Source organism: Rana temporaria, chromosome 1 (assembly GCF_905171775.1).
Source record: "Rana temporaria chromosome 1, aRanTem1.1, whole genome shotgun sequence".
In the NCBI taxonomy this organism is placed as follows: Eukaryota; Metazoa; Chordata; class Amphibia; order Anura; family Ranidae; genus Rana; species Rana temporaria.
In genome coordinates this window covers 258,358,419-258,502,597 of record NC_053489.1, presented here as the reverse complement: position 1 = coordinate 258,502,597, position 144,179 = coordinate 258,358,419, and the positions used below count along the sequence as shown (strand labels likewise).

General features: G+C 43.5%; 1 protein-coding gene across 1 annotated transcript; it reads right to left on the bottom strand.

Annotated features, from left to right (window-relative positions):
* Nucleotides 1–40,053: 40,053 nt before the first annotated feature.
* On the bottom strand, nt 40,054–124,906 carry SPTLC1 (serine palmitoyltransferase long chain base subunit 1). The gene is made up of 12 exons (XM_040354797.1): nt 124,813–124,906; nt 121,952–122,024; nt 101,333–101,466; nt 85,507–85,636; nt 67,827–67,916; nt 66,555–66,662; nt 61,401–61,496; nt 60,371–60,467; nt 50,336–50,390; nt 43,412–43,529; nt 41,674–41,747; nt 40,054–40,731 (listed from the first exon to the last, which is right to left on the bottom strand). The coding sequence occupies exons 1-12, from the start codon at nt 124,824–124,826 to the stop codon at nt 40,638–40,640; spliced, it is 1,083 nt and encodes a 360-aa protein (XP_040210731.1). The 5' UTR covers nt 124,827–124,906; the 3' UTR covers nt 40,054–40,637.
* Nucleotides 124,907–144,179: the final 19,273 nt, after the last annotated feature.

The window sequence follows — 144,179 nt, the reverse complement described above, 5'->3', positions numbered from 1 at the left end:
AGTTAGCATAAAAAGTAAAAGCAGACAAAGTGGATGAAGAAATCAATAATTAGACAGATGTTCATTATAACAAGATCCCTTTTACCCCGACTTTGAAATTCATATTGATTTTGTGTTCCACCTCAAACATATGGCAGCCACTTTTTCATAGGACCATGGGACAGTGAAGTTTTCGAAGATTTTCTGTATTCAACAATAAGTTCTTCCAGCATGAACTGGCAGCGGCAGTTAATCTGGTGAATAACATACTTCCTGTGCCTTGACAGTCTGAACAAAAAAAAACTTGGTCCCGGCCCTGGTTTGGTGTTTAGACGAGGTGGTGAGAGGGAGAGGGCTGAGATACTGTTCACACACATGGTGTACCCATGCAGATAACCGGGCACTGGAGGTCCTATGGGGGGGGGTTAGACAAAGAAGAGCTAGTCATTTTATGACAGGGGTGTGGTAAAGGGGTCCATTATTCCACTTCCTTTCACTAACTTTGGGGCTGATTTTCTTGCAATAACCAGGAGTAAGGGGCACAGTATTTTACTGACTACTGCATTCTGTACAAAGTCCTGTATCTTACATAGTGCTAAGCTCTGCATTGCATTCACTATTTTGTACTAATAATTCTGACCTCTGCATTGCATTGACTATATTGTACATTATATTCCTGACCTCTGCACTGCATTGACTATATTGTACATTATATTCCTGACCTCTGCACTACATTTGACTATGTTGTACATTATACTTCTGACCCATGCCTTGTATACACTATGGGCCAGATTCAGGTAGACTTACGACGGGCGTATCAGTAGATACGCCGTCGTAAGTCCGAATCTCCGCCGTCATATATTTAAGCGTATTCTCAAGCTGAGATACGCTTAAATATTGCTAAGATATGACCGGCGTAAGTCTCCTATGCCGTCGTATCTTAACTGCATATTTACGCTGGCCGCTAGGGGCGTGTACGCTGATTTACGCCTAGAATATGTAAATCAGCTAGATACGCCTATTCACGAACGTACGCCCGGCCGTCGCAGTACATATACGTTGTTTAAGTCTTTTTCCGGCGTAAAGTTACCCCTGCTATATGAGGCGTAGCCAATGTTAAGTATGGACGTCGGGCCAGAGTCGAATTTTCCGTCGATTACGTTGTTTGCGTAAGTCGTTCGCGAATAGGGCTGTGCGTAATTTACGTTCACGTCAAAAGCATTGACTATTTGCGGGTTCATTTGGAGCATGCGCACTGGGATACGTTCACGGGCGGCGCATTCGCTGTTCGTAAAAAGCGTAATTTACGTGGGGTCACGATGATTTTACATAAAACAAGCCCACATCTTACACATTTGAATTAGGCGGGCTTACGCCGGCCAATTTACGCTACGCAGCCGCAACTTACGGAGCAAGTGCTTTGTGAATAATGCACTTGCCTGTCAAAGTTGCGGAGGCATAGCGTAAATAGGATACGCTACGCCTGCACAGAGTTACGCGCTCCCTACCTGAATCTGGCCCACTGTTTTAAACTATACTCCTGAACACTGCACCGTATACACTAAGTTGTACATTATCACCCTCATCCCTGCACGGTATCTGTTATGTGGTACATTATACTCCTGACCACTGCACTGTATACACAATGTTGTATGTTATACTTCAGACCCCTGCACTGTACATGGTATCTTGTACGATATACTCCTAACCTTTGCACTGCATTCACTATATTGTACATTATACTCCTGAAATCTGCACGGCATTCATTATGTTGAACATTGTTGTACATTATTCTCCTGACCCCTGCAATGTATATGCTATGTTTTGTATTTTACTCCTTACCCCTGCACTGCATATACTGCATTGTACATGTGGTGGGCGTTGACCTAGACCTGTGACTGCAAGCACACACACATATATCAAGGGGATCTGGAGAGGTCTGGATGCTATTGCTTTGGCTCTGAGGACGAGGGTTCGCCTTCGCAATGCATCAGCCATATTTTAAGCCATCTGGACTCCCCAGCCATCAGGTCCCAGTCAAAAGCGTTTGGTGACATCCATTTCCATTGACGGAGTGGTATAAACGCTAGCTTTTTTAACTTGTTTGTGAGTAGCCAATATCTCTGTACATTTTAATTAAACCTTGCAATTGGTAATGCATAAGGTCAGTGCGCCCTTCTTTTCCTTTTGTTTACATTACAGTAAAATCTTGGTTTGAGAGCGTTTTTCAAGATGAGCAAAATGTTTTAATAAATTTTGCCTTGATATACAAGCGATGTCTTGATATAAGAGTAGCGTCATATCATAACTGAGTATAAAAAAGAAGAGAGGAGCTTCTAAGGCCTCGTACACACGACAGGTTTCCTCGGCAGAATCCATCAAGAAACTTGGTGGGAGAGATTTTTTGCCGAGGAAACCGGTCGTGTGTACATTTTTCATCGAGGAAACTGTCGAGGAAATCGTCGAGTCAAAAAGAGAGCATGTTCTCTTTTTCCTTGACGGGAATGGAGAAAATTGGCTCGTTGAGTTTCTCGACAGCCTAACAAGAACTCGACGAGGAAAACGATGTGTTTCGCCTGCCGAGTTCCTCGGTCGTGTGTACGAGGCCTAAGTGTAGCAATAAGGTTACATTTAATGAAGGTACAACATTTAGCAACTTATTGCTACACTTAGACACTAAGAGGTGCCTCTCTTCTCTTTTATACCCTATAAAAAAATGCTTTGATATACAAGTGCTTTGGATTACAAGCATGTTTCTGGAATGAATTATGCTCACAATCCAAGGTTTTACTTTATACTCCTGATCCCTGTCCTGTATTTACTATGTTGTACAATTTAGCCCTGCCCCTGCACTCTATACACTATGTTGTATGTTATATTCCTGACCCCTGCATTCTATTTGCTATGTTGTATGTTATACTACTGAACTGTATATGCTATGTTGTATGTTATGTTCCTGACACCTGAACCGTATACATTATGTTGTAAGTTAATCTCCTAAGCCCTACACTGTATTAACTATATTGTAAAGTATACCTCTGACCTCTGCACTGTTTATGCTATGTTGTACATTATACCCCTGCACTGTATACACTGTCACTGTAGTAATGAAACTAGCTGGGAAGGGGTTAACATCTTGGATAATCATCTAGTATTAAAGGTAATCATACGTTTGGATCAAATTATTTAGGCTTTACTATAAGCTTGAGAGCAACTTTAAGAGGATAAGGTGGCACAGTACGTCAGACAGCACCATAAACAAGCATAACTGTACAGTATGCTGCATTGCCAGTTTTAATATCAGAATTCTCAAAAAATTTTGAAATGAAATGAAAACCACAGAGAATACTTGGACTGCAGAGAGGTTATAAAATATTCCTTTGTTCATTCTTACTGATCATTATCTGTTTTTTTTTATTAAGTGCAAGCACTGATTTGGTTGTTTTTAAAGAACTGAACGCCAAGGAGTTGTCAGCTTCGATGTGTGCAGTAATTCATTGAAATGTATGCAGCCTGTAACGCACTCTTTATAGTAAAGCACTGCTGCAGCTTGTAACCACGTACTGGCCCAATGATCTACAATGTACTAAACTCATGTGGATTAAAGATATTTGCTTTGAACCGAATTCTGTCTGAAAGACTTGTGCATATGTTGTGATCTATTCCAAAGCAATGAATTCACTTACTGTACTGCCCAGTCGATTGTTCTAAGAGAATCATTTTATAGAAACAATATGATATGTAACTCTGTGTCACTGTGGGGTTGATTTACTAAAGCTAAATAGACTGTTTCACTTTGGAAGGGTATCTTTCACCAAAGTTTAATGAATGAGGTGAAGGTCTGACTTCATCATCCAATCATGTGCAAGTAAAAATACTTATTTTTTATTTTCCTTACACATGATTGGGTATTATTTGCAATATGCAATTTCACCATATTCACTAAGCTCTGGGGAAAATTCCCTTCCAAAGAGCAACTTCCCTTGCAAAGTAAACAGTCTATTTCTCTTTAGAAACTCAACCACAGTGGGCCAGATTCAGATAGGTTAGTGGATCTTTAGATCCGCGTAACCTATCTGATTTACGTTACGCCGCCGCTATTTTTTGAAGCAAGTGCTTTATTCAGAAAGCACTTGCCTCTAAAGTTGCGGCGGCGTATCGTAAATCCCCCGGCGGAATTCAAATTCCGTGGCTAGGGGGCGTGTACTATTCAAATCAGGCACGTCCCCTCGCCGATCGAACAGCGCATGCACCGTCCGCAAATTTTCCCAGCGTGCATTGCTCCAAATGACGCCGCAAGGACATCATTGGTTTCGACGTTAACATAAATTACGTCCGGCCGTATACGCAAACGACGCAAAAAATTCAAAATTCGGCGCGGGAACGACGGCCATACTTAACATAGGATACGCCGCACTTACCCCTGCTATAGCAGGAGTAACTTTCCGCCGGAAAAAGCCGAACGCAAACGACGTAAAAAAAAAGCGCCGGGCGGTCGTTCGTTTCTGAATAGGCGTAAATGCTCATTTGCATATTTGACGCGTAAAAGACACGGAAGCGCCACCTAGCGGCCGGCCTGGAATTGCAGCCTAAGATCCGACAGTGTAAGTCACTTACACCTGTCGGATCTTAGGGATATCTATGTGTAACCTGATTCTATGAATCAGTCGCATAGATACGACCGGCCGGCCTTAGAGATACGACGGCGTATCAGGAGATACGCCGTCGTATCTCCTATCTGAATCTGGCCCAGTGTGTCTGTACAGGTGTACTATATTACACCCATAGGTATGCTCCCCAAAGTTTAAATATGCACACGTGTGTGTGCGTGTGTATATATATATATATATATATATATATATATATATATATATATATACACACACACTTTCTTATAAAAAAATGTAAAAAACATTTTAAAATGTATTAATACATGGACGGTGTTAGTAGGGCAGTGGATAGTGTCAGTAGGGCTGTGGACGGTGTCATCATTTATTTTTTTCTATTTTACTATTATTTTTTAAAGTTTTATTTTTTACAACTTTTTAGGAACCCTGTTAGGGTGCTTTGGTGAAATATCAGGGGTGATCTGTGCTGCACAGGGCGGTTAGGGTGTGCCCAGGCACACCCCCTGCACACGCCTATGATTAAACCAATAATATTCTCAATTACAGACATCACAAAAAGAATTAGAGATGCTGCAGAGTGCTTCTAAAGTGATTTAGGCTTCTCTACTCAAAGATGTACGAATTAGTCATGTGCTGAGTAATTCTGGCAATACACAAATCCAGAACCATGTTAATAAAGCTAGCACTCAAACCATCTTGTTGGATCCAAGGTCATGTGATTGCTGTCAGGTCCAGGACTAGAAAACTACTGGCCTTGGTCAGACCCATAATACTAGATGTCACAGTCCAGGAGAGGACTGGGAATTTTTTGCCTGAGAGGCAAACACAACAAATTGGCCCCTTCATGGGATTGACAGATTTCTGTGGGCTAAAGTGTACTATGGAAAGGGTGTCATAGTGACGGCGTCCAGTGAAACCCCGCCCTGCCTCCTCCTCGTCCGTTATAGGCGAAACACTGAAGACTGACTCACTGCTGGGAAACTGAGTTTTCCGTCTATCACGGACGAGGACAAGGAGGAGGCGGATCGGGGTTACACTGGATGGCTGCCGACTGCATGACCGACTGCAGATCAGGTATGCAGATCGGCACAGTGAGGCTTGCAATGGGAACAGTGAGGCTTGCAATGGGTAAGTTACCTCCCACTGGCTTCTGGAGGATTCTAGAAAAGAGGAGGGGAAGAGAGGTGGAGCTGTCTGAGGTTTCTCAGGGAGCCCTGACCAATCCCCATTTAGGCAGGCCTCCTCGATATACCCAGGGTCAGTCCAGCAGATGAGAGTTGTCGGGTGGAAGAACTGAGGATGGAGTGCTAGGCTGTCAGGGCCTTTGAGGGCACTCCCCAGTCTGGGGGGGAGGGGTGACCTTGGGCCTGGGACTCGGGTGCAAAAAGGATCCCTTCAAGAACGCATGAAGGATCTGGACAGGAGGCACAGACTGAAGTCCGAGAGGACAGTGGGAGCTAGTACTGCCGGGCAAGTCTTCTGGAGGGAACCACCGCTATATGTGTGGCCAGGAGGGTCGGAGAGTGACAGGCACAGTCGGGAGGAGGACTGGGGAGGCAAGCCTGAGAGGACTGGGAGTGTGTAGTCTGGGATGGGTGCAGAGCCAGCAGGACTGTGATGTCATAAGCAGCTGCATCCAGGAGGGCTGGCAGGGCCTGAAGAGGACTTACTTGGAGCAGTAGTCCACTATAGGACAGCTAGCATTAAAAGACTTCCTATTTCAATTTGTTCTACATCAAAGGGACCCGCGGTTCCTGCCTGCAAAAGGCAGTTGCTGAGGCCTGACTGAGTTAGAGTTAGGCCTAGCCACATGCTAGGTGTGCCTGGAGTTAAGTGATGTGCTGGAGAGAGAGTAATGCCGCGTACACACGATCGGTTTGTCTGATGAAAACAGTTTGATGGACCGCTTTCATCAGACGAACCGATCGTGTGTGGGCCTCATCGGTTTTTTATCCATCGGTGAAAAAAATAGAAACCTGTTTTAAAATTATCTGATGATTAAAAAACGATCGTCTGTGGGCACGTCCATCAATTAAAAATCCACGCATGCTCAGAATCAAGTCGACGCATGCTTGGAAGCATTGAACTTCATTTTTCTCAGCACGTCGTTGTGTTTTACGTCACCGCGTTCTGTCACAATCGTTTTTTTTAACTGATGATGTGTAGGCACGACTGATGAAAGTCAGCTTCATCGGATATCTGATGAAAAAATCCATCAGACCGTTTTCATCGGATGAACCGATCGTGTGTACAGGGCATAAAAGTCTGCAAGCAAGTGATGTGCTGGAGTAAGTCAAGTGTATATAGTTGTCCCATCTGATTAATATACAATTAACCAATTGCTTGTTCTACTGGGCATCCCATATATCCATATCCAAGTTCAAATCCCTCAATAAAAATACAAAACAACCACATGGACTCAGAGGCGTCTCTAGGGGGGGGCCAGAGGGGGCCCTGACCCCCCCAACATTATGCTGTGCCCCACCATGTGCCCCCCCAAAAAAAAAAATTTTTTTTTTGCTTTTTTTTTTTTTTTTTTCGGGCCGCCGCTGGAGTAACAGTCTCTCCTGAGAGGGAGAGCGTCCCCAGTCAGCTCTGCGGGGCATTCCTCCCCCCTCCCTCTGCTCGCTGACACTGCATAATGCGAGCGTTCACACAACCACAGCCGCCCGATCTGCTCCTTCACCTGCATCGTCATTGGCACGGAGAAGAGCGAGTTGCAGAAAGGACTCCATGAGCACTGTGGGGGAGGGGGGCCCAAGCCTTCATCTCAGTTACTGAAAAAACAGACTGATTTCTCCCGTCCTTAGGACAGGAGAACCAGCCTGTAAATTCCGAGAGTGGTGACTGCAAGCTGAGCCAAGTGTCAGTCTATGACACTCTCTTACAGCCCAGCGAGTCTAGCCACCCCCCCCACTCTCCTCACATACGAGCAGGGAGGAATAAAGCTCCTCCTCCTTCTCCTTTCAGTCCCGCCCACACTATCTCGGTGTGCTGTATCTGAAGAGAGGGGATGTGTGTTCAGGAAATATGAAAATCAGCAGCATGTGTGTGAATGATGCCTGAGATTCTAGCCTGGACCGTGGGTATGTGTGTGCACTGCAGACTGCAGTACACTGTAATCACTGAACTGCATTATCTCTATCCCTTCTCTCCCCCATCTGTCTCCCTCCCCCTCTCCTGTTCTTTCAAGACATTCACAATTTACTTTCTGTAACGGTCACCACCGTTTACGATATTCCAATCCATCGCCCCACGACAGGTTATCCGACAGTCCGACAGACATCAGACACGACCCATTTCATTTCCCAGAATAAACGAGACAAAACAAGCTCTGGTACTGGCTCCAAAATGAATGAATGAATCCTTTAATGGTAACTTAGCTTTGTTATATACAGTACAAGCATGTTACAGTTAATCACAGGGACAAAGACACACTCCACCCACACATCACACAATGGGGGGGCTTCATACACATTCTTTTAGATAATAACATTACGATGAGTTAATTACTACTTATTACCCAGACGGTCTGGCACCGCATTTAGAGGGGTTAATTACTACAGCTTGACAAGTCACATTCCACACCTTAACAGTGTCATTAGCATACACAATGAACAGGTCTTAGGAGCAGACCTAATTAGCACAATGGACACAAAACAGTATTAGCATCACACAAAGGAATGTCTAGGAGCAGACTCAATTAACACCTCAAAAGCATGTGTCCCCCCATTGAATGAAAACACTCTATTGACCTGTCGGAGTCAGACTTTAACAACTTGTAATATTTCAAGATATCCTGCAATACATGAATTATCAGTAATGTCCCATCTCATGTAATTTATAATTATCATTTCTCAGTCACCCTATGCCCAAAAGGGCATAGTGACGCTGGCACAGGAGTAAACCCCATCCTTCAAAAGTCTCTGGGTGTCACGGGCCATTCTGTTACACTTTCACTTTCGGTTAGGCAGGTAATATACAATGCAAATTTTTTTCCTACATCCACAGATTGCAGGAAAGAAACTTGCATGATTCCCCCATCAACACAAACAGTGCTGAAGGCAATATCCCTCCTGCCCAGCAATTGTATTCTATACAGCAACCACTGGTGATAATCATAAGAGAATCTGCTCATTAATGGTTCAAATCTCAGCTAGTTCCTGCTGAACCAGCTGAGATTTAAACTGTCTATGGCTGGTCTTAGCTCTTAGGCAGCCCATACATTGATCACTTTTTTTCATTCAACTATTAGGTTGAATAAAAAAAAAAAAGAAATGATCCAATTCCCCCATCTACACATTATAGGTGGATGGGGGAATCGTCCCAGTGTGGACCAGTGCTGGAACAACCAGAGTTACTGTCCTGTCCCGGCTATTCACAGCGCTGGTCTCTGTCTCCATGGCAGCGGCGGCAGGACATTGGAACCCAGAGCTGGTTACTTTATAGGGCTGATGAACAGGAGGGCCAGCACAATTTGTTGTTAGAGATGGGCTGGGCATGTTCAAAATTCCACATGCCAGAGCCTGCCAGGAAGCCCACACTGCACAGCGCTAATCACAGGCAGTGAGACATTTCCCGGTCCGCAGCTGCACAGATCAGGAAATGTCTCACTGCCTGTGATTAGCGCTGTGGAGTGTCGGCTTCCTGGCGGGATCGGGCATGTGGGATTTCAAACACACCCGAGCCCATCTCTATTGGTTGTAGACAGTTGAGCTCCCTGCAGGTTGCTTAGCAGCAGTGGCGCTTCTCTGACATGCTGATCGTGATGCAATCCAGGTGATGCTCTTAGTCAAATCCTAGTGTTAAATATCAGAGATTTTATTGATCAAAGCCCACACTTTACAGGCATAGAGCCTACATGGCTGCGGAACATACATTTGATTATATATATATATATGTGGTTGTACTCTTGATGCTAATAAATACTGTGTTTATTAGATCTGACTGGGAGCATCACCTGGATCACATGCCGATCAGCATGTCAACAGAGAAGGTTATACAGCATTACTGCTGCTAGGTGACCAGCTGGGGGCTCAGCTCTCTATAACCAATAGTGCCAGCCTTCCCCTGCATGCACCAATAATGTCACCAGCACTAGGTCCTAATAGACTGCCGCCCCTGCCAAGGAGACAGACGCCAGACCAGCGCTGTCAATAGCAGGGACAGGACAGCTGGGGAACCCCACAGTGGCAGAACACCAGGCCCCGGTGGCAAGACAACCTTTGCAACCCTGAAAGTTCTCCCACTGCTTTGGACCCTTATATTTTCTTGGTGTGCTGGTGACATATATCTCGTGTTTTCATATATATACTGTATATATATAAAATTGCATTTTATAGTTGGCCCCCCTACTTTTTTCCCTGTCCCCCCATGTGCCCCCCCTAAATATGAAAGCTGGAGACGCCACTGCATGGACTGTTCCCAGTCACTTTTGAGACAATGAAGTGAATGCTGGGCTGCGCAGGGTGACAGGTGGGCCACAACTTTCAGCAACCCCTACAGGGGTCCCGCTCCACTTTTTTTTTCCTTGCATGTGATTGGGTAGTTTCAGTTAAGTGCATTTTCACCACATTTCACTAAGCTAAGGGAATATTCCCTTGCAAAATGAACAGCCTATTTGTCCTTAGTAAATGACCCCCCCCCCCATGTGTCACTGGCTGGTCAATGTCTAAATGTAAAGTATCTTGAATTAGGGCCACCGGCCCAACATATCAGTATAGGTACTGGCCTAAGGGGCAAATGCCCTCCTTCTCTGTAAGCCCAAACTTCTTTGTTAGAGTCAAATTACCAGACACAATCCCATGTAATGGGATACAGAGGTCTATTATCTGAGTTAGGGCTTGTTCAAACATGTAGCCAGGGGGTGGTAAAAGACAGTGGTTAGGACACCGTTTAATCACCCCTGACTACCCACCTAAACAAAAAAAAATGCAGAGAGTTGGTCTTCCCTTCTCTGATCCTACCCACCTTTCTCCCTTAACATCTGCTTCTGGATGCCTAATGTGGAAAGAAAGGTAGAAAAATAATCTACACATAACACATGCAATTTTCAAAACCACATTTAGGCACATGTGTAAGCAGGTATTACATATTTTCTCTGATCTCAATTTTTTTTTTTTAAATGACTGCTTCTTCTTCATGGAAGGAAATGCACCAACTGTTGGCAAATATGGCAGCCATTATTTATTCATTGATTGTGTTCACATGGTTGTAACATTCCTGCTTAGGATATCAATAACAGATGTAAGTAGTTCATGTCATCTACTGATTGCCAGTAGAAATCAAACTTAAAAAAATGATTACATTGTGTTCTGGAGTAAATTTCCTGATTGTGTTTTTTACCTATTTATTGAACGTTTTTTTGTCTTTTACTAATGTCCAAACTTCATACATCATTGGAGTTTTATGTGGGATTATTACCAGAGAGAAAATGATAAAACATAGGAATGCTAACAATGCAGGGTTTAATTGTTGCCAGAAAGAATAGGAAATATTTTTAATGATTTTCTATTCCTTAGGCAGGCCATACAGAAAAAAAAAAAGAGGGAACGGATGTGGTCTTGCACAAAACAACATATACACTACCGTATATTGTCAAAAGTATTGTGACGCCTGCCTTTACAAGCACATGAACTTTAATGGCATCCCAGTCTTAGTCCGTGGGGTTCAACCATGAGTTGGCCCACCCTTTGCAGCTATAACAGCTTCAACTCTTCTAGGAAGGCTGTCCACAAGGTTTTGGAGTGTGTCTATGGGAATGTTTGACCATTCTTCCAGAAGAGCATTTGTGAGGTTAGTCACTGATGTGGATGAGAAAGCCTGGCTCTCAGTCTCCGCTCTAATTCATCCCAAAGGTGTTCTATCGGGTTGAGGTTAGGACTCTGTGCAGGCCAATCAAGTTCCTCCACCCCAAACTCACTAATCCATGTCTTTATAGACCTTGCTTTGTGCAAAGCTCCTAATTGTATGTGATGCCTGTAATGTAACTTCTAGTTATGTAAAGACTTAGGAAAGCAGTGAATCAATGACATAACAAAAAAAATAAGAATTGCAGCTAGGCAACTAGCATTTTCAAAAGACTATAGCAATTGCAATCAACATATTTATACTGTGACAGATTTCCTTTAAAGTGTGTATAGTCAAAACTTTTCTTTCGTTTTTGATATAGTAAAGATGGGTAAAACGTGTCAGTTTATATTTTACTGTATTTGTCTTGTTGGGACTAGGGATGTTTTTAATCGACTAATTTCGATTAATTATAACGCACATACAGATCCAACTACTTTTAGCTGATCTCCCCACAGGCTGATTACCAGTGCAGCTACCAACCACAGGAAAAATGGATAGCAGGATACAAAACACACACAAAGGCAGCGCTCGATGGGAATAGCATTAAAACTTTTATAGTCTTCTAGTAGGTAACAAAATAAATATTGCACTGGAGATAAAATCGATGTAGCTACATAAACTGTAAAAATGGTGCGAGTAATACCAAACGGTAGCAAAAGCAGTCATAAAAACATGTAGCCAAGTATGAGGCCACGTACACACGGTCGGTCCATCCGATGAGAACGGTCCGATGAAGCTGACTGATGGTCTGATGTGCCTACACACCATCATTTAAAAAACCGATCGTGTCAGAATGCGGTGACATAAAACACGACGTGCAGAAAAAAACGAAGTTCAATGCTTCCAAGCATGCGTCGACTTGATTCTGAGCATGCGCAGGTTTTTAACCGATGCTTTTGCATACTAACCATCGGTTTTGACCTATCGGTTATCAGTCCATCGGTTAGATTTTAAAGCAAGTTCTCTTTTTTTTGACCGAAGGATAACTGACCGATGGGGCCCACACACGATCGGTTTGGACCGATGAAACGCTCCTTCAGTCCGTTTTCATCGCTTTTGACCGACCGTGTGTACGTGGCCTGATACCGCTATAAAAATGTGTACAACGATACCACTGCTGAATCCAGATGAGGAGGGGTTAACATCAGTTCGCCGGTATGTAGATGTCCCGTGAAGGGAACTATCACAACTCCCAGTGGATGGTTGTAGAATCCCAGGTTGATAGAGGGAAGTGATAGAGGGAAGTGTAACAGCCCTTGCGTGTGGCAGATAGTAAGGTCCCGCCGGCATGCAGATATGAAGGCACAGCAAAGGAGCCCTTCAGATGGACACGGCAAGCTCCCCCGGTGTCCGTGACATCACCGGATCTCCGACGAAACTCCCTAAAGACCCATAAGCTGGCGGAGAGGTGAGTACCAATCAAAAGAATTTTGATCGATCAAAAAAATGTACGATTAATCAAGGAATTAATAGTTAATTTCCACAGCCCTAATTGGGACATTTCATGTCGATAGATTTCACTTTACTTCCTGTCTTAGAGATGCAATAGGTAGTGAAACGAAATTTAAGCAAATAAAATGGAATTCCATTCTTTAAAAATGATCACCCAAACATTTATCCAGACTGGAAAATTTACTCTCACCTCCTAAACTGTTACTGCGTCCAAAAACTAAAAAAGAAAGAAGTTTTGGCTATGCATAGACTCATTTTGTTAGAGTCTACATTGAATAGAGCTACTGGATGAATGTTCTGTACTTTTTCCAGTCCTTAAGAGGAGCTCAGCATAACTTATAACTCGTGCTGTACACACCGCCTTGAACATATGCTCTTAGAGGGGATTTTAATACTTGTGTGTTGGCAAACTGCACCAGCGTGTAAGATATTCATTAGCTGCAACAGAACTCCTTCTTGGTAATTTTATGGTTCTCTAATATTTGCTATTTTTAAAATTTCCTTTTTTTTTTCAACTTTTCAGGAAAGTTCCTATTTCAACTTGTTTTGTATTCTTGTTTTCTTTTTTTTGTGCTGACAACTGTTTTCTATTTTCAATTTATTTTGTGCCGACTGAGAATGTAAATTGAATTTTAATGCTATTGTCCTTTGTTCTTTCGCTTTGGAAATATGTTCTGCATTAAAGAGCACGTATAAAGCAGAACAGTCCTGCGTATTACCCTTCAGCTTCTTGTGTAGTGAAAGAGCCAAGGAGAGATAATGTACATGATTTTATGGCCAACAGATGGTATAATTGGTATCATAGATTGTTTTTATGCAAAGAGGTCACAGGTTCAGTCTCCATCTGGAGCCTTCTTGGAAACCAATGTGTTCTGATTGTCCTGTTCAGGACTGTAATCCTAATACCGTTATTGACTATATTCTTCATTCAAGTAAAGGCCAAAGGATATTTCACATGCTTAATTTTTTTTTTTCATTTGCATCAAGCTGTCTGTCATTCCAACTTAAAAATCTGCTGTAGTTTGCACACCCAGTTTAAAGCTTAAAGCGGGGGTTCACCCGAAAAACAAATTTTTAACATTAGATTGAGGTTAATTGTGGGAAGCACAATCGTGTGTTTTTTTTTAAAATCAATGCAGTACTTACCGTTTTAGAGACAGATGTTCTCCGCGGCCTCCAGGTATGGTCCGCGGGACTGGGCGTTCCTATTTGATTGACAGCCTTCCGACCGTCGCATACAGCGCGTCACGAGTTGCCGAAAGTAGACGAACGTCGGTGCGCAGGCGCCGTATAGAGCCGCACCGACGTTCGGCTTCTTTCGGCAACTCGTGACGTGCTGTATGCGACGGTCGGAAGGCTGTCAATCAAATAGGAACGCCCAGTCCCGCAGACCATACCTGGAAGCCGCAGAGAACATCTATCTCTAAAAGGTATGTACTGCATTGATTTAAAAAAAAACACCCGATTGTGCTTCCCACAATTAGCCTCAATCTAATGTTAAAACATTTTTTTCGGGTGAACCCCCGCTTTAAGTTTAGTCAAAAATGTTGTAAAAATCTGCATATTTCTTAAGCAATAATCTTCTGGTGTCATAGGGGTTAATAGAGCTAAGGGACCTGTGAAAGGCACCCATCAAGAGTGCCAACTATATCCACCCTTTCCTCCCAACTCCTCTATTCATAGAAGCTGTACTATAGTTTCTAGGAATGAAAAACAACCGATGAATGGAAGACAGGCAGATGAATGAAAGGTCCACCTCCTCATTCATAGATTGTTGTTCATTCATGGTAGCTATAGTATGGCTTCTATGAACGAAGGAGGTGGTCGAAAGTTCTGTTGTGGAACTGGGAATATTACTGCTGTGGGGGGTAGGGGATGATCGAAGGATGGAAGAGTTCAGCAGCACAAGACACACATCGCATTGAATGTAAGTCATTTCCCTTATGCTCATTATTTAAAACATTGTAGCGCTATGTGGGGGGCAGAAGCCACTTCTGTGCTTCAATTCCAAGATCACCCTCAGGCCCTCTCCCACACCTGGTTGAAGGAAAGTTACTGTAAGCAAGTATAAGAACAATGAATATAGATATCTTTTTTTCACAAGAAAATAATATAGATATCTTTAACTTGTTAATTAGCAGGAAATAAACAAATGACCAATAAGTGTTAAATTAATTCAAAGTGTTGGTACAGTTTAGAATAAATGGTGGTTTGAGCATAAATGAAGACACAGAGGGTAGGTACAGACACACTCTGGTAAACAGTATAATCGCTATGCCAAGGTAAGAATAGAGTTCTGTCCCACTAGACTGAGATTAACTCATGAATCAGCAAAGACTGCATTAAACAGTGCATAGGCATTAATTGCAATGTAAATACTATAACTAGTCTTAGGTGCATTCTTGGAGAATGGCTAGGATATGGTGCAATGTTCCCTGAGAGGTATCTCTTAGCATAAGAAATAAGTGAAAGTCTCTGTGTAGCAGCTGTAAAGGCAGAGTCTTTAGTCTTACTTCTTCAGCTGGCTGGTGTTGGGGCCAAGTTGTACCGTTGGAGAATAGACCTAGTAAGGCCTGCAGTCAGCAATAATGCTACTAAATGGTTGTATGGTCAGTTCCTAAAGAGTTCAGTCTCTAGAAGCAGATAGTAAATGCCCACAGCAGCAGCTCACCAGTATCAGCGATGCTACAGCTCACCATCCGGTCACACAGCAATTAGTCCACTTGCCACATGCTGGCTTCCATCTACTAAGGGGAACCACTGCTTCCCAAAACATATTTCAGTTGGGTTCTGTAGAATGCACTCACCTGAACGATAAGCTGGTTAACATTAGCTGACTGCCAGGTGTTAAAAGTGCGGGAGCGGTGAATACAACGCTCCTAAACCACCCCAAAGATGCTGCTTGCAGGACTTTTTCTAACATCCTGCAAGCACTTGGGCTTTTCACACTGGGGTGGCAGGGGAGGCAGTTTGAAAGGGGTCTTAATGTGCAATGTGTTAAGGTGACCTATTCATTTTGAATGGGCTGCCAATGCACCAGTGCAGGCAGGCTAAACGTACCTGCAGTATTTTTTTTATTTTTTATGATGCAGCGTACAACAGCAACAAAGGTGTGTTGTGGAGGTGCCTTGGAGTGCCATTTGAGTGAAAGGCACTGCAATGCACATTACCACAATGCAAAAGTGTGAGTGGGCCAAAAATATGAACACTTTATTTTTTTAGATACTCCATTCATTTCTTTTCATGCAACACAATATACTTCTTTTTGTGTAGGCTTTAGTGATTTCCTTGGTTGCCCTTATATAGCCTTACGTGAATGTGATGATTATTTTCAGGTGTTTTCATATCACAGTGATTCCATCTTGCATATTCTGGTAATGTCAAAATGAAATTCCAGTTTTAATGCTGCATACACACCCTGTTTGTTATGTCAGAACCATACCACAATGGATAGCGGTTTGGAAAATATGCTTTTATTAATGTCACTAGTCAAGCACACAGTCTTTTTCAAAGAAAGCCAACAATGGCAATGCATTCCTCCCCGCTTTTGGGACACATTGAGACTTGTGGGCACACACATTCTTTCATACTTTACCAATGGGTTCTTTACTTTAAGCAGCATTTATAGTACATTTATATGGATTTCTGAAGTTACGTTAGTAAATTAGGAGACCCGACACTTCATAGATCACAAGATGCCAGTTTCCTACGAGTGGAGTAATCATGTCCAGATGTAGTGACAGAAGGAGAGACAATACACCCTTTTGTGATTGGGCCCAGATCAGATTTCAAAAGTGTAAAATCAAAGCTAAAACAACTGTTCCTTTTTAATAAATTCCTCATGCATTTCTTCTAAATAATCATGTCTCCCAATGAAAACTGCCTAAACATACTTGCAAGAACTATGGGAAATGCACTGGATTAACTGAATTGAAACAATTGCTCATAATTTGGTGGTTTTAAAAGACTTTCTATGCTGGGTTAGCATTTCTAGCGATTAAGCAATACATGTAAAGCTATCAAGTTATTTACCGTCTTATTATGATTTTAATGATGCAGTGGAACTGGTTTGTTAAAATTGCTTTGGTAACTTCCAAGAAGCAGAATTGTATGGAGATTTTCTGAGCAATTAAAGTATCTAATTTGTAACCAATGGCATTCGTGCAATGAACTGTGGTAAGCATAGTACCATGCTGTGCAAGAACCAACTGTCAGAAAAAAGAAACAATCATACAGAGGAGCTTGCTGCTAATAAAACAGAAAATTGTATACTAACCTTTCCATAATATTTCTTTCCAGGTTTCTATACTATGATTAAGCACTAATTTATAGTGCGAAACGCGTCAGCTGTTTTACTCCTGTGTAGTGTGCTGTGACTTGTAGTGCATTTTTCCTTTTTTAAATAAAGACAACCATCAAGGTTTTTTGGAGTGCGGCTGTCCATATTTTCTTTTTTCATTTGTTGCCTTGTGCATTGCCAGCACCCTTGATCTCCCGAGACCATACCGATCATCCTAACACAATCCACCTGGAGCGGTAACTTTCTTTCAGGTTTCCATACACTAGGACCCCTCCAAACAATCTGATAGGACTGCTTAACTATACATTTTCAGCTAGGCCCCAGCCCAGCATTCTCTGTAACTATCACCTCAAGAGTGGGAATCTGTATGCTGCCATGAAGACGTGCCAGGAAAGGAAAATTACGAAAGTATACAATTTTCCGTTTTCATGGCCCATCATGGCAGCATACATTGGGAAAAAACTCACCAGTCGGGTGGGTGCAAGAATGAAACTAAAATGTATCACCCGTGACCAGCCTAGTCCGCTTGGATAACAGATCTGTCAAATTGTTGTAAGCTGTGCCAGATCCACACGGTAGTGCGAAATGAGCATATTCCTGGACGACCATGTTATCGCCCTACAGATCGTTTCTGGAAAGACTCTGCAATACGCTGACCAGAAGGTTGCCACCCGCCATCTTGGAAAAGGGCAGAGGAAAACAGGGAGACTTCATGGCTCAGAAGAACAGCAGAAACTTAAAAAAGGAAGGAAGTAAAGAAGAACCACTGCAGTGAACCAGGCTTGTTTAACCACTTCAGCCCCCGGAAGGATTTACCCCCTTCCTGCCTGGGCCATTTTTTTGCGATACGGTTTTGCGTCGATTTTACTGACAAATGCGCCGTGGTGCGAAGCTGTACCCAAACAAAATTTACGTCCTTTTTCCCCCACAAATAGAGCTTTCTTTTGGTGGTATTTGATCACCTTTGCGGTTTATATTTTTTTAAATGTACAAAAAAAGAGCGACAATTTTGAAAAAATAATATTTTACTTTTACTTTATTTTTACTATAATAAAAAACCCTCAGTTTATATTCTTCTACATATTTTTGTAAAAAAAAAATGCAATAAGCGTATATATTAATTGGTTTGCGCAACATTTATAGCATCTACAAAATAGGGGATAGATTTATGGCATTTTTATATTTTTTTATTTTTTACTAGTAATGGCGGTGATCTTCAATTTTTTATTGGGACTGCGACATTGCGGCGGACAGATGACACTTTTGACACTTTTTTGGGACCATTGAGATTTATACAGCGATCAGAGCTAAAAATAGCCACCGATTACTGTAAAAATGTCACTGGCAGGGAAGGGGTTAATACTAGGGGCGATCAAAGGGTTAAATGTGTTCCCTCAGGGTGTTCTAACTGTAGGGGGGATGGGACTACCTGGGGGAGGCGATAGATCGTTGTTCCTATATATTAGGAACACACAATCTGTCTCCTCTGTCTCCCCTGCGAGAAGGTGGATTTGTGTGTTTACACACACAGATCCTCATTCTGACTCTGTCAAGAGCGATCACGGTGCCCAGCAGACATCGTGGCTGCCTGGCATGTGCATCGGCCCCTCAGTGACGCGGCCGGAGGGAACGCACGTCCCCTATACAACTTAAAGTGCTCATCGTACAGCTACAGCGATTCGCGCAGGGGAGCCTTTCTGCCACCGGCAAATGATGGCGGGTGGTCGGCGTGTGGCCAAAGCACTTTGCAATGCCGGCCAGCACACACCCGAGATCACCAGACTGGTGTTCCCTCCATAGAGCTAATTTAGAGGCTGTACAGGACAGGGACTTTCACCCAGGAGAGGCTAAGCCTGGCTGGGGCAAATTCAGTAAGGGGTAGTATGCGATCCATCCAGTCCCAATCAGGTGAGAACAAAAAGGAGAATGCTGGGCTGGGGCCTAGCTGAAAATGTATAGTTAACCAGTGCTATCACGTTGTGTGGGCGTCAGGGGCGGATCCAGGGGGGGGGGCAACAGGGAAATTGCCACCCCCGAGAAATTTGTTAGTTGCAGAATTCATGGGCACCGCAGAGTCTGAGCGGGCGGTAGTTGCAGAATATGCGGGCGCTGGAGAGTCTGATCGGGTGGCTCCGTGGCGAGTGAGAGTCAGAGAGTGGGCGGTCAGCTGGTCGGCTCTGTGGGTGTGAGGGCAGCTGGCCAATCAACAAGCCGGTGGTGGGGGGGGGGGGTTGATTTAGCAGAGAGGTGACATCATCTCTCACCGCCCTCGCCCGCCTTGCATCACTGCAGTAACTTCCGCCCTTACTGTGCAGGCAGCAGAGAGATTACATCATCTCTCTGCTGCTTGACACGGACAAGCAAAACACCACCTTAGCAAGTGACAATCCGCAAGGTGTGGCAGGTGAGGTGGCAAGTGTCAATCTGCATCTGGTGGCAGGCAAGTGACATTCCGCAACTTGAGGCAAGTGACAATCTGCAACATGTGGCAGGTGAAGTGGCAAGTGACAATCCGCAACTTGTGGCAAGTGACAATCCGCAACTTGTGGCAGTTAACGTGGCAAGTGACAATCTGCAACATGTGGCAGGTGACGTGGCAAGTGACAATCTGCATCTGGTGGCAGGCAAGTGACATTCTGCAACTTGTGGCAGGTGATGTGACAATCTGCAACATGTGGCAGGTGATGTGACAATCTGCAACATGTGGCAGGTGATGTGGCAAGTGACAATCCGCAACGTGTGGCAAGTGACAATCTGCAACGTGTGGCAGGTGACGTGGCAAGTGACAAGCTGCATCTGGTGGCAGGTGGCATGGCAAGCGACAATCTGCAATATGTGGCAAGTGACAATCCGTAACATGTGGCAGGTGACGTGGCAAGTGACAAGCTGCATCTGGTGGCAGGTGGCATGGCAAGCGACAATCTGCAACATGTGGCAGGTGATGTGGCAAGTGACAATCTGCAACATGTGGCAGGTGACGTGGCAAGTGACAATCCGCAACGTGTGACAATCTGCAACATGTGGCAGGTGACGTGGCAAGTGACAATCCGCAACATGTGGCAGGCGACGTGGCAAGTGACAATCTGCATCTGGTGGCAGGTGACGTGGCAAGTGACACACTCGGGGCTCCCACTGATTCTGCATTATGGTGAGTTGAACTATTTCATTTTATATTACAATGTAATAATAGAAATAATGCTTTTCAATCATCCTGACACCAAAACAACCATGGTGCCGTGATCATTGAGGCGCTAACACCAGCCATTTCCCTGATAAATTGCCCCCCAAAAAAAAATATTTTCTGGTAGTGCCCCTCCCGAGACTAGACTCTGGATCCACCCCTGGTGGGCGTAACCACCACCAAAAATTGTTTGTGATAAGCAAATGTGATAACTTTTGCCTTTACTCTAACTTTCCTGATCTGCATATGTGTTGTGCGTCAGTTGCTCAAAAACGAATAAAGGATAACTAAACTTCTGTATAGTTATCTTTAACCGATTGATGCCCGCCGCACCCAGATATACGTCTGCAGCATGGCACAGGCAGGCAGGCAAAAGGACGTATATATATGTCCCATTTAAGAAGCGGCATTGTGGGCGCACGCCTGCCGCGAGCTCCGTGACTCCGACCGCGGGTCCAGCGGACTTGGTGCCCGCGGGCATACCTGCGATCATGTCACGGTGAGGAAGAAGGGGGATATGCTTATGTAAACAAGCATTTCCCCAGTCTTCCTAGCGACAGGACAGTGATCACAGCTTTCTGTATTCGGAAGCGGTGATCACTGTCCTGTCACGTTTAGCCATGCCCCCTAACAGTAAGAATCACTCCCTAGGGAACACTAAACCCCTACAGCGCCACCTAGTGGTTAACCCCTTCACTGCCAGTGTCATTTTCACAGTAACCAGTGCATTTTTATAGCACTGATCGCTGTAAAAATGACAATGGTCCAAAAAATGTGTCAAAAGTGTCCGATGTGTCCGCCATAAAGTCTCAGTCACGATAAAAATTGCAGATCGCCGCCATTAGTAGTAAAAAAAAAAAAAAAAAGCCATAATTCTATCCCCTATTTTGTATACGCTATACGTTTTGCTCAAACCAATCAATATACACTTATTGCGTTTTTTTTACCAAAAATATGTAGAAGAATATGTATCGGCCTAAACTGAGGAAAAAAATAGGATTTTTTGTACTCACCGTAAAATCATTTTCTCTGACATCCATGGACGGACACAGCTCCTTAAATCTTTAAGTGGGTTATGTTCTTGTTCACAGGAGAGGACTAGGCAGAAACATGTTAGATAATTAAATACATGTTACTTTAACAGAGTTGAACAGCCCCGTCCAGGGGGCGGTCCCTCCAGACATAACCCACTTCCCTGCAGTATGCAGCCTCAGTTCGTAACACCCACCCCTCCTAAAAAGGAGGGGTGGGTGCTGTGTCCGTCCATCGACATCAGAGAAAAGGATTTTACGGTGGGTACAAAAAATCCTATTTTCTCTTATCGTCCATGGACGATAAATCTTGACAAGTGGGACATCCCCAAGCAGTGTAAAAAACGAGGGGTGGGAACAGTATCAGTAAAACCAATTTAACTTCACCCCAAAACAAGCAGAGCTCCTCAATGGAGGAGGTGCAACTTTAAACAGCCGCCTGCAAAACCTAGTGGCCGAAAGAAGCATCAGAAGATGCACTCACAGCAACCATGTAAAATTTGGAAAAAGTTGGACAGAAGCTGCTCTCAGAAGAAGGTCGTCTAAGTAGCCCACGATGGCAAAGCCTCGCTGTCCCAGCAAAGCTAGGATAAGTGCGAGCACCCTGGTGAAAACTCTTGGTGCCGACGACAGATCAAAAGGAAGGGCCACAAACTGACAGTGGGCCTCCCCAATCGCGAAGCACAGAAACCTCTGTGACTTGTGCAAAATGGGACATGGGCAGCTACCACCAAACTAATGGATTTCATGCGGAACTACCCAACGTTCACAAAGGCATTTAGGGCTTTGAGGCCCAAAATCGGACGGACCCCGCCCATATGCGGGACCGAGAACAGATTCGAATAGAATCCCTCAAACCTCTCGTCCTGCAGGACAGGTAAAATTACCCCGCAGCTTAGCAAGTCCCACACTTCCCCAGGGCAAGCCGACGAGCCAGAAGGAGAGGGAGACTCGAGGGAAAAAATCTGTTCGTGGATAGGAAGGAACCCTATCTAGTAGGGGTGTCAAATTTAATCGCTGCATCGCGATTCGGGTGTCCTCGATGCGGCACCGATGCATGCGATCGTAATAATCGATGCCTAGCCCCGCCCCCTCCCGGGAGAGCGCTCTGTGCAGCCTGTACCTAATTTCCTACTGTTTCCCACTTCCGCGCTCATTTGACTTCCCGACCCGCCTCACTCCTCTTTGCTCTGAGCTCTTACGTCCCTCCAGCCCGCCCATTGACTGTAGCTTTCGAGCTCAGAGGAGAGGTGGGAGGGGCTGAAGCCAGGAGAGATGTGAGACGTGAGAGATGATAGGAGAGAGAGAACGTCCACATCAAACAGATCAGGGGGCAGAGCCGAGTGTTTAACTATCAATCTGCTGGCTTCGTCCTGTATCCCGGGACAAGCCAAGAACAGAGCTGCATTTCAGTTACCTGCTCTCTCAGCTTTATGGCCACGTTCGGGGGCAGCGTGACATAAGAAGAAAGAAAATATTGCTGGGTGTATTGGTAGAAGCAAGAGCTACGTTTTCAAGGTAATGAAAATGTTTAAAATAACATGTGTTAGGAATCACAGACCCAGGGAAAGTTTCTTCTACTGCAGTTTAACTCAGAGACAAACTTTTTTTTTTTTTAATGTGACTACAGACAAAATAGAAGAATGAAAATGATATTAAATATTTCATACATTCACTGTTGTGTAACACTTTCTGCTCCCCGTGCTGTCTCCCAGCTCCACCATTAATAGAGTAACCATAGCCAAAGCAGACCATGCGATAGGGTTGGAGCTCAAAGAACAGGGGTCCCAGTACTGTCTGGCTACACAGTGGTTTAAGCAGGTAGAAAACACACTCTAATGTGGACAAATGTTTATATATATATATATATATATATATATATATATATATATATATATTAGGGGTGCCGAATTGGCGGGCCGTTCTGGGCAGTCACATGAGCGCGGCATATACAAACACTGAGATCATCTCCTGTACTATGTCTGTCTGCAGTCTCTGATAATCTCCAGTATTATGTCTGCAGTCTCTGATCATCTCCTGTACTATGTCCGCAGTCTCTGATCATCTCCTGTACTATGTCTGCAGTCTCTGATCATCTCCTGTACTATGTCTGCAGTCTCTGATCATCTCCTGTACTATGTCCGCAGTTCTCTGATCATCTCCTGTACTATGCCCGCAGTCTCTGATCATCTCCTGTACCACGTCTGCAGTCTCTGATCATCTCATTTAGTATTTTGGGGGAAGAGCCATGCGCACTTGCGCTGCAATCGTGATGCATCGCGGAATCGAATCGAATCGTGGACTTGATAATCGTAATCGCATCGAATCGTGAGACCGGTGAAGATGCGCAGCCCTACTATCTAGTACTCCAAAGAGACCACCTCGCAGACCCACTGGTCGGAGAGCAGGAAGGTTCACCGAGCTGTGAACCTGCAAAGCCGTTCCCCCACCCAAGAGACGGGTAGGGGAAGGCTACATACATTGGCGGGTTAGGGTGCCGGCGTGTTCGGCTTACGCACCCAGGGACGTTTCAGTCCCCCAGTTGAGCCTTTAGTCGGCCTGGGAGGGTCAACCCGCGGGCCCTGAACGACGAAAAAATACCGCTTCTGAGCGGGGAATGAAGGACCTGGCCCACGGCACAGCTCCTTTCCTCTGGTGGACTGAGGGAGGAGAGTGCTATCACCCCCAGTGACATCCTTGATGTCATCCAACGTGGTACCAAAAAACCTCCCACCCCTAAAGGGTAAATTAACCGGAGGCTCTGGACATCAAGGATGCAGCATCCCGTGTAGCATCACAGACATATAGAAGGCCCTGGACCAACTGGTCAGCCAGTCTAACAAATTAGGGAGGGAGCTGGTGCTCCTCCACAGTCTGGTGCAAAAACTTGCCCATTCAGAGAGTGTCAGAGACACCAAGGTTGCGGCCACAACAGGCCGCAATGCATACTCCAGAATGGTAAACATGGAGCGGGTCAGCGACTCGGACCTCCTATCAGTAAGGTCCCTGAAGGCAGGGGTCCCTTCTATAGGGAGAGCAGTCACCCCCCTTTTCAAACTCTCCTCAAAAGGGGGAAACCCCAGGCGCTGAGGAACTACAAGGACGTCTGCGGCATTTCCCATTCCTTATTAACCACTTCATCACTGGGCACTTAAACCCCCTTCCTGCCCAGACCAATTTTCAGCTTTCAGCGCTGACACATTTTGAATGACAATTGCGCGGTCATACAACACTGTACCCACTGTTTCCCACAAATAGAGCTTTCTTTTGGTGGCATTTGATCATCTCTGCGATTATTATTTTTTGCGCTATAAACAAAAAAGACAAAAAAAAATTGAAAAAAAAACACAATTTTTACTTTTTGTTATAATAATATCCCAATTTTTTTCCTCAGTTTAGGCCGATACGTATTCTTTTACATATTTCTGTTAAAAATCGCAATAAGCGTATATTGATTGGTTTGCGCAAAAGTTATAGCGCCTACAAAATAGGGGATAGATTTATGATTTATTTTTTACTAGTAATAACGGCGATTTTTTTTTGTCAGGCCTGCAATATTTTGGTGGACATATCGGACACTTTTGACACTATTTTGGGACCATTCACATTTATACAGCGATCAGTGCTATACAAATGCACTGATTACTGTGTAAATGTGACTGGCAGGGAAGGGGGTTAACACTAGGGGGTGAGGAAGGGGTTAAATTTATTCCCTGGGTGTGATTCTTACTGTGTGTGGAGGGGACTGACTGGGGGAGGTGACCGATGCTGTGTCCCTATGTACAAGGGACACAGCATCGGTCTCCTCTCTCCCTGACAGGACGTGGAGCTCTTTGTTTACACACAGAGCTTTGCGTCCCTGCTGTCACTGGCGATCGCGGGTACCTGTCGGACATCGCGGCCGCCAGGCACGCACATCGGCATCTTAGCGATGCGCTGGGCACAGTTTTTCCCCGCTGCGTGCCCCCCAGCGGTGCGCGCGGGGAATGCAAATAAAAGGACGTCCACCCGGTAGTTGAGAGCCGCGCTGTGGACGTCTTTTGTCTACAGCGCGGGTCTCAAGTGGTTAATGAACTAGTGAAATAAAAAATAAAAAAAAGCTTTCACAGAGCAGTCTGATTTGCACAAAAAAGACCGAGCCCTCAGAGGAAACCTCCGCTGCACAAGACAGCATAAGGGAGTTCCATACAGTGCACTGACAAGTGCTCTTCACACATGTCACAGGAGCGTGGGAGGAAACCGGATTACCCGGAGAAAACCCACGCACACACAGGGAGAGAGCATGCAAGGCAGTTTGGTGTTGGAGTCAAGATTCCAACCGTGACTCTTGCTGCCAGGTGAGGGAGTGAACCACTACACCACCATGTACCCAGGTGAGGAGTCCTCCTCACAAGGAAGGTTCTGATCCACATACACAGGACAACACAGAACCAGGGACGTGACCGCCAGGTCCTAGTCTGCGACAGAGCAGACCCCAGGGGATGGTGGGGGAAGAGGGCACGTTTTAACCCCCCCTAACACCCACACGCAGCTCCAACAAAATGTCCATGAGCCGCAGGAGCCCCAGCCGCCACCTCTGGCATATTTTGTGGAGGAAGAACCAGACACTGACTCCATCTGAACAGCTCTCAGGGACCCATCAGAGACCTGAAAAAATCCCACCCTCCGTGCTGCACTGACCTGGGGTTACCCAGGGTCAGTGCAGTCACAAAAAAAAACAAGAGGAGACCGTTCAGCGCCGCTGCCTACCCTCAGAACACAGCGTGTGTGAAGAGAAATGCTGTGAGGTAAAGCCTAATCAAGAAATCATGAGGAGATCTGTGCTGCGCGTTTAGTAAGCCCAGCACAAGAGGCCAAAGCCCCCTTCAAAATGGCCACCGCAAAAATGGCGGCAAAACGCTGCAACGTGGCTGAAAAGGCCTAATGAGGCCTTTCTGAAGCAAAAACACCCCCACAGATAAAACACAGGCCCAGACACCCCACAGTCCCCTGGGTGTAACTTGGATGCTACTTTGGCGGTTGCCCTTGACTGTTGTACAACCGTCGTATTGATACCATACAACTACTTTGATGCAACTTTCATGTGACTTTTGAGAGTTTACGGCATTCAAGTTGCATCAAAGTAGTGCAGGAACCTTTTTGAATTTGCTGCGACTTAGATTTCAACGTTCTTCTATTTAAATTACATAGGCTGCGACTTTATGTGTCCAAAATCACACAAGTCATATAAGTGTGAATGGAGTCTTAGGCCTCACACAGGTGCATGAGGCTCTGGTAATTAGCTGCAGGTGGATGGCACGGGCCCACCATCAAGCTCCGCTACTGGCAGCCTGATAAGCTAACACTCTGACAGCTGCTGCGACTGGACAGTGGTAGTTCTGTTTAGGGCAGTATGCCCCCAGGGGTGAATGCCTAGAACAGGGATATGCAATTAGCGGACCTCCAGCTGTTGTGGAACTACAAGTTCCATGAGGCATAGCAAGACTCTGACAGCCACAAGCATGACACCCAGAGGCATGATGGGACTTGTAGTTTTGCAACAGCTGGAGGTCCGCTAATTGCATATCCCTGGCCTAGAATATGAACCCACACTGCTTACATTCCATGCATTTGTCGCTAGGCTTATACTGTCCTAAAACTACCACACTGACAACTAATACTGTGATAATAACAACCACCTATTGTTTGAAGCATAACAAAGGCCATAAACTCTATGTGTTGTCGAGCCTCTAGTTCTTTGTTCATGGTTATTGAAGAGCAATATTTTGGAAACAATGTATTATTTGCAGAAATACATGTAAAAAATGTACATTGCATATACAGTGAAACCTTGGTTTACGAGTAACGTGGTTAACAAGCGTTTTGAAAGACATGCAACTTTAAAAAAAAAAATCTGACTCGGTTGTCTCGCAAAACTAGCAGAATTCAAGCTAATGGGGCATGCAGTACCGGCATTTGGCCAGAGGTGACACTCGGAATGGTTCGGAGCCATTCGGAAATACTCAGTTCCTGAGTGTTTGAGCCTTTCCGAGGGTTTCCGGGATCAGCTGAGCTGTCCCAAAGTACTTCAGAGGCTCTCCAGCGCCCTCCCACCTCTGGTCACATGCAGTATTGAATGCCATAGAAGTCAATGCGGAACAAATTATCTTTGTTTCCATTGACTTCTATGAGGAATCTTGCTTTGATATGCGAGTGCTTTGGATTACAAGCATTCTCTTGGAATGGATTATGCTGGAAATCTAAGGTTCCACTTTAGGCGCAAATGAAATTATAAAACAATACTAATACTATAGACAGAACACAATTGGACATTTTTCATCCAAGCTTTGAGAGAAATCCAGTAAGATGTGGAGTTTTTACAGGCTGAACTATAATGACTTCCCTAACCTTCCCCAACTCCAGGCTGTGTTGTCTAGGAGTGTGTGCCAAAGTGTAGTATTAGTACATACTGCTCCCTCTAACCTTCCACACAGCAGGAGGATGGGAAAGTAAACTGCATACTGACACTGGATGTACTCTTGTAGTAAACATGACCTTTTCTCTGTCCGTTGGGTAAATTTTAGGATTTATGTAAAATAGATAAGGTGATGTTATAAAAAAGCAGAAATTGGGTTATGATGTTAGTGAAACATCTACCCAGGCTTTACAAATTACAAACACTTCCAATTTAAAGGATATCCGAACCTAAAACAAAATATATTATATATTTCAGGTTACCAGTAGGGATGAGCAGTGTGTCTGAGTTTGGCTTGCAAGGCATTTGTTCAACCCCCATATTGAGGTCCAAAAATTGCGACCCTAAATCCAAACCCCATGAAATTCTTGGGGGCAGGTCAGACTGGGATTCCCCCATTCCAATTTGTTTTTTTTCTTTGTCAAATTTGTTTATTGAATATTAAATAATAAAGACCGTTACAATTAGTAATAAATAGTTACAACAAATGGTAATATTAGTTAAGTATATGATAATAAATTGGATGGAATTATACAGATCTGAAGATTAGATATCCCCCATTCCAATTTGTTCCCATGCAGTGCATTTTGACAGCCTATTTGAATGAGCTTCAAACGTGGCATGGGCCACGCAAAAAGTATTGCTTGCAGTAAATTTAAAAACACACTGCACCAAACCACATAGTACTGCGGTACCATGCAATTTGGTGCCTGCCTTGCAATCTGCATTTGGGGTGCCATTAATACATTAGCACCCGCATGCAAATCGCGAAGGCATCAAAATCACTTATGGGACGGGAAACACATGTATTCTGGTGTGACCCAGCCCTTATTAGGGAAAATCTTAGAAATCAGTTCTGGCCATTTTCTACCTAATAAGCAATAGCTTTTCAAACAAAGGACAGAGAGAGAAGAGGACTGGCAAAGTGTAGGTTTACATTTTTTTTAATAAATATAATATATATATATATATATATATATATATATATATATATATATATATATATATATATATATATATAAATAACTGTACAGAAGGAGCCATTTTTCTGAGAATATGAATGAGAACACAAAAACTTTTCTTTCACTCATGGTTAGTTTTTGGCTGAAGCCATTTATCCTCAATCAACTGTGTTTACTCTCTTTTTAAATCATAACAGCAACAGAAACTACCCAAATGACCCTGAAGAAAGGTTTACATACCCTGGTTATTTTGGCCTAATAACATGCACACATGTCAACACAAGGGGGTTTGAATGGCTATTAAAGGTAACTATCCTCACCTGTGATCTGTTTGCTTGTAATTAGTGTGTGTATATAAAAGGTCAATGAGTTTCTGGACTCCTGACAGACCCTTGCATCTTTCATCCAGTGCTGCACTGACGTTTCTGGATTCTGAGTCATGGGGAAAGCAAACAAATTGTCAAAGGATCTGCGGGAAAAGGTAGTTTAACTGTTTAAAACAGGAAAGGGATATAAAAAGATGAGGAATTGAAAATGACAATCAGCAGTGTTCAAACTCTAATCAAGAAGTGGAAAATTTGGGGTTCTGTTGAAACCAAACCACGGTCAGGTAGACCAACTAAAATTTCAGCCACAACTGCCAGGGAAATTGTTTCGGGATGCAAAGAAAACCCCACAAATAACTTCAGGTGAAATACAGGACTCTCTGAAAACATGTGGTGTGTCTGTTTCAAGATGCACAATAAGGAGGCACAGGAAGAAAGATGGGCTACATGGTCGTGGATCGCTAATGTTTTGGGGATGTGTGAGCTCCACAACTGCCAGGAAAAATTATTTGCGATGCAAAGAAAAACCCACAAATAACTTCAGTGAAATACAGGACTCTCTAAAAACATGTGGTGTGGCGGTTTCAAGATGCATAATAAAAGGAGGCACTTGAAGAAAGATGGGCTGCATGATTAAGTCGCCAGAAGAAAGCCATTACTATGCAAATGCCACAAAGTATCCCGCTTACAATACGCCAAACAGCACAAAGACAAGCCTCAAACTTTCTGCCACAACGTCATTTGGAGTGATGAGACCAAAATATAGCTTTTTGGCTACAACCATAAACACTTCATTTGGAGAGGAGTCAACCAAGCCTATGATGAAAGGTACACCATTCCTACTGTGAAACACGGAGGTGGATCGCTGATGTTTTGGGGGATGTGTGAGCTACAAAAGTCACAGGAAATTTGGTCAAAATTGTTGGCAAGATGAATGCAGTATGTTATCAAAAAATACTGGAGGAACATTTGCATTCATCAGCCAGGAAGCTGCGCTTGGGACATACTTGGACATTCCAAATGATCCAAAACACAAGGCCAAGTCTACCTGTCATTGGCTACAGCAGAATAAAGTGAAGGTTCTGGAGTGGCCATCTCAGTCTCCAACCCTCAATATCATTGAGCCACTCTGGGGAGATCTCAAAACGTGCATTACATGCAAGACAGCCCAGAGGAATGGGCAGCTTTACCATCTAAGATAAAGAGCTTCATCCACATATACCACAAAAGACTTCAAGCTGTCTGATGTGGGGGCAATACACGGCATTAAGAACTGGGGTATGTAATCTTTTGATCAGGGTAATTTGGGTAGTTTCTGTTGCCATTATGATTTAAAAAGAGTAAACACAGTTGATTGATAATAAATGGCTTCAGCTAAACACTAACCATGAGTGAAAGAAAAGTTTTTGTTATTCATATTCTCTGAAAAATGGCCAAGAAATCAAATTCTGCCATGGTATGCAAACTTATGAGCACAGCTGTATATGCATTATCCTTCTACAGGGTAGTTCGTATAGGAGTTAGAAGGAAGCTTTATACCAGAATACCAGATACCACAGCATACCTTCAGTGGTCTAGTGGAGTCCATACCTTGATGGGTCAGGGCTGTTTGGGTGGCAGAAAGGGGACCTACTCCAATATTAGTGGGTGATTAATAACGTTGTGGCTGATCAAACAGTGATTTGCAAAATTATAGGATTGATGCGATACACATCTGTAAGGGCTCGTTTACAATTTCTTCCACTTTAACACACATTAAAGCACCTACCGTTTCAACAAGCTTTTTTTATGCTTCAGTGATGCTTTTTTTTAAACTTGGAAAATGCCCCGTGTGTTAATTTTCTATTTGTTTTAAAGGGGCACGTTAGTACCCCTGTTTAGCAGATCTCCAGCTCATTAGTATCCCTGTTCAGCAGATTTGCAGCTCATTAGTACCCTCGTTCAGCAGATCCCATTGTCAGGGCACTAACCTTTCACGGTCACATTCCCCAGTTGGCTCTGGGTGGAATCGAACCCAGGACCTCTCCATTACTGGTCCAGGTCTTTGCCTCTGAGCCACTGCTCAGTGTTATTTGTCTTGCTGTCCGTTGGAGCCTGGTTCTGAACCTGTGCTACTTTGGACCAATCAGTGGTCTGAGCGGCCTATTTAAGCCAGCCCCTTCCTCCTTGCAAATTGCTGGTTCGTTGTCAGTGTTTGGAGTGTTTGCTACTGGAAACCTTGTCTGTGGATATCCTGTTTACCTGACCTTGGCTTGCTCTCTGGATTGCTGCTCTCCCCAAACCTGTGACCCCGGCTTGAAATTTGGACTGTCTGACTTCTCTACCCCTGACCTTGGCTTTGAACTTCGGATACCCTACCTGCTCCAACCCCTGACCTCGGCTTGTTTTCTGGATTACTCTTCAGTCTTGTTCCTGTTTGAGCACCTTCTGTTTGGACTATCTCCTGTGTGCTTCTGAACAGCCTCCGGTGAGCTTCGGCTATCCAGTTCCCGGTTCTCCTTGGATTCCCTCCTGCCACTGGACCCGGTGCCTCTTGGTGCGTCCTTCCTTCTGTCTCAAACCCCAGCGGGTGGATCGCATCGAGTCGCAAAGGTGAGCCGCCCTTGGCATCTCGGCATCAGTAAGTAACGTTCCTGACATTACGAACCAGCCAGATGTCTGAGGCCGACAGGGCACGCTCACCCTTTGAAGCCCTGTGTCAACAGTTGTCTGTATTGACTGATGCCGTTCAAAAACTGCAAGAAGTTAAGCCCTTACATCATGGACTGACCAATAACATGGAGTCCGCAGACTTGTACAAAATGCTCACCTCCTTGGCTCTGCAAGTCTCCAGCCTGAACCATACCATTCTGGAACTACAACAAGAAGTTCAAATATTTAAAGGGACAGCACGCCCAGCCCCGGAACCAGCATATTCTGAGCCGTTTGTTGTCATGCCAGAGAAATTTGATGGTAGCCGTGCATCCTTCTTGTGTTTTAAAACTGATTGTGAGCTCTTTTTTTCCCTTAAACCTAGGACCTATGCCACGGACTATGTTAAGGTTCGTGCTTCCATCAACTTGCTAACAGGGCAGATCAAATCATGAGCTCATCTGCTGTTGCAGGAAAAGAGTCCAGTCTTGGACAGCTGGGAAACGTTCATGTCTGCTCTGAACTCATACATTCCTGTTTCCAAGAGGACCAGCGCTCCCAGGTCTGCTCTCAGTTCACGGGGCCTACGGGTACCCAGGGACAGGAAGCCCCAGTACAGTTATGACATCCAGCCAGCCCAGTGTGTGCCAAGTTATGAAGCTCTGTATGTGCCCAGCCATGAAGCTCCCCCACCACAAAGTCTTGACATTCCTGTGGATGCACACACGCCTACCTTGGAGGAGGAGGAACCCATGCAGATCGGGGCCATCCGGTCCAGCCTATCTGGGGTAGAAAGAGAGCGGAGGAGAGGCTATGGACTTTGCTTTTATTGTGGTGCTAGCGGGCACCTTATATCGCTTTGCCCAACTCGGCCAAGGGTTCTTCAGGTGGGTACTATTGGGAGTTTTTTCTCTACCCCAGAATCTTTACCTGCTATTCAGCTTGAAGTTCCTTTGACCCAGTCTGACATTCCGGTGACTACTGTCCAGTCCGATGCACCTGTTCTTCAGCTTGCTGTACCTACCTTCCCAGTTGAAGTTCCGGCTCCAGCTCCAGTTCCTGTGTCTCCAGTTGAAGTTTCTGTGTCTCCAGTTCCGGTGTCTCCAGTTCCTATGTCCCCAGTTCCTGTGTCTCCATTTAAAGTTCCTGTGTCTCCAGTTCCGGTGTCTCCAGTTCCTGTGGCTCCAGTGTCTTCAGTTCCTGTGTCCCCAGTTCCAGTGTCCTCAGTTCCTGTGTCCCCAGTTCCAGTTCTTGTGTCTTCAGTTCCTGTGTCCCCAGTTCCAGTGTCTTCAGTTCCTGTGTCCCCAGTTGAAGTTCCAGATCATATCTCCCCAAGTGAAGTTCTCCCTCCAGACTGCACATATGCCTCAAATGGCACCATGGTTCGTAAACAGGATCTGGTGACATTTGAACAGGCTTTACAAGCGATGAGGGCACCCCCTACCAGAACTATAAGATCAACGAAGTCCAAAAAGAAAAAAGTAAAAATCTACATACTCCCTGTTTAATCCGAGCTTTCCATCAGGAGCATCCGGAACTAATGGACAGTTTGGGCGTCCGGAGTCCGCCCCTTGGGGGGGGGGGCACTGTCAGGGCACTAACCTTTCACGGTCACATTCCCCAGTTGGCTCTGGGTGGAATCGAACCCAGGACCTCTCCATTACTGGTCCAGGTCTTTGCCTCTGAGCCACTGCTCAGTGTTATTCGTCTTTCTGTCCGTTGGAGCCTGGTTCTGAACCTGTGCTACTTTGGACCAATCAGTGGTCTGAGCGGCCTATTTAAGCCAGCCCCTTCCTCCTTGCAAATTGCTGGGTCGTTGTCAGTGTTTGGAGTGTTTGCTACTGGAAACCTTGTCTGTGGATATCCTGTTTACCTGACCTTGGCTTGGCTTGCTCTCTGGATTGCTGCTCTCCCCAAACCTGTGACCCCGGCTTGAAATTTGGACTGTCTGACTTCTCTACCCCTGACCTTGGCTTTGAACTTCGGATACCCTACCTGCTCCAACCGCTGACCTTGGCTTGTTTTCTGGATTACTCTTCAGTCTTGTTCCTGTTTGAGCAACTTCTGTTTGGACTATCTCCTGTGTGCTTCTGAACAGCCTCCGGTGAGCTTCGGCTATCCAGTTCCCGGTTCTCCTTGGATTCCCTCCTGCCACTGGACCCGGTGCCTCTTGGTGCGTCCTTCCCTCTGTCTCAAACCCCAGCGGGTGGATCGCATTGAGTCGCAAAGGTGAGCCGCCCTTGGCATCTCAGCCTCGGTAAGTAACGTTCCTGACACCTATGCTTAGTAGTACCCCCAGCTCTGCTGATGTCCCACTCCGTAGTACCCCCAGCTTTGCCGATTGCCCACTCAGTAGTAACTTCCACCACTGCTGATCCCCCCACTCAGTAGTAACCCCTAAAGCCCTGTACACACGATCAGTTTGTCTGATGAAAACGGACCGATTTCATCTGCAAACCGATTGTGTGTGGGCCCCATCGGTTTGTTTTCCTTCGGTGAAAAAAAATAGAACATGTTTTAAAATTTTCCTATGGATAAAAAACGATAGAAGAAACCGATCGTCTGTGTGGAACTCCATTGGAGAAAAATCCACGCATGCTCAGAAAGTCGACGCATGCTCGGAAGCATTGAACTTAATTTTTCTCAGCACGTCGTAGTGTTTTACGTCACTGCGTTGGACACGGTCGGATTTTTGACTTATGGTGTGTAGGCACGACTGATGAAGGTCAGCTTCATCGGATATCCGACGTCTGCACCAGACACTTCCAGAATATATACACGTGAACTGGAAGTGACTGCTGATGACAGCTTCCCTAAACTGGAAAGACAAAGCCGAATAAAAGTCTCTCAGAAGCTTCAGGTGCTGCAAAGCAAGCTTTGTTATAAACTACTATGGCAGATTTGAAGCGCCAAGAAAGGAGACATGGGGGTATAATTTTGGAAGCAAAAGCAAACAACATGTAAAAAGGACTGTAAGGTAACAATTTTATTTACATGTACTTTGACTGGCATTCAGAGTGCTTTAAAAAAGTGTGTCCAATGCCACGTTTTGAAATAAGTGTAAAAGAGCGCTAATATTGGCGAGACATCAAACCCATATATGCAAAAGGTAGAGACAGATTTGGATAAATACTGGGCTGTAGGGACAGTTATAAATATAAAACCCAGGACCATACTTCACCACCTACACATAAAAGTACTAGGAGTATTCCATTTCAAATCATCCATACAATCCTGCTGTGACTACCATTTGCTGCAGTAGGAACCAGTAAAATGCCATAAACTAGGGTCTTTCTGTTTATATTCAAAATTATAAAAACCACAGACATGACATTCACCCTATGGGGCTAGTTTTTGGACTTGCTTACCAACAGCTCACAAAAGGTATATGAACATTCTCATCAACACCTGCAGATCTGAAGATTACTATAAGATACTTTAATTAATATTTCCACCATTAAAAACTACAGCAAGGTAGTTAAAAGTAAAGACAAAAAAACTCATAATAGGTTTGTAACTGCTTTATTTTAACAAAGTTCTATCTTATTTATAGCTAGTTTTTAGCAGCAACAAAAGGCACATGATTAAAAAAAATTAAATAAATCAAACATATATACAGTACAAAACAAACTCAGTCATTTCAGAAAGCTTTTTTTGGTGGTTTGTGTTGGGATACCACATATTGCAATTATTTGTGATCAGGTGCCAGTCTAATTATATTTAAAGTCCTCTTCAGCCATTTTTTTTTTAAAACATTTTGGACATCGCATAAAAGTGTAATACCTGTGTCAGACTGTTATTACTTTCTCTGTATTCATGTACAAGTATCCCTCACTTCCTGTCCCGGTAACACTCTGTCACAAAGCGTATCAGGATATAAGAGGAATCTTTGCATTTTAATACAGACAGCAATGAAAATTTGATTTGGGTTTTATTGCGGTTTGTGTTTTTAAAGGGAGAGTGGATAGGGCAGAGAGGGGACTTCTCACAGGCAGAGATATAGACTGCTATATAAAAAAAACAAACAAAAAAAAAAAAAAAAAATGTGTAACCCTCCACACAAGCCAATACTTAAACAAAAAAAGTTTAGCTGGATTAGGACTTCATAAGTATAAGCTTTACCTTTAATTTACCACATTTGGTTATAAACTAGGAACGCACATAATAAAAGAAATTTAAACAAAGTCAACGTCGCCAAGAAAAAACGGCACCCTTTCTTACTTTTATCATAAAAAAAAACAAAAAAAAAAAAAAAAGTAAAACGTGGTTTGATACAATATTTAAAAAAGTATAGTGTAATGGAACAAATTATATTAAATAAATGTTGTAACCAATGGCTTTTACACATTACAAGATTCTAATGATGGCCAAAGTGAAGGACTATCATAAGAAGCAAGTATCAAAGTGGCTCAGCACAAATGCATAAATACGGGTCATTAATTATAAGATCCCCTTACAGTTTATTTAAAATCACTTGTGATCATGGAGAATCTCCATTTATATGAAAATTCAGAGCCAACAACAATAGTTTACACAGAAAAAAATATTTGCAACTTGTCGTTACACATTATAGTTCCAAAATCTCTGTGCGAAGGAGGCTTTCTAGACTGTCCTTCAACAAAATTTCAAACTACAGCATATACATTTTTCACCTCAAATGTACATCTGGCATGAAGTACTGGTTAAAACAATGTGTACTAAAGTAATAATTAGGCAATATCGCTAAAAACACATAGGAGTACTATTTGCCAGTGTATGCTGCAGTCCGCGCACTTAGTACCCGCTGACTTGGCATTTTTGGTCCCATGACTCCGGCGTAGTGATCCAACAGCCTCCAATACAACAGACCACATCCCAAAATCTTTAATCTTCTAAATGTATTTAGAGACGTCAAAGTCTTAATATATACTGCTACAAGCTATTTTTCTTTGAACAAATGACCCTCCTAGGTATAGCTTTAATGTTCCTTCCATCACGCATTTTCAGGTCTGGGCAATGACCATGAAAACTGTCAAAAAGTAACATATTTAGACTAAGCTTTTTCCCATGATTTGTACAAATATGACAAAATAGTTTGGTTTGAAATATTTTTCTCAAAAGGAATCAAACATCATAAAGGCCATCTTATATGTCAGTTACTGAAGTACTTCCCTGCCATAATACACACAATCCCTAATTAAAGTTTTGCACTGGCTCACTCATATACTCTCTTTCTTCCCTGTGAACATTCTCTCAAAGCTACCCAACAAAGCAAACAACTTTTCCGGTAAAGGATAACTGTACTTTTAACATACATTAGCGCTTTTATTACAGCCAGGGACATTTAGCGATGTTGCAGATATAGACTTATACCTTTAACTGTTCTTCCCATGTGTGACTGGTTTAGGCCATTGTAAACATTGCCTTCTTACATATAGCTTGTCTATTTAACAGTACAGTGTATATTACCAGATTCAGCGTTTTCAATGCAAGAAGTCCATTTTGTTTTTAGGAGTATTCTGTGTATTTTTATGTAAACACTAAAGCAGGGGTGTCCAACTTGTGGCCCAAGGGCCACGACTGGTCCTACACAAAATTGTAAACTTAAACAATTAAGGACCGAGCCTCTTTCTGAGATTTGGTGTTTACAAGTTAAAAAAACATAATTTTTTGCTCGAAAATTACTTAGAAAAAAATATATAATGTTTGGGGGTTCTAACACGCTAGAGAATAAAATGGCGGCCGTTGCAATACTTTTTGTTACACCGTATTTGAGCAGCTGTCTTAAAAGCGCACATTTTTTTTTTTAAATAAATAAAAACTTTTTGGAATTAAAAAATAAGACAACAGTTAGCCCAATTTTTTTTTTAATGAAAGATAATGTTATGCCGAGTAAATTGATACCCAACATGTCACGCTTCAAATTTGCACCCGCTCGTGGAATGGCAACAAACTTTTACCCTTAAAAATCTCCATAGGCGACATTTAAAAAATTCTACAAGTTGCATGTTTTGAGTTACAGAGGAAGTCTAGGGCTAGAATTATTGCTCTCGCTCTAACAATCGCGGCAATACCTCACGTGTTGTTTGAACAGGATGGGCGGAAGGGACGTTTTGACGTTGCTTCTGCCCTGCAGTGGTATGGAGACAGGTTGGGGCCATCTTCCCCTTGCTCATCTCCAGGCCACCGACGTAAGAGGGTCCAATCACCTCCCCCGCTGCCGACAGCTCCGGTAAGTTTTATTTTTATCTTTTATAAAAGGAATAGTACAAAAAAAAAAAATGTATTACTCAGATAAGTACATTATCTAGATCGGTACTCATTAATTTGATCTGTCCGACTTTTTCTGCTCATCAGCCATCCTTTTTTTTTTTGTGTATTTTATGTGTTGCCCAAGACAATTCATCTTTTCCCAATGTGGCCCAATAAAGCCATAAGGTTGGACTCACCTGCGTTTAAATAAACTAGGCCAACCTCCTTGGGATCCCACATCCTATATTTTTCAAGATAGCCAATTGTGAAAAGCAGAATGGACAACCATATGTATTCTTGATGACTTGTATATGTCATGGTCTGAGGCACGCTGAAGCTTTTGGATACTGCAGACAGACAGACAGACAGACAATGTATACAAACCAGTGTTTACAGTGGCCTGGGTCTGTGATGATAGTTATCAAATCACAGTTAAAAGAATATAGCGTCAAGAGTTTCTACCTGTAAAAGTAGCTTAGAATCCCTGGGTACATTAAAAAGGCTAATGCTTTTAAAGACACGCTTCTGTACCTTTTAGGTGTGTGGATGTAAACCTGTGTTTTGTTCAGACAGGAAGTCCTATTACTGCTTAGAAACAGTTCAATTGGTACTGCCCATGTCTTGGAAGTCCTCATTGTTAAGGAATGTTCCATTTCAATGCTGAAACAGGGACAAAAAGTCTCTACATCATTTTGTTTGGTCAAAGTGTATTTCCATGTTTGCAGCTGAATTGGGATGGCACCTACTTTCTATTTGTTACATATTCTCATAGCATAACTTATTTTAAACATTTTACTTGCTCTTCTGAAACTCCAAAACTTAAGGCGTTGTAAAGGTAAGTGTCAGGACGCCCACTGACACACAGCTCCTCTCAGAGAGAGCCTGGAAATTAATGTTAACTCTGTCTGTACTGGGGTAGCAGAACTCATGATCAATTGTAAACGATATTTGTCCATTGTCTGCCCTAACAAACGTTAAAGATCTAGAAGCTGGGCTTCTACATTTTACATTAATGAGGGGAAACTCAGTGGGGTTCATTTACTAAACCTGGAGTGTGCAAAATCTGGTGCAGCTCTGCATAGAAACCAATCAGCTTCCAGATTTTATTGTCAAAACCTAATTGAACAAACTGAAGTTAGAAGCCGATTGGCTACCATGCACAACTGCAGCAGTTTCACAAAAAGATTTATTATTTTTTTCCAAAAAAATACAAAAAAAAGGGATGAACTGGAAGCGCCACACCAGAGTCTGAGTGCGTGAGTTTTAGTAAAGCTCCCCTCAGTGTGTTCCTCTGTCAGTGGAGACAGACTGAGTTTTTTCATTTCAAATTGCTCAGAATAGATAGTTGCTTATAGTATGCCCGATGCCTGCTCCAAGCCAACTAGAAAGTTTTAACTAAAAAGTAAAAAAATATTTAAAAGAAGATACTTTTAAGTATGGTAAGTGAATAGGAACACATAGCAAACATATAACTGTGTTTTCTGAAATTTGGCTGCAAAAGTGGAAATACACTTAAATTTTCCCTAGATTGGGTTTAACAAAAATCTGTGTAGTACAGACTGAAATCTTTTCCCAAAACATCAACAAATTTTAAAAAAGGTGCACAGATACCAACAGAACACCTTTGTGAAAATATTATTTGCAGGATGTTTAAGTCTGCTATTCTAGGTCTTCCTTATAAGATTGACTGGGTCGGCAAACATTGATAATTCACACTTATTGCATTCAATAATTATCTTAAACGTTTCTGAATAGAATACACTTTCTCTCATTGGGTTTAATCAATACAACTCAGGTTTGTAAAAAATAAAAACACTGTTTGGTTCCTATCACTTGCAGGAAAGCCCAGTGCTATAACCTCAGACTCTATGCTATACTTTGTGTTGATGGAATTGTAAATTGTTCACTGAAAGTTTATGGCAGCGACATATTGTCGCTTTCAAGCGTAATGAAATCACAGTGCTTTACACCAAAAAAATGGAGCTTACAGTAACATTAAAAAAAGTGATGATAGAAGACTATGATGTAGGAAAATGCATTAGTTTATAAAAGTGTGTAAATCTATATTTTTATACACAAATAAAATTAACATCTCAAATTATTCTTGGTTTTAATTGGAAGCAGTGAATGAATACACCCCGAAATCAGTGCATTATGTATATCCAAATGGGTATATATCTGTATATTAATATACAGCTGAAATATTTACATCCCCACTGACTGCTGACACATACAGTTTGCATTTTGTAATAAAAGAAACATTAAAATTTCCAAAGTGATGCTATCGTGCACTTGCAGATATACGACAGGGAATAAGTCACCTTTTATTTCTGTAAACAGTTCTTAAAAAAGTAGAAAAATCACAGCGCAACAGCAGTAAAAAAAGGCACAAAACAACATAAGTGCATGTACCACGATTTGGTTTTCTGCTATATTTGTTCGGCAGTTTTCCTGCCTATTCTCCCCCTTAGTCCCGGAATGTACGCTGCTCTAACATTTCATCATTAGATATGCAAGCACTTCGGTCTGGATTCGTTATACCGTTGAAGACATTACCATCGTCAGGACAAGCTCAAAATTACGAGAGATGCATTGTCCCCAGAAAAATATTTAATTTAGTATTAATGATGTAGCTTGCTTGACCACAGAGGCAGCTGTTTTCAGTTCTTCATCGGTTTGTTCTACGGTGACTATCACTCTTATGCTGCAAAACACACAAAAAATAGAATGTTTTAAGATAATATAAAATAGATGTTTAAATATGTGATGTGCACAGACTACAGGAGTTTACCTGTCCAGAAGATTTTCTAGTACAGGGCATTTGTTTTTGTATAGGTTTATGATGAGACAACTCTGAAGATAATCAATACTGAACTAATACTGAAGTGTCACTCATGTATTGAACCCTGGTGTTTAAACATCCAGACTACCACTTTAGACATTAAAAACATTTTCTTCGCTAGCATTTAACCACCTGCCCACAATGTACTGTAGATGGGCAGCTCGTACAGGCATGTTAGGGCGTGCACATGTGAGGAAAAAAAAAAAAATGAGGCTGGCGTGGACTTTGCTAGTTTGAATCTTGCGTCAGTTTTTAATTGAAAACATCAAATTTATTGGTCCAAAGATAACCTGTCACCTACATTTTCCAATGTTTCCCATTTTCATAGACAGAATAATCAAAACTATGGTGGAAATTTACAGAAAAAAAAAAAAACTTTCAGCTGGCATTATTCCCAGAGGTGGGAACGGTTTGGTTGCTTGAACATGAGAAACAAAAAAGCAGGTGACTGCTGAAGGTAACTGCTGAACCTTTGTTTCCATTGGAGCGATTTGTCATGCGATTTGACAGGACTAGTCGCAGCCTATTGCTGACAATAGCACCGTTTCAATCGGCACCGTACCCATTTGCAAAAGTAGTTCCTGCACTATTTTTGCCAATTTCGGGCACAAATGCCTTTTAAGTAGGGCCTGAAATGGCGCCGATCTGCTACTTTGAAATCGTGTTACATTACTTGAAGTAGCACAATTTGAAAGTAGCATCAATGTGAACCAGGGCTTAATCTTGAATATTTGTTTTTAGCATTATTGTAAAGTAGTAACAATCCCTACTGAAAATACAACTACTAAAAGTACAAATACTAACCTTGGTGGTGGAAGATATTTTTCTTCTTTTTCCAAATAACGAGCTTGGGTTAAGGCAATTTTTCTATTCATGCACTGCAAAACAAATTAATTAATTATGATTAAGGTATTCTAAAAGATATTGCATAGCAAATAGAACAATGCATCATATAAGCAATATCTATTTTTCCTAGGGCAAGAACTACTTACTGTCCCTTCTACTCTAGATACGTGATGAGAGCATCAATCATACACTTGTGCTGCTCTCTCTCCATGCCAATTGCTTGTTTATTGAGTGACCTTGGGATAGATATTGATGTCTATGAACACCCTAAAACTGGCCATACTCTCTTACATTGTAAGCTCTAACAAGCAGGGCCCTCTGGCGGGTGCTGCTGTCAGAATACAGTGTCATTAGGGGGTGATGAAGGAATTCCTCAATCCACCTTGTTTGTGGAGAACCTAACAGTGTATGGCCAGCTTTAGCAACCACAGACATCTTGGAAAGAGAGGGGAAAAAAATAAATAAAAAAATCCACAAAGAAATCATTCAAACCTGTTCTCTTATGATGATGAATACTGCACTTCATTATTGTAAACTGAAGGAGCTCTAGATAATATCTTAGTTAACACATAGTATAAAAATTGTGAAACTACTCAAAATTATTATTTTTTCTTTTAAACGGTTTGTCAAATAAATTTTGAGGCAGTACCAATAAAAATAAAAAAAAAGGAGTAGAAGAATCTGAGCTCCCCCAGCTGTTACCCTTTGCCTTACCCAGGAGGGACAACTCCCTGCCCAGCTCTCCTTTGCCGGTTGTGTAAATGCTTGAAGGGCATTACAGGAATTTGCTGCTGAACATTAGAGGAGTCTGATCAATAATATACATTGATTCTTTACAGCATGCTATGGACCTGTTGTGAAGTTATGTAAATAAAAGTCCCAGCAGGCCATTTAAAATTTTATTAAGCTCCAATACTGCTCAATAATTATGGCTGTACTTATATAAAGTCTATTTCCTCAGTGAGAGCAAAATGGTCTTCATTTGTTATTTAGCCTATAGTCTCTCTGCCCAGAGCATGCTGGGACTTATTTTACAACTTTGAGCCCTACATTGGATTTGTCATATACTGTACATCACTGCCCTGGAATTAGAATGAGACAATAGTAGCCTTTATCGGAAAGGTATCTGGCTGACAATATATTCCCTCTAACCACCTCCAAAAACCAAACCCCATAATCTACAACCTTCAAGGAGGGGGACACATTTTAAGAAAAAAGATCTCAATCCAAGATCTTGGGTATCAGGAGATTCACTGCACACTTTGTGGACTTACAATAGAGAGACTAAGAATTTGAGGTCCTCTTTTGGGAAGTTAATGACAACACTAAACTCACTTTCACATTAATCCTTATACCCAGTTTCAATAAAACAATGTTGCGGGTGTGTACTGATCCTTATTCCTAGATGAAGTCAACAATGATTTAGCCAAGCCATTTATTAAAGAAAACCACAGTATGACACAGAAACTACAGCCTATGTCACGGGAGAGGGATCACATTTCATCATCCTATGGCAAGGGGTATTTCTGTGTAAAATCACAACACTAGTCCCAAAGGATATGGTTGAAAGGGTCAAGGAAATGTCTGCTGGATCTGGCAATGATTAGTGTCAGTTATTATAATACTTTGTCTTTGTACATATGTGGGAGTTTACAATCAGTCAGAGCATAAATCAATGGTCATTTACAGCACTTACATGATCTACAATATCTTGTAGCAGTTTCACATCTTTTTCCCGGCATCCGGTGCTGTTCTCTAACTGCAGGTGAAATGCGGGGGAGAAGCTCTCTCCCACAACTTTCAAACCCTGAATACTGAATAAAACAAATATAAAAGTCAAAAGGATTATTTACAGAAAAACTCAGTTTACTGAAAGACAAAAAAAAAAAAAAGTGTCATCTAGATGTATGGCAAAGCTTATCACTGGACAGATTTTCATGAAGCGGTAAGACATTTTTTTCTACGAGAGCCTTCTGGTGTTAAGCCCCTACAGTGAGGGGAAAAAAGTATTTGATCCCCTGCTGATTTTGTATGTATGCCCATGACCAAAAAAATTATAAGTCTATAATTTTAACGGTAGGTTTATTTTAACAGTGAAAGACAGAACAAAAATATCCAGAAAAACGCATTTTTAAAAAGTTTTAAATTGAATGGCATTTTAATGAGTGAAATTTGTATTTTCTCCCTTATCAGCAAGATTTCTGGTTACTGGGTGTCCTCTATACAGGTAACGAGCTAAGATTAGGAGCACTCTTGTAAAAAAAAAAAAAAAAAAACACCCAAAGGCCGGGTTCACACTAGTCCGACAAACGCTCCGACATTGGGAGCTCATGTCGCATGACTTGTGAAAATTAATGTTTCCATATGGGAGCCGTCTTAACTGGTCCGACACATGTCGGAGCGACTTTGCAAATGCTCCCTGTACTACTTTGGTCCGACTTTGATCCTACTTCACTCCATTGAATATCATTGAAGTAGGATCAAAGTCGGATTGCAGTCTTGCACGCTCCGACTTTGGCATGCGACTTGTACTCTGCTGATCTTGAGGGGGAACTCCACGGCAAATTTTAACAAAAAAAAAACGGCATGGGTTCCCCTCTAAGAGCATACTAGGCCCATGGGTCTGGTGCGAATTTAAAGGGGAACCCCCTACGCCGAAAAAACGGCCTGGGGGTCCCCCCAAAATCCATACCAGACCCGTATCCGAGCAGCAGCCCGGCCGGTCAGGAAAGGGGGAGGGGACGAGCGAGCGGACCCCCCCCATCCTTAACCGTGCCAGGCCGCATGCCCCCAACATGGGGAGGTAGGTGCTCTGGGGCAGGGGGGCGCCCTGCGGCCCCCCCCACCCCAAAGCACCCTGGCCCCCATGTTGATGAGGACAGGGCCTCTTTCCGACAATCCTGGCCGTTGGGGTCTGCGGGCGGGGGGCTTATCAGAATCTGGGAGCCCCCTTTAACAAGGAGGCCCCCAGATACCGGCCCCCCACCCTAGGTGAATGAGTATGGGGTACATCGTACCCCTACCCATTCACCTGGAGGAAAAGAGTAAAAAAAAATAAACACACTACACAGGTTTTTAAAATATTTTATTAGTCATCTCCGGGGGTCTTCTTCCGACTTCGGGGGTCTTCTGTCTTCTCCGCTCTCTTTTTCTGCTCGCCGCGCTCCCCGGTTCTTCTCCCGCTCTCCGGTGCCTTCTGCCGGCGACGAGGAAGAAGACGATGGAGGAAGCCCGGGCTGGCTGCTGCCGCTAGTAAAAGAACTACAAAGAAGATGGCAGCGGCGGCGCAGCCCGGCAGAAGGCACCGGAGAGCGGGAGAAGAACCCGGGAAGCGCGGAGAGCAGAAGAAGAGAGCGGAGAAGACATAAGAAGACCCCCAAAGTCAGAAGAAGACCCCGGGAGAGCGGAGAAGTCGGAAGAAGACCCCCGAAACTGACTAATAAAATCTTTTAAAAACCTGTGTAGTGGGTTTATTTTATTTTTGACACTTTTCCTCCAGGTGAATGGGTAGGGGTACGATGTACCCTATACTCATTCACCTAGGGTGTGGGGGAGAGCTGGATGACAGAGGGTGACCTCATTCACCTAGGGTGAATGAGGTCAGATTACGTGCTTCTGTCATCCAGCTCTCCCCCACACCTTCCCTCTCCTCCAGCCTAGAAACAGCAATGCATTTCCCCTGAAGCTGCTCCTTCCCTCTTTGTTTAACCCTTTCGCTGAATCGCTGCCAGAGTAGTTTTTGCGTTTTTTTGCACACGTTTAAAAAAAAAACACTTTCAGCCCTTCATTTTACACAAACCCCCAAAACATTATATATTTTCTGAAAGCAGATATCCTATAGAATAAAACTGTGATAGTACCAAATTTTTTATGTCACACAATATTAACGCAAAGGTCTAGGAAATGCAAAATTTCTGTAAAAAACACATTAATTTTAGGGCAAACAAATGCAATACACTACCCAAATCTTTTGTAAAATATAAAAGACAATGTTGCACTGAGTAAATAGATACATGTCAAACCCTAAATTTGCATGCACCATGAAATGGTGAGAATTTTTAGTACCCTATATGTTCTACAGGTGACGCTCTCAAAGCCCCCTGTAGGTCATCAGTTTAGTGTTATGGAGAAGGTCCAATGCTAGAATTACTGCTCTCACTTTGGCATGTGCAGTGATATGATTCAATGTGTATTGCAATCAAAATTGTGCTTAGATGTAAAAAAAAATTTGCAACCAAAATGTTTTACTTAACTTTTTTTCCCCCATTACATAGGGGACAAAAAATTCCCTATGTGATGATTTTTTTAGGCGACGGGTTCTCTTTGATGACCCTCTGGGCTCCACTAAATGTTTTGCAATGCAGATGGCATTGCAAAACATTGCTTCTCGGCTATGCTAGCCAGGGACTGACCCGGGAAGTGATGTCATAGATGTCACTTTCCAGGTCACAGCAAGAAGGGGAGGAGAGCAGACTTGTCCACTCTTCTCTCTCCCTCCACCTGCCATGTCGGTCCTGGACCCACAGATGAGCAAGCAGAGCCTGGAAACCATGGCGGGCACAGCAGCGATGGTAAGGGGGGTGTGTGTGAGAAATTGGGCGGCAGCGTAGCCACCCAAAGGCTCCCACCTGACAAGCAAGAGTCTGCCTGTCAGTTTTACACACTGGACCGGTGGCTGCAGCCACCGGATTTTGTGTAAAATCCACCGCTGTAAGGTCTGTATTGGGGTTTATATGCACCTTCACCTGTACAGACAAACATCCTTGCACCGGCCCTGACAGCCAGCGATGACAGGAGGGGTTAAGCAATGTTAGCCCATCCTCTATGCTGCAATAATTTTACGCATTGCCCGCGGAAGATGCTCTGCCTTCTGCATAGCCCACAGGTAGGTGTGTCTGACAGGTGAGCATTACCAGCGGCAGGAAAGATAGGTCACCAGTTGGTCCGGAGTCCAAGGAGCCACAGACTGGCAGGGGAAGCCCCGCTCCCACATGTGTTGCGATTTCTCCCACCAGTGCAGAATCTGTTCAGGGTGCTGGTGATGATGGCGGTCTGAGGTCCTGTGATCAAGGCGACACCAATGACTGCACACACGCACTTGCAATGCAAACTGACACATGACCACTCTTGTCCATCACTCAGCCGGTACATGCACACAACTAGTCTTCCATATGGCCGGACCAGCTGTTTAATCTGTTGACACTTAGATGCACTTGTCTAATAAAAACCCAGTGTATTTATAAATGATTTACTTTTATTCCTGCACACATTGAATGCATTGTAAGTGTTTAAATGTTTTTATTCACATTTGAGTAGTACCCATTAAAATAATTTTGGTCAGTAGTTTTCTATAATTGGAACTGGTACTTAAAAGAAAAAAAAGAAAACGAAAAAGAAAAGAAAAAACAGGTTTATATCTCCTGTTTTTTCCATTTGAATTTTTTTTTTTTTTTTCATGTTTTGAATAAAGACATCGTTTTTTGAGGAGTGCGGCGATCCAGGATTTTTCTTTCATCTCATGGTAATTGAGCACAGCCAGCACCCTCTTGGTTTGTTGGGACGGAAGCAATGGGGATTGATTGTTTTTAGAGCGGTATACTTTTCTTCTTTATATCTCCTGTGATGCTGCCCCCTCCTGTCCCCCTGCCCCTTACATGACAGCCCCTACCTAGGAGGATTGGTAATTTCCAATGTCTGTGTGAACTGAGTGACACTGCCCCCCTCCTGTCCCAATGCCCAGATGCCTCTCTCCTGTCACAATGGAGGGTTTGGCAGGAGGATTGGGGGGGGGGGGGGGGAAGTGCGTAAATTTTTTTGCCTAAGCAGACAAAAATCCATGCATCAGCCCTGAACGTGCCAATGGACCTGGTATTAGCTGTTGCAGCAGTGAACACAACTGCCAAGAGAAAAACTATTTGCCATAAATGTATATACTTACAAACAATAGTAAAATGGCATCTTTTGGCAAAGAATTATGCATGTAGATTTCTTTTAATATACCAGAAAAAAAAATAAGTCTGGCTTTGTTTCAATATATTGTAATTTGTGCACATCAGGAGTAAAGGAGGTCATGGCAATATCCCTCTACAATGAAAGGAGTTGCCAGTTGCATTAAAGGGGTTGTAAAGGTTTGTTTTTTATTTTCTAAATAGGTTCCTTTAAGCTAGTGCATTGTTGGTTTACTTACTCTTTCCTTCGATTTCCCTTCTAAATGTTTTTTTTCTTTGTTTTCTTTGTCTGAATTTCTCACTTCCTGTTCCTCCTCAGTAAGCTGTTCTGGCTGACTAACCCCCATGGATGATGGGAGCAAGCTTATTGAGGAGAAACAGAAAGTGAGAAATTCAGACAAAGAGAAAAAACATTTAGAAGGGAAATGGAAGGAAAAGGTAAGTGAACCAACAATGCACTAGCTTAAAGCAACCTATTTAGAAAAAAAACCTTTACAACCCCTTTAACTGGCTTTCCTCTATTTGGGGTTCTGAAAAAAAATACTGTTAAAATAATCACTATTTTTGGTAATGGCAAACCTGAAGGCAAGAAATATCCAGCACAGTTATGGATGCTTGTCCCTTTCAAATGCCTCTGTTTAATAATGTGTTACCCAGTTACGAAGTTACATTCAGTACAGTGAGTCCCCTACATATGATCCTTCGAATTGCGAACTTTCAAACACACGAACATGTCTTTGCACAGTTTTTTTTTCATTCAACCAAGCGGGCTGAACGAAAAAAAACTGACAGATCGCCGTACCGAAACAATGTTGGTGTAGGGATCTCCCCAGCTGTGCTATGGTTTTCTGACAGGGGGACGCCCCAAGCCAGAACACACTGATCAGCGCTCGTAGCCTTTGTCTGCAAGCACAGATCTTTGTTGGACTTACGAATGAGCTCTTGGAACGGAACTCGTTCGTAAGTAGAGAACTTACTGTAGTCATTTAATGGAAATTCTAAGTATAAAATTCAAAACAGGTAATTTTTACGGATTTATTTTATAGCTCAAACTTTGACCATTACTTTCTGAGGTTTGTTATGTATGTTTCAAGCTGTTAACATGCAAAACTTTTAGAGCTCCTGTACTCCCTGGAGTGTCCAAGATTACAATGATTACAGAATCCTGCACAAGGTCAGAAGAAATGCGATGATGACTGAACAGTGACCTCACCAGCAGCCTTAAAGTGAGGATAATGCTGCTGGACCATTATTGCTGTAAGTAGTCTGAAGTTTCCCACAACCTCCAGGCAATCCCCAGTCATTAATGAAGCGCAAGGAAAAATTACAGACAGCTAGAAAAGGATTGCTGAAGGTTTTTGGTTGGTCACATGGGATTGGAGACATCTGCCACATTTTTTGCGAAGACTGCAGTTGCCTAAGGCTTTGAGCCAAAACAATCTCAATGAGAGAACACCACCACTTACACAGATGAACTTGCTTTTAGTTCAAAAGGATATGTGAAAATCTTGTGTCTGCAATCTAAGACCCTGTTGCTGTTAATTACAGATAACAGAAGGTGTAAAAAAAAAAAATGAAAAGGAAATATGCTTAACCACTTCAACTCCGGAAGGTTTTACCCCCTTAACGACCAGAGCAGTTTTTACTATTTGGCACTGCGCTAAATTAACTGGTAATTGCGCGGTCATACAATCCCAAACAAAATGTATGTCCTTTTTTCCCACAAATATAGCTTTCTTTTAGTGGTATTTGATCATCTCTGGGATTTTTATTTTTTGCAATATATAAAAAAAATATTTAGTCATACATTTAGGCCAAAATGTATTTAGCCACATGTCTTGGGTAAAAAAAAAAAAAAAAAAAAGAAATTCAATAAGCGTATTTTTATTGGTTTGCGCAAAAGTTATAGGGTCTACAAACTATGGTACATTTTCTGGAATTTATGTAGCTTTTAGTTTATGACTGCCCATCTAATTTCTGGAGGTGCTAAAATGGCAGGGCAGTACAACCCCCCCCCCCCCCCAAATTACCCCATTTTGAAAAGTACACTCCACAAGGAAATTGCAGAGAGGCATGTTGAGCTCATTGAATATTTTTTTTTTTTTTTTTTTTTATCACAAGTGATTGAAAAATGACAACCCCCCCCCCCAAAAAACAAAAAACACACTGCTGTATCGGGGATACCACATGTGTAAGACTTTTTGGGTGCCTAGTCATGTACAGGAAACCAAAAACGTACATTTCTTTTATTGGGATTTTGTGTGATAGATGAACATAAAAGTGGCAGGAAAGGGATAAAGGTTTTTCAAAATATTTTACAAATATATGAAAAGTGTGGTGTGCATTTGTAATCAGCCCCCTGAGTCCACTTTGTAGAACCACCTTTCACTGCAATTACAGGTGCAAGTCTTTTTGGGGATGTCTCTACCAGCTTTGCACATCTAGAGAGGGTGACATTTTTGCCCAAAATAGCTCAAGCTCTGTCAGATTGGGTGGAAAGTGTCAGAATAGCAATTTTGAAGTCTTAACACAGATTCTCAATTGGATTCAAGTCTGGACTTTTACGTTTTCGGTTGCACCATGACAAAATGAGAAAAATGTCAAGGGGTATGAATGCTTTTTCAAGACACTGTATCAACTGGAATACACCAAATACCGCAGCATATACTCACCCTTGCAATGCTTTGTGGATGCGCTTGCACTTCTCTCTCAAAGTATAGAAGATTTCTGTTGAAAAATCAAGGTGATGTGTTAAAATGTTCTGGCAACAACACACCAGCATAAAAACAATGTATATAAATACTGTAAAAAAAAAAGCCTCTGCACTTATGCATACCCCAATATTGGAGTTTTAAAATGGCAAAATTAGGGTCTCCAAACCCAAGATTAAAAATGTATAATTGCAGTGTATCAGTCCTTATATGAGGACTACATTTGTTTTTTCCTTTATATTCTTACCTGATAATCCTGCCAGGAACACAATTGTCCTGGGGTGAAAACACTCAATCGCTGTACTGAATCTATGTACCGTATCTATGGAGGAGCAACATTGTCACCAGAAGACAGATGTGTTCGGACTAAACAACACCTCCTCTCCCTAACATATAGGGAAGATGCCATGTAGTTTACACTAGGAAGGCTGATAACACTGCTTAACCACTTAAGCCCCGGACCAATATGCTGGCTAAAGACCCAAGGTGTTTTTACAGTTCGGGACTGCGTCGCTTAAACAGACAATTGCGCGGTCGTGCGACGTGGCTCCCAAACAAAATTGGCGTCCTTTTTTCCCCACAAATAGAGCTTTCTTTTGGTGGTATTTGATCACATCTGCGGTTTTTAGTTTTTGCGCTAGAAAACAAAAATAGAGCGACAATTTTGAAAAAAATGCAATATTTTTTACTTTTTGCTATAATAAATATCCCCCAAAAACATATATAATTATTTTTTTTTCCCTCAGTTTAGGCCGATACGTATTCGGCCCCGTACAGACGACCAAACATGTCTGCTGAAACTGGTCTGCGGGCCAGTTTCAGCAGACATGTCCGGTCGTGTGTAGGCCCGAGCGTGCAGGATTCCAGCAAACATTTGCCCGCCGGGCCTTTTCCCAGCGGACAAATATTCCTGGACTTGTTTTAAAACAGTCCGCTGGAATCCTGCCCGCTCGGACATGTTCGGTCGTCTGTACAGACCTACCGTACATGTCCGAGCGCCCGCCATCCCTCGCATGCGTCGAATGACTTCGACGCATGCGTGGAAGCATTTAACTGGCAGGCCCGCCCACGTCGCCGCGTCATTGTCGCGGCGACACCGCGTCATCGACGCGGCGACACCGCTGACGCGCCCCGCGTATTGTTTACGCGAGGCTTTCTGTACGATGGTTAGTACAGCCATCGTACAGAAAGCCCCGGGCAGACATGTACGGTGAAAACGGTCCGGCGGACCGGTTTCATCGTACATGTTTGCTGGTGTGTACACGGCCTTATTCTACCTATTTTGGGTAAAAAAAAAAAAAATCGCAATAATCGTTTATCAGTTGGTTTGCGCAAAATTTATAGCGTTTACAAAATAGGGGATAGTTTTATTGCATTTATATTTTTTTTACTACTAATGGCGGCGATCAGCGATTTTTTTCGTGACTGCGACATTATGGCGGACACTTCGGACAATTTTGACACATTTTTGGGACCATTGTCATTTTCACAGCAAAAAATGCATTTAAATTGCATTCTTTATTGTGAAAATGACAGTTGCAGTTTGGGAGTTAACCACAGGGGGCGCTGTAGGAGTTAGGGTTCACTTTGTGAGTGTTTAGGGGGGTGTGGCTGTAGGTGTGACGTCATTGATCGTGTCTCCCCTATAAAGGGGATGACGCGATCGATACGCCGCCACAGTGAAGCACGGGGAAGCCGTGTTTACAGATGGCTCTCCCCGTTCTTCAGCTCCGGGGACCGATCGGAGCTTCGGACCGGGTCGCGCGACCCACGGCTGGGTACAAGTACAGGACGTGTGTATATATACGTGCTTGTGCCCAGCCGTGCCATTCTGCCAACGTATATGTGCAGGAGGCGGTCCGGAAGTGGTTAATGCAGCGTGCACCGAGGACACAAAACAGTACTGGATTTCTGGCAGGATCAGCAAGTATTTTTTTGCACCTGTAAAAAACAAATAAGAAAACATTTAACCACTAAAGGACCGCCTCCTGCACATTTACGTCGGCAGAATGGCACGGCTGGGCACATGCACGTGCTGTGCCATTGTCCAGCCGTGAGTCTTTGCTGTGAAAATTACAATGGTCCCAAAAATGTGTCAAAATTGTCCGAAGTGTCCGCCATAATGTCGCAGTCACGAAAAAAATCGCTGATCGCCACCATAAGTAGTAAAAAAAATAAAAATAAAAAATAATGCAATAAAACTATCCCCTATTTTGTAAACGCTATAAATTTTGCGCAAACCAACCGATAAACGCTTATTGCGATTTTTTTTTACCAAAAATAGGTAGAAGAATACGTATCGGCCTAAACTGAGGAAAAAAATACCAGTTACACTTACGGTAGCTGTTTTTCTGTAAGTCTTACAGGACGGCACCTTGAGAGTAGACTGGCTCCACCTGACAGGAAACACAATCAGAAAGAGGTTTAAAAGCCCCGCCCCTCCCCGTGCACCTCAGTTAGTGATAAAGTAACCACCATAAGAGCACGGGAACCAGTATATAAAAATACAAACCATATAAATTCCTCAGGGTGGGAAATAGGCCTGCCGTCCTGTAAGACTTACAGAAAAACAGCTACCGTAAGTGTAACTGGTATTTTCTCAAGTCGTCTTCCAGGACGGCACCTTGAGAGATAAGCAAGTAACCCTCAGGCCTACCTTAGGGCGGGACAACTGCCTGCAGGATTCTTCTGCCAAACGTCAAGTCTTGGGGTGACAGAAGTTCCACTCGGTAGTGTTTGAGAAAGGTGTTCTGGCTTGACCACGTTGCTGATCTACAGATTTGTTCCACTGAAACTCCTGCTCTCTCTGCCCAGGAGGTTGCTATAGATCTCGTGGAATGTGCCTTGACTTTAGGTACTGTTTTGCCAGCTTTAATGCATGCTAATGAAATTGCCTGTCTTATCCACCTAGATATAGAGGCTCTAGATGCTTGGCAACCCTTTTTCTGTCCTGAAAAATTAATTAGCAAGTGAGATGAGCGTCTGAACTCGCTCACCCTTTCCAAATAACTTAACAAACAGCGTCTTACATCCAAACAGTGGAAGGTCTCTTCCCTTTCGTTCTGTGGATTTGCGCAAAATGAAGGAAGAATAATTTCTTGTGACCTATGAAATTTCGTTGCCACCTTAGGTAGGTACAGGGGATCCTGACTTAGGACTACCCTGTCTTCAAAAAGACGAAAATAAGGCTCTTTGATTGAGAGCGCCTGCATGTCTCCTATTCTTTTGGCCGTAGTAATAGCCAGAAGAAAGGAGAATTTAAATGTCAACAGCCTAACCGGAATGCTGTCTATCGGTTCAAACGGAGGTTTGGATAGATGGTCTAGAACCAAGGTGAGGTCCCAGGGGGGAACCCTGGAGATTTGAATAGGGGATAACCTATCCCTAGCCGACAGGAATCGCTTGATCAGCGGATCCAGGGCCAGCCTCTTGTCTAAAAAGTAGGACAAGGCGGCTACCTGTACTCTTAAGGTTCTTGTGGCTAGTCCTAGATCAACTCCTTCCTGGAGAAATTCCAGGATGACAGATATTTCAGGTAGTGGGGCTTGCCTGGCTGCACACCAGCGTGAAAAAACCCCCCAGGTCTTAGCATAGATTTTCCTAGTGACCTCCTTATGACTAGCCAAAAGGGTATTTATTACCTTCTCCGAACAACCTCTCCGCTGCAGGTTCCACCTCTCAAGTACCAGGCCGTCAGACTGAAAAAGTCGGGCTCTGGGTGAAAGATCGGTCCCTGCCGCAGAAGGTCCACTCGGACCGGGAGAGGAAGGGGGGGGAAGAACTGACCAACGTTCTAACATTGGGAACCAAGCTCTTTTGGGCCACTGGGGAGCGATCAGGATCAGCTTCCCCCGTGAGCGACTCAGTTTCTGTAGGACCCTTGGGATCAGACTCAGGGGAGGGAAAGCATAGGCCAGCTGAAATGTCCAGGCCTGGGCCAACGCATCCACACCCTCCGATCCCTGATCCCGGGAGAGGGAGAAGAACCTTTCTACCTTCCTGTTCTTCCTGTTCGCGAAGAGGTCTATCTCTGGGTTGCCGAAACGATGTCGAACCCAGACGAAGACTTCTCGATTTAATTCCCACTCCCCCTGGAGGATGGGTTGGCGGCTTAGAAAGTCCGCTTCTAAGTTTAGGACTCCCCTGATGTGGATTGCTGAAAGGGAGAGGACTCTCTGTTCTGCCCAACTCAGAATTTCTAAAGGACAGCCTTAGGAGGGAACGGGACCTGGTGCCTCCCTGGTGATTTATGAACGCCACCGTGGTTGCGTTGTCGGAGAGAATCTGTATTTCTTGGTTTATGACTCTCTCCTCGAACGCCTCCAAGGCCTTCCCGACCGCTAATAATTCGCGGAAGTTGGAAGAGGACCTGCTCTGTTGTCGATCCCAGCACCCCTGGGCCTGGAGACCCGACATGTGGGCTCCCCACCCCCAGGAGCTGGCATCCGTGGTTATCCTGAGAGGATTTGTCTGGTTCCATGGGAGGCCTTCCTCCAAATTCTGAGGAATGAGCCACCACCCCAGTGTGCATTTTACTGACTCCGGGATGCTGACCCTGGAGTCTAGGGATGAGTCCTTCCCGTCCCAGGAGGAGAGCAGGAAGGCCTGCAGGGATCTGTAATGAAGCTGGGCCCATGGGACCGCTGGGATGCATGAGGTCATCAGTCCCAGTAACCTCATGATCTGTCTGAGGGAAATTTCTATTGACCCCATGACGGACCTGACCACTGACCCGAGTCTCTGGATCTTGTCCTCTGGAAGAACCAGCTTTTTCTCTATGGAATCTATCAGGAATCCCAGATACATTTTTCTCTGTTCTGGGAGGAGAGAAGATTTTTCTCTGTTTACAATCCATCCCAAAGATTCCAGAGTAGTCAGGACGGTGGCCAGATCCGAGAGAAGGAGTTCTCGGCTGGGGTTGAAAAGCAGTAGGTCGTCCAGGTAGGGGACAAGGGAGATCCCTTTCAGATGTAGAAAGGCGACCACCTCTGCCAGGACCTTCGTGAAAACCCTTGGGCTGGAGGCCAGACCAAAGGGGAGTGCGGTGAACTGCCAGTGCTGAATCCCCTGAGGGGAGGCAATGGCAAATCGGAGGAACCTTTGATGGTCCCTGAAGACTGGGACATGGAGGTAGGCGTCCCTCAAGTCTATGGTTACCATAAAGACTCCTTCTAACAACAGTCCCTTGAGACTGTAAATGTTTTCCATGCGGAATTTCTTGTAGAGGAGAAAGGTATTTAAAGGTTTTAAATTTATGATCAATCGGAATTTCCCCGAAGGTTTGGGCACCATGAAAATATGTGAGTACACCCCCTGACCCTGTTGTCCTGGCGGAACTGGGATTATGACTGCCTGCTGAGCTAGATCTGTGACACTTCCCAGAAGGGCAGCTGCCTTGAGGGGATCTTGGGGTAGATGAGTGAGGAGAAATATTGGGGGGGGAAGTTGGCGGAATTCCAATCTGTAACCCTCCCTCACTATTTGCAGAATGTGAGGACTCCGTGTTATACTCTCCCAGGCTGGAAAAAATTGGGAGAGTCTTCCCCCGACTCTTAAGTCACTTGGAGTCCTTACCTGCGGGTTTGGGATCGGGGAAAAGGATACCCCCTTTTGGCTTATCCTTTCCCGCGATCCAACGCTTATTAAAGGCCGATCTTCGGTCAGAAGGTCGGTTTTTATTCTGGGGGCCTCGAAAAAATCTTCTCCTGTTAGGTCTAGGTTTTGGGGGGAACCGTTTCCCCTTTTCTGAGGCCCTAGTTAGAGCTTGATCAAGTCCTGCCCCAAAGAGAAGAGTACCTTCAAAGGGCAGGGCACATAGACGGGTCTTGGAAGCAAGATCACCTTCCCACGTCTTGAGCCATACCGCCCTTCTGGCGGCGTTGACGAGAGCACCCGTCTTAGCAGAGGATCGGACTGTTTCAATCGATGCGTCTGCAAGATAGGCAACCGCACTGCCTATGACTGTAAGAGAATCTCTAATTTCTTTAAACTTGGAGGTCTGAGGTACATGCTCCAGAAGTCTGGTTAACCAGGTATCTGCATTCCTAGCGATGCAGGAAGAGGCTAAAGCGGGTCCAAGGGCGGCCGTATTAGCCTCCCAGGCCCTGCGAAGGGAGGTGTCTGCCCGCCTGTCTAAGGAATCCTTTAAGTTCCCTGCATCTTCAAACGAGAGGTCAGACTGCCTGGAGAGTTGGGCTAGAGATGCATCTAGTTTAGGAGTTTTAAACAAAGTATTTTCTAACTCCTCCTTAAAGGGACAGCGCCTCTTCCAGGTCTTGTACCTTAGTAGTTTCTTTTCAGGCTCAGCCCATTCCCTCAGAACTATATCTTTAAGTGACTGATGGACTGGGATAACCTTTGGCTGGGGTTTAGCTAAACCCTGGTACATTCTGTCCTGAGGTGACACCAGCTCTGCTGGCTGCTGGATCCCCTCAGAGGCATAGACAGCAGACAGCAGACCCCCCATGTCATCTGTAGAAAAAATATATTTGCCTGATCTGGCATCCTCATCCTCATCCTCAGAATGACTATCAACTACCCCATCTTCTGGAGCCTCTGAATCTTCGGTGTCAGATAGGAGAGACTCCCTAGCCCTGGAAACTCGTGGCACTGGGGTGGATGAGCTCTCTTGAGAAGAGGGGCCGGCTGCTATGGGCTCAGGATCCCTATTTTTTAAGGTGTCCTTAAATTCCTTTAATGTGGAGAGCATTTGGGATTAGACAGCTAGGAATTCTTTCATAATCAGGGAAGTTTCCTTTGCTGTCAATTTTTGTATGCATTTGGCACAAAGAAGTTTGGAGTAATCTGCAGCCAGCTTAATGCTACAGTTACCACACCTCTTGGTTTTGGAAGTGTGTTTTAGGGAGAGAATAGCAGCTTCCCCCTGGGCAGAAACCTCCTCCCCTGTAAGGGGAGAGAAAAAATATATCACAGTTCAAACATCAAGTGTGAGAGGAGAGGAGAGGAGAGGGGGGGGGGGGGGGGGGGGGAGGACCCAGTCCAATATGCCCCCCTGACATTCTGAGGCAGACTCACCCTTGGTGGTGTCCTCGGCAGCGGCTGCTAGCGAACGATCCTCGCGCTCCATAGCGAAGTCGTGTAGGCGCCACTCTCCTCCTTGCTGCAGTGAGAACAGCGAGGAGCCGACGCCGCTGGCGGCCGCCATTTTGGTGAAGACCGGAAGCGGAACTTCGTCATCACCGCGCGCCGCCTGTGACGCGGCGTCGACTGCTGGCTCCATTCGAAAATGTCCCCGGGAGGACAGTACACCGGAGCCACGCTGAGGAAGCCCTCACACCCGCCCAGCAGGTAAGGGGTCCTGGAGGAGAGGGAACATGGCCACATAGGAGTACTGGAATAGCCACTATCCCAGGGATTCCTACAGAAAGGAAAGAAGGGGGGTATTGTTTGCAATCTTCCTCCCCCCCCCCTATCACACGGGGAAAACCCCCCGGGACAGGCATTACACCTTTTAGCTGAGGCAGGGACGGCCCCCAGGACCCACTGCTCAGTACCCGGAGGGGGACCACCAGCCCCAGGCCTTAGGTCTGATAAAAAATAACAAACTGTTTCGCTGGTGGGAAACACAATCAATAACTGAGGTGCACGGGGAGGGGCGGGGCTTTTAAACCTCTTTCTGATTGTGTTTCCTGTCAGGTGGAGCCAGTCTACTCTCAAGGTGCCGTCCTGGAAGACGACTTGAGAAAATGTTTTTTTTTATATATTTTTGGGGGATATTTATTGTAGCAAAAAGTAAAAAAAAAAAAAGATTTTTTTTCAAAATTGTCGCTCTATTTTTGTTTATAGCGCAAAAAATAAAAACCTCAGGAGGTGATCAAATACCACCAAAAGAAAGCTCTATTTGTGGGAAAAAAAGGACGCCAATTTTGTTTGGGAGCCACGTTGCACGACCGCGCAATTGTCTGTTAAAGCGACGCAGTGCCGAATCGCAAAACCTGGCCTTTAGCTGCATTTTGGTCCGGGTCCTAAGTGGTTAAATGGTATATTTACCAGATTAAAACTGAGCAAATGAGAAGTTTGTGGTTAGGGTTTTCATATACCTTAAGTTAGCCAATAAAAGGGAATCACAAAAGTACAACGTTCTACATACTAAATGTCTATTTTTTTAAATATTATTATTGTATATTAGCACTGCTGCAATATTCCATGGCAATGTGTCTAGAATTACAATTTTACCAAAACCAAACAGATCATGCAACAATGACCAGCGTATGCCCCACCATGTCTGTCTTGCCTACTTGGCTTCCAAGCACATTTTTTATTTAAAGAGGAGGTCCGGGGGAAAAAATAAAAAAAATTAAAAGCCAGCAGCTACACATACTGCAGCTGCTGGCTTTTAATAAATGGGAGGTAGAGGAAAGAGGAGAGAGGAGGCACAGCGGTGACGTCACAGCCGCGGCCAGACTCCCAGGATACCTGTCAAAAGGTATCCTGTCCCCCCTCCCCCCCAAAAGGTGCCAATTGTGGCACCGGAGGGGGGGGGGAATCTGATGAGCGGAAGTTCCACTTTAGGGTGGAGCTCCGCTTTAAATATCACAAGAATGGCTAATGTAAGTAATACATTGTAGTTTTTATGGCAAAATCTATTACCTGAAAAAGTAGAATTTTAAATTTACTTAATTATTTGCCTAAACTTTAGGACCCAACTTCAGTGTTTTTTTCCCTGGGTGGATTGACTAATTGGGGAAGAGTTTTACTTTTCCGTTTTGATTTTCACCCTGTCGGGGTGATCTTTCCTCTCTTCCTGTCCCACTGACGCTTGTATAAAAACAGTGGGGGTGTCGTCACTGGGACAGAAAATCACTGACAGCTATAAAACATTATAAAAACAGCAATCACACGCAAAATGTGTTTTTATCTGCACCCCTGTTATATGCAGAGATTTTCCATAATTTCCTGAGGAGACTGAAAACAGCCATATATTGATATACATTTGGCCAGTTAAGTAGGGACTCTCTTAATTTCGATCCATGTATGGGCAGGCTGGTTGTACGGAAGTCATGTTTTTGCTGAACAATCGGCACCACCAGCTTTATCCGGCAACACTGATCAGTGTATTATGATGGCAGGGAAGGCATCCCTGCCATCAGAACACAATAGCACAGGGAGCGATTCCCTCACCCATATCAAGTGTGTGGATGGGGGAATTGGGTCACTTTTTTGTTGCCCTTGGTTGAATGAAAACAATAAATCAATTATTAAATGTATGGCCAGCTTAAAAAGGAAATCTTAATAGGTACATGGATGGCAATAAAACCCTGATAACAGCTCTAAAAGTTCCCCGTTCCATCATAATCAAAGACTCTGGCTGGAGTTGAAGCTCAGAATGTATTCGATTAATTCACTTGATCAAACCAAATAACAAAAAAAAAAAAAATCAACCTGTGTGTAAAGTTATCAGTTTCAATCCATCTTTATTATTTGTTGAATCTAAAAAGCAGCCATAGGGCAGCTCAATTTTTTTTTAATCAGGTTTTAAAATGGTTTAGTGTATTAAACAATAGGACTTAAACAAAAAATAAAGAAACAAGAAATAAACAAATATTTATGTGGCTTCCATAAGATTCCCTTAAATGTACATATTATAAACACAAATATACAGTATATGCCAAGTGTGCCAACATAAAAAATGCTAGCTGCCTGGCTGACAGGCCGATGCGCTGCATTCATTATTTATGGAGTCACCGACTATGAACAGGTATTACATAAACTTCCTGATCTGCTTCTGTCCCAGTGACTTGTCCAACTGAAATCAGAGTATCAGCATGATGGCTAAGCAACAGGAATATTCAATTTTGAATGTTTCAATTGTGATAAGTTCCCTTTGAATATGTTATATAAAATACTACAATTAACTGGCTCATAAAACAGAAACAACTTGTTAAAATGTTGAATGTATCAGGTACTTGATATCATGCACTGATGCAAAATAAATACAATTACTAAAATAAAAAAAAAATAAAAAAAAAAAGGTACCTGAGTTTTCCTCCATAATGTTAAGACCTTCAATGGCAGCTGAAGCCAACAAAGGAGGCAGAGAGGCTGAGAAGCAGTAGCCTTGTCCAGAAAGTCTCTGCAACAATTGAAGTTTAAACATTACAAGTCAAATTCACAATGTGGACATTTAAGATGCTGTCCATTGCCCTTTATAGTAGAAGTATTAATATTGAGGAATAGGATATACATACAGAGCCTAATCAAAGTGCTCATACGATGATCTCCCAATAAATAAAAAAGGGAAAATGTATTTCTTTGCTTACTAGGATAAGGCTGAATAAAAAGAAAAAATGACTGAAGGGGTTGAATTCCTAAAGGCTAACAGGTTGTTCACTTTGCAAAGGAATTTGCCCAAGAGCTTAGTGAATGAGGTGAAACTCTGCTGACTTCCATCATTCATTTTTTTTTCCTCACATGTGAATGGGTATTCATTGCAAAGAAAAACCTCACCACAATTATCAAGATCTGAGACATATTTCATTGCAAAAGTGAAAAGCCTCAATGCCATATACTTTAGGCTGCTCTGACAGCAGGGGACCACAAGCTGGGCACCACCATCATCTAGGAACACAGGTACTCAACCGGTAGTCTGTACCCAAGGGTGTGCCTCTATTGAGTTCAGGGGTACTTCTGTTTGTCAAAATATTTATCATTATGGCTTTTAGGGTATACGGGAAAAACATAAGAGGCCTTAGTAACAATTGGGGATACAGCTATAACATGAACATATGCCAAGAGGTTTTGGATTTGAATGACCTTCCCCCAAAAGTATATGTAGTCACTGGCTTTTACAAATGGGTGTACACTTTAAAAGAGAAATGCCACTTCTGCCACTTATAATCTCTGATATCTGTGTGGTTTTTCATTGGTTTTTGTATATTTTGTCAGTTACTAGTCTGGACAACAGTATGCCTTTGTAATGGTATAACATGTGTAGTTTGTAAATGCATATTTTCCCCCCCAAAAAAAGTTTAAATAAAAAATAAAAAACCTTCAAATGAATACAAACCTGGTGATCAATAACAAATGATCGGCCACAGCAAAAACCTCCAATTGAAGCCAAAGCATTCTCCATGTTTGCACTGATCAAATCAATGTCATCAATCTGTAGAAATTAATAAAAACAGTTGATATCTTTGATACAATCAACGGATTAAGAAGATCACAGGTCTTTACTACTCAAAATCTATATACTATTCATGCAGAAACTGGTGCTTTGAACTCCTTTTAATACAGGACATATGAACATTTAGCCAGACAATGTCTGCTGAAGGGGAGAGTAAAGCCTCGTACACACGATCAGTCCATCCAAAGAGAACCGACCGAAGGACCGTTTTCATCGGTTAACCGATGAAGCTGACTGATGGTCCGTCGCGCCTACACACCATCGGTTAAAAAAACGATCGTGTCAGAACGCGGAGACATAAAACACAAAACGAGGTGCTGAAAAAAAAACGAAGTTCAATGCTTCCAAGCATGCGTCGACTTGATTCTGAGCATGCGTGGATTTTTAACCGATGGTTATGCCTACCAACGATTGGTTTTGACCTATCGGTTAGGTATCCATCGGTTAAATTTAAAGCAAATTGGCTTTTTTTTAACCAATAGTTAAATAACCTATGGGGCCTACACACGATCGATGAAAACGGTCCATCATACCGTTGCCCTCTGTTTAACCTATCGTGTGTACGAGGCCTAAAGGTTCAGGTAGGCGAGGATGGGTTACGTTTTCCCAAATGTCAAAGTGCTGAGCTCCCTGCAGCAGATATCACTGGTGGTACGGTTTCAGTATGGGTCAATTTTAAGGGATCACCAGATACTTCTTTGTCAAGGCCAAAAACAAATTACAGCAGATAGCATGGTGTTCAGAGCCTGTAAAACAAATGCAAATCCATGAATTAGTCACATGGGGGATGCAAGACAGGATTGGCAATTTTATGGGTTTTTTTCTATTTTTTTTCAGTGGCATACATCTTTTATTTCAGATAAAGAGTAAGGAAAAGTGAATTATTGTTTTTATTCCTATTAGTGGATTTAAGTACAATACACTGAAAACAGAACAGTATTCTAAAGCAGCTTAAGTTTGTACAGTAGATCTATGAAATCACGTTCCACAAAAAACAGACCCAACAGTTTGCTGAAAAGGAAATTTGTGACAATGCCATACGACCGGAAGCTTTCTACTGCAAATAATAACTCTATAAATCAGCTTTAATTGGCTAGGGATCAATGCTGGCAGCTTTGGATTACAGATTTATAGAACACTTCTTTTGGAGACCCCATCGCTTACCTACACTTAGTAAGGATTTATAACTAGGGTTCATACGTTAAATAATGACTGTTTTGTGTAAAAGTTCCAGAGAGCACTGAACCAGTTTCTCCAGCCAGTTTCAAGGCATATATCGGTCTACACTATTCTTCATGAGAACACAAATGAACTGAAAAGTAATTTAATGGCCATAAAATTGATATCAATTTCCTTTGCTGAAAGAAAAAAACAAAGTCACGTTCTTTAATTTGAAATATTTCTACTTTGTTAATGCCGGGGAACACGTTTTAAAAGGCAACAGTTTTAGTAGTCTTTTCTAGAGGAACATAGATGCAAGAATTAGATTAAAAAAATTACATCAGTTGTTCCCACTGTTTTATTCCTTTTTAGGCCCCTTTCACACTGGGGCGTTTTTCGAGCGAAGCCCCATCTGCAATCCCAATGTGCTGGTTAAGCACCGCTAAGACCCTAACGTTTTAGGGCGTTTTTGCAGTGCCTCAGTGTGAAAGGGTGAGGCGTTTTTACAGCACTTTCAATTCATTTCAATGGAGAGGAGCGTTTTTGGAGCGTTTTTTTTTCAATGCCCAAATGCTGTTCCAAATATGCTGCTTGCAGGACTCCGTGTGAAAGGGTCCATTGAGATGCATGGAGAGCGTTTTAGGAGCATTTTAATAGCGCTATTTTTAACGCTAAAACGCTGTAAAAACTCTTCAGTTTGAAAGGGGTCTAACGAGAGACCAGAAACTGTTACAAGAAGCCAAGACCAGTATTTCATTATTTCACTTTCTATTCTGTCACCCGTTTGCTTGTTTCTTGTGTATACATATCGTCAGCTGTGTTTAAACTGATTGTTTGCAGTAACAGGTCTCAATGCTGCAAGCATATACAAAAATGTTAAAGTGGAGTTCCACCCAAAAATGGAACGTGCACTTTTTGGAATCCCCCCCCCCCCCCCCTCTGATGTTACATATGGCACCTTTCAGGGGGAAGGAGGGAGCAGATACCTGTCTAATACAAGTATTTGCTCCCACTTCCTGACATAGATCACTGCAGTGATTGCAGTGACCTATGCCACTTACTGCGCCTACACTGTCCTCCCCTGCTGTCTTCTGGGAGAAACACAGGCCCCAGAAGACAGCAGGGACCAGTGAGGACTCACAGCACGACTTGTGCATGCGCACAACGGAACCAGGAAGTGAAGCTGCACGGGATGGTGGCGGAGCAGCCGAGAGCCAAACGACTGTTCGGCTACGGCTGCCGTCATCGTGGGCGCCCTGGACAGGTAAGTGTCCATGTATAAAAAGTCAGCAGCTGCAGTATTTGTAGCTGCTGGCTTTTAATATATTTTATTTTTTATTTTTTTTAAGGTGGGCCTCTACTTTAATGAGGATGCAAATATGTATATACAGTGCTGTGCAACAACAACAAAAAAATGCTGTAAAGTACGAATGCTTTCAAAAATAGGTTTTATTTATTTTTATTAATTTAGAAAATGCAACATGAGTGAACAGAAGAAAAATCAAAATTTTATGTTGGCTTCAGCCCTGGTTCACACTGGTGCATTTTGACATGCGATTTGACATGTCGGCACCACCCTAATCGGTGCGACGTCGCATCTGCGGCGCTGCACCAATTTCAGAAAGTAGTTTCTGTACTACTTTTTAGGATTTTAAAACCTGCACAGATGTCTCTGTAATCGCGGTCGAAATCTGACAAGCGGGAGTGAAACCGTGCGCGTTCTGCTGAACTCGCATGGCTTCATTCCCGCAGCCCAGTTTGAACCTGGGCTCAAACCAACATCAATTCTTACATATGCACAAAGTCAGAGATTTTGTAGGATCAGAGTCAGGTGTATGATTAAGCAAATGCACTAAGCAGGTGCTAGTAATCATCAATTTCATATGCAAGTTGAAACAGTCATTGACTAAATCCTCGTGCACACAATACGATTGTTAGCAGGGGATTGTCTGTTGTCATGAACTCTTACTTGTAGTATGATCCTTTTGACAATTGTTGTCCAACTTTCGGCGAACAAATGTTGACAGGCTAGTACATTTTTGGCGGACAACGGCTGCACGTCCGATTGTCGCATTGGTCAGTACACAAGTCCTTCACACAAAAGTCGAAAGTACAAACACGCATGCTCGGAATTAATGCTCACCAAAACACGAAATTAGCAGAAGGGGCACAAAGAATGACGCTCAAGAGCTGAAGTTCCTCGTAGTACGTCACTACGTTCCTGTTTGTGGCACGACAATTGTGTACCAGACAAGCTCCTGGCACTCGCCCATTTGACAAAAATCAGATGCTCGGGTGGCTATCAATCGCACCGTGTGTACGAGGCTTCAGGTTGGGTTCACACATATGCGATGCGGGAACCAGCGTGATTTCTGTGCGGGTTCCCGCATCCAATGTCTCTCGCAAGCAGTTCACACTGTCCTATGCAAACTGTTGTGGGTGTAAATACAAAAGTTATTGACAGATCGATTCAGTGATTGCAGTCCAAACTGCAAGATGGTGCAGGAATCTGATCGCATAGGATCTGATTTCAGTGCGGACCAAAAATGGTCCTGCACAATTTTGGTGTGAATTCGATGCAAATTCAGCCATACAGTCTGTATGGCTCAAGTCACATCACAGACATCTCACGTGATCTGCACATCAGTGCGGTGCCAATCACATACAATGTCTAACCTCGCACAAGTGTGAACCTCACTTAAAAGAGAAACAGCTGTGAAAAAGTTTTAAAACTGGGCGAGGAACAGCCAAACTTGGCTACTAAAAGGTGAGGTTGTAGAAGACAGTAATAAGAGGGTGTGCACTGGGGGTCACAAAAGATATATACCATATTTATGGTTCAGTTCTGGCAGCCTGGGAGGGGGCAGGACGAGTGCAGTCAGATTACATACAGGAGAATCTCCTGTTTATTTGGCGGCCTCTGTAATAGGAAGTCCTGTCTCCTGGGCTGGCATTGGACAACTGTTCTGTCTATCATAGGAGGCGGGACTTTGTAATAAAGAGACCACCAAGTAGATTCTCCTGTATGTAATCTGACTGCACTCGTCCCACCCCCCTCCCTGGATCAGGCTGCACACATGGCACTGGCAAAGCCCCACACATGTTCACTTCATCAAATCTGGCCCTCTTTGAAAAAAGTTTGGACACCCCTGGCCTAGACGAACCTAGGTATTTATGTGTTTTTATTTTGTTTACACTTGCACTGTACTGCACAGGAACCAAGGGCCCTTGGAATATATGGCAAATACTGTGCATGCGTTCTTATTGTAGATTACAAACGTACTGGACTGCATTTGGTGTGAACGAGCCCTTATAACAAACATATGCTCTATTGTAGTTTATAAAGTAAGTTGTGTAGAGTATGCCCTTGGGAACAACAAACTTACCTTTTATTCGTCAAAAAAAAAAAAATCTGTGCCACTATCCAATTTAGTTCATTTTTATTTATTTAACTTCATGACCATTCTCCACTAGGTGCCATCTACTGGCAGGATGTTTACCTTCTAAAAGTTTAAAATGGAGTAAAGTTCACTTTAAAGTGGTATATAATAATAAAAATAAACCAAAAGGTCTCAAATTCAGAGCAACAAAAATGCATTTTTAGTAAGGGAAGCTTTATCAACATACAGCCATCTGAGCTGAAAAAATAAACTGACACCATGTCTATTCGAAGGTGGTCACCATGTCTGAAGGAGGTCAACTGCACCTGTTAAATTCTGAATGATCTCAGAAAAGTGTCAAATTGAAGCCAAGAAGACGCCCCAAAGCTTGTCAACACAGACCATACAAGCTGTCAGATATGCTTTCATGTCAGTACTCATGACTAAAAAAAAAAAAAACTGTGACCAATAATCTATTTCCCCGCTGCACACTTACCTTGATGCCAAAATGCTCAGTTACTCCTCGTCCATGTTCTCCTAGTACTCCAAAGGAGAGGCTTTCTTCCAGGAATATTCTTACTTTGTATTTGTACTTCAACTCAACCTGCAATTTACAGAAATTAAAAACCACAGGTTTCAGAGAACTGAGAGGAAGAGGGATTGCTCTACATGAGAATATGGAAATTATAGGAGAGAGCTAAGCTACTGCCATAATGCACATGTGCGGATTTATATTACAGTTTATTAAATAGGAGGTTTATACTTTGGGACAGCCTCAGCCTACACAGTGAAAGTGGGTAAAGAAATGTACCACACATGCCTTTAGTCTATAAATCCAATTTATATTGGGTACCTAATGCAAGACTGTACCTTTGTTTTTAAGGGATTTGAGAAATAGATGAATATAAACTAACTGCCTTTCAAGGAAAGCAGACCATGAACCCAGCAGGTAACCAAGATAATTGTATGCTACTAGTATTTTGGATTATTTCAGAACATACATGTAATGATTTTGGTTAAATTATTTCAGGCAAAGACCTAAATACATACTGTATATTAGGGCCAAAACTAAGGATTGCTTTCAGAATCAATTAGTTGGCTGATTGGTGTATAATTTAGTTAATATGTAAAGTTAAAAAAGTATTCTTGAAAATCTATATGCAGCGGGAAATATAAATAACCAGCTATATGGCTGGGGAACAAAATATCTAATCCGCTAACAGAAGAGATATACAGTATATCTAGATTTAGAGGTTAAATATGGTACATAGCAGACTCAGGGCTCAATTTTTTTTTATTTAAATAAAAAAAAAAGGATCTAAAACAATGTTTTGCAGATTTTCAGACAGGACTGTAATATTTTATGTATGACAGACTACCTTGTCAGGGCAGGTAGCTTGATACAAGCTACCTGAGAGCAGTAGCATGCTTTTTATATCACCTGTCATGATGGGGGTTAAAAAACTAAAATTAGCCCTTTATAGTACAAAAACAGCAGATAATCACTACTATAAAAAGGTTATATACCCACAATCATCTTACCCCAAGGTCACAAAGCCCCCTTAACTCACCAAACAGTCACAGCACCCCCTCCAATTCTCAGTCACAGCACTCTCCTCCTTCCCATCTTGCCCCTCAGAGACATTACCCCCTTTCCCACACCTACTGTGCTACCAAAATATATACACATACACACACACACACCTAAATATCTCAGATAAGATATAGATGTAAACAAGTCTGTAATCTAGAGATGGAACTTACTTACCAGTTGTGGAAGAGGGCATATGTCACCTGTGTTCATATATAATCCTTCTGCAACAATAAATCTTCTTGTCACTCTGGCCTTGCGTGGATTCTGATTAACAAACAAGCAATTCAGGGCTTAACAGGACACAGCAAAAATACCACAATAAAACAAACAAGCAATACAATATTTTATTATATTCAGTGCCTGATGCATTAAAAAGAGACACTCTTCTCTTATTGGCATTCCTTTAATGTTTATTTTCTATTCTGTCGCATATTTTTCCTGTTTCACGGTTTACTATTCCCATGTTGGGTCTTGTACATTTTTGTCAGCCGCAAACAACGTGAGCTTTCCTAATGATATACATCAGTGTGGCTATTTATCATGCAACACTATGTTCTTGGCACAGGGGTTTCCAAGCCCAGCTTGCAAAAGCCAAGAAAAAAAAAAAAAAAAGAGAGGGAGTGCAGAAATAGCAATAAATCAGCGTGTTTGTTATATTTACTTTGTCAAAGTTCTTTTGCCTTTAAACATCACTCTCCCGAGCACTGGCCCATACACAGGAATGCCAGTAATTATACAAATCTGTTACCCGTAAAGTTTACAAGAACATGTGTGTGATCTCTCTCAGTGTGGGCCAGTAGGCCATCACCACTGTGGTTTCTCTTCATGCTGCAAAGGAGACAAAACAATGCAGATAAGTTTTCATGATAATATCATTATTATTTTTTAAGCTCAGAGTTTTACCTAGTGGGATAATTTACTTTTTTACTGGAGTCATGTACATTAAATCCTCATGTTCCATTTGTATGCAATTTGTTACACCACATTAAAAAAAAAAGAAAGAAAAAAAGAGACTGACCTTGTATCCAAAGAAGTTATTATTACTTCTACTTTTATTGGCCAGTTGAGGTTACTAGGCCTCATTTTTCTAGTGTTGTAAAGTAGTCAAATAATTATCATATACTGCCGCAAGTGAAATTTACATGGATACATGATTTAGCTGTAACTCTTGCTATAAACTGACATCAGTTAAAGTGGGTTTAATATAAAGGTTTCCATAAAAGATCATTTTTCCCGGTGGAACAACTATGAACATACAGATTGCTTCAAAATTATTTCCTATGTCAACAAACTTGCCAATACAAAGTCTACTGCATTTAGGAACCCACGTTTGCCCTATAATTTGATTTCAAAGTCATAGTAGTAAACAAAATTGCTAGTTAAAGCAAATTAATAAGTTGATTATGTAAAAGACTTAAATGGGGGATGAAAAAAAAAAAAAAAAAAGGTGAAAACATGTTCAGTGTAGGGATGAGCTTCGCGTTGAGTCGAACTCATGTACAGCGAATAATTTGGGGTGTTCGCGCCAAAATCGAAAGCCATGGAACACCCTGTTAAAGCCTATTGGAGAAATCTAAAGTGCTAATTTTAAAGGCTAATATGCAACTTATTGTCCCCTTCCCCAGGGGACATGTATCAATGCAAAAAAAAGTTTTAAAAACTGCAGTTTTTTCGGAAGCAGTGATTTTAATAATGCTTAAAGTGAAACAATAAAAGTGAAATATTCCTTTAAATTTTGTACCTAGGGGGGGGTGTAAAGTATGCCTGTGAAGCAGCGCATGTTTCCCGTGCTTAGAACTGTCTCTGCACAAAGTGCCATTTCTGAAGGAAAAAAAATCATTTAAAATCACTCGCGGCTATAATGAATTGTCAGCTCCCGGAAATTCAGAGAAAAGTCATTCATAAAAAATAAAAAAAAAAGCGTGGGGGTCCCCCCAAATTCAATTACCAGGCCCTTCAGGTTTGGTATGGATATTAACCACTTAACGCCCGCCGCACGACTATTTTACGTCCGCAAAATGGCACGGACAGGCAGAAGGGCGTATATATACGTCCTTGCCTTCTAGCGGGTGGGGGGTCCGATCGGGACCCCCCCCGCTGCGTGCGGCGGGTGGATTCCCGCGGGGAGCGATCCGGGACGACGGCGCGGCTATTCGTTTATAGCCGCTCCGTCGCGATCGCTCCCCAGAGCTGAAGAACGGGGAGAGCCGTGTGTAAACACGGCTTCCCCGTGCTTCACTGTGGCGGCGTATCGATCGAGTGATCCTTTTTATAGGGAGACTCGATCGATGACGTCAGTCCTACAGCCACACCACCCTACAGTTGTAAACACACACTAGGTGAACCCTAACTCCTACAGCGCCCCCTGTGGTTAACTCCCAAACTGCATCTGTCATTTTCACAATAAACAATGCAATTTAAATGCATTTTTTGCTGTGAAAATGACAATGGTTCCAAAAATGTGTAAAATTGTCCGAAGTGTCCGCCATAATGTCGCAGTCATGAAAAAAAAAAAATCGCTGATCGCCGCCAATAGTAGTAAAAAAAAAAAAAAATAATAAAAATGCAAAAAAACTATCCCCTATTTTGTAAACGCTATAAATTTTGCGCAAACCCATTGATAAACACTTATTGCGATTTTTTTACCAAAAATAGGTAGAAGAATACGTATCGGCCTAAACTGAGGAAAAAAAAAGTTTTTATATATGTGTTTGGGGGAAATTTATTATAGCAAAAAGTAAAAAATATTGAATTTTTTTAAAAATTGTCGCTCTATTTTTGTTTATAGCGCAAAAAATAAAAACCGCAGAGGTGATCAAATACCACCAAAAGAAAGCTCTATTTGTGGGGAAAAAAGGACGCCAATTTTGTTTGGGAGCCACGTCGCACGACCGCGCAATTGTCTGTTAAAGCGACGCAGTGCCGAATTGTAAAAACGCCTTTGGGCATTTAGCAGCATATTGGTCCGGGGCTTAAGTGGTTAAGGGGAACATGCCATCAATTAAAAAAAAAAAAAAAAAATTACGTGGAGTTCCCCCCAAATATCCATTCCAGACCCTTCAGGTCTTGTGTGGATTTTAAGGGGAACTCCACCCCAAATAAAAAAAAAATGGCGTGGAGTTCCCCCCAAAAATCCACACCAGACCCCTTATCCAAACACGCAACCTGGCCGGCTGCAAGAAAAGAGGGGGGACGAGAACCGTACCAGGCCACATGCTCTTAACATTTGGAGGATGCTTTGGGGGTCTGTGACCCCTCAAAGCAACATGTCCCCATGTTGATGGGGACAAGGGCCTCATCCCCACAACCCTTGCCCAGTGGTTGTGGGTTCCCCCCAAATGGTATGGATATTAAGGTGATTGTGGGGGTCTGCGGGCAGGGGGCTTATCGGAATCTGGAAGACCCCTTTAACAAAGGGGACCCCCAGATCCCAGCCCCCCCCATGTTAATTTCACCAAGAACGTGTAAAGAACTGTAAAAATAAAAACACACACCGTGGAAAAAGTCCTTTATTAAAAAAAAAAAAAAAAAAAAAAAAAAAAGGATGCACCCAGAGGGGGGACAGGGTCACGTGACGGATGGCCCCGCCTCACCTATATAAGAGCTGTCACTGGCTCAAGCCGCATCATTCGCCGGTCTGTCTCCGAGACAGGCGGCCGGCGATGTAGCAGGGACGGAGAGTGGATTACCACCGCTGGATTTTTTTTTTTTTTTTTTATTACTTTTTCCACGGTGTGTGTGTTTTATTTTTACACGTTCTTAGTGAAATGGTAGAGGTACAATGTACCCCATTACTCATTCACATAGGGGGCGGGATCTGGGGGTCCCCTTTGTTTAAGGGGTCTTCCAGATTCCGATAACCCCCTAGCCCGCAGACCCCCACAACCACCCCTTAATATCCATACCATTTGGGGGGGGGGGGCGCACGTTTTTTTTTTTTTATGACTTTTCTCTGATTTGCCGGGAGCCGACAATTCATTTTAGCCGCGAGTGATTTTAAATGACTTTTGTTCCTTCAGAAATGACACTTTGTGCAGAGACAGTTCTAAGCACGGGAAACATGCACTGCGTCAAAGGCATATTATACACCCCCCCCCCAGGTACGAAATTTAAAGGAATATTTCACTTTTATTGTTTCACTTTAAGCATTATTAAAAATCACTGCTCCCGAAAAAACTGCCATTTACAAAAAAAAAACAACAACATTTGCATTGATACATGTCCCCTGGGGCAGGACCCAGGTCCCCAAATACTTTTTAGAACAATAACTTGCATATTAGCCTTTAAAATTAGCACTTTAGATTTCAAACGTTCGAGTCCCATAGACTTTAACGGGGTTCTAAAGTTCACACAGACTTTTGGTCTGTTCGCAGGTTCTGGTGCGAACCGAAAGGGGGGGGGGGTGTTCGGCTCATCACTAGTTCAGTGTACTTTGTACTGGCACAGCAAATGCAGGGAGTCTAAAAAAAATAAAAAAAAACACCACACACAACACTAAAAACACACTCATCCCACTAAAAATACAGAGATTACCAATAACTTAAAGGAGAAGTTCACCTTTTGGAGCAGGTTACATGTTTCACCCGCATTTAGGGTGGAACATGTAACATGTTCCAGCAGCTGCAGCCTTGCTCAGCTGCAATGTGCCAATTGGGGGTGCAATGCTTTCCAAACTTCAAGAAAAAAAAAAAAATTTACATGCACACTTTTTTTTACCTGCAAAAAAGATGTGCATTTATTTATTAAAAAAGGTGAACTTATCCTTTAACCATATATAGCCAGATTCACATACATCGGCGTATGTTTAAGCTGGCGTAGCACAGCTCATTTGAGCTACGCCGATGTAAAATAGAGAGGCAAGGCCAGTATTCACAAAGCACTTGCTCCCTAAGTTACGTCGGCGTAGCGCAAATGGCCCGGCGTAACCCCCGCCTAATTCAAAATAGGCAGGTAGTGGGCGTGCTCCATGTAAAGTACCCGTGACCCCATGTAAATGAGGGCCGTTGGTACGGCGCATGCGCGCTCATGCTCAGAATCACGTCGCAAATACTCATTGCTTTCGACGTGAACGTCACCTACGCCCAGCCCCATTCAAGTATGCTTACGCAAACGACGTAAAATACGACGGCTGTTCCGTCGTCCATACCTTGCATGGGCTACGCCATCTTTTTGGTGGTTTATCTTTACGCTGGCGTATGTCTTACGTAAATGGCGTATCTTACTGCAACGGGCGTACGTACGTTCGTAAATCAGCGTATCTTGCTCATTTACATATTCGACGCGTAAATCCACGTACACGCCCCTAGCGGCCAGCGTAAATATGCACATAAGATATGACGGCGTAGGAGACTTACGTCGGTCGTATCTTGGCCAAATTTAAGCTTATCTGGTTTCCAGAATACGCTTAAATATACGACGGCGCGCATTCGGACTTGCGTCGTATCTACTGATACGCCGTCGTAAGTCTCTATGAATCCGGCTAATACTGCGTCAGGTCAGCTCTATTACGCAAAACGACGTACCTGTACGTCATTTTGTTTAATAACCAGTGGGGGAGCCAATCATTTGAGTACAACTTTGCACAACCTCGCAATTGTCAGTTAAAGTAACAGTGCCGTATCGCAAAAAATGGCCTGGTCATTAAGGGGGTAAAACCTGAAGTGGTTAAAGCATATATTCATATATAAAAAACACACACACACACACACACACACACACACACAAACTATCCATCCGACATCCACCTGGAACAACTATGAAAAAAAAAAAGTGAACAGAAGACCAGGTAAGTGGCTTTACAAAGCCAGGCAACAGAGGCACACACCTGAACATCAACTTAAAAACATAGAATCAAAGTAGTTAATACATGCGACTTTACAACTACTTTAAAAGCATAGGCTCTTGTAATTAAACTCCTTATCCACTGTGCAATAGTGGATTTTACAGCGGGGGTGACCTTTGCAAGGTCTTGAGGAATAACAAAACAGGGAATCAGTATGTCTAATGTAAGGGAGTAGGTTTTGGGTACACTTTAATTGCTCCGACTACATCCAGGTAATGAGACAGCATTTCTTTGGATGCCAAGTAACAGGGCACAATGATGACAGAATAATGTCCTCATGGAGATGGAACGCTGAAGCCACTTTTGGAAGAGAGGATGGTCTTGTGCATAATGCAACCTTGATGTTGTATAGTATGGGGAAAGGGCCATTCGTGACAAATCTAATAGACCTGATAGCTACCAGAAAGGCTACTTTACTGCCAAAAATCTCTATCCGACTTAAGGTCCCAGGGAAGCACAGTGTGCTGCAAGGGGCCCAACATTTATTTTATTTATTATAGGTACTTATATAGCGCTGTAAATTTACGCAGCACTTTACACATATATTGTACAGTCATATCAATCCTTACCCTCAAGGAGCTTACAATCTAAGGTCCCTAACTCACATTCATACATACACAGGCCAATTTAGACAGGAGCCAATTAATCTAACAGCATGTCTTTGGGGTGTGAAAGGAAACCAGTGTACCTGGAGGAAATTGGAAACCCACACAGGCACAGGGAGAATATGCAAACTCTGCAGTTAGTGCTGCGGTTTGGAAACACCTTGAATTAAAAGTTTTTTTTTTTACAAGGAAGTCCAAAGTCAAAGGACTTTGCAAGAAAATGGATAAGACCAATATCTGCCCTTTCAGGGTGCTAAAAGTTAGATTCTGGTCAAGACCCGTAGGAAGGCAAGAATGAGTGGCACGGAGTAATCTCTGGAACTGAACTGACGCGCACACCGGGCAAAGTTTCCCAGTACCACAATCGTTCTTCCTGGATGTGGGCTTTCTTGCTTTCAGCAAGGTAGGAATCACAGACTCAGAAACTCTTCTATCCTTTAAGACATGGGTTTTAACAGCCATGTCGTTAACCACTTACCCCCCGGAACATATTGCTGCCTAAAGACCAGAGTACTTTTTGCGATTCGGGACTGCGTCGCTTTAACAGACAATTGCGCGGTCGTGCGACGTGGCTCCCAAACAAAATTGGCGTCCTTTTTTTCCCACAAATAGAGCTTTCTTTTGGTGGTATTTGATCACCTCTGCGTTTTTTATTTTTTGCGCTATAAACAAAAATAGAGCGACAATTTTGAAAAAAATGAATATTTTTTACTTTTTGCTGTAATAAATATCCCCCAAAAATATATAAAAAAACATTTTTTTTCCTCAGTTTAGGCCGATACGTATTCTTCTACATATTTTTCGTAAAAAAAATCGCAATAAGTGTTTATTGATTGGTTTGCGCAAAAGTTATAGTGTTTACAAAATAGGGGGTATTTTTATGGCATTTTTATTAATATTTTTTTTACTAGTAATGGCGGCGATCAGCGATTTTTTTTTCGGTATTGCGACATTATGGCGGACACTTCGGACATTTTTGACACATTTTTGGGACCATTGGCATTTTTATAGCGATCAGTGCTATAAAAATGCATTAGATTACTATAAAAATGCCACTGGCAGTGAAGGGGTTAACACTAGGGGGCGGGGAAGGGGTTAAGTATGCCTGGGTGTGTTCTTACTGTGGGGGGGGGGGGGTGGCCTCACTAGGGGAAACACTGATTTTCTGTTCATACATTGTATGAACAGAAAATCAGCATTTCCCCTGCTGACAGGAACGAGAGCTGTGTGTTTACACACACAGCTCCCGTTCCCCGCTCTGTACCGAGCGATCGCGTGTGCCCGGCGGCGATCGCGCCCGCCGGGCACACGCACGGGAGTCGGGGGCGAGCGGGGAGCGCGCGCGCGCGCCTCCGGCGGCGCGCACGCGCCCCCTAGTGGCGGCTATACGATAGGACGTATAGCTACGGGCTCTCGCCCAGGAGAGCCGACCTGCCGCCGTATAATGACGGTGGCTGGTCGGCTACTAGTTAAAGTTAGAGACTCTTATTCCTTTATACTCTTTATTCCTTTACACCCTTATTCCCCCTTCTTTTTCTGTTATTCCTGAAAACTACATCAATAAAAACATTGAATGAGAAAAAAAAGTTAGAGACTCTGTGAGGTGAGCCGGGACCTAATTAGATTTACGGAGCATATGGGTGAATGGTTGAATAACTGTGTGTATGAGTGCTGTGGTTCCGTTATGGTTTCCTTCTACTGTATCCTAACTCCTTGTTGGGAGGAGGAATGGGGAGATACCTTCTCAGAGCTCTGGGACAGTGTATGTGCCTATTAAGTCATGTTAATGATTTTACTGGGTCTCTTAGGCCCGTGTGTGTGTGTGTGTGTGTGTATATATATGTGTATGTATGTATGTATGTGTGTATATATATAACAGGAAGTCAGGTAAATCTGTGGGTGTTGTCACAGACGGGAGATACATTTCTGCCTTGTTTAGACAATTCACCAATTACTATCAGGTGTCGGCTGCAGAAGTAGCCAGAAAGGTTTAAAGGGTGTTGGAAAGCTTCAGCTGTTCAGAATGAGGCAATTAAGGCCTCTATAAGTTATCCAGAGGATTACTACTGATTGCTGCATCCTGAGGCTTTTTGAGTTAAGGAGAGCAGTGAGCTGAGAAAGACTTCTGAAGAGGTGAGGTGGTGTTAATTTTTCTGTGTGATAAAAATCAAAAAGACTATTGTTTTTCTGCTGTATGACCAGCAGTGTCTGCCCAGCAGTAGGCTGTGCCAGACTCCATAGATAGGTTCCTGTGTTGTGAAGGTAGACGCCCCAAGTGGCCAGGGTTCCTGTGTTGTGAAGGTAGACGCCCCAAGTGGCCAGGGTTTATTTTATGTTTTGTTTATGCTGCTTGGATGAACTGTCCTTGGCTGTCTCTCTGTATAGTTCAGTGTGTAGTGAACCCACCCAGGGGGTCACACACACCCGCTACTGAGCTAACCCCTTACAAATATTATATAATATTATATACACACACACACACACACACACACACACACACACAGACACACACACACACACACACACACAATGTTTTGTCGGTCCCCTGTGATCCCCCCCTTTCCATGTATTTTTTTTGTATTATAATGTGGATTCTATGTCTAACTGCAACATTTATAAATAGACACCTTTCAAAAAAAAAGTTAGAGACTCTGAAGCAAGGTGGAATAGAGGGTCTTGAAATAGCAGATTTGGTCTGTTGGGAATAAGTTGGGTGCCGTCTGCTGGAAGTTGGAGTATGTCTATGTACTAGGTTCTTCTAGGCCATTTTGGTGCCAAAGAATCACTGTCTTATTGCTCCATGTTATGCTTAGTGGAGGGTTGTTGTTGTTTCTGGAGGCTAGGATGTCCAAATTCGAAGTCTTCAATTTTAGGCATACTGCACACATGTGGATGAGGAGACCGCTTCCCCTTGGTCCAAGAGGTGGTGGCTGAGATAATCTACCTGCCAGCTGTCCACACTCCTGAGATGTGAACAGCAGAAATTGCTGGGTATTGATTTTCTGTCAATAATAGAATCTAGTTTGTTTTCTTCAAGGCAGCCAAGCTCCTCGATGACTGATAAATGCCACTGTGGTGGTAATGTCACTGTACCCGAGTTGAGTGTCCCTTTAGAAGAGGTGTCCAGTACTGGAGGGACAACCTGAGTTCCAAGAGGTTGATGGGAAGTTTGTCTTCTCCTGACCATGTTGCCCAACTATCAAGGATTATAAGACTCCCTAGCCTAACAGATTTGCGTCTGTTGTAAGAACTTTCCAAAATGTAGGGAAGGAAATATTTTCCCACTGTTAGAGTTACAGTGGGGAACCACAAAGACAAAGAAGTTATTGTCTGACTGGATAGGAGCATTGCTAGATCAGGTAAAGAGCATGCTTCGCTTTTCCATGCCGATAGAAGATTTAGTTGGAGAGTACTTTACTGAAATTGGGTGAAAGGTACCAACTTGCAGAAGGCCACCATTAGACCCAGAACTCCCATAGAAAGTCTCACTGTGGGAGTTCTCGTGGATATTAGTTGTTGAGCTTGAGCATTTAGAGAAAGAACTTTCTTTTTCGGAATAAAGACTTTTGCTTGGGATGTGTCCAGGGTTAGATTCAAGTATTCCATGTGTAGGGAAGGCTGGAGAGCAGATCTGTCGAAATTGATCACCCAAACGCCTGGAGCAGCTGAACTGTCTTTTGGACATTTGTAGAGAGATGTAGGGGAGACAAATCCTTCAGGATAAGGTCATCTAGATAACTTGTCACTTAAAAATGCCCAGAGTTATAATGTGGGCAAGCAAGGGTGCCAAGACATTTGTGAACACCCTGGGAAAACAGGGTTGAGCCAAAAGGCAGTGTGACAAAGTGGTGATAATCGTTTGTCAAGGCAAAGCGTATAAATTGCTGATAAGGTGGGTAAATTGGGAACACGCAAATAGACACCTTCGATGTTCATAGATGCAATCTCTTCCCTTTGACTTAGAGAGGCAACTACTGACCTTGTGGACTCCATGAGAAATTTTGGAATAAGAAGGAATTTGTTGAGGGATTTTATGCACAGAATAGGGTGAATACTCCTCTTTGGGGACCATGAACAGGTTTGAGTAGACTCCCCCTAACCTGTCCTGTGATAGTACTGGTACAACTCCCCAGAACAAGAGTTGGTTCAGATTATTCTGCATATCTGTCATTGGAATATTTTTTTGGGTTGATTTGAAAGAAGAAAACAGTGAGGCAATAGAGTTGATTGAACATCTGGTCTGGGATGGGATGTCTGTAACCCAGAATGACGTAAACTGCAACAGACTTCCCTCCACTCTTATGATTAAGGGCTAAAGGCTTTTGGATAGGCTTAGTGGACTGTGTGGGCCAAGTCTTGGAAGTTGAAGCCTGGTTAAAGTGTGCAGGTGATCTGCAAACTCAGGAGATTGAGGCTCCTGATAAGGGCAATTTTGATACTTTCTTCTTATGAAGCAAAACCTTCCTACCCATGACCTAATTTATAAAATTAGCCAAGTGTCTCAGCAAACAGGCATCTTCTCAGGATGGGCAGAAGTGTAAGGCGCCTTTTACAGGCAGCTTCTGTTGCCCAAGCCTTTAGCCATAAGAGTGAAAGCAACTGCTCCATCCTGAAATACAGGGTCGTGTTGGTTATTCATTGTCCCAGTCCAGTTAGATGCAATTTGACAAAAGAAATTACAGCGAGAGTTGATTGCAAGGCTGCACTTTTTTGACAACTCTTTTTAGGGGAGCGAAAATCCTTTCAGGAGTGATCCAAACAATATAAACATGTCCTGTGAGGAAATGAAACACCGCCATCCTGTTCACTGTGTGTGGAAGTCAGCCATTCCAGGGGTCTGGAGGTACACCAATCTCAGCAACATCAGCCCTGCATACTTCAGTGCATGACTGTGCTCACACACTTATTAAACCCACCCAGCTTCATCCCCGTTACCTTCACGAACAAAGAATGTTTTGAAAGTTTTTGTAGGTCTTGGTGCTTAAAAAGGAATGAGGCAGAACGGAGAAGAGGCAGGCTGATAAATGTCAAGACTTCTGCAGATAGAGGCAATGAGCTTAGCAATGTTATCAAGCATATTGCATAAAGCTCCCTCTTCGATATAGTGGCAACGCGGGGGAGAGAAATCTACTGCATCTTCCTCCAACACTGAACTGTTTTTTCTCTGTAATTATGCCTCTACTTGGAGACTATACCTCTAAATATAAAAAAGTATTTTCCTAGCTTTAGAAAATGCAGCTTGGATTTGCATGCTAACATTAAAGTGCTTGTTAACCTCAGACATTAAATATGAACAAAGCATAACCCTCTATATTGAGTACTAGTCTCAATGCAGAGCACCAAGTGTGATTTCTCTCTGCTGCCTCATTCCTCTGCTAGCTGAATGAGTCACTTCTGACAAGTTTACCTGACATCAAGGGTTAAAAAGGTGATGGGGAGGGAGCTGCAAACACCCTGTAACTGGCAGCCTCAGCTCGGTTTCTGTGTGAAGGGGAGGGGGGTGTCCCTTCCTTCCAATCAGTTCCCAGCTCTCCTTATCAAGTGTACCTTCAACCGCCCACCCACTGCTTTCTGAAAAGCTCGGATAATCTCTATGAATTCTGCACTGGCCACTGAAGACATTCTTTGACAAAACAAGTAGGGCCGAGGCCGAGTGGCTGAAACTTCACACTTGCTGGTAGACAGCATTTGGCTGATGCATACAGTATTTTTTATTTTATTTTTCCATGGGAGTACCCATTGGTGCCTTTTATAATTAAACTGTGACAGTATTTCACCAAGAGTCTGTTCTTTTGCTCTCCCCATGGTCCATTTATGATGTTTTGAGGCATTGTGATGCCTGCCTGAGGGGGTTAATTATGACAGTTACCCTGGATTAGTCCTCATGTTTTTATGACCTTTATTTAAAAGAGGTCTAAAATCTCTGGTAAGAGGCTGCGTTTGGTGTTGGATCACGGTAGTGATCACGTGCGATTTCCACTCAGCATCTCTTCACCTGTGGATGTAAATTTCTATTGTGGAATTTTTCATTTATATTATTATATTCGTAGAAGATTGCAGGATATTTTATATGAATGCATTTTTTTTTCACCGATTTGTTCGCCAGTATATATTTGAAACATAATTGAGTGAAGGTATATTTTGGTTGTTTATTGCACTGGTTGGTTTACAGCAAGAAAAAGTATGTGAACCCTTTTGGAATATGGATTTCTGCACAAATTGGTCAAAAAATGCGATCTGATCGTCATCTAAGTCACAACAATAGACAATCACAGTCTGCTTAAACTAATAACACACAAATTAAATGTTACCATGTTTTTATTGAACACACCATGTAAACATTCACAGTGCAGGTGGAAAAAGTATGTGAACCCTTGGATTTAATAACTCGTTGAACCCCCTTTGGCAGCAATAACTTCAACCAAACGTTTCCTGTATTGCAGATCAGACGTGCACAACGGTCAGGAGTAATTCTTGACCATTCCTCTTTACAGAACTGTTTCAGTTCAGCAATATTCTTGGGATGTCTGGTGTGAATCGCTTTCTTGAGGTCATGCCACAGCATCTAAAAATCGGGTTGAGGTCAGGACTCTGACTGGGCCACTCCAGAAGGCGCATTTTCTTCTGTTTAAGCCATTTGTTGTTGATTTACTTCTCTGCTTTGGGTCGTTGTCCTGTTGCAACACCCATATTCTTTTGAGCTTCAGCTGGTGGACAGATGGCCTTAGGTTCTCCTGCAAAATGTCTTGATAAACTTGGGAATTCATTTTTCCTTCGATGATAGCAATCCGTCCAGGCCCTGACGCAGCCCCAAACCATGATGCCCCCACCACAATACTTCACAGTTGGAATGAGGTTTTGATGTTGGTGTGCTGTGCCTCTTTTTCCACACATAGTTTAGTGTGTTTCTTCCAAACAACTCAACTTTGGTTTCATCTGTCCACAGAATATTTTGCCAGTGCTGCTGTGGAACATCCAGGTGCTCTTGTGCAAACTTGCAGCATGTTTTTTTTGGACAGCAGTGGCTTCCTCTGTGGCATCCTCCCATGAAATCCATTCTTGTTTAGTGTTTTACGTATGTAGATTCGCTAACAGGGATGTTAGCATATGCCAGAGACTTTTGTAAGTCTTTAGCCGACACTCTTCTTCTTCACCGCATTGAGCAGTCTGCACTGTGCTCTTGCAGTCATCTTTACAGGACGGCCACTCCTAGGGAGAGTAGCAGCAGTGCTGAACTTTCTACATTTATAGACAATTTGTCTTACCGTGGACTGATGAACAGCAAGGCTTTTGGAGATACTTTTATAACCCTTTCCAGCTTTATGCAAGTCAACAATTCTTAATCGTAGGTCTTCTGAGAGCTCTTTTGTGCGAGGCATCCTTCACATCAGGCAATGCTTCTTGTGAAAAGCAAACCCAGAACTGGTGTGTGTTTTTTATAGGGCAGGGCAGCTGTAACCAACACCTCCCATCTCATCTCATTGATTGGACTCCAGTTGGCTGACACCTCACTCCAATTAGCTCTTGGAGATTTCCATAGTCTAGGGGTTCACATACTTTTGCCACCTGCACTGTGAATGTTTACATGGTGTGTTCAATAAAAACATGGTAACATTTAGTTATTTGTGTGTTATTAGTTTAAGCAGACTGCGATTGTCTATTGTTGTGACTTAGATGAAGATCAGATCACATTTTTTGACCAATTTGTGCAGAAATCCATATAATTCCAAAGGGGTTCACATACTTTTTCTTGAAACTTATATATATATTACACACACACACACACACACACACACACACACACACACACACACACACACACACACACATATATATATATATATATATATATATATATATATATATATATATATATATATATATGTGTGTGTGTGTGTGTGTGTGTGTGTGTGTGTGTGTGTGTGTGTGTGTGTGTATATATATATATATATATATATATATATATATATATATATATATATATATATATATATATATATATAAAAAACACCTCAATACCGGACACTTTCACCCCGTTCCTGCCAAGGCCAATTTTCAACACTGTTACATGACAATTACAGATAGAGCTTTGTTTTAGTGGCATTTACTCACCACTGGGTTTTTTATTATTTGCTATATAAAAAAAACTAATAAAAATAATACCAAAAACTTTGAAAAAAATTATAAAAGTTTTGCAAATGAATCTTTTTTCATGAATTTAGGCCAAATTGTATTCTGCTACAATTCTTTGGCAAACATAACCCAAATCTGTGTACTGTATATTAGTGTGAGACTTTTTCACAGCCTAAATGCGTAGAGGGGCCCATAATCCAAGAAGCACCTTTGGGCTTTTAAGAAGGAGCATACATTACACATCCAATTTCATGACTAACCATCACATTTTTGTAGGCCCTGGAGCACCAGGACAGTGGAACCTCCCAAAAATGACCAAATTTTGGAAATGAAACAATCCAATTTATTTTTCAATAGTCATGGCGAGTCTTTACAAGATTTTATTTTATCACCACAAGATTTTGGATAATACAGAAAAAAAAAAAAAAAAAAAAGTCTGTTTTCCCACATGCAAAAATTCAAAAGTTTACGAAAATGCCAATATAAAATTTATTGAGCTGGAAGCAGAGACAAAATGGAAGGGGTGTACCCACAATAAAGTGAAAAACTGGAGTCTCACAAGAAGATAGCCTACATATAATCCATGGTCTACTGTAGGAGTACAAGTCCTGTATTGTAAAATTAAAGTAGTCTTTACATTTTATTTAAATACTCAAGTGGCTTGTTAATAAACTATTCATCTTCAAGTAGTTGAAAAGGCAGGTTTTATTTATCTTGATGCATTCTATGCAACAAGATAAAAAAAAAAACCTATGTGTAGCAGCCCCCTCAGTTGCCCCCCACCCCCTAAAACTTACCTGAGATCTATCTAGATCCAGTGAAGTTGCACGAGACTTGGCTGTCCGGCACTGCAGTCATCATTGGCTGAGACCGCAGTGAGGCGCCATTGGCTCCTGCTGTTGTCAAAGCCAGTGAGCCAATGAAGAGAGAGGGGTATGGCCAGGCTCAGTGTCTGAATAAACACTGGGAGCTGCGGTTCATAGCAAGCTGTGGGGGCACGCAACAGGAGGGAGTGATCTGGCCCGTTCTGTGCAAAACTACTAAACAGAGTGGGCAAGTATAACATTGTTAACGAAAAATAAAACAAGACTTTAGTATCACTTTAGGCTGGCCATACACTGAGCAAATTTTAGCTGGTTCCTTATGATCCAACCAAAATTCACACAGTTGGTGGCCCAGTAAGCTGCCTCCCGCCTGACATCGCTTGATTGTCAGGGCTGGCTGTCAAAAACAATAGCCACAGTAAAAGATGTGTCCATTTGCACTGTGTAATGGACAGGTAAATCACCAGTCAATCACACCAAATGATTATTGGACCCATTCATACTTTTGTATTTTGGTGTGTTTTTTGCCTGATGCCTTTATCTATTGAAATTTATATACATGTTTCAAAAAGCATTGGAATGCCCTTTACATTGCATATCTCTACACACCATAATGCACATGCATCAGTGTGTGTGTTGTGTTTACATTGATTTCAAATAGAAAAATCATAAAAAGGTAAAAAAAAAAATAAAAAAAAAAAAACACAACAATTGTGATTTTAGCCCAAGAAAATCAAACAGTGCAAACAGACTTCCTGCTTGTATTTAAAAGCTCAGTGTTGTGGGAGAAACGACAGCTGAGAGTTGGATGTTCATATCCTCTATTCCACAAGTTCATAAACAAAACCTTTGAACTGGTTTCTAAAGCAAACAGTTTGAACAATGATCCTCTGAAAAGACATCTATATTTATTCTGATGTAAAAAAAAATCTCAATGTCTTGCAAGTGTTAGTTTAGACACACACACACACACACACACACACACACACACACACACACACAGCATTCCCTGACCCACAGACAAAATGCGCTGCTTTTTTGCAGATGTGCAGGGTTGCTTATAAAATTCCTAATGCCACCCCCAAGGCATTAGAAAACACAGTGTGTATTCAGGCATGCTAAACTGCATAGTGCCATGCGGCTGCGTTTCCTGACAGTGCAGCAGCCCATTCAAATGAATGAGCTGCTGTGACCACACAAAACGCAAGTTGCATGATCCGCACAAGTGTGAACCTAGCCTTAAACAGGCTTTTACATTAGTTACAAAAGAACCACAATTAAAAACATATTTGCAGCACTACTTTAAAATATAATAAATTATTTAAACACTTAAGACCCGGACCTTTAGGCAGCTAAAGGACCTGGCCAGTTTTTGCGATTCGGCACTGCGTCGCTTTAACTGACAATTGCGCGGTCGTGCGACGTGGCTCCCAAACAAAATTGGCGTCCTTTTTTCCCCACAAATAGAGCTTTCTTTTGGTGGTATTTGATCACCTCTGCGGTTTTTATTTTTTGCGCTATAAACAAAAATAGAGCGCCAATTTTGAAAAAAATGCAATATTTTTTACCTTTTGCTATAATAAATATCCCCCAAAAATATATATAAAAAAAATGTTCTCCTCAGTTTAGGCCGATACGTATTCTTCTACCTATTTTTGGTAAAAAAAATAAATAAATAAATAAAAAAAAAAAAAAATCGCAATAAGCGTTTATCGATTGGTTTGCACAAAATTTATAGCGTTTACAAAATAGGGGATAGTTTTATTGCATTTTTATTATATTTTTTTTTTATTCTACCAATGGCGGCGATCAGCGTTTTTTTTCATGACTTGCGACATTATGGCGGACACAATTTTGACCCATTTTTGGGACCATTGTCATTTTCACAGCAAAAAATGCATTAAAAATGCATTGTTTACTGTGAAAATGACAATTGCAGTTTGGGAGTTAACCACAAGGGGGCACTGAAGGTGTTATGTATGACCTCATTTGTGTTTCTAACTGTAGGGGGGTGTGGCTGTAGGTATGACACACGATCGATGACGGCGCCACAGTGAAGAACGGGGAAGCTGTGTTTACACACAGCTCTCCCCGTTCTTCAGCTCCGGGGACCGATTGCGGGACTCCAGCGGCGATCGGGTCCGCTGGGCCCGCGGTCGCGGAGCTTCGGACCGGGTCGCGGGCGCGCGCCCCATGGCTAGGCACTTAAAGAGGACGTACCTGTACGTGCTTGTGCCCAGCCGTGCCATTCTGCCGACGTATATGTGCAGGAGGCGGTCCTTAAGCGGTTAATGGGCAGGCCTCATTGCCACAGTTTAGAAGTTTGTAACTACTGTTAGCTAGAAGCATCCAACAAAACATACAAATATAAGGGTTAAAAGCAAACAAACATCCAACCACAACATAAACATGTAGGTTTATATCTTTTGTGTATTCAATAGATAACTTACCTTTTGGTCTTCCACTTCCTGTTCCTTTAACAATCTCTCCAAGTCATTCATATCATTGTGTTTAAAGTACTTGATGCTACTTCTTGATGCCTGCAGCCCCTTCTGAATTGCAAAGCATGCAGCTTCATCCCTGGAAAAGCAAAAAGGACTGTAACATCAGCACAAGAAGAAGAAAAAAAAAACAAACACACACACACACCTCTAAAGGCCGGGTTCATGCTAGCTGCACACGGCTCACAACAGGGGGTCCAGTGCGTCCCTGACCTCCATTTCAGGTACGAATCAGGTTGGAATTTTTGCCCGAATTCGGACCTGAAAAACGGAGCCAAAGACACACAGGGCCTTTTTCCAGTGTGGACTGCGGAAACCTCGGAGGTGTGTGAACCAGCTCCATTGAGAGCCGATCACATTATTATTATTATTCAGGATTTATATAGCACCAACAGTTTGCGCAGAGCTTTACAACATTGGGGAAGACAGTACAATTACAATACAATACAGGAGGAATCAGAGGGCCCTGCTCATTAGAGCTTACAATCTAGAAGGGAGGGGGGGGGGGGGTCAAGTGGAACAAAGGGTAGTATCTGTGGGGGATGATTAGATGGACAAGATGAAAAAAAAAAAACAACAGTTGCTAGGTGTGGGTAGGATAGGCTCCTCTGAAGAGAAGGGTTTTCAGGGATTGTCTAAAAGCTAATAGAGTAAGAGATAAGCGGACAGATTGGGGCAAGGCGTTTCATAGGCTTGGAGAGGCTCTGGAAAAGTCCTGGAGGCGAGCATGGGAGGAGGCGATAAGAGAGCTAGAGAGCAAGAGGTCTTGCGAAGAACGAAGATAGGTAGTCGTTAGTATTTTGAATTTAATTTGTTGGGTGAGCGGAAGCGAGAGGACAGACAGAGAGGAGTAGCAGAGACAGAGCGATTAGTGAGGTGGATGGGTCTGGCAGCAGCATTCATGATGGATTGAAGGGGGGATAGAGTATGTAGGGGTAAGCCAATAAAGGAGGGAGTTGCAGTAATCAAGGCAAGAGATGACTAGGGAGTGAATTAAGAGCTTTGTTGCATCATTGGTTAGAAAGGGGCATATTTTGGATATGTTGCAGAGGTTAAGGCGGCAAGATTTGGACAGTGATTGGATGTGGGGCTTAAAGGAGAGTTCAGAGTCCACGACTACACCTAGAACCTTGGTGTGCGGGGATGGGCTGATAGTTGTGCCATCGATTTTGACCGAGAGATGGGATAGGATGCACGTGGGGGGAGTAAAAATTATAAGTTCGGTTTGGCTTCCTCGTACAACCCGTGTTGTTAGTTCTACATATTTCGCCCAAATACAGGGCTTCTTCAGGAACACACAGGAAAAAGTGATCTACATAGAGTATATAGGAAAAAAATTATAAATAATAATAGTGACAATTAATTGATTGAACTTGTCTATTAAGGCAGCAATAAACTGTCATCATGAAATACATTTTCTAACATTAAAATATAAATGCACAGTCTATGTTATTGCACTATATAAGGTCTAAGGTCTAAACTGCACCGCTCAGGTAGCAGCCTGAGCGGTGCAGTATATAGCCAATCCCACCAGAGTAGAAGCCTCAGCCTCATGAGGTGGGGTAACAATATATCACATATGGGTCTTAAGTAGCAGCATCCAGTGAACGATCCCAATAAGAGACACACACACAAGTGAGCTAGACCCCAACTTTATAGTGTGACCAAATATAAAATATAATATAGATTATGACATCAATCCGAACACTCAACACTCCAACAAAGTGCATATAATATAAGGCTTGAAAAATAACAGCATCTTACAGCCATAATGCAAAGGGAAAAATTCCCCTATTGATAAACCCTCCTGGCGGTATTCCCAAAAGTGGCTCGGGGTGGATTTTTTGTGCCAAAATCGGTAACCCCGAGTCACGCTCGGGGTAGCTATGCAGAGCCTGCAGCGCGCGCTGGCTTACCTTGTTCACCGGGCTGTGTGAGAGAGCGGGACCTCGCTCGATTCACACAGTGTCCTCCTGTGGCGCCGATCTCCGTTCCCTGCGACGTTACGATGCACGGGGGGGCGGAGATCGGCGCCAAATTCAAAAACGTAAACAAACACTATACATACAGTATACTGTAATCTTATAGATTACAGTACTGTATGTAAAAAATACACACCCCCCTTGTCCCTAGTGTCCTACATGCACTTTTATATAATAAAAACGGTTCTTTCTCCCTGCAAACTGTAGATTGTCCATAGCAACCAAAAGTGTCCCTTTATGTCAAAAATGGTTTTAGATCAGCTAGAAAATAGCGATAATAAATTATAATCACTTGCAGAATTGTGCGATAGCGATTTGTGGGGAAATTCGTCATAAAAAAAAATAATAATGACAGCGACAATTCTGCAACTGAGCAAATTTCAGTGATTTTGAGTTGATTACATTATTGAATAATTTTTATTAGAATTATATTATTTGTTATAATTATTTATAATTATTTATTATATTATAATTTTGTTTTTAAAAAAAAATGTCATACCCGGGATGCCTATTAGACTCTTGTTTGGTCAGATTTAAGTGAGTTATTCCTTGCTTGCAAATAATGGTACCGCTTTCAGCACCTTTTTTTCTGAAATAATCATACCGCCAGGGAGGTTAAAAGGACCCGGATAGAACCTCAGTCCTTTCAAGGGGGACCCCCAAAAATATTCATAATAAATAAGTCATATAAGAAAAAGAAGAAGAAGAAAAAAAAAAAAAAAAAAAAAGCTGCTTACATCTATAAAGGGTGACACTTGTTGGATTTAAAGGTGGTTTTCTACCACACATAGATTGGCTTTTCCTTGGCCTTTAAATCCAACGAGCGCCCCCCCTTTATAGATGTAAGCAGCTTGTTTCTTTTTTTTCTTCTTATACGACTTATTTATTATGAATATTTTTGGGGGTCCCCCTTGGAAGGACTGAGGTTCTATCCGGGTCCTTTTAATCAATAGGGGAATGTTACCCTTTGCATTACGGCTGTAAGATGCTGTTATTTTCAAGCCTTATATTATATGCACTTTGGATTGTTGAGTGTTCGGATTGACGTCATAATCTAGATTATATTTTATATTTGGTCACACTAAAAAAATGGGGGCTAGCTCACTTGGTGTGTGTGTGCCTCTCTTACTGGGATCATTCACTGGATGCTGCTACTTAAGACCCATATGCGATATATTGTTACCCCACCTCATGAGGCTAAGGCTTCTACTCTGGTGGGATTGGCTATATACTGCACCACTCAGGCTGTTGCCTGGTTTCTCCTCTGGAGGTACGGTTTAGACCTTATACAGTGCCATAACAGACTGTGCATTTATATTTTAATGTTAGAAAATGTATTTCATGATGACAGTTTATTGCTGCTTTCATAGACATGTTTAATCAATTAATTGTCACTATTATTATTTATAATTTTTTTCTATATACTTTATGTAGATCACTTTTTCCTGAGTGTTCCTGAACAAGCCCTGTATTTGGGCGAAACATGTAGAACACGGGTTGTACGAGGAAGCCTTATTTACACATGATTGTAGAAGCAGCATTCTTGCTACTTTTTTAAAAATGAGTATTTTTGTAAATTTTTTGTACTAATAAATGAAAATTTATAATTAATTTGACCTTTCCATTGTGTCTTGTGAGCTTGGATAAGGATATTGTTTTTCATGAGTTCAACACTTCAAAACATTCCTGTTTGCATCTTCAAAGTCCCATATTCTACCCCGATTCAGGAACCCTGTCTAATCTTTATTGTACTCAGGGATATAGATGCATCAGGACAATATTGCTTAATCGTGCAGCGCAGAGAGGCAAGCAATGCATTCAGCAAGCCAGTGCTCCCAACGCTGCGCCAGCATGGCGTGGGATTCGAAGGCATACGCTGGCGTAGGTGGAAGTGGGCGTGACCCATGCAAATGAGGCGTGACCCCATGCAAATGGTGGGCCGAGCGCCAGACACAGATACGTATCACGAACTGCGCATGCGCCGTGACGTGGACGCACCCCCCTGCGCCTGCTCACAACCATGTCGGAAGACTGCCTAAACTACGCCGGATCACTGCGTACGGCGTGAACGTAACCTACGCCCAGCCAGACACACGTCCAACGTAAAATACGCCGGCTTGTGTTCCCTGGTGCAGACCTTTGCATGTCTGCTGCTGTGTTGCACCTTCTTTATGGGGAATAACTTTACGCCGGACGTACAACTTCCGTGCACCCTGCGTCGGGCGCACGCAGGTTCGTGAATCGCCGCATTTCCCTCATTTGCATGTTTGAATGGCTAATCAATGGGAGCGGCACCATGCACCCAGCCTAAATGTGCGCGGCGGGGGTGTAGCCTGGTTTTAGGCGCATATCTGTTTGTGGGTATGGCGCACAGATACGACGGCGCACATTTGCAATTACGTTGGCGTAACTTGTTATACGTCGGCGTAAGTTCTTTGTGAATCTGGGCCCTTATCTTTACAGTGACAATGTACATTCACAAGGATATATCTGGATTTGTAAAGACATTTGGTGCACACAAAGGGGATTTACAGTGAATATAAAAAAAAGTCTACACAGCCCTGTTAAAATGTCAGGTTTCGGTGATGTAAAAAAAAAAAAAAAAAAAATTTATATTTTTATATATATATATATATATATATATATATATATATATATATTATATATATATATATATATATATATATATATATATATATATATATAATATTATTATTATTATTATTATTATTATTATTATTATTATTATCGACAGCTGCACAACGATATATGTTGGCAGAATGGCATGGCTGCGCAAAGCAATGTACCTGTACGCCGCCTTTAAAATCACGGCATAGTGGGCACCCGCCACGTGCTTTGTGATCATGCCCGCGGATTCGATGTCCGCGATCGTGTCACGGAGTGGTAGAACGGGGAGATGTAAACAAGGAATTTTCCTGTTCTGCCTAGCAACATGACAGATCTACTTCTCCCCGTCATCGGGAGCAGTGACCTCTGTCATGCTATAGTGAGCCCACCTCCCCTCCCCCACAGTTAGAATCACTCCCTAGGACACACTTAACCCCTTGATTGCCCCCTGGTGTTTTAACCCCTTTCCTGCCAGTGAAAAAACTGCTTTAAAACAGAAACAGACAAAAAAATGATCCAATCATTCCAAAAAGTGTTCAATGAAGTACTACTTTTTGTTCTTCTAAAAGAAGGGGTGCCCAACCAGTGGCCTGGGGGCCACATGTAACCCGCGGAGCCCTCTGATGTGACCCACGACCTCCTATTCTGGGATGGATGGTTGCCAAGCCCAGATAGCAGGTTGCCGACCTGTCATCCAGGGTTGCCAAGCGTCAGTAAATTTACAAACAGTTTGAAAAAAATCCGTTATTTTTGCATCTGTCCATAAATGTCCATTACGGACATACAGACTACACGTCCATAATGGACATTTATGGACAGATGCAAAAGTTACAGGATTTTACAAACGGTTTGTAAATTTACTGAAAGTTGGCAACCCTGCTGCCATCCTAGAGCTTCAGTGTTGTGAATGAAGCCAGCGGTAGAAGAAACAAGCGGCTTTTCAGAAAGTGCACCACACCTGCATGGGATAATAGACATCAATGGCAAAGTGCAGCTAAGCGGCGGGAAAACTGTGCCGCACCCACGGTGTAGGTAGACGGCAGACCATCAGTATAAAAGCCAGGCCTTAGGCTGCTTTCCCATCAGTGAGGGTGTTCCCCTGTGGGGTACTCGAAACAAGGTGCAGACATTAGGTACTGTAAGCATGTCCGTAGAAGCATAAAACAGCAACTTCCTTGTCAACCATCCTCATGGCAAAGGCCAGGAGGAAGTGCCCGGGTAAAGAGCTCCGATAGTGAAGTGGTGGTAAAAGTACAACTAGTGATGTTATGTAACACTTCGTCAACCACCCAAGACTAAGCTCTGCACAGTGGAATTTCCACTACCAGTTTTGAAAGTGTAAAGACGCAAGTGAATAGCATTGACAGTTTTACACAAAGTAAAGGCTAATTAGAGGACCTTTAAATAAGTGTACTGCAATTAATGGAGATATTGAGTCTCATACTTGCTGCAAAGCTACAGTATCGGTCAGCTAACCAGAATGAACCCTTACCTTTCCAAGTTGCTGGTCCCTATATGGGTCAGGGCTTTGTCCATCACAGTGGGCATACCTCTGGACGGTTCACAGGCGAAAATACTGGCGAACCGACTGAAGTATCTCATGCCTCACATCATCCACCCTGACCAAACTGATTAATTACTAGACATGAGGCTAGAGATAATTTTATTAGGGCGATTCAACTTACACTGGTCTAGGCATAGGCAGGAGCCGCCTCCTTATTTGAGATTGTCCACAGACGCAGAGAAAGTGTTTGACCGCATTGACTGGTCCTATCTCAGTGAAGTACTGGAAACCTTGGGGTTAGGTCTAAAACATGCTTGCCTGGATACTATCCCTTTACTCAGAACCCAGTGCACAAGTTAAAATCAACAGTATTTTCTCATCTAGGTTCTCGATCAGGAATGGCACGAGACAGGGGTGCCCCCTCTCGCCTCTCCTTTTCACATTAGCCCTCGAGCCCTTGCTGCATAAAGTGAGAGCAAATACAGACATAACGGTAGGTAATACAGAACAAACTCAGCTTATGTCTTATTCCATTCAATAAATCCAGTGATCTCGGTGCCAGTCCTAATGAGATAACTCCAGTATTTCGGGATGCTCTCAACCTTAAAATTAATTTTACAAAAATTAGACCCATCCTCTGCACGACCAATAGTATATGAAGCGCGTTCCCCTTTACATGGGCCTCGACCTCCCTGCAACACCTAGGCATTCAGTTAACAGACCGTTTTGACACACTGTACACAGCCAATTACCCTTGGTTGGTAACCGCGGTCAGACGAGACCTATTGCAGTGGACAAAGACAGCCTTCACTTGGCTAGGGAGGGTGAATATCATACAAATGAACATCCTCCCAAGGATACTATTTTATATGCAGATGCTCCCTGTCCTCCTGTCCAGAAGCTTCTTCACCCAACTGTCCAGCATGTTTACCGGTTACATATGAAACTTGCGGAAACCGCGTATAGCTCTAAAAAAAAAGTACTGAAATGCCCTAAATGCTTCGGTGGTTTGGGAATTCCAGACATACGATACCACCAAGCTATAGTGCTCCAGGAGAATTCTGAACTGGCGCTTCCATGCCCAGTCTAAACTCTGGGTCTTTATGGAGAAATGCATGGCTGGAAGAAATGCCCCACTTGAATGCAACCAAGAGACTACTTTATATTTACTGGAAGAGAGTACAGGTTCCAAGCAGGGAGGAGTGGGTCCAGAAGCAGGGAGGATTGCTACATGAAAAGGCACAAGAGATGAGCTTGCCAATATATGGTCCTTGTTGATGGACAACATTTCTGGTCCCATCCAAGTTCCCTCGAGCCTAAACATGGCACTGCTAGAACTGGCAGAGCCAGCTCTTAGCCACCGAGACCTACCTCGGTAGCAGAGGAGTGCAATACATGGTTGGTGGTTGAACCCCAGGTATTCCAGCCGCTGAGACGGTACCAGTACTGACTTCTGGGTATTCAATAGCCAACCAAATTCTCGGAGGGTCCGACAGGTGATAGACACGTCCTCTTCTAAATTCTGAGCTTGAAGAAGCTCTCAGAAAAAGGTCGTCCAGGTATCCCACGATAGCGATCCTGTGCTGCCTCAGCGGGGCCAGAATCGGAGCGAGCACCTTGGTGAAAACCCGTGGTGCCAAAGCCAGACCGAATGGGAGGGCCACAAATTGAAAGTGGTCCTCTCTGACCGCAAAACGCAGACATCTATGGTGTTTTGCGCATATGGGTATATGCAAGTACGCGTCCTTGATATCCAAGGATGCTAGAAAATCCCCTGATGAAGCGCTGCTACTACTGAGGCGAATCGACTCCATCCTGAATTTTTGTACTTTGACAAAGCAATTGAGGGCCTTGAGGTCCAGGATTAGGACGGACCTCTTCCTTCTTGGGGACTACAAACAGATTGGAGTAAAAACCCCTGAAACAGTTTCGTTGAGGGAACCGGTACAACCACTCCCCTGACCAGCAGGTCCTGGACAGCCCCTGACAGATCCTTCCGGCGATCCGGAGGAAGCCTGAGGTTGGAGGGAAAAAATCTGTTTGGTGGACAAAATCTACCCCGAGGAAACTACTTCGCAAACCCAACAGTCAGAAAGAAGAGACCTCCACCGAGCCGCAAATTCGACCCCCCACCCGAGAAGCGGGCGGGGGCAGACCTTCATGCAGGAGCCCCTTCCACAGGTAACGTGGTAGCCTTGTTTAGTCTGGACACAGTGGGGGTCCACTGATGGAGGAGATAGGCCGTTTGAGGAGGATTTCCTAAAAAAGTGGGTAACGGACCGCAAAGTATTTTGGAACAGCAAAAACTTGCTGCGGCGATCCCATTCCCTTGTACAACAATTTGTCCAAAAATGGAACACAAGGGAACACTTTCGCGGTGCGGGGTGGCTGCGGAACCAAAAGGGACCGGCATGTCTGATGCCTCTGCCAATCCTCAAGTTTTCGGAGTATCCCGCACCGCAGTGATAAGAGCTCCAACAAATTCCTTATGCTTTGACCCTGAAGCAGAGTCATCCTCACTGTCCGTGTGGGCTAAGCCTGCATCATCTGACACGACGGAACCAGGGCCAGAAGCAGGGCCTGATTCCGTGTCAGAGACATCCCCAGAAGAAGGCAGAGGGAGGTGGCGCTTTTTACCCCCCTTCTGGCCACTCGCCGCTTCAATCCTGGCAACAAACGCCTCAAGGACTGCCGTCATAGCATCCACCGAGGCCGCAGGAACAGGGGCACTAAGGGTCAACTCTGGCATGCTTGGGGAGAAGCTTCCGGGTTTGGACGCCATGCGACCCACTGTATATGCGCCCCTTGTACTGCAAGGCAGGACCCACAGGCCACCCCCTCCCGGCCGCAACAGAGAGCAGGGGACTCCCCAGAGGAGTCCAAAAGTTTTCCAAGATGGCCGCCGACATGCAGAAAAACAGCATGTGGACTACAAGAAAATGTCCGCCGAGTCAATAGAGGCACGTCAGCGGCAAAATGGCGGCCATACACGCGTTTTAAAAATACAGTGACAAACACCGCAGAACACAGTAAAAGCACCAGGCCCCCCCCAGCACACACGGCATCATACAGGACAGAAAATAGCACCCCACAGCAGCGCAGCCCCCCATTAGTAACGGAGACCCCAGGGACCCCCCACCTCACGGCTGCCACCCAGAAAACGGGGAAGGAGGGAGAGTAAGGGGGAGAGGAAAGGAGAGAGGAAAGCAGAGCGGACCCTCAATCGACCTCCCCAGGAATGCACCAGCCGAACCACCATGCCAAGGCAAGGGGATACTACTTACCCGTCCTGCGACCACTGGCTGGAGGCATTCCAGACAGAACCAACGTCCGCTTAGCATGGCTGTCCGCCCGGCACACTGTGACACACCCATAGAGACTGGTCATATGTGTGCCCTGGAGCATGTAGCTCACCGGCCACCCCTGGAGCAACGGGGCATGTCGTGGATGACCCAGCGCATAGCTAAAGGCTGGCACACGCTCGATGGCCGAACATGGGGGGACTACAAGGATCGAGGATCCAGCCTGTCACCCAGTCGGCAGTTGACTGTATATCCCAGGATCCAAAAAATGCAGGAAAAATAAAATAAAAGCGAAAAAATAAAAAAATCGCCTAAAAACTTCCAGAGCACATGGGCCCCGAGGAGCCATGTCTTCTCCTAACGTTAGGCCGAAAAAAACTGGGGCTGCATGTGCAGAGAGTGGGATGTACCCGGGGCACCCGCTCCCTGGGAGGTGCTGTACTGAAAGAAGTGTTTTAACACTTGAAGTGCTGTTTTTTCTGCCTAAGTCTCTCCTGAAAGGAAGGATATATAACCCTAAGGTCAATGCTGCTGTGTCCGTCCATGAACGGAAGAGAAATAATGGTGGCCACACAAAACATTGACAGTTTGGGCCCAATTTGGAAATTTCACTTAGGGGTGTACTCACTTCTGTTGCCAGCATTTTAGACATTAATGGCTGTGTTGAGTTATTTTGAGGGGGGGCAGCAAATTTACACTGTTATACAAGCTGTACACTCACTACTTTACATTGTAGCAAAGTGTAATTTCTTCAGTGTTGTCACATGAAAAGATATAAAATATTTACAAAAATGTGAGGGCGTACTCACTTAGTGCGAGTGAGTCAATGAGCGTGCGCGCGCTTGCGTTTATATATTCCATCAAGGACAGGGTGCCCAGATTGAGTACAGAGCAAAGTTTTTGCTAATCACCTGAAAGTGGCATATAAATTCAGGGTTTATGAATATCCAGTGTCCTGTATTATACATTTAAGTTCGATATCATATGCAAATTGAAAAATTTATTTTTTATATCATATTCATTACTAGATTTTGTTTTTAGATGTACAGACCAAAAAGTGACAGCACAAGCCACAGTCCTCCTTGTAAAATGGTTACATTAAAATTGTACAATTTAAAGTTTTTTTGGCAGCCCTCCGCTTCCATTGCTTCACTTCTCCTCACACAGGATCATATCCATGTATATTAAAGTATGTTTCGTGGTTTAGTTTGCACAGATCTGCACACATGGTTTCAGTCATATATAAATAAAAATAATAACTTTGCCCCAGAGCAACACAGCTGTACTTGACTAATAAAAAGATATGCTATACTATAAGATCAGAGAACGAACAATAAGAGACAGACCACTTACAAGGAAACTGTAGTACAGCCATGCAGGATGTTTGGCAATGGAAGCTTCTTCAGAACCACAAGTTACAGCAAGTTAATTTGAGGAACACACTGGGAATTCTAGTTCCACTTTGCGAGTGTGCGTTTGTGCCATGCAGTATCAATACGTACAAAAATGATACATTTAATAATTCAGTTTGCAGAGCAATTAAAAGAGAAAAAACAAAACAAACATACGTATAAATTTACTTGACATGACTGAAGCAAGAAATGTATTTTTATAGTCAGCCTGCTCTGAAGTCTCACACAGGGCCAAGCTCTCAAACAGCAAACATCCCTCTAGCTTCTTGCCAAAATGTAAATTAGAAGTGGTAATGCAAAGCTGTATTTTCAATCAAGATTTTTTTCAGCTAAAACGCTAGGCAAAAATAAAAATTACTTCACTTGAATTGCCTGAAAGAGCACTGATGAGGAATGCAGAAGCTTATCAATGATCCTTTAAGATGCATTAACTGTTATGAGAGGAATGGTGATCCCTGTGAATGATTTAATATGAAGGAGAAAGTGTATTGGGTTTCAAAGTACAACTGCAGGTTAGCACTGTTTGTCAAATTACAAAAATGGAACTGTATCCTGTTTATTACAAAAGGAAATAAATATTTCCTATTCAGCCAGCTATATGTACCCTTCTAGATTGTAAGCTCTAACGAGCAGGGCCCTCTGATCCCTCCTGTATTGATTGTATTGTGACTGTACTGTCTTCCCTGATGTAAAGCGCTGCGCAAACTGTTGGCGCTATATAAATCCTGTATAATAATAATAATAATAATAATATGTACTGCCATTTTCCTATTCCCAAAGCATACACCGGCTACAGAAATGTGACACTAGTATTAACTAGTCACACAGCAGATAGTCTGAGACATTGCTAAGCTGTATTTGGCCATTTTAACAATGCCAGGGGAAAAAAGAAAAGAAAGATGGGAAAAAAAAAAAAAAAAAAAAACCACACACCCCTTTATCATTGTGAAGTATTCCCTACTGCGAACGTCTTGCTTTCCCAAGGGGATGATGAATAAGGGGGATATACTTACCTTAACCACGCTCCTGCAGGCTTCCTCCTCTTCACAAGACCATGTCCCCAAAGCAAGCCTCTTTTCTTCACTGCTCGACCAGTCCCATGTTTTCAATGTCATCTCATACAGGGCAGGGCCAGCATTGTATAGCAGAATCCCGAGAGTAGGGCCACATTCCAGAGCATGGCTGCCAGGGAAGTGAGGAATAGGAGTGGACTTCTCACCTTATTAATCATACCCCAAGCAAAACAAGCAGTTAATCCTTGCACTTGGGAGGGGAATCCATTGCAAAAGTAAAGGTTTTTCTTCCACTAGTTCAGCATTAAGGCTCCGTTCACATACAGTGCATTGAAAAAGTATTCATAACCCTTGATATTTTCCACATTTTGTCATGTTACAACCAAAAATATAAATGTATTTTATTGGGATTTTATGTGATAGACCAACACAAAGTGGTACATAATTGTGAAGTGGAAAGAAAATGATAAATGGTTTTCAAATGTTTTACAAATAAAATCTGTGAAAAAGTGTGGCGTGCATTTGTATTCAGCCCCCCTGGGCGAATGCTTTGTAACACCACCTTTCACTGCAATTACAGCTGCAAGTTTTTTGGGGTTTGTCTCTACTCGCTTCGCACATTTAGAGTACAAATTTTGCCCATTCTTCTTTGCAAAAAAGCTCAAGTTCTGTCAGATTGGATGGAGAGCGTCTGAACAGCAATTTTCAAGTCTTGCCACAGATTCTCAATTGGATTTAGGTCTGGACCTGTTGGCGTCTTTTGCAGACGCCAACAGGTCTTCTTCTAAGATTGCCCTGTATTTGGCTCCATCCATCTTACCATCATTTCTGACCAGCTTCCCTGTCCATGCTGAAGAAAAGCATACCCACAACATGCTGCTGCCACCACCATGTTTCACGGTGGGGGTGGTGTGTTCATGTGATGTCAGCATTCGTTTTCTGCCAAACATGGTATTTTGCTTTTAGGACAAAAAGTCAAATTTTGGCCTCATCTGATCAGAGCACCTTCTTCTACATGTTTGCCGTGTCCCCCACATGGCTTCTCGCAAACTGCAAATGGGGCTCCTTATGGCTTTCTTTCAACAATGGCTTTCTTCTTGCCACTCTTTCGTAAAGGCCAGATTTGTGGAGTGTACGACTAATAGTTTTCCTGTGGACAGATTCTCCCACCTGAGATGTGGATCTCTGCAGCTCCTCCAGAGTTACCATGGGCCTCTTGCCTGCTTCTCCGATTAAGGCTCTCCTTGCCAGGCCATGTCTTGGTAGGTTTCCAGATGTGCCATACTCTATTTTCAGATGATGGATTGAACAGTGCTCTGTGAGATGTTCAGAGCTTGGGATATTTTTTTAAACCTAACACTGCTTCCCTGCTTTAAACTTCTCCACAACTTTATCCCTGACCTATCTGGTGTGTTATACAGCCTTTGTGATGCGGTTTGTTCACCAAGGTTATCTAACAAACCTCTGGAGGGTTTCACAGAACAGCTGTATTTATACCAAGATTAAATTACACACAGGTGGACTCTATTTAATAATTAGGTGACTTATGAAGGCAATTGGTTCCACTAGATTTTAGTTAGGGGTAGCAGAGTAAAGGGGGCTGAATACAAATGCACACCACACTTTTCAGATATTTATTTGTATATAAAAAAATTATTAAAAACCTTTTATAAAATGTTACTTCCACTTCACAATTGTGTCACTTTTTGTTGGTCTATCACATAAAATACATTCACGTTTTTGGTTGCAACATGACAAAATGTGGAAAATCTCAAGGGGGTATGAATACTTTTTCAAGGCACTGTATATGCAAATTGGATGAGTTTTGAACCGCATCCGATTCGCATTACGCAAATTAAACCGACTTTCTGTGGAACCGGTTCGCACATATGTGGTGCTGCGGCAGTGCGAGTTTACTGCAAATCTGTGTAGTTCAGATATGAATTCTAGGCTCATTGGCTTCTATGAGAATCTGAATCGCACATGTGATCAGTTTTGAACACAAGTTAGATATATAAAAAATAAAAAATTGGGATCTATCATCAACTTTCTTCCAGGGCTTTACGACATGAGGTTTTGTCCATTTATATCCAACAAATCCAGGGCACAGGATTTTTGGATACCAAGGCTGCAAAACGGTAGCCACTATTCAAATCGATGATCAACCCTTCTCCTGCCCCACGTGGCAAGCATAACAGATTAGCTATATCCTCTCTGTCCCTACACCCCAGGGGTAAAATGCCAAATCCTACTTCATTTGAAATACCTGTTTGAACCCCTCACTGTTTCAACATGGTCTCTTGGTCACTTATGCTGTGCTCACTGCTCCCAAAAATCGAGAATGACCCTTCCTTAAAGGAGTTGTAAAGGAAAAAAATGTTTTTGCTGAAATGACTGTTTACAGGGTATAGAGACATAATAGTTAACCGATTCCTTTTAAAAAAAAATAGATAAAAAAATCAATCGTATAATGTACCTGCAGTTTCTAGTTTCGTTTTGCATTGCCGTTTCCTGCTTCTGTGATGTAACGAGCCACAGAGCAATACAGGGCAGTGATGGTTTGGAAAACTAAACTGATTGGTGCTGAGGGGGTTTTTAAGACACACAGTAATTACACCTCCTTGATTAGTGACCACAGAGAGAAAGCTCCCAGTACTGTGGTTATCAGGAAACAGACAACCAGGAGTGTGGAGATCAGAGAAGAATTACAGCAACTTGAGAGCAAAAACAAACAATGAGGACATGAAAACAGCACTGCATTAAGGTAAAGGAAGCTATTAAGGAAAAAAAAAATGTCCTTTACAAACCCTTTAAGGTTTGGTTGCACAAAGAGCTAATGGTTCAACGGAGTTTGGGATAGCAGCTCAAACACAGTCGAAGGACTGGGAAACAAACAGACTCAGCTCAAGAATTCTCTGCCTAGTGACAAATTTATACTTCACTTAATGTGCAAGTCCATTTCCTTCAAAGGGCAGGAATCTTGGTAAAAGCTATTGACCCAATGGTACCGAGATCCCATCTTGTGGAATTCTGGGGCAGATAGTGGCACACTATACCACATTTTCTGGTCCGGTGTGCTGATCCGCCCCTTCCGGCAAATGTTTGTGCGCATATCCGAGACCTGACAGATCCCTCTCTCTTAGGCTTCACTCTGCAACTTGTCTTAATCTCAGTTCTTTCTGCAAATGAAAAATCTAGAGGTTTTCTGGCAATTCATCTGATCAACGTGGTCATGGCTTGCACTCCTAACAGCCGGAAGACGGAGTAACTTACTTTATCTCTTAAAAGAAGTCCGTTTTCAAAAGATCTGGTTTTATTGGACACCATTTACACTCTTCGATAGATACAAAGATCTACTGGATTCCAGCCTGAAGTATATAGTGAATATCAAGTTTAGATAACCCCTCCCTCCTCTTCTTTATTTCCCTTTTTCTACTCTTAATACAATATAAAAGTGGTCTGGCATGCTATGGTTTCCTCGTCAGCAGCACAAGTCTTTCCTCTGGAGGTTTGATTGCCTGAAAATGTTCAATCCCCGATACCTTAGCAAGTATCTCTTCCCTGGGTTTACTCTCGTAACGGATGCAAAGACCTGAACTGTTGTCAACTTGGTTGGCTCTCTTTGCTTGCTATATTGTATGCATGTCTTTATTATTATTATTATTATTATTATTATTATTATTATTATTATTATTATTATTAATTAAAAAAAAAAATATATGGATTACTAGAAAACACAAATCGCTAACAAAATTTGATTTGCAATAGTCATAATAACCAAACTAATTTATGAAATATTAAAACAAAGTGCAATGATAGCCTGGCAATTAAAATAATCACTGCAGACAAACAGGAGCAGTGGCCAAGAGATAGGCAAAGTTTAGCCTCTGCCCAACACTTTTGTCCACTACTCTACTCATTAGATAGTACTTACACAAATACAATGTCCCCCCTTTTTGAATATGCAGGGATAGCACTTGCAATGGTAGCAAATCCATATGAATAAAGGATTGCTTCTTCAGTTCTCATAAATTTGGCAAGTCTCTCTTCTAACTCCAAAGTGGACATCTACAGTAAAAAAAAAAAATAAAAAAAAATACATCATTTAAACAAAAACCATAGTTGGGTTAATATGAACACTCTAAAATTAAGTAGAACAATGACGCACACATTGAAATAAATGTGCTGCAACATCTAAACAGAATTAAACCTTCCTATCCTTTATGGCCAAGAAAGCTGCTATGGTACTGCACATATGATCAGTTATGGCTTGACGGTTCAGTTCAGAGTACAAGCAACTGTGAAAATATCATTCACAGTATGCCTTGAATGTACTTGAACTGCTTTGGGAACAGATACAGTTGTGGGTTTAGTTGCGCTGACGGTCACTTGTTCAAAATAAAAGAACATTTGGAATACAGGGTAAAAATAAACAATAAACTGTTTTAAATTAGCATACAAATATTTATTTGAAATTAAATCTTTGTTGTGAACATGGTGGGCGGATTTCTGCCTGTCACAGGCTGCGTTAAGCCCCCCCAGCCTGTGTTTTAGAATAAGGAGGTGCAGATTTGCCAACACAGCTGCAAAATCCCTAGCTGAATTGGGGACATGAACAGAAAGAAGGTGGACATAGAAAGCCGCAGAATCAACCAATTTTCTTGCAGAAGACAGAAAACAAAATCACATAGTGACATAGTGCAGGGCTCAAAAAGTCCTGAGCTTCTAGCCAAGCCTCAAGGGTTACTCACCACCAGTTGCCCAACTCAACCACTACCCTGCCCCGCCCTCATAAAATGATGTTATGAAATGACACTTAAAATGTTTTATGCAGAATTAAGTTATAAAACTAAATATTAACAACTTTATCTGTGCCCATCAGTGCAGCCCTACCTGTGCCCAACAATACAGCCTACCTGTGCCCAAAAATGCAGCCTACCTGTGCAGGGAAAGAGGCGGCGAGGAAAAGGATTCATCAGAGCACTGACTAACATCGCTGTAACAGCTTTCATTTTAACCACTTGCTTACTGGGCACAGGCAAAATTTCAGCTTTCAGCACTGCATCGCTTTAAATTAAAATTGCGCGGTCGTGCGACGTGCCTCCCAAACAAAATTTACGTCCTTTTCCCCACAAATAGAGCTTTCTTTTGGTGGTATTTGATCACCTCTGCGGTTTTTATTTTTTGCGCTATAAACAAAAAAAGAGCGACAATGTTGGAAAAAAAAAAAAACACAATATGTTTTACTTTCTGCTATAATATCCCATTAAAAAAAAAAAACGCAATAAGTGTATAGTGACGCAAAAGTTATAGTGGCTACAAAATAGGGAATAGAATTCTGACATTTTTTTACTTTTTACTTATTTTTACTAGTAATACAGCGATCTGCAAATTTTGTCAGGACTGCGATATTATGGCGGACACATCGGACACTTTTGACACCATTTACATTAATACAGCGAACAGTGCTATAAATATGCACTGATTACTGTAAAAAAATGTGACTGGCAGGGAAGGGGTTAACACTAGGGGGCGAGGAAGGGGTTAAATGTGTATTCTGGGAGTGACTCTTACTGTGGGGGAGGAGACTGACTGGAGGAGGTGACCGATGCTGTGTCCCTATGTACCTATGGAGTCTCCTCTCCCTGACAGGACGTGAAGCTCTGTGTTTACACACAGAGCTCCACATCCCTGCTCTGTCACTGCCGATCACGGGTACCTGGCGGACATCGCGGCCACCAGGCACGCACATCGGCATCTCGGTGACGCGCCGTGCGTGCACGCGTCGCTGCTCGCACCCCCAGTGGCTGGAGGCCATATATAGACGGCCTCCCGGCAATTAAGAGCCACATTGTGGCCGTAAAAAAAAACACCGGCAGGCGGAAAGTGGTTAATTACGGTGTGTTCCCCGCATTCGCCATTATGTACAGCCCCGTCTCCTGGCCTGGGGAATTTGACATCTGTTACACGTCCTAGGATTGGATGGGTGTTCCGTCTATCAAAGTACACGGGGCAGGAGGCGGGGCTGTATGCAACAGCGCATGCGGAAAACACACAGCAAATGCAAGCTGCTACAGCGTTGTTCCACCTGCTGGGGCCCCCGCTCCCTTGCAACCCACGCTCGCCAGCCCTCATTTTTGACTTGCATGATGCGAGTGGAAAATTTGAGTGCTGACATAGTGAGTATGAACAGCATGTAATAGACCATTCATTGACCATTTATAATGTAGGTTTAGTGACATTTTAAAGTTGGTTGTGCTCTAAAAGTACCAAAGTTGAAATTCCAACCATAATACAAAATATTCTTATCAACAAGTGAGAAGAGTGGATTTTAAGGCCGACCAGCAATGAGATATTGAGTGCACAGTTGTACAAGGTATTACAAAGATTAAAAACCCTTTTCAGTGCGTAAGCATGAATAGCTTCAAGAAGTGAAACTAAATTAAAAAGTGCATATTTATTTTGTATTATTATTATTATTATTATTATTATTATTATTATTATAACTAAAAAAAATGGGGGATAGCTCATAGGAGTTCTAATAGGGAGGAGAGGAATAAAGTAATAGCCGATATTTAGTAAGCTTTATTGATAATCCAAAAAAATCCAACAGAGAAAATGAATAAACAGACAGCAGAGGATCACTAAAAATAGGGCATTGTTGTCTTTAAAAAAAAACATACACCTGGTTCTCTCAAAACATCACACGCACTCAGATATCAGTACATATTCAGTAATAATGTCATAGACCGTCAGGTAGTGGTGAGTAGCAGGAAACCTTAGTGGTGTCAGCTATCATACAACCTCCCATGGGGCACCTGTATGAATATAATAAGTGAAGTAAAATGATCACATAATCAAGTAAAGTTGGTTAGGCATAACAGTCCTCTCAAGGGATCCCCATATGAAGTGACAACAATCCAATAAATCCCAGCGATGAAATCTCAGTGTATCCGACAGTAACTGGAAATGGTAGTTTCCACTATGAGGCACAGCTTGCCTCATGTGAAGTCCTTAGAGTGTGAGGCGTTTGGTAGGTATGGAGATGCGGTAAATCACCTCTGGTTATGGGGGGGGTCTCGTCATGTACTACAGAGTAGGAGGTGGAAAGTATCCTCCAGCTGCCTCTAAGTGGGATACCAGCACTTTACTGGTTTGGCAGCTGCGTGGGTGGGTTCCTGACATCAGTATGATAGGGATGTGATAGCCTCGGGTCACGCACCCATGGGTCACAAAGCAGATCTCTGAGGGAGGTTCCCAAATGTTCAGACATGCAGGGCCATCTAGGCTGTGGCATGGACTCAGGCAGTGGAAGGGAGGATGGGTATCTGGTGCCAAATAGATCTGGATTGTGTACACCGACACGTTTCATCCACTGGATGGCATGAACTTCCTCTATTGGATTATCAATAAAGCTTACTATAAAATGTAATGTGTATATATATATATATATATATATTACAGTACAGACCAAAAGTTTGGACACACCTTCTCATTCAAAGAGTTTTCTTTATTTTCATGACTATGAAAATTGTAGATTCACACTCAAGGCATCAAAACTATGAATTAACACATGTGGAATTATACATAACAAAAAAGTGTGAAACAACTGAAAATATATTTCATATTCTAGGTTCTTCAAAGTAGCCACCTTTTGCAGCAGACACATCTCTAGAACTGTGAAGAGGAGACTGTGTGAATCAGGCCTTCATGGTAGAATATCTGCTAGGAAACCACTGCTAAAGAAAGGCAACAAGCAGAAGAGACTTGTTTGGGCTAAAGAACACAAGGAATGGACATTAGACCAGTGGAAATCTGTGCTTTGGTCTGACGAGTCCAAACATGAGATCTTTGGTTCCAACCCCCCGTGTCTGTGTGCGACGCAGAAAGGTGAACGGATGGACTCTACATGCCTGGCTCCCACCGTGAAGCATGGAGGAGGAGGTGTGTGTGTGGAGGTGCTTTGCTGGTGACACTGTTGGGGATTTATTCAAAAATTGAAGGCATACTGAACCAGCATGGCTACCACAGCATCTTGCAGCGGCATGCTATTCCATCCGGTTTGCGTTTAGTTGGACCATCATTTATTTTTCAACAGGACAATGACCCCAAACACACCTCCAGGCTGTGTAAGGGCTATTTGACCAAGAAGAAGAGTGATGGGGTGCTGCGCCAGGTGACTACCTCTTGAAGCTCATCAAGAGAATGGCAAGAGTGTGCAAAGCAGTAATCAAAGCAAAAGGTGGCTACTTTGAAGAACCTAGAATATGAAATATATTTTCAGTTGTTTCACACTTTTTTGTTATGTGTCAAAACTTTTGGTCTGTACTGTAATATATATATATATATACATACATACACACACACTTTTTTATTTATTATTGCAGCTAACTTTATTCTCCTCCTCCCTCCCTAGAACTCTTATGGGCTATGCTCCAATTTTTGATTTATACAGCACCAACAATTTGCGCAGCACCTTACAACATGAGGGCAGACAGTACAGTTACAATACAATACAATACAATACAGGAGGAATCAGAGGGCCCTGCTCGTTCGTTAGAGCTTACAATATAGGAGAGATGGTCAAGTGATAGGCTTCTCTGAAGAGTGTTTTCAGGTATAGTCTAAAAGCAAGCAGAGTGGGAGGTAAATCGGACAGATTGGGGTAGGAACTTTCATAGGATGGGAAAAGCTCTGTAAAAGTCCTGGGAGGAGGTGACAGAGAAGCTAGAGAGCAGGAGGTCTTGAGGAACAAAGAGAGTGATTAGGTTGGTATTTTGAGACTAGGCTAGCGATGTAGCTGGGGCGAAGTTGTGGATGGCTTTGTAAGTTGTTTTTGATTTGTTGGATGAAGCCAATGGAGGGATTGGCAGAGAGGAGTTGCAGACACGGAGCGGTTGGTAATGTTTATGACCCTGGCAGAAGCATCCATGACGGACTGAAGGGGATAGCCTATGTAGAGGTAAGCCAATGAGAAGGGAGTTGCAGTGGTCGAGACGAGAGATGATCAGGGATTGAACTAGGAGCTTTGCAGTGTCATTGGATAGAATGGGGCGTATTTTGGGAAATGTTGCAGAGGTTGAGGCGGCAAGATTTGGACAGTGATTGGAGGTGGGGGCTAAAGGATAGATCAGAGTCCAGGATTATATTTTTAGCTCTGTTATGAATATTGCAATATATAGGATTTGCACATCTGTGTTTAAAGTATATCTAATGCCAAGTTTGTTTGTTTTTTTGGGAAGAGTACCTAAATACCTTTAATGGGGGTCAGTGACTCGCTGAAAGTGGTTCTAAAGGCAGAAAGTTTTGGTTTTACCTTAATGCATTAAGGTAAAATACTTTGTGCATGCAAAAGGTAAACTTCCTTCAAAACTGATATCAACCCAAACTCCATGCCTCCCTTTGTGTTTTACCTTTCCAGATTTTTTCCAGGAAGGCCACATGACACGCAAGGTCCTTCTCTCCCAGGAGGTGTGTAGTCCTCAATTATGCAATTACTACTATATCAACCCTGCTCCTCAGAATTACTTACAGAGCAGCACAGGTGACGGGGGTTACATTGTGCTCCATATTCCAGAGTTCACTCACTATGGGTATCATTTAACCCGATGACTGGAGACATTGAGTGGCAAAAAAAAGTAATTACTATGGGAGACGGCACTGAAGAGAAAAGGCTTTTAGGCGGTCGTAGCCTGGTCACGTGCACCCCTTACGTCCCATCCTCTGATCTGGCTTAAGCTCCGGGCTGCTGGAACGCACGCCACCGCAGAAGTGGAGGAACAAACAGCGTCTCTCCTACAAGTCTGCACCTCCAGTGCCGGGATGGGCATCTTTTAATGTAAGCGGCCATTTGGCCTCCGCTTTTTCCTGTCCTGTTTTAATTCTTTTAATAAATGGTTTGCACTATGGAAGTTTTTGGGTTTTTCGTTTCATGTTCCATCTCTGAAACGGAGGCTTTGAGATACTAGCCCACATCCCCTGTCTAATGCGAAGTGTGCAGGGACGCTTCTGCCAAGCAGTTGTGATCTTTTTCTAATCAAAAAGATCCATTAAATCTGGTAAGCACATTCCCTATTTGTGCACTTTGGGTGTCATATTCTAGCATATGGTGAAGGAACAAGTTTGCACTTTCCTGGCTCATCAATTATATCACAACAAGAATTTATTCATTTTGGTGAATGGACTTTGGAATTTAAATCACTATATTTGAGATTTCTTTTACTATTGGGACTATATTTATATATTTTTTCTGCTATTGGACAATTATCACATTTTTGTCTATCTATTATATAGATTTACTATCATTTGTGTAGCACTACACTTGATTTACTAGAAGTGGAATTTGTGATTTTCTTTTTATATTTATTCGTATATTTTTATATATATTTATATAGTTTATAATTTATGAGTGTTTACAATTAATCACTTTTTAGCGCCCTCTTTATCATTAATCACTCTATAGTAAAAGGTTTTCACTCTTTACATTCTTGGGGAGCAGCTTAGATATATAGGAGGTAAGATTTAATTTTGTGAGTCAATCTATTTGACACCTGGCGCGGATTCATTATTTTCTTTCAATCCTTTTGTGTTTTACCTTTCCAGATTTTTTTCCAGGAAGGCCACATGACATGCAAGCTCCTTCTCTCCCAGGAGGTGTGTAGTTCTTGATTATGCAATTACTACTATATCAACCCTGCTCCTCAGAATTACTTACAAAGCAGCACAGGTGACGGGGGGGTACATTGTGCTCCATATTCCGGCGTTTACTCACTATGGGTATCATTTAACCCTGATGACTGGAGACATTGAGTGGGAAAAAAAAAAAAAAGGAATTACTATGGGAGACGGCACCGAGGAGAAAGGCTTTTGGCTGACCCGCCTTCTAAAATTTGTAAGCATCTGCAGGGGGGCAATCTTATTTTTTGGATGATTATATTTTTTTTTGGAACTGGGCTATAAACCTAAACATCTTTTTCGAAAAAAAAAAAAAATCTGATGGAAAGGCATTTTTCGAACATCCCCTGTAGGCTACATGCGTCTCATACATACAAAAAGTTGAAAGTATCAAAAGTGACACCAATGCCGCGTACACACGATCATTTTTCGGCTTGTAAAAAAAAAAAAACTTTTCGGGTTCTGAAAAACTCCCAAAAAATTCGAACATGCTCAATTTTTTCACAACGTTTTAAACTATGTAGTTTTTCAGGTTGTAAAAAATGATTGTGTGTGGGCTTTAACGACGTGAAAAACCTGTGCATGCTCAGAAGCAAGTTATGAGACGGGAGCGCTCGTTCTGGTAAAACTACCGATCGTAATGGAGTAAGCACATTCATCACGCTTTAAACAGACTGAAAAGCGCGAATAGTCCTTTTACTAAAACAAAATCAGCAAAAGCAGCCCCAAGGGTGGCGCCATCTGCATGAACTTCCCCTTTATAGTGCCGTCGCACGTGTTGTACGTCACCGCGTATTGCTAGAGCATTTTTATTTTATTTTTTTAACGATCGTGTGTGGGCAACGTCGTTTTAATGATGAAGTTGGAAAAAACTTCGTTTTTTTACAAGCCGAAAAAATGATCGTGTGTACGCGGCATAAGAGTTTTCTCACAGCAACCAGAATTCAACCGGCCTTGAAATACATGACGCTCAGGCTTCAGAAAACAGACCCACCTACAAAAAAATTGCTCTATGAAGTTTGGCTACACTAGAATAACGATCACACCCACTTTCACACAATCATGACTGATTACTACATTTTCTCTAGTATGTAATTAACCTAAAATTAGTCATTAAACATTACATTTGTGTTTAGCAACAAAAAAAAGTATAAAAAAAATAATAAAAAAAAAAAAAACACTGTTGTTTTTTGTTTTAATACAACTCATGAATTTTAAATTTCCTGTACAAAAAACGTGAATTGTTGCGTTTGGTGTATTGTAAATCTGTATTTGATATATACAAGTAGACATATATATATGTAATTGTAACCATACTTTAAACAGCAGTCCATCTTCGTTTACAAATTTTAAGTCTAACCATATGAACTCAGATAGCTATAACAATGCAAAGCATAATTTATTCTTAAACACAGTTTGAAAAAGGAAACAACTTGCATAGAATCACTTCCCTTTGCACAAAAGGGAATGCTTATTTAAAAGTGATACGGATGCAAATGATCTGAATAAAGCAGATGATCAATAGAGCCTTAAAAAGTGGTTGAAACCCTTAAAAAATAAAAAATTAAAAATTAAACAAAAGCAGCTGTGTAATTTGTCCCTTTCTATCATCTAAAATACCTGGCTGATCCTGCCTAGTGCTTGCCCCCCCCCCCTCTGTAAACGCACCACGTTTATCACAGCTGTGAGCCCTGATACGGTGGTCAGTTTACATGCCTCAGTCATCCGCTGTCTCTCCTCCCTCCCTGCCCGTCAGCTAGTCTCAGTGCCTGCCCCTTCCCACCTGCTGCTATAATAACAGTGTTTTGTGCCTTTAAGTTATGTGCCCCAGTGTATGTGCATTATAAAAAAAAAAAAAAAATAATACAGTGCCTTGCAAAGGTATTTACCCCCTTGGCATTTTTCATGTTTTTTTGGCCTCACAACCTAAAATTAACATGGATTGTTTGATGATTTGCATCATTTAATTTACAGAACATACCCACAACTTTGAAAATGTGTTTTTTTTTATTGTGAGACAAACAACACATAGGACCAAATAACAGAAAAAGTCAATGTGCATAGCTATTCACCCCCTAAAGTCAATACTTTGTTGAGCCACTATTTGCGGCTATCACAGCTTCAAGACGCTTTGGATAAGTCTCTATGAGCTTGCCACATCTTACCACTGGGATCTTTTGCCCATTCCTCCTTTCAAAACTGCTCTAGCTCCTTTAAGTTGGATGATTTGTGCTTGTGAACAGCAATCTTTAAGTCTGACCACAGATTTTCTATTGGATTGAGGTCTGGGCTTTGACTAGGCCATTCCAACACATTTACATGTTTACCCTTAAACCACTAAAGTGTTGCTTTTGCAGTGTGTTTGGGGTCATTGTCCTGCTGGAAGATGAACCTCTGTCCTAGGCTCAAATCACAGACAGAGTGGTACTGGTTTTGCTCAAGAATATCCCTGTACTTAGCACCATCCATCTTTTCCTCAACTCTGACCAGTTTCCCAGTCCCAACTGATGAAAAACATCCCCACAGCATGATGCTGCCACCACCATGTTTCACTGTGGGGATGGTGTTCCTTGGGTGATATGATGTGTTGGGTTTGCGCCAGACATAGCGTTTTCTTTGATGGCCAATAGGTAACATTTTAGTCTCATCAGACCAGAGCACCGTCCTCCATACATTTTGGGAGTCTCCCACATGCCTTTTCGCAAAACGTGCCATTTTGTTTTTGCTGAAACAAAATGGCACGTTTTTGCGAAAAGGCATGTGGAGACTCCTTTCTTCTGGCCACTGTTTTATGGGCTTCATAACAAAGGGGGTGAAATACATTACGCACATACCAATTATCAGTTTTTTTTTTGTTTTTTTTTATTTCTGAAAAATAGTTTTATGTATATATTTTTCCAATTTTACTTCACCAACTTAGACTAGTGTTCTGATCCATCACATATAATTCAGATTAAAAATACATTGAAATAAAAGCTGTAATGTAACCAAATAGGTTAAAAGCCAAGGGGGGGGGTGAATACTTTTGCAAGGCATTTTATGTAGCCATATACCTTATTTCATAGTGCCACTCTCCTCTCGTCCTCTCAGCTGACATCAGCAGGGGATTCTCAGCCCCTCCCGCTGTAGTTCTGAGATCGGTGAAGACAGCAGGTTTTCAGTAGAGTGAATGTTCGCCTGCAATTTTGCATTGGCTCTCTTTCACCCGATATCCAACATAGCTACAAATGAAGGTATTCTCTGTGGGGTACTCACAAAATAGGGTGCGGAGTATGAGTATGGGGTAATGGTGTCCAGAAGGATTCTACAGTAACCCCGGTGTAGACTGTCCTATAATGACTACTAACGAAAGGGTGGGAGGAAGCACCCAAGTTCCTTATAAAGGCTCTAGGCAGAAGTGGCAGTTAAGTGTGCAACCTGTAGTATGATGCAACACCTGGTCATCCACATGAGAGTGGTTGAGTTTTAGCACCAAGTTTGAAAAGTTTACACTGCAAGGTGAATACAATAACAGTTAGAGACACAGGTGACCCTGTCTTAACTGTCCAGCATGAAGCTAGCCTGAAGTCCAGGCTTTGCCCGTTACGCTGGGTATGCCCCCAAAAAGGTCTTCAGAGACTAGATTCAATAGCAACAGACCAAGGCCGGGACCTTTGCCAAGCGGGTGCCTGAAGCAACATTACAGGCCATCCCCACAGAATGGGGTCTGGCTGTCAAGGTTGCATCGATCTGAACACACTGTTTCTATGTTGGCATTAGAAGTGAGGGGTTGACTGAAGAATTCAAAGTTTTAATAAACAAAATAAACAAGTTATGTTAAGGGTCATTTTCTTAATGAAGGAGAGAAGGCCATCACCTTCAGACACTAGCACAAGACTGAGGACTCACAAAATAGGGTAGGATTATAAGGGAGGTGACCAAAAGGGGGTGGGGGTTCCTCTAAAGCTTTGGCAGTGTCCAATCACCTGAAGGTACATGCCTATAGCCCACTGTATGAATAATCTACCTGTGTGCTGTATTGTATGTTTAAGATGAGGGCATTTAGCCATTTTATTATTTTTACTAAACCAATCAGTTATAGGGAGGGGGTATTTTTCATCTTGAAGAGGGGCATTAAAATTAGCCAGTAAATTGCATCAAAGCCTGAACTTTCTGCATATTTTGAGGACTAACGAGGTACAATGCGCTACTCTTGCTACACATTACGTTACCAAAATACTTGAAAAGCCTTGTGTGCCACTGATATAGAAGAAATGCTTCAATAGCTAAAAGACAAAAAAAAAAAAAAAAAAAAAAAAAACAAGCTTGCCCACATTGGACTGCAGACAGATGTATCAGTTCCAACTGATAGCAGGATAAGGGTTATGGAACTCTAGTTTAATATGCGGTTTGGATGGAGAAAGAGACAGATGTGTTGTAGTAGCTTAACGCTTGAGTTAACAGCATTCAATCCTTTAAGTTTTTGTACAGGTACTATTACAGGACTACAGATTTACAGACAGTGGACAAATACAAACACCATATCAACAGCAACACCACAATATTGTCAACCACATGCCTACCCCTACGGTCCTGTCATTTCTTGCATCACCAATGTGACCATATGCATTTAAAATAAAATGCTCATTAAAGCGGAGTTCCGGCCACAATTTCACTTTTTAAATATAAATACCCCTGTAATACACAAGCTTAATGTATTCTAGTAAAGCTAGTCTGTAAACTAAGGTCCGTTTTGTTAGGTTGTTACAGCATTTAGACACTTTATAAAATAGAAATTGACTGGGGCCATCTTAAGTGTGGGCATCATGAAGCCAGACTGTATGACTTCCTGGATTTCAGCCTTGCAGACTTTGCACATGCTCAGTGCTGCACAAGCAGCGTCAGATCAGGTTTCAGCACCTATGCTGTCCAAGTCACATGATTCTTTGAGACTGGGGAGTGCACAGACTCCTGGAAAGTTACACCCACTACATTCCCAGGAGTCTGTCCGGCAGTGGCGGCTGGTGCATTTTGGGGGGGCGCAAACGGAAAAAAAAAAACAGCCTCACTGTGCCCATCACATGCAGCCACTGTGCCATCAAACGCAGCCACTGTGCCATGACACCAAATGCAGCCACTGTGCCATCAATTGTCACCACTGTGCCATGCCATCAAACACAGCAACTGTGCCATCAATTGTCACCACTGTGCCATGCAACACAGCAACTGTGCCATCAATTGTCACCACTGTGCCATGCAATTAGGGGTGCAACGGATCAAAAAACTCACGGATCGGATCGATCCTCGGATCAGGAGTCACGGATCGGATCAGCGCAAAAAAAAAAAAAAATGTGATATATATATATATATATATATATATACACACATATATATATACACACACACACACACACACACACACACACACACACACACACACACACACACACACTTCAGGGGTGGATTAAAGAGGAAGCAGGTGAGGCTGTTTGGGACTTGTTAAAAGCACAATCTTGATGTTTTTACAGCTATATATAATTATATATATATATATCTGTAAAAACAATTATATATAGCTGTAAAAACATCAAGATTGTACTTTTAACAAGTCCCAAACAGCCTCACCTGCTTCCTCTTTAATCCACCCCTGAAATGTGCTCTTCCCCCCCCCCCCCTCCTCTCACACTAGTGCTTCTCTGCTAATATTCCCTCTCCATGTCGGCTTGCCAGAGCCCAGTGCACAGCGTGACACGCCTCCCCGGGGAGGTGGGGAGGCGTGTCACGCTGGGCTCTGGCAAGCAGACTGGGTGGAGCAAGATCGCTCCGGAGCTAGGCCGAAGCCGGGGACTTTCATAGGCCTAGGCTCCGGAGCGCTCCGCGGATCGCGGGGTGTGCCGATCCGAACGGGGTGACGATCCGTTGCACCCCTACATGCAATGCAGTCAATGTGCCATCAATTGTCACCACTGTGCCATGCCATCAAACAGCAACTGTGCCATCAATTGTCACCACTGTGCCATGCCATCAAATGCAGTCACTGTGCCATCAATTGTCACCACTGTGCCATGCCATCAAATGCAGTCACTGTGCCATCAATTGTCACCACTGTGCCATGCCATCAAACAGCAACTGTGCCATCAATTGTCACCACTGTGCCATGCAACACAGCAACTGTGCCATCAATTGTCACCACTGTGCCATGCCATCAAACGCAGTCACTGTGCCATGCCATCAAACGCAGCCTATGGTCCATCAATTGTCACCACTGTGCCATGCCATCAAACGCAGCCACTGTGCCCCTCAATTGTTGCTACTGTGCCAATTGTCACCACTGTGCCCCATGATGCCACTGTGCCCATCGTCACCACTGTGCCCCATGATGCCACTGTGCCCATTGTCACCACTGTGCCCCATGATGCCACTGTGCCAATTGTCACCTCTGTGCCCCATGATGCCACTGTGCCAATTGTCACTCACCACTGTGCCCCATGATGCCACTGTGCCAACTGTCACCTCTGTGCCCTTTGTCACCACTGTGCCCCATGATGCCACTGTGCCAATTGTCACCTCTGTGCCCTTTGTCACCACTGTGCCCCATGATGCCACTGTGCCAATTGTCACCTCTGTGCCCTTTGTCACCACTGTGCCCCATGATGCCACTGTGCCAATTGTCACCTCTGTGCCCTTTGTCACCACTGTGCCCCATGGTGTCACTGTGCCCCTTTCCCTGTAAAAAGCACTTACCTGAGGATTCCATGTCCTCCCTCGATGTCTTCTGCCGCTGTTGTGAAGCTTCAGCCAATCAGGTTCCTGATAACCAGAATCCGGGAACCTGATTGGCTGAAACGGCATTTGTCTTATGCAAGGAGCGCAGATTGCTTGCGCTCTGAGTATAGACATCTGAGAGCCGGAGAAAAGCCTATCAGAGCCGCTGGCTTTGATAGGCAGTTCCCCTCAGCCAACCAGCTGCCACTATTCGGGTAACCGGCGTCCCACGTCCGGTTATATGAATAGACAAGACAGCTGGCAACCAACCAATAACATACATTCGTGCATTTATGCACGAATGTGTGTTATTTGCGAGAGGGGGTGGTGCTGCAGCGCCCTCTATAGACGGCCACCAGAACTGCGGTTAAAATGTCAAAATGACATTTTAGCCGAATAAAAGTTCTTAAAGGGCCCGTTTTTTTCTTTTTTTTTTTGTGTGACTGCGGGAGGGGGGGCGGCGCCCGTGCGTCCCTATGCTGTGCGGTGTAGGTTAGGAAGCATTAAGCACCTAGGTGCAGGAAGTGGAAAGATTAACTATTCTGCCTAGCAACAACACTTTGAAGGCATCTAAAAAAAAAAAAAAAAAAAAAAATTTCGTAAAGGACTAATGACATTTTTTTAAAACTACTGATGTAATGTTATATTTATGGGTGGAACTCCACTTTAAAAGGGAGGTATGATAGCATGACTACATGTGGCATCTGAAAATTTGTTTTGCCCCTATAACTTATGCACACCCTGTGGAAACCCCCCCCCCCCCCCCCCAACCTAGAATATGCACCGCAACTAAAAAATCTGCAACTGCTTTAATACATCATTCAGTAGAATATCAGAACAGCCTAAAAAGGAGGTGTTACAAGACAGTGGACTCATGGACAGGGCCTGAGGGAAACGAGGACCTGGTCTCTAAACAGCAGAACTAGGTCTACAACAGCCCAACCTGCACATTAACACCACAGATAAATGAGCACATTTGGGCTTTAGCGCAAGCAAGGCACATTTACATTATGCCCGTGTTACGAACACATGAATGGGCCCCTAATATTTTGCTAAATATAGTATGTTGATCTAAAACTACCTATGGATTCGGCAACCTAGCCAACTTCCAGATGGCGTGGGTGACAACAGAAGTAGCTTTATAATAAATCAATCTCAGAGATAACAACCAGGGCCCTCCATGTCGACCCAGTAATTTATTAGCACATTCTTATCCATTGCCAAAAACATCAATTATCTAATTTAACCATACAATAAAACTAAAATATCATGAAATTATTAGATGATGAAGTCTAAAATAGCATAAACTATCACTGGCCACAAAAGCAACAGCTCCTTGCTTTGGAACTGAATACTTAGTCCTACGTGTACAAACATTCTTTTGCATAACTCTCTACAAGGTCAAGTAGTATTTGACTGGATAGGCAGAACAATGTGGTGTAACATTTCGACCTAGACCAAAAGGACAAAAGTGACTTTTGTAAAACAATGTGAAAAGAAGCAACAAAAAGATCTACAACACGTGGCTCGAAGGTTGCAAAAATTGTTCAAGGCTGCCCTCTAATGCATACATTTAGCATTACACATTCACAAAGCAACAGAATTCCTGGAACTTGAGTAGCCATTAGCAAGATCTTCTCAAAATAAAAGTTGATTGGTTTTTATGGTTTACGGAGTTTTGCACCATTTTATTATATAAAGCTTAAATATCCAAGACGACAGACATTAAAAAATGTATGTACATGATAACTGCCTAGGGAGAAACTTCAATTCCAATAATTATAACATGATAGCTCATACTGCATATACAGTAACTGCTATAAGAATTTGTAATTGTAATTTACTTTTACCATACAATCCACAGCATAATATGATTAAAACAGAAAAACACACATTTATCTGCTTCCGTGAAACAAGCAAATAGGTAATTCCAATTGAAAGAAAATTTGCCCAAGCTTTATAAATGAAGTAAAATTCCACTTTGCAAAAAATACCCAATCATGTCCACAGAAATAAATAAACAAAAAATAAAACCCCCACACACATTTTTGCTTGCACGTGATTGCATGCTGGTGGTCGGCAGAACTTCACCTCATTCACCAAGCTCTGGTGAAAATTCCCTTGTAAAGTAAACAGCCATTAGTAAATTAACCTCTGTATGTATAATATTGCCCCAGAAATCAAATTCTTTGTCCAAGTGAGTGACTTTCTGTCCCCCCCCCCCCTCCTTTGATGAAATTATAGCGGGGGAAACACTTGCACATTACATTACCTCTTCCATACTATGTCCCCTCTGCATGGGCCAAGATAGATTATGTCCTTTCAGAACCCTTCACAATAGAACATTGGGACGAGACAGCAATGTCAGATATTCTCTCTCTAGATCTCTAGAATCCATTTAGGCAGGATTAAAAACAATCCAAAATATTCAGGGTTGGGTTAAGTAGTACAAGATATTGACCTACACAGATTTATTATTTTCCCTTAGGCCGGGTTCACACCTATGCAAATTGGTTGCGGCTTAAACCGTATCCAATTCGCATAACATTATAAAATACATTGATTTCAATGAGGCTGGTTCACATATGTGCGATGCATTCGCACTGCATATTGCCGAAAAAACTTGCGCCTTTTCTAGGCATTGCGGTGCGGCTCAGGTGCGAATTTAGGCCCATTATCTTCTATGGGCACGCATCTGATTCGTAGGTGTGTTCATTTCTCATCAGGATTTCTCTCATTCTCCTCAATACACTTCCCCCTCCCCTCTCCCAGGTCTCCAAATTCGCTGCTAAAACGGAGATGATCTGCTGAACAGTTCTCTTATCTCTCTGCAGCGATAACAGAGCTGGAATTCGCACCGCACAAGTGTGAATCCAGCCTTACAAACCCCACCACATCCCTTTCCAATCACCTATGGGAGTTCAATGGAGACATCTCCCACCTGAAAATTAACCACTTCAGCCCCGGAAGATTTGGTTGCCCAATGACCGGGCCATTTTTGGCGATACGGCACTGCGTCGCTCTAATTGTATCCAAAAAAGAATTACGTAATTTCCCCCCCCCACAAATAGAGCTTTCTTTTGGTGGCATTTGATCACCTCTGGTTTTTATTTTTTTTTGGTATAAACAATAGAGCAGGGAAAAAAAAAAAAAAAAAAACAAACACACACACACACACACACACACACACACACAATATCTTTTACTGTTTGCTATAATAAATATCCCAAAAATGACTATTACTTTGTTTTTAAATAAAATGTAGAAGAATATATCTTTTTTTTTTTTTTTCAAAAAAACAAAAAAGCGTATATTCATTGGTTTGCGGAAAAGTTATATTGCGTTTACAAAATAGGGGTTAATTTTATTATACGTTTTTTTTATTTCCCCCTAGTAATGGCGGCGATCTGCGATTTTTACCAAAACTGCAACATTATGGCGGACACATGGGACACATTTTTGGGACCATTGTCATTTATACAGAAAAAAATGCAGATTACTGTAAAAATGTCACTGGTAGGGAAGGGGTTAAAACTAGGGGGCAATCAAGAGGTTAAATGTGTTCCCTAATGTGTGTTCTAACAGGGGGGGGGAGATTGATCGGTGTTCATACATCGTGTGTTCATACAATCAGTCTCCTTGTCCCTGAGAGAACTGGGATGTGTGCGTTTATTTACACACACACACACACACACACACACACACATTCTCATTCTGTACCGAGCAATCGTGGGTGCCCGGCGGTCATCGTGACTGCTGGGCACTCGCGTCGGCTCCGAGGATACGATTTGGGAATGCGAGCACCGCCAGAGGCATCTTAAAGAGCCAACGTACATCTACGACGGCTCGCGCAGGTGGGGCCAGCCTGCAACAGTATAACTGTGGTGGCTGGTCCGGAAGCGGTTAACTTCTCAAAGTATGGAGCCATAGGGTTAGCCATGCCAACTTCAACAAAACGTAAAATTTCCAAGGATTTTTTCCACCCTCAAGTATCTGAGATACACCAATCCCTCCATAACTTGAAAGATTACTTTTAACATGAAACTCTTTCCTCTTCTTTCAATAGTTAGAGCCCTGCTTTCAAAGTGGCAGTCTGAGATATGTCTTCTTGGTTTGGCCATTGTAATAAACATCCCTTGTAATAGGCAGTGGCAGGTACTCTTTATGGAGGGATCTGGGGGTCTATAAGACCCAAAATCCCTCCTTTGCACTTGAAAGCATTTAAAACAGTCAAACTTGGCATTTTTTAATTAATTAATTCTTTGCATGCACTGATGGGCCGGACATTAGGCGGCTGTGGGCCAAAGGTTGCTGACCCCTGACTTAAGATAACAATGCAATACATATATTGTTTTTTTTTTTGTTTTTTGTTTTTTTAAGGACAAACAAGATTATTCATGATATTGTCTTGCACCAATATAATTTCCCCCCCCCCCCAAAAAACAAAAAAAAAACAAACACACCCCAACAACAACAAAACTAAACAAAACAGACGTTAATGTTAACTGCACAAAAAATGTGTGCATGTTATTTTGCAATTTGTCCTGTTTAACCACTTCCCGCCTGGCCTATGGCAGAATGGCAGCTGGGCGGTGGTTCAGTTATCCTGACTGGGTGTCATATACGTCCAGCAGGATAACTTCTGACGCGCATTGCAGTGATCGGTGGTGCGATGTGTCAATTCTGACACACCGTTCTCGGTAAAGAGCCTACGACGGAGGCTCTTTACCACATGATCAGCCGTGTCCAATCACAGCTGATCACGATTTAAACAGGAAGAGCGGATCGGCGGTTCTCTTGACGGGGGGGCTGTGCTGATGCCCCCCCATGGATGCCAATCAGTGCCCACAAAAGGTCCAGTCAGTGCCCATTATGAATGTGTGACAGATCAGCGATTCCCATTAGTGCAGCCTTTCAGTGCCCATCATTGAAGGAGAAAACTTATTTACAAAATTTTATAACAGAAACAGAAACAAAAATCGTCCCCCCCCCCCCCCCCTCTATATCTTTGGTCTTTATTTGTTGTACAAAAACAAAAAACCCAGCAATGATCAAATGCCACCAAAAGAAAGCTCAATTTGTGGGAACAAGATACATTTGTTTGGATACAGTGTAGCATGACCGCACAATAGTCATTCAAAGTGCAACAGCGCTGCAAGCTAAAAATAGGCTTGGGCAGGAAGGGAGTGCAAGTGCCTGGTATTCAAGTGGTTAAAATACTAAAATTAAGATTTAATGATGCAACAAAGCGAGGAGGAATAGATATAATTTTTTTTCTATTAACTATAAATATTTACAAACACACACGTACGTGTGTCAAAAAAAATGGAGAGGAAGAAAAAACAAAATTAAAAGGTTGCAGCTACCATCACCTTCTCCGAATATACAGTAATGCCAACTTTGTTTAATCAAAGTTGACAATTACTGTAAACTGGGAGGTGGGGTCCGAGAAGCAGGGCAGAGGTACTGAAAGTGCTACACATGTCCTGTGTGCAACGATGGAAGATTCTTGGGCACGTGAAGCACACCCAAAAACTGCAACTAGTTAATACCGCTTTAATGTGGAACCAAGTGGAACCAAGTCCATCGACTTAAAGTATAACTAAAAGCTCTCTATTTGTCCCATTTACCATTATCAGTGAAAGTAAATGAAAATCCCCAAATGTTGGGTTGTTCAAAAAAAAAAAAAAAAAAAAGTAAATAGAGGGGAAATCTTCCAATGGGGTACACTAGTTCCGGGGGACCTGGGAGTCCCCCAATTTGCAGGGATTTCCTCTCACTTTGTTTGCCTATGGGACAGGAAGTGAAGGAAAATGTCCGCAATGGGATACAGATGGTGAAAATAAATCTGACAGGGATTACTATGCTCCCTTACTCTATCCCAAAAAAAAAAAAAAAAAAAAAAGTTTAAAATAAAATCTTGCCTATTGTTCCATTTTATCGTTTAAAAAAAAATAAAATAAATGAATAATAATATGCATTCCCAGCATGCTGAGGCACTTAAACCCCCTTCCTGCCCAGGCCAATTTTCAGCTTTCAGTGCTGTCACAATTTGAATGACAATTGCACTATCATGCTACACTGTACCCAAATTTCTTTTTTTTTTAGCATAGTCTCTTTGACTCAGTGATCACAGAGCATGAGCACAGGCGCGCAGGCAGCTCATGCATGGGAGGTTTTCTATTGACGCCCTCCTGGCAGTTAATGCCCGTGCTGTAGCCATCATTCGGCTATAGCACGGGCAGGAGGTTAAAGTGGAACTTTAGTCTGAAAATACTTCCTGATGGATCACTTCAGGCTGGCCCCTTTTGCAGGTTTAGCTATGTAAAAACTTTAAACATAAGTGCCTATACCATTTAAAACCCAGCAATACACTGTCTCGCTCTGCTCATGCACATGCACAGTTGTGCTCTATTTTTCAGCACTGTGCCAAACATGTAGAAGGAGATTTACTAGGCTTCAGCAAAAAGAAACAGGAGCAAGGCAGGAGGCAATTTACAGCATACACAAATTTTGGAAGCTTAATTATTAATGTGGAATGTATAATACGTTCCTTGCTGAAGAACATTTTTTTTGGGCAACGTTCCACTTTAAGGTACGCACTCATAACTTCACAACATCTAACCTCTCCCCTGATAATTTACCCTTGTATCCTATTAGCAACCCATGTTGTTTTGCACAAATTAAACAAAAGGATTTTCAATAGTATATTTTAACAGACAAAAAAAAAAAAAGAGATGCGGGGGAGGAGGAGAAATTTGGGGCTTCCCACAACTCAATTTTCAACCAATTCAGCAAGAATTGGCCAAAATTGAAGCTGTATGTAGCTAGCTTCACACTGCCAAAATTACTTCTTACTGAAGTAAAGATAATGGAATTTCAAAGAAAGGGCACTATTTCAATCACACCCCAGTATAGTACATTGTGGGTCCTACAAATAATGTATACACAAAATTCTATTGAAACAGATATTTGTTTCACCATGTATAAAGTCCAAGCATTAAATTATACAAAAATCACATGGAAACAAGGATTCACATTTGACTGATCTAATTTTGTTTGGTTTGTCATACTCTGTGATCTATCTGAAGCTATACATAAAAAATTTAAATAAATAAATAAAATAAATACCCACCAAATGTACCATAAAAACCTCTTGGCCCACATGTCCCAACACCATATTTCCTAAGTGATGCCAGTGCTGCTGCCTAAAACAAGAAAGAACGAACGATAAAATAAATAAATAAAAATATATATATAGTGTCAACTCATTTCAAAACAATAAATCAAGGTCACCTGAGGCCTTGGAGCGTAAAAATGTTACTGATGTTATTACTAAAGTTTTCTAGGAGAAAAGTTCCTACATTAGGGAGCAATAAAACACTTGCGTATAGATGTGTTAAAATGCGTGTCGACACGCATGCATACATATTTTTTTTTTTTATTATTTATTTCCCCCTTTGTTTAGGCTTAATTTACATGCTAACAAAACACGTATACATGCGCAAGCATATGTTCATGAACAAAGATTTTTGGATTCTGTGTTACGGATCTAAAAGCTGCTTATGTTTATGCGAATGGCTCCATTAAAAACAATGCAGCTGCATTCAGATCCGTAGTTAAAAAGTACATGTATGCATTTTTTTTCCAGCCATGTGAACGAAGCAAACAAGGTCATACTGTACAATGAAATACTGAACACCTAGAAAAAATAAAAACAAACAAACACACACCAACATTACAAGGAGACAACTGAAGTTCATTATGCTGCGCACAGAATATAGGTAAAAGGCTACACACAAACAAACAGACACCCAAAATTAAACCCCGGAAACTGAAGTCATGATTATCCTTACCATAATAAAATAAACAAATGAATTACCATAATATGTGACTAACTTTTAAATCAAAACAGGAAATAGCTTAGCAAATGCAAACATCTTGTTTTGTTAAAAGAAAAAGAAAATCCTTTACCAAACAAGGAATCATGACCGGAATGGGAAATGTTTAAAGGAGCTGTAAAGGATTTTTTTTTCCCCCCTAAATAGCTTAATTTACCTTAGTGCAGTCCTCCTTCACTTACCTCATCCTTCCATTTTGCTTTTAAATGTCCTTATTTCTTCTGAGAAATCCTCACTTCCTGTTCTTCTGTCTAACTCCACACAGTAATGCAAGGCTTTCTCCCTGGTGTGGAGAAAGCCTCTTGAGGGGGCGAGCAGGAGGTTCAGGACGCCCACTAACACACAGCTCCTTTCTCCATCTGCAAAGTAGAGAGTGTCCTGACTTGCCTGCTCGCCCCCTCAAGAGGCTTTCTCTACACCAGAGAGAAAGCCTTGCATTACTGCGTGGAGTTACAGAAGAACAGGAAGTGAGGATTTTTCAGAAGAAATAAGGACATTTAAAAGCAAAATCGAAGGATGAGGTAAGTGAAGGAGGACTGTACTAAGGTAAAGGAGGCTATTTAGGGAAAAAAAAAAAAAAAAAAAAAAAAAAAAAAATATTCCTTTACAACCCCATGGACATCCACGCAGAAACCCGTACAGATGTCTCTAAAATTACCCCCGAAGTCCGAAATTACATGCAGGAATGAAATTGCGCGAGTTCAGCTGAACTCGTATGATTTCATTCCCGCCGTCAGTGTGAACCAGAGCTTAAAGCGGAGTTCCAGCCTTTTACTGTTTATTAGAAGTCAGCAGCTACAAAAAGTGTAGCTGCTGACTTAATAAAACAGACACTTACCTGCTCCACAGTCCAGCGACGCAGCCGCCTGGAGCTCCGCTCCTCTCCCCCTCTCTCCGCAGGCACCTCCATTTAGTGTGGACACCCGGCCGTGACAGCTTTCGGGTTCATGACCAGGCACTCACTACGCATGCGCGAGTCGCGCTGCGCTCTAGGAGTGGACAGGCGATCTCCTGGGACCGGTCACCTGGAATTACCCTGTTTAAAACTAAGGGCCAGATCCACAACGAGCGGCCGTAACTTAACTTTTCCTATTTAAGTTACACCGCCGCAAAATCTCTACCTAAGTGCCCGATCCACAAAGCACTTACCTAGAAATTTTCTGCGGTGTAACTTAAATCCGTCCGGCGCATCTAATGGGGCGAGTCCCATTTAAATTAGGCGCGCTCCCGCGCCGGACGTACTGCGCATGCTCCTGACGCGATTTTCCCGACGTGCTTTGCGCGAAGTTACGTTGCGCAGAGTTTTGTGAATCGCGCCGGGTAAAAAAAGTTGCGTCGGGAAAAAAAAAAATTAAATTTAAAAAAAAATTTGACAGCGTCGCGGGAAAGAAGGGTATACTTTTACAAGGTGTACCAACTTTACACTTTGTAAAAGGTACCCTATCTTTGCGTTTGCAAACAAGCAATTTACAGAGACTTCACAAAGGGAAACCGCTTCGTGGATCTCCGTAAGTGCTAATTTGCATACCCGAAGCGGAATTTCGACGAGAAATGCCCCCAGCGGCGGCCGCGGTACTGCATCCTAAGATCCGACAGTGTAAAACTATTACACCTGCCGGATCTTAGGAATATCTATGCGTAACTGATTCTGTGAATCAGTCGCATAGATAGAAACAGGGATACGACGGCGTATCAGTAGATACGCCCGGCGTATCCCTTTTGTGGATCTGGCCCTAAATTTCTACTAAAGTCAATTCCTCCTATAAGTGATTTTCTAATTTAGACACAGATGCAGATCATCAGATTTGTCAATTCAAATAAAAAATAAAAATAAACGCTTTCTTTGTTGATTACTATAATACCAGACTGTCTATTGTCTACAAATCTTTTAGGTTAGGGAAAATAAAAAGGGTTCATCAAGAACTTGCTACACCTACTTATCACACTGAAACTTTGGTCTATAAAAAAGGTGTGTATATACTTATAATAGATTGAGTCATTAGAACATAGAGACCATGCATGTTGTATATGTGAACACTTGTAATGTAAGGAGGAGAGACTTTATGATAAAAGATCCACAAACAAGGTGACCTACCTTAACTCTCTCATTATCTAAGAGACCAAGAAAATTAAAGGATGCAAAATTGATGCATTCTTTTCCATTCACAATGATTGTGTGGCTTGGAGGTCTGAAAGATACATTATGAGACATGTTATATTCAGTCATTTCTGAAACAAAAATATTACAATCTACTACAATAAAGAAAGCCTTTAAAACCATATAAATGTAAAACTAGGATTACATTTTGCAGTATTATGGGGAAATGTCCAACTAAAATTAAAACAAAAAAAAAAAGGTGTTCGATGTGTATACTGTATTCGCATATCAAGTAGAATTACTCTTGCTTGGCACATGACAAAGAAAAAAGTATCTCTACATAGGAATAAATGGAGATTGTGGCATGTATGCGTTAGGAGGAGCTGTATCCAACAGATTGAAGGTGAGGCTGGGTGACACCCAGCAGGTCAAAAAGCAGACAGGGCAGCTAAGTGCAAGACTTACAAGGGGGGCAAGCATTTTTTAACCCATTAAGTGTACCTGCACTGAAAGTGCAGTCACACTTTAAAAACTCCTTCCATTACCTGCCTATAACATGCATACCTGTTTTGCAGGAAACATGATATAAATCGCAGACAAGAGAACATCAGGAAATCAGTACAAAAATGTCAACAACTTTTATTCAAGTATTTCTTTTGTAAAAGACACAATATAACCATTTATACTGTACACACTGAATACATAAAGCATACTAAACAGTGCATTCGGAAAGTATTCACAGTGCTTCCCTTTTTTTCTTACAGCCTTATTCCAAAATGGATTAAATTCATTATTTTCCTCAAAAATTCTACAAACCATACCCCATGACAACGTGAAAGAAGTTTGTTTAAAAATCCCTCTCTCTCTCTCGCACAAACTTTAATGGCATCCCTCGTACACGGTACAAGAATCAGAAAGGGGAAAAAAGTCTGAAGAGGAGCAGTCTGCAGCTTTTCGGATCGTTAGTACGGTGCATTCGACAGACGATTTGACTTTTATATCAGACAAAAGCTGGATATGCAGGCGAAAACGTCTGATTTTCGGATGGTCAGTACAGAAATCCATCATACAAATGTACAAACACACATGCTCGAGATCAAGGAACGACTGAGAAGGGTTCGGTCTTGCAAACTACCATTCGTACTCTAGAATTAACATTCGCGACACGGAAATTGATGAAATATCAAAATTTTCATCTTCTTTAATGGGATAATAATGAAGCCGCTTTGCTAGTGATACTGGTAAAGTTATGCCAAACGTATTTTAAATAGCATTTGTTTTGTACAATCTGAAAATCGCAAATCAACATTAGAGTGGAGACTGTGAGCCAGGCTTTCTCGTCCACATCAGTGCCTAATAGAGCGGCACGATTCTGGGAAAAATGAAAATCACGATTCTCAATTTTATTTAAAGTTATTTTCAACACAAAACGGAGCTTATGTGCTTAAATACAGTATATGTAAATCTGACGGACTGTTTACATGCTAAATTTTAAAAGCCGCAGCAAACCTGCTGACCTTACATGCTTGCTAATGTGAAAGAACAGCTCTGATTTTCACATTTAACTAAATCACATTAGCAAGCATGTAAGGTTTGCTGCTGCTTTTAAAATTTAACATGTAAACAGTCTGTCAGATTTACACATACTGTATTTAACCACATAAGCTCAGTTTTGTGTTGAAAATAACTATTGGGTGTAACAAGATGTCCGCTTGCCCCCTTCTCACTATCATTACTGTGCAGGAGTGTGGGGTGGAGCAAGACGGCGGCGACAAAACGTCACTTCCCGTTGAGACAGCCGCCGCCGGGTGTACCAAGATGGCCGCCGCTCCGGAGCTAGGCCGAAGCCGGGGACTTTCCCATGGCCACACCCCGAAAATCGCGAGTCATCCAACCCGGAGATTGTGGGGGGGTGAATCAAGATTACGATTTTCTTACGATTAATCGTGCAGCTCTAGTGTCTAACCTCACAAATGCACTTCTTGCGGAAAAAAAAATGGTCAAAAACATTCCTATAGACACTCCTAAACATTGTGGACAGCCTTCCCAGAAGAGTTGAAGCCGTTATAGCTGCAAAGGATGAGCCAACTTAATATTGAACCCTACAGACTAAGACGTTCATGTAAAGGCAGGCGTCCCAATACTTTTGGTAATATAGTGCAAGTATTTACAGCCTATGCTCAATACTTTGTTGAAGCATCTTTGGCACTAATTACAGCCCTAAGTCTTTTTGTGTATGATGCTACAAGCGTGGCACCCCTTTTTGGGCAGTTTCTCCCATTCTTCTTTTCAGGACCTCTCAAGCTCCATCAGGTTGGATGGGGAGCGTCAGTGCACAACCATTTTCAGATCTCTCCAGAGATGTTCAATCGGCTTCAAGTCTGGGCCACTCAAAGACATTCACAGAGTTGTCCCATAGCCACTCCTTTGTTATCTTGGCTCTGTGCTTTCTTTGTCCTGTTGGAAGACGAACCTTCGCCCCAGTCTGAGGTCCAAAGCTCTCTGGAGCAGGTTTTTATCAAGGATGTATCTGTACATTGCTGCATTCATCTTTCCCTCGATCCTGACTAGTCTCCAAGTTCCTGGCACTAAAAAATTTCCCCACAGCATGATGCTGCCACCACATGACGCTTGCTATTCAGTCCAAAGAGTTCATTGTTTCATCAGACCAGAGGATTTTGTTTCTCATGGTCTGAGAGCCCTTCAGGTGCCTATTGGCAAACTCCAGGCTGGTGGCTATGTGCCTTTTACTGAGAAGAGGCTTCTACCTGGCCACTCTACCATACAGGCCTGATTGGTGGAGTGCTGCAGAGATGGTTGTTCTTCTGGAAGGTTCTCCCTCCACAGAGAAATGCTGGAGCTCTTTGAGAGTGACCATCGGGTTCTTGGTCACCTCCCTGACCAAGAACCTTCTCCCCGATCTCTCAGTTTGGCCTGGTGGCCCGCTCTAGAAAGAGTCCTGGTGGTCCCAAACCTCTTCCATTTATGGATGATGAAAGGCACTGTGCTCATTGGGACCTACAATGCTGCAGAAATTGTTCTGTACTGAGATACAATGCTGTCACAGAGGTCTAAAGACAATTCCTTGGACTTCATTGCTTGGTTCGTGCTCTGGCATATACTGTTAACTGTGGGACCTTACATAGACAGGTGTGTACCTTCCAAATCATGTCCAATCAAATGAGTTTACCACAGGTGGACTCCAATCAAGTTGTAGAAACATCTACAATCATAATCAGTGGAAACAGGATGCACCTGAGCTTAATTTGGCAAAGGTTGTGAATACTTCTGTAAAAGGTGATTTGTTTTGTTTTTTATTTTTGATAAATCTGCAAAAATTTCAAACAAACTTCATTCGCGTTGTCATTATGGGGTATTGTTCGTAGAATTTTAAGGAAAATAATGAATTTAATCCATTTTGGAATAAGGCTGCAACATAACGAAATGTGGAAAAAGTGAAGCGCTGTGAATACTTTCTGGATGCACTGTAACTGTCAATCGGCTTGTTTTTGGGAAATCCCACGGTTTAAAAAACACAAAGTTAGAGGAAAGAAGCAGTTAGTTACCCAGAAACGATGTTATAATTGAGAGCTGGGTGATCTTTAGAAACAGGAGGCACAAGAGGTTCTGGGTGCCACTCTTCAATCAATTCTTCTTTCTCCTGGAAAAAAATAAAAATACAATTTCATTCCAAAGAAAGCGGGTACAGAGCACAGAAAGCAAACAGACTGCCTGCCCGCTCCTCTAATCTGGGTTACAGCTCTCTCAATAAAAATAACTGTTTGTTTGTACTTACTCTGTAAAAGTTAACCTGTAAAATGCAATAATATTTTTTTTTTACTTTTTAATTTATGTTCCCCAATTACCTTTTCGGTGAGGTCAGACCTTTCCTGCAATTTGTAAGTCTTAGAAAATATAAGTCGTATAATCCACAGGATCAGAATCCCTTCCAGTATTAAATGGTATGCAGGTGCCTGAAAAGAAAGAAAAAAGGGGAGGTTAATAACCTAACGGGCCCACCACCAAATTTTGCAGCATGTTTTTCTGTGAAGGAGGAAACAAACACCTGCAAACTTGAAAACATTAATCTACGTTGAACATTTAGGCCTCATTTAGGCGAGCAATGGCGCCATCCGATTCCAATAGTCTCTGCGCTTTAAACGGACCTCTGAGACTATCACAGTGCAGGTGCATTTATACGGAGACTTGATTACACACAGTTGGATTCTATTTATCATCATTAGTCATTTAGGTAAACATTGGATCATTCAGAGATCCTCATTGAACTTCCTGAGAGAGTTTGCTGCACTGAAAGTAAAGGGGCTGAATAATTTTGCACGCCCAATTTTTCAGTTTTTTATTAGTTAAAAAAGTTTGAAATATCCAATAAATTTGGTTCCACTTCATGATTGTGTCCCACTTGTTGTTAATTCTTCAAAAAAAATTGTTTTATATCTTTATGTTTGAAGCCTGAAATGTGGCAAAAGGTCGCAAAGTTCAAGGGGGCCGAATACTTGTGCAAGGCACTGTATATTTATTAATTTCACACACAATGGTCCTTTATGAGCTTTGGGCGGAGGTGACGCTGCTTATGCCCTGCAATCACTTGGAGACGGGTGGGGGCCATCTTCCCCTCACTTGTCTCCATGTCAGGCTAGGGACAGGTCCGGATCGCCTCCGCCGATACCGGCGGCCACGGTAAGCTGGGGAGGGCACCGGAGCGCAGCGAGAGGGGGGGTGGCCGGATAATAGTGATCTTGCTTTGAATCTGCCGCAGCGACCACTTTTATCTGAAAGAGAACCGCCGGCTCATAAAAGAGGATACTGGGGTTATGGTAGCTAGCTGCTACCCTAACAACAGTCTTCCTCTTCAAAGCCAGGACATATATAGTCGTCCTGCGGGAAGCAAGTAGTTAAAAGGCTGGAACTCCACTTTAAATGTAAAACGTAGCAAAACGCTCAGGAGAGGTTTTAAAACATACATACATTCCACCACCCCCCAAGTGGTTATCAGCCATAACCCCAGTACCGTTTTTTGTGCCAGCAGCTGGCTTTCTCAAGAAAGCAGTTCAGCCACTCGATCGTTCTTACAGGCAGCAGGAGGGGCGACCCAAATCCCCCCCCCACCGGTGCTTCTTCGGGCTCACCTGTACAAATTGGTGAACTGGAGAAAGAATCCGCTGCCGCTGGATGTTGATCATAGAGATTTCTGGTGACCAGATGGTCCCCAGTCATCTCTATGACCTTTAGGGGCCCAGATGCAACGTTATGATGTCACGTCCAGGAAAATCGTCTGAAAATGAAGAGATCTGTAATTTTTTTTTTTTTATCTCAATCTTTTCTGCCTGAGGAATGTGGGGTCTTATAGGCAGCACATCTCTCCATAAAAAGAGGACCTGTCATGCACCATTCCTATTACAAGGGATGTCTACATTCCTTGTAATAGTAATAAAAAAAAATTCAAGCACCCACGTCCCCACGTGCTCGCACACAGAAGCGCACGCACAAGCAGGTTGCACTTGCAAATATAAACGGCATTCAACTGCATGTGTTAGAACAAGAGCAACAATTACAGTAGGTGTTTGTGATATTGTGCTTTTAGCACGACAGCGTCGCGCTGATACTCGGCGACACGGTGCCGAGATCTCGCCGACATCTTGCACTCACTGGAATAGTGACAGCACATCCCAGCAAGCGCGTCATAGAAGCGACGGGAGATCCGACTTGGATTCCCGCCAATTCTACACGTGTGCGGCGTTTGTTATGAATCCTGAAGGGGAAGTCCCCGCCGGATTTTAAATAAAAATCCGGCATGGGTCCCCCCTCAGGAGCATACCGGGCCCTTAGGTCTGTTATGGGTTGTAAGGAGAGCCCCCCTACGCCGAAAAAACGGCGTAGGGGGTCCCCCTACAATCCATACCAGACCCGTATCCAAAGCACGCTACCCGGCCAGCCAGGAAGGGAGTGGGGACGAGCGAGCGCCCCCCCCCCTCCTGAGCCGTACCAGGCTGCATGCCCTCAACATGGGGGGGTTGGGTGCTCTGGGGCAGGGGGGCGCACTGCGGCCCCCCCACCTCAGAGCACCCTGTCCCCATGTTGATGAGGACAGGGCCCCTTCCCGACAACCCTGGCCGTTGGTTGTCGGGGTATGCGGGCGGGAGGCTTATCGGAATCTGGGAGCCCCCTTTAATAAGGGGGCCCCCAGATACCGGCCCCCCACCCTAAGTGAATGAGTATGGGGTACATCGTACCCCTACCCATTCACCTGCAAGAAAAGTGGTAAAAACACAAATAAACCACACAGTGTATTAAAATATTTTATTTTTCTGCTCCGGAGGCCGCCCCCTGTCTTCTTTATTAGCTCTTTTACCAGGGGGGGCTTCTTCTTTGACGTCTTCGGGTGGGTGGGGGCCGCCGTCTGGTTCTCTTCCACCGCCGGGGGGGGTGGCTTTTAAAAAAGCCCCCACCCCCCCGGCGGGTTTCCTCCGGCGTCTTCGGCGGGGCTCTTCTTCTTCCGCTATCCCGACGGGTCTTCTCCGCTATCCGGGGGGTCTCGCCGCTCTCCGCTGTTGACTCGTCGCACCCCGGTTCTTCGTCTCGCAGTCCGGTCCCTTCTTCCGTGCTGTACGTCTTCTTCCGCGCTGTGACGTCATGTTCTTCACTTCTCTTCTTCTCCCGATGTTGACTCGCCGGTCCTCCTCGCTGAAATGACGGATGCGCGCCTTGCATCGGACCTATATAGGCCTCACAGTCCCATCATGCTCTGTACCTACCCATGTGGTAGGTATCACATGGGTAGGTACAGAGCATGATGGGACTGTGAGGCCTATATAGGTCCGATGCAAGGCGCGCATCCGTCATTTCAGCGAGGAGGACCGGCGAGTCAACATCGGGAGAAGAAGAGAAGTGAAGAACATGACGTCACAGCGCGGAAGAAGACGTACAGCACGGAAGAAGGGACCGGACTGCGAGACGAAGAACCGGGGTGCGACGAGTCAACAGCGGAGAGCGGCGAGACCCCCCGGATAGCGGAGAAGACCCGTCGGGATAGCGGAAGAAGAGCCCCGCCGAAGACGCCAGAGGAAACCCGCCGGGGGGGTGGGGGCTTTTTTAAAAGCCACCCCCCCCGGCGGTGGAAGAGAACCAGACGGCGGCCCCCACCCACCCGAAGACGTCAAAGAAGAAGCCCCCCCTGGTAAAAGAGCTAATAAAGAAGACAGGGGGCGGCCTCCGGAGCAGAAAAATAAAATATTTTAATACACTGTGTGGTTTATTTGTGTTTTTACCACTTTTCTTGCAGGTGAATGGGTAGGGGTACGATGTACCCCATACTCATTCACTTAGGGTGGGGGGCCGGTATCTGGGGGCCCCCTTATTAAAGGGGGCTCCCAGATTCCGATAAGCCTCCCGCCCGCATACCCCGACAACCAACGGCCAGGGTTGTCGGGAAGGGGCCCTGTCCTCATCAACATGGGGACAGGGTGCTCTGAGGTGGGGGGGCCGCAGTGCGCCCCCCTGCCCCAGAGCACCCAACCCCCCCATGTTGAGGGCATGCAGCCTGGTACGGCTCAGGAGGGGGGGGGGCGCTCGCTCGTCCCCACTCCCTTCCTGGCTGGCCGGGTAGCGTGCTTTGGATACGGGTCTGGTATGGATTGTAGGGGGACCCCCTACGCCGTTTTTTCGGCGTAGGGGGGCTCTCCTTACAACCCATAACAGACCTAAGGGCCCGGTATGCTCCTGAGGGGGGACCCATGCCGGATTTTTATTTAAAATCCGGCGGGGACTTCCCCCTCAGGATTCATAACAAACGCCGCACACGTGTAGAATTGGCGGGAATCCAAGTCGGATCTCCCGTCGCTTCTATGACGGCTCTGTCTCCATCGCGGCAAGCCAGCTCGGCGCTGGCTCCCGCGATGGGGCTCGTAGGTGCTCAATCTCGCCGAGAAAGAGAGCGAGATTGACACAAAATCGGGTTCACCTACTGTATAGCACTAGACCTCCTCTGTAACTCTAAACTGATAACCTGTAAAAAAAAAACACACACACACACACACACACACACACACACACACACACACACACACACACGTAAAGCGTTGCCTATGGAGATTTTTAAGTGCCAAAGTTTGGCACCATTCCACAAGTGTGCGCAGTTTTAAAGCGCAATATGTTAGGTATCCATTTACTTAGCTTTCACATTATACAAAAAAATAAAAATGGCCTAACTTTACTGGTTTGTTATTTTTCTAATTCATAAAACGGTTTGAAAATGTTGTTGCATAAATAGCGTGTCACATAAAAAGTTGCAATGACCACCATTTTATTCCCTAGGGTCTCTGCTACAAAAATATAATGTTTGGGGGTTCGGAGTAAGTTTTAAGTATTGTAATTTGTCGCCATTCCATGAGCGTGCACAATTTGAAAGCTTGACATGTTAGGTAACTACTCGGCGTAACATCATCTTTCACATTTTACAAAAAAAAAAAAAAAAAAAAAAAAAACGGTGTAAATATTGTTTTTAATTCATTAACCACTTAAGCCCCAGACCATTTGGCTGGCCAAAGACCAGGCCACTTTTTGCGATTAGGGACGGCATCACTTTCACTGACAGTTGCCCGGTCGTGCGATGTGGCTCCCAAACAAAATGTACGTCCTTTTTTCCCCCACAAATAGATCTTTCTTTTGGTGGTATTTGTTCAACTCTGTGGTTTTTATATTTTGCACTATAAACAAAAATAGATCAACAATTTTGAAGAAAAAAAAAAAAAGGCAATTTTTTACTTCTTGCTATAATCCCCCAAAAATGTATTAAAAAAACCTTTTTTCCTCAGTTTAGGCCGATACTTATTCTTCTACATATTTTTGGGAAAAAATAAAATAAAAATCGCAATAAGCGTTTATTGATTGGTTTGCGCAAATCTTATAGCGTCTACAATATAGGGGATAGTTTTATGGCATTTTTATTATTTTTTAAAAGTAATGGTGGCGATTTTTATCATGACTGCGACTTTATGGCAGACACAGCGGACACTTCTGACACCATTTTTGGACCATTGTCATTTTTTCCAGCGGTCAGTGATAGAAAAAATGCACCGATTACTGTAAAAATGGCACTGGCAGTGAAGGGGTTAACCTGTAGGGGTCACTGAAGGGGTTAGGGGGCCTAGGAAGTGCTTCTGTTAGTGACGTGTAACGGCAGGCCACGCCCCCTAAGCGCGGTTACCGATGACGGGGAACAGACGATCAGTGACATGTCACTAGGAAGAACAGGGAGATGTGTTTACACGGACATCTCCCCATTCTTCAACTCTGTGACCCGATCGCGGGACACCGGCGGACATCGATTCCGCGGGTCCCGCAGGGACGGTCACGGAGCTTGCGACCACACAGCCGGCAAATTAAAGGGGATAGAGAGAAAGAGAGATATACAGTTATATACACACACACACGCCCACCCATTTGCCCAGCCGTGCCATTCTGTCAACATAAATCTGAGTGCACCGGTCCTTAAAGGGGTTTTCCACCTTTTTTGCTGGCTTTTAATTAACAGACACTTACCTGCTCCACGGCTCCAGCGACGCGCCGGCCAGGGCTCCGCTCCGCTCCTCGCCCCCCCTCGCCGGCCGGCGTCTTCATTCCTAGTGTGGGCACCTGGCAGTGACAGCTTTCGGCTTCACGGTCGGGCACCCACTGCGCATGCGCAAGCGGCACTGCTCATGCGTGAGCAGCGCGGCGCTGTCCGATTGGACAGGTGCTCGCCTACAGGGAGGGGCTGTGAAAAGGCGATTAAGCTAATCGCCTTTCCAGCCCCTCGGCGGAAGGAGGAAGTGGGACAGGAAGTCCCCTTCTCCTGAAGCCCCCACTCCCCCCCCCCAAAAAAAAAATTACATGCCAAATGTGGCATGTAAGGGGGCGAGGAGTGGGTTAAGCGGAAGTTCCATTTTTAGGTGGAACTCCGCTTTAAGTGGTTAAAGTGTATTTTTTTAATTGAATGTGCAAAATACCAGGTGGCATAACATTTTTCACAATCGCGATAGATATATATGTGTGTGTTTGGGGGTTCTATCATGATTTTCTAGCAAAAAAAATAAAAATACTGATTATAACTGTAAACAACAAGTGTCAGAAAAAGGCTAGGTCAGCAAGTGGCTAATGTACCTAAAATGATAGAGAAGAGAGTTTTATCTTTAGATACACTCTGAGTTGCTCAGTACTGACAAGCAGAATCATTTAAAGGGCGAAGTGTGTGAATGAGCACATTCCAGAGCCATATAGGAATGATAGAGTTCAGGTAATGCTGGGTAGATAGGACACAGGAATACCTGTGGAGAACACACGAAGCTGGGAGATTAGATGGGCTGGAGGACAGAATGAGGAGCAGGGCAGGGCTGCTGTGAAATAGTAGCCCACATGACATGTGACTTGTGCCTCCTACTGGCCTACCCACCCGTGTGACCCGAGCACAGTGCCCGCGCCTCACTCACCTCATAGAACGCCTGCACCATCTCCACCAACACCCACTGCTGACTGACCGCCATCACACCAGAGGCCAGAGCGCCCGCAGCGGTAACGATACAACAACGAACACTTCCTGAACTGCTACTGACAGCGGTCGGTGGGCGTGCAAAAGAGTGAAGCTACGAGACTATTGGCGGTAACTACGTGACGTCAGGCAGGAAGCAGAAATGTGCCGGTGACAGAACACCGGCGCAGAGTCATTCCATGTAGCAAGAAGGCGTGGCTTAGGCGGCCCTCTCCAATGAGATGAACGAAGGAGGGGCCGCTCGGTGGAACTGGTCGTTTGCCATGTTGGGTGTGTTGTTGCTATGGGAACAATTGAACTAAGGCATTCCTTGTTCAGGGTTTGTACTCGACTCTGTCGCCCTCTAGTGGTAATTTATGGGCTGTGTTTGAATTCTTACCTGACGTATTCGTGGTGGGATAAAGCAGCCTGAAAGAAGTGCAAACCTTATGTACAGTATAGCATACATGTTACAAGATAAAGAGATATGATATACAGTACTGTGCTGCAACAGCTTTAGGCAGGTATAAAGAAATTTAAATGGATCTTGCTAGAGAAAGTGCGTAAAACACAGGGCGACTAAATTCTGTAAATGCCAGTATTAAAGTGTACCAACGTCCCGATAATATGTAACTGGAACCTAATCTGGACTAAATGAAATGGACTTTAGACGGTACAAGTAGATATGGTAGAAATTCTTTAGATATATTTATTCATAAAAAGAGAAAGTATATGAAAAAAGAAATAATATACAATATTTCGCAAACAAAATAGTACAATACCGGCATATCACCATAGTACATAATTTAGGAATTATTACATACAAGTTTATACTAGTGCACATATGCTTATGAAATAAAACCATACATACAGCACCAAAAAGTATAAAAAAACTCTTAGGACTGGATTGAATATGCGGAGTGATGGTTGTTGCTTTTACTCGCTTTTACTCAACATGTTTCGCATTGAAAGCGCTTTATCAGGAGCATAACGGTAAGTAGGATAAATCTCCGCAGGAATGTATGAAACAGACCATTGGGAATCGGTATATAACATATACAATTGTTACCTGACCAGCCTTGTAGGCATGTGAAAGGTAGTTTAACCACTTGCCGCCCGCCAATGTCATATGAAGTCCTCAGGATTCTGAGCCGCTGCGCGCCCCCGGGGGCGCGCATTGCGGCGATCGTTGTTGCAGGGTGTCAGTCTGACACCCCGCAACAACGATCAAGGTAAAGAGTCTGTGACGGAGACTCTTTACCACGTGATCAGCCGTGTCCAATCACGGCTGATCACAATGTAAATAGGAAAAGCCGGCGATCGGCTTTACCTCACTTGCGTCTGTCAGACGCGAGTAGAGGAGAGCCGATCGGCTGCTCCTGTGACAGGGGGGGTTTGTGCTGATCGATCATCAGCACAGCCCCCCCCCCCGAGGATGCCCACTGGACCACCAGGGATGCCCACTGGACCACCAGGGATGGCCATATAGACCACCAGGGATAAAAAAAAAAAGGATGCCACCCTAGACCACCAGGGATGAGGAGGACACAAAAAATGGATGCCAATCAGTGCCGCAATGGATGCCAATCAGTGCCCACAATGGGCATCACTGATTGGCAGGCATTGTTTGGCACTGATTGGCATCCATTAGTACAACACATACAATAGTGCCCATCCATGCCACCTATCAGTGCCCATCCATGCCGCCTATCAGTGCCCATCCGTGCCGCCTATCCGTGCCCAGCCGTGCCGCCTATCCGTGCCCAGCCGTGCTGCCTTTCTGTGCCACCTATCCATGCCCATCTGTGCCGCCTATCCATGCCGCCTATCCGTGCTGCCTATCAATGCCCATCCGTGCCGCCCATCAGTGCCGCATATTCGTGCCCATCAATGCCACCACATCAGTGCCACCTCATCGGTGCCCATCAGTGCCACCTTATCAGTGCCGTCAGTGCAGTACCATCAGTGCCCATCAGTGAAGGAGAAAACGTACTTATTTACAATGTTTTATAACAGAAACAAAAAAAAACGTTTTTTTTTCAAAATTTTCGGTCATTTTTTTTGCAGAAAATAAATATCCCAGAGGTGATCAAATACCACCAAAAGAAAGCTCTATTTGTGGGTACAAAATGATAAAAAATTAGTTTGGGTACAGTGTAGCATGACCGCGCAATTGTCATTCAAAGTGCAACAGCGCTGGTGGAGCCCCAAGTGGGGGGTGCAATGGTATCAGCAAAAACTCCTGTAGAAGTTTCCGCAGTAAATACAGTAGATGACCCCAGGCGGGAGGAAGAGCCTACACTGAAGGAGATATTAAGCGCCATAAATGCATGTCGGGGGTCGCTGAACAATTTGTCTGACCAGATAAAGGAAATAAAGGAAGAATTACTGATAATGGGTCAGGAACTGCAAAAGACTGTACAAAGGATAACATCAGTAGAAGAGAGAGTGAGTCAAGTAGAAGATGAGGTGTATACATTAAAGCAACAGATGCAAGAATTAAAGGCACAAAATGGATGGCAGGCATCTAAACTTGATGAAATTGAAAATAGGTTACGCAGAAATAATATTAGGGTGGTGGGCCTTCCGGAACATAGTGAGGGGACTGACCCCATAATGTTTTTTGAGAAATGGTTCAGAGACATTTTGTTACGGAACCATGAACCAGACGTACAACAAGAGATAAGTGAAAATAAGAAGGCTTTATTGAAAATCAAGCTGTAAAGCAAAAGTCCAACGGATGGTGAAACCAGAGGTCAGGAACCAGAAGGGTAGTCAGACGAAGCCAGGATCAGGAACCAGCAGGGAAGTCAGACGAAGCCAGGATCAGGAACCAGCAGGGAAGTCAGACGAGGCCAGGATCAGGAACCAGCAGGGAAGTCAGACGAGGCCAGGATCAGGAACCAGCAGAGAAGTCAGACGAAGCCAGGATCAGAACCAGAAGCAGCAGCAGTCTTAGAAGCATGTGCACACAGGAGGACCAAGCAAGGAACTGCAGTCACAGACCTCCTATATATGTGAGCCAGGCATCCAGCTCCTCCCAGTGGGAAGGAGGAGCCGCAGGGTGGGAGGCTACAAGAGACCTAGAAACCAAGATGGCCGCCAGCACATGTCAAACGAAGGAGACAGGAGAGAGGTAAGACCATGACAGTACCTCCCCCTCAAGGACCCCTCCTCCGCGGTGCAAAAAACGGTTTCTGAGGGAAGCGTGCGTGGAAGGCTCGGAGCAAGGCAGGAGCATGGACATCTGCGGAGGGAACCCAGGAACGCTCCTCAGGGCCATAACCACGCCAGTGGACCAAAAACTGCACCCGACCGCGGACCAGGCGTGAGTCCAGGATATTGCTCACCTCATACTCCTCGTGATTGCCCACTTGGACCGGACGAGGCCGAGGAAGTGAAGCGATTGCACACCAGTGGCTTCAACAGGGAGACATGAAACACGTTGGAGATCCGCATGCCAGGTGGAAGCGCAAGGGCATAGGCTACCGGGTTTACCCTGCGAAGCACTCGGAAGGGACCAACAAAGCGAGGAGCCAGCTTGGGAGTGGGCACTCGAAGGTTGAGGTTGCGGGTGGACAACCATACACGGTCTCCGACCTGGTAGGAAGGAGCAGGCGCTCGTCTGCGATCAGCCTGGAGTTTCTGGCCTTGCGCAGAGACCTCAAGGGACTTCTGGATCTGTACCCAAGAAGCACGTAGGACGGAAAGGTGATCCTCCACAGCCGGAATATCCTGGGGAGAGAATGCCTCCGGTAACACGGCAGGTTGGAACCCATAATTGGCCATGAAGGGAGACGTCCCAGAGGAAGAGTTCACCGCCGTGTTCCTGGCAAACTCAGCCCAAGGCAGGAGGTCAACCCAGTTGTCTTGGTGATCGGAGACATAGCAACGAAGGAATTGCTCCAAGGCCTGATTGGATCGTTCTGCGGCCCCATTGGACTGAGGGTGGTAGGCCGAGGAGAAGGAGAGATGAATCCCCAACTGGGAGCAAAAGGCGCGCCAGAACCTGGACACAAACTGACTCCCCCGATCCGACACAATCTCCTTGGGCAAACCGTGCAACCGGAAGACCTCCCTGGCAAAAATCGTGGCCAACTCTTGTGCAGAGGGTAACTTCTTGAGAGGAACACAGTGGCACATTTTGGAAAACCGATCCACAATCATGAGAATGACCGTATGGCCTCGGGATGCAGGGAGGTCCACGATGAAATCCATCCCCAGGTGTGACCATGGGCGGTCCCCGGTGGCTATGGGTTGCAGAAGGCCCAACGGAAGGTGCCGAGGGGACTTACTCTGGGCACAAACGGAGCATGCCGCTACATATGCGGCGATGTCGGAACGTAGGGAAGGCCACCAGAACAGACGTGAAACAGCCCAGGACAGCTGATTCTTTCCAGGATGCCCCGCGGTCTTGGAGTTATGGTAGGTTCGCAACAACCGAGTGCGCAACTCCTCAGGCACAAAACATCTGCCGTTGGGTCTCCCAGAGGGAGCACCAGATTGAGCCGCCAAAATCTGCTCACCCAGGGGAGAGGTCAGGCTGGTGCGAATAGCGGCCAGGATCTGATTCGGATGTATGACCGAAGTCGGAATCGATTCCTCCCTGGACAGCTCGGAGTACTGCCGTGATAAGGCATCCGCCCTGATGTTCTTGGAACCGGGTAGGTAGGAGACCACGTAATTAAAACATGACAGGAACAGAGCCCATCTGGCCTGACGTGGTGTCAATCTCTTGGCCTCAGAAAGGTAGGTCAGATTCTTGTGGTCCGTCAGGATGAGAACCGGAACCACCGAGCCCTCGAGCAAGTGCCTCCATTCTTTAAGGGCCTGCACGATGGCCAATAACTCCCTGTCACCAATCTGATAGTTGCATTCCGCGGGAGACAGTTTCCGGGAGTAAAACCCACAAGGAAGCAGAGGACCCTCTGGTGTTCTACGCTGAGACAGAAGAGCGCCTACTCCCGTCTCAGACGCGTCCACCTCGAGGACAAAGGGCAACCCAGGGTTGGGATGTGACAGAATCGGAGCCGACACAAAGGCGGACTTTAGGGCCTCAAAAGCTCGGATGGCCTCGAGCGGCCAGACCTGGGAATTACTGCCCTTCCTGGTCAGATCCGTGAGAGGCTTGGCCAGCATGGAAAAGTCCCTGATGAACTTCCGATAATAATTGGCGAAGCCCAAAAAGCGCTGCAGGGAACGAAGACCACTGGGCTGGGGCCACTGTAAGACAGCCGAGACCTTCTCAGGATCCATGGAGAACCCCTCAGCAGAAATGATGTAACCTAGGAAGGTTACCTGGGATCGGTGAAATTCGCATTTCTCAAGCTTACCGAACAGCTTGTTCTCTCGTAACCGTTGCAACACTCGTTTGACATCCGGAATGTGGGCCTCCATGGATTCAGAATATACCAAGATGTCATCCAAATAGACCACCACACACTGCTGCAACAGGTCACGGAAAACATCGTTGATGAATTCCTGAAAGACTGCGGGCGCATTGCACAACCCAAAGGGCATAACCAAGGATTCATAATGACCGGTCCTGGTGTTAAACGCGGTCTTCCACTCATCGCCCGCCTTGATCCTTACCAGGTTATATGCCGCCCTCAGGTCGAGTTTGGTAAAGACCGTGGCCCCTTTCAGGCGATCGAACAGCTCTGAAATCAAGGGTATCGGGTAAGCGTTCTTGATCGTGATGCGATTAAGGCCCCTGTAATCGATGCAAGGCCTCAACTCACCGCCCTTCTTTTTCACAAAGAAAAATCCAGCCCCTGCCGGGGACGAGGATTTGCGAATGTGACCACGGGACAGCGCCTCCATCACGTACTCCTCCATGGCCTCATTCTCCGCAACCGACAGTGGATAGACCCTGCCGCGAGGAGGAACGGCACCAGGTTGTAACTCTATGGCACAATCATAGGGGCGGTGCGGAGGTAGGGCAACTGCGCGTACCTTATCGAATACATCCCGGTACTCCTTGTATTCAGGAGGCAACAGAGAGTCCGAGGAAGTACACAGCAACTTGACAGGCCCATGGATGCACTTAGCCCCACACTGTGGTGACCATGAGAGGATCTCGGCCGATCTCCAGTCGAAAATCGGATTATGCTTCTGGAGCCAGGGGTACCCCAAGACCACCGAGTAGTGTGGAGACGAAATAACTTGGAAGCAGACCGACTCTCTGTGAGCGACACCAATGGCTATCCCCACTGGAAGGGTCTCATGAGTCACGTGTGACGGCTGGAGGGGTCTGCCGTCTATCGCCTCTAGAGCCAGCGGGGAACCTCGAGCCTGTAGAGGAATGGAATTGGCGGCAGCGAACTCACTATCAATGAAAAAACCACCAGCACCAGAGTCCACCAACGCCTGGGTCGTCACCGAGCCCCCGACCCAGGAGAGGACAACAGTGATCAGTGGTTTATCAACACGGGAAACCGGGGACGAGGAGACTCCACCCAAGATCTGCCCCCGACAGGATCTCAGGTGCGAGCGTTTCCCGGACGGTTCGGACATGCCAACCGAAAATGCCCACCGAGACCACAGTACATGCATCGGCCCTCGCGTCTCCGGAGTACCCTCTCCCCCTCGGACAGGCGAGCAAACCCCAGCTGCATGGGTTCACCCCCAGACAAGTCAACACCAGGAGGCGTGGGAGGAGAGGGAGGCACGGGTGGGACAGCAAAAGTAGGCGCCAAACTGTTAGGAGGCCTCCGCAGGCGCTCCTTAAAGGAAGGTCTCTCCCTGAGTCTGGTGTCAATCAAAATCAGGAAAGAAATAAGAGCCTCGAGCTCCACTGGTAGGTCCTTAGCTGCAACCTCATCCTTCAAGGCATCCGAGAGACCATGAGAGAAAGCAGCGACCAGAGCCTCATTATTCCAACCTACCTCTGCTGCCAGGGTACGAAACTCAATGGCGTATTCGGCTACGGATCGTGAACCCTGTCTGACGGACATAAGGAGCTTCGCAGCAGAGGCGGCGCGAGCCGGCACATCGAATACCTTCCGAAGAGAAGCAACAAAACCGGAAAACTCGGCAACCACCGGATTGTTGTTCTCCCATAAAGGGCTGGCCCAGGCCAAGGCCTTGTCCGAGAGCAGCGAGATCAAGAAGCCCACCTTTGATCTCTCAGTGGGAAAGGCATGTGGCAGCAACTCGAAATAAATGCCCACTTGGTTAAGGAAACCTCGGCACTGAGTTGGCTCTCCCCCAAATCGTTGTGGAAGGGGGGCAGAACCGGACATACCCCGAAACACCGCAGGCGCAACAACAGGTGTCGGGGTAGACTCTGGCGCAACAACCGGAGCGGCAGTAGGAGCGGACCCAGGAGCGACAACCGACCCATCGGCAACGGGAGCGACATGAGCCGTGCGTTCAAGCAGGGTTTGCAACGCCACGGCGAACTGACCCAACAGGGACTCCAGCTGATCAAGTCTGGCAACCAGCGTGGGTAGCGAGGATGGCTCTGTACCGTCAAAATTCATGGCTTGGTCCTAATGTTACGGAACCATGAACCAGACGTACAACAAGAGATAAGTGAAAATAAGAAGGCTTTATTGAAAATCAAGCTGTAAAGCAAAAGTCCAACGGATGGTGAAACCAGAGGTCAGGAACCAGAAGGGTAGTCAGACGAAGCCAGGATCAGGAACCAGCAGGGAAGTCAGACGAAGCCAGGATCAGGAACCAGCAGGGAAGTCAGACGAGGCCAGGATCAGGAACCAGCAGGGAAGTCAGACGAGGCCAGGATCAGGAACCAGCAGAGAAGTCAGACGAAGCCAGGATCAAAACCAGAAGCAGCAGCAGTCTTAGAAGCATGTGCACACAGGAGGACCAAGCAAGGAACTGCAGTCACAGACCTCCTATATATGTGAGCCAGGCATCCAGCTCCTCCCAGTGGGAAGGAGGAGCCGCAGGGTGGGAGGCTACAAGAGACCTAGAAACCAAGATGGCCGCCAGCACATGTCAAACGAAGGAGAGAGGTAAGACCATGACACATTTTCGGGGAAGATGCCTTTTCACCGCTCTGTGCAATAAAAAGGGCCCACAGAGTCCCGCTCAGAGCGCACCTTAAGGATGGACATCCTCGGCCCCTACTCTTGAAGTTTCTTAATTTTACTGATAAAACAGCAGCATTGCAAAAAGCAAGAGAAAAAGGAGACATATTCTACAATGGTTCAAGGATCTCATTATTCCCAGATTTTTCTCCAGAACTTAGTAAACGTAGGGCGGAGTTTACGCCTATTAAACGTAACCTGTTAAAGAACAAAATCAAATATGCCCTATTGTATCCAGCACGCCTAAGAATAATGACTGTAGAAGGCCCCCAATTTTTCGATACACCAGGAAAAGCAGCACAGTGGCTGGAACAGAATAAAGCACAGGAAACTATGAGCTGATTGACTGGATATCATGGAGTAGACTGAATAAGGGTTATAAATTGGGAATGTAATGAGGGGGAGGGGGGGGTTCGGGTTGTTTTTTTTTGGGGGGGGGGGGGTTTTGGGGGGGGGGGTAAGGGGTTGGGGAATTTTTTTTTTTTTTTGGGGGGGGGTTTTTGGAATAAGAAGGAATTATTTTTTGAAATACCAAGGAGGAAAGGAATAGAAAAGCAAATGCACTTTAAACACATATTAAAAATTAATACTAAAAATAGAAGTTAGGATATGGATAGACATATAATGGGGTAGGGGGAAGCTGGGGGGGATGAAAAGGAATATATATTTATATTCACACGTTAATATGTGTGCACATTAAATAAGAAATAAGAAACCCACTACTTGTGGGGGGAGAGGGGAAATTTATTTTTTTTTTTTTTTTTTTTATTTTTTTTTTTTTTTTTATT

Coding starts and splice junctions, on each gene's coding strand:
- SPTLC1 (XM_040354797.1), bottom strand. Junction 101,467..121,951: donor AGGTTTTTATGGTACATTTG/GTGGGTATTTAT, acceptor TTTTTACTGTAG/ATGTCCACTTTGGAGTTAGA. Junction 67,917..85,506: donor AGGAAGTGGAAGACCAAAAG/GTAAGTTATCTA, acceptor TTTGTTAATCAG/AATCCACGCAAGGCCAGAGT.